The sequence below is a fragment of the Vicia villosa genome, linkage group LG6 (genome assembly GCF_029867415.1).
Source record: "Vicia villosa cultivar HV-30 ecotype Madison, WI linkage group LG6, Vvil1.0, whole genome shotgun sequence".
Taxonomy (NCBI): Eukaryota; Viridiplantae; Streptophyta; class Magnoliopsida; order Fabales; family Fabaceae; genus Vicia; species Vicia villosa.
Genome location: NC_081185.1, coordinates 105,966,189 through 106,110,367, shown reverse-complemented (window position 1 = coordinate 106,110,367; position 144,179 = coordinate 105,966,189). Strand labels below are relative to the sequence as shown.

Below are 144,179 nucleotides of genomic sequence, written 5' to 3'. Positions count from 1 at the left end.
TTGATTTAATTTGTAAATATAGTAGTGACGCGTGAACTATTTGCTAATCTAATGTGGAAGCAATAATCTTAGAACATAAGTATTGGTGACACCATGTAAGAAAAAGATGGATATTTGGTTTGAAAACAAGTTCTTTAATCATTTTTTTTATCTACCTCCCTATGAGGGTCACTCCCAGCAAAAATTTCACTTTACCCCCTGCTTCGGAAATGCATTTTCAAAATATTTTTTTTTCTAAATTTTTCCAGACTTCGGAAGTGCACTTCCGAAAAAATCTCAAAAATTAAGATTTTGATTAATTCGGAGATGCATCTCCGAAAAAACAAAAAAAAAATTAAAAATTCCAAAAATTAAAAATTTTAGGATATTAATTAATTCACATATCATAAATTTGATATAATTTATGAGTAATAAATAATAATAATAATTATATATTTTGATATAATTTATGCGTTATGAATAATAATTATTATATATTTCTATTCTGATTCATATTTTAAAATTTAAAATAATTTTAATAAAAAATTAAAATAATTTCACTTATAAAATGAGTTATAATTTTTTATTTATATATTTATAATAATTATTATATATTTATATATTAACAAAAAAATTTAAAAAAATGAGTGTTTCAATTTATATATTTATATAATAATTATAATAATTATTATATATTTATATATTTATATAATAATTATTATATATTAATTATAAATATATTTATATATTTATATAATAATTAAAAAAACTAAAAAAATAAGTGTTTTAATTTATAATAATTATTATATATTTATATATTTATATATTTTTATATTTATATAATAATTATTATATATTTATATATTTCACTTACAAAATTAATAATAATAATTATATATTTATATATTTCTATTCCGATTCATAATTAAAAATGAGTTATAATTTTTATTTAGTTTAAAAAAATTAAAAAAAGATTTTGTCTTAATTTTATTTAATGAATAAATTTTATATTTAATTTTATATAATTCAAAATTTACTTATGAAATTAAAATGTTTTTAATTTATATAGTTAGTAAAATAATTTTTAACTTTAAAGTTGTTTAGGAAATTTTGATTCACCTTGATTTTATTGATTCACCTTCATTTTATTGATTCACCTTGATTTTATACCTATTAATTGTATTGATTCACCTTGATTTTAATTTTTTTAATAATTATTGAATTCTTTCGGAAGTGTATATCCGAAACATTTCAAGACCAATTTGGTCTTGGAATATTTTGGATATGCATCTCCGAAGACACCCTCTCCCAAAAAGGGTGTTTTCGGAAATGCATCTTCGAAAACACCCCTCTCCCAAAAAAGGGGTGTTTTCGAAAATGCATCTCCGAAAACACCTTTTTTTCTTTTTTTCGAAAGTGCATTTCCGAAATAAGACAAATTTTGAAAAAAAAAGCGTTTCGGAAATGTATTTCCGAAATAAGGGATATTTTGGGTTTTTTACCAGAGGTGACCAAGAAAGTAGGGAGGTAGGTAAAGACATTTCCTCTTTAATTTGGCCACATTTTTCTGCAAAAGAACGATCCTCAACACTGTAGCTAGATTAAAAAATATTAAAATTAAACTTAATGTATATTATAATAATAGTATTTAATGAGATCCATTTTAGAGTATTTGATGTATTTGATGAGTTGGATAAATATTTAAAAAATATAAATTAGTTATTTAAATAATTGAAAAGTGTAAACTCCTGTCAGACCCAAAAATTGCTATCTAACAAAGATAGAGTGTTAGAATTTTTTGGGTCATACATGTAATAAACTAATGTTTTTAGCCAAATTAAAGTGATCTATTTAATGTAAAGTTTATGGCTAAGGATGTAATTGTCATGAAAAATATTGTGTAGATACCAAAAGTCTTATTTCTATTATTTGTGATGGGTAAAATTGGAACAAGAAACCTTGAATAATCATGACCCTTCATGGAAGGGCATGAGATTCTAAACTTGAATAAACATGACTCTTCATGAAAGGGCATGTAATTCATATAAATAAGGGGTTATGGTCCCCAATTGTAAAAAAATATCATAGAATATTTATTCTCTTTATCCCATTGAAAGAGAAACTAAGGAATTAAGGACCATCTTCTTCTCATTAAAATTTCATGGATTTTAAAGGTACGCTTCCGCTTTCTATTTCATCTTGAATTAAGTATGGGTTCTTAAAGTTTTAATTGATTAAGAAAATTTCTAACAAGTGGTATCAGAGCCACTCATACTTGATTCATGTGTGAATTTTGATAATTCTTGATATTAGTGTTAAATCATTGGATTATTGAAAATTAAAATTTATTAAGCAATTTCAAGAATATGGGTATTTGATTGAATTGCTTTGAGTTACGTTAAATTTAATGAACTGTTTTCTTTATTGCTAATTTTCATTTGATCCTAAAGTGTCTCACTTCTATTGTATTTGTTCAATTTTTGGTCAATTATTGAAAATAGAAGGATGCGACCGGTCACGTGAAATAAAGGTTGTTTTCAATTGGTTTTTATTGAAGTAACAGTTCGTACAGTTGAAACCCATTTGCTTGTTTCTAATTAACGTAACAAAAAAAATTAATTCAGAGACTTAAACAAGTTCACATTTGCATAATGCCAATGGTCTAAAGAATATTAATGAAAATTAATATACGGTATAAATATATTTCAGTTTTAGAAATTAATTCGATTCAATTTGTCATAATTTTAAATTAAAGTTATTTGACATTTTAAATGATTCTATTGAGACTAGAAATCACCAAAGTGACCATTCTTTTATGGATTTGAACATGAGAAATGTTAAATGTTAGTGTGTATATGTTTCTACGTAAGTATTAGTTGGCCCAAAGGAAAATTGATATTTGACATGATTATACACACACAATTTGTAATGATAAACATGTGATAATTTTAAGGCTTCATATGTGAATGATAAATCAATCCAAAGAGGGGTTTATTATTTGACATGTTTTATTATCAATGTTGGATTGTTATAACAAGAGTATCACTAGCAATTAATATTATTGTCCAAAGACTTGATATTGATGGTGCACTAGATATCTTGAGATGAGTTATGATATTATTTAAACATATATATTTGAGTTTATTAATGATTTATTTCAAATTCTCTGTTTAAAGTTTTTAATGGTGCCAATTTTAAGGACTGAAAGGAAAACATTTTAATTGTTTTTGGTTGCATGGATCTTGACCTTGCATTAATGATAAATCGATCTCTTCTCCTATAGACTTCAGTACCTTTAATGAAAGAAAAATCATGAGAAGTGGGATCGCTCTAATCGCATGAGTCTTATGATCATAAAGTGCGGCATTCCAGAGACATTCAGGGATACTATATCTAAAGAAATAACAAATGTTAAATATTTCCTTGCTGAAATTGAAAAGCGCTTTGCTAAAAGCGATAAAGTTAAAACAAGCACACTTCTTCAAAGCTTGATTTCTATAAAGTATAAAGGCAAAGGAAACATAAGAAAGTATATTATGGAAAAGTCTAATATTGCTTCCAACAAATTTAAGGCACAAAAAAGCTTAAGTTTTCGGATAATTTACTCGTGCATTTGGTGTTAATATCTCTTCCTGGACAATTTGATCAATTTAAGATAAATTATAATTGACAAAAGGAGAGAGTACAAAGTGGACAAATTTTTATAGAACATTTAAGGACAAACTCCATGATAGCGAACCCTATGACAAAGGGGCTTCCACCCAAGGTCTTTCATGAGCAAACTGCTCACATGAGTGTTATAGAATTAGAGGATTTTTTGGTTTAGTGGGAGTTAGTCATTGTTGTTATTTATGTTCTATATTTTGATAGTATATATACATACTCATATATTTTATTACGTTCTGATCAGAAATAAAGTTCGGTTATTCAGTTCATTGCACTTTGTATGATAATATTAATTTTATTAAAGTAACGAGGACCAGTTGAAAATTGACATGTATTGATCACCTTCATGTGATTTTCATGCTACATATTTCATGATTAATCTATGTCATTTAGTTGTGTTTATATTTGTGATCATTGATGAGTTTAATTATGAATGATATAATGAAAACCGCTTTGGTCCTATATATTGATGTAATTAATGGACGAGATGGGGATATGTCCAATGTTTATAATGGAAATTTTTGAGCTCATAAAGTCTAACACATTTATAAGAATACATATATGACCAGTGGGAGATTGTTAGAATTTTTTGGGTCATACATGTAATAAACTAATGTGTTAGGACCATTATTTAATTAGCCAAATTAAAGTGATCTATTTAATGTAAAGTTTATGGCTAAGGATGTAATTGTCATAAAAAATATTGTGTAGATACCAAAAGTCTTATTTCTATTATTTGTGATGGGTAAAATTGGAATAAGAAACCTTGAATAATCATGACCCTTCAAGGAAGGGCATGAGATTCTAAACTTGAATAAACATGGCTCTTCATGAAAGGGCATGTAATTCATATAAATAAGGGTTTATGGTCCCCAATTGTAGACACTAACTAGAAAAATATCATAGAATATTTATTCTCTTTATCCCATTGAAAGAGAAACTAAGGAATTAAGGAATCTACAATTGGAAGGTCATTTTCCTATCAAGGCCATCTTCTTCTCATTAAAAATTTATGGATTTTAAAGGTACGCTTCCGCTTTCTATTTCATCTTGAATTAAGTATGGGTTCTTAAAGTTATAGTTAATTAAGAAAATTTCTAACATAGAGTTCTCGCTTTTGGGTTTTTCAAATGGACAAGAACAAAAACACCTTATGTGCAATTTCATGATACTACAATTTCATGGTTGATATTTAGAGAGGTTTAAAACTCCCGTAATCTAATATTTAAAGAGGTTTAAAACTCCCGTATTCTAAAATATTGTTGAGTTTACGTGACGTGTAATGTGGCGTGTGACGTCAATTTCCGTTAGTTAATATACGACAAAGACAAAAAATATAGATATAAAATTTTAACAAGACCAAGACGAATGTTTCAAAGAAATTTTTATAATGACTAAAATTGAATAATAAGATATTTACAAGTCTAAAATCCAAACAGAATTACAAATACCTATTGTTAGGTGCCAAATTGTGTTAATATTTAGTTTAATTAGTGGCACCTTTCGACTGTTTTGATTGAGTATTCGTACAATTCCCTGTAGTATTAGATAATTATTTGTAGTTTATAATTTTTAGCTTTCATTTTATGTTAATATGTGTTTTAGTTATGATTTTGTAGGTCTTAGCTCATTTTGGGAAGTTTTGAGCTTGTTTTGGCCTTGTTTGAAGTCTGCTGGGCAGAGCATAGCGCGCGTCGCGCGGTAATAGGGCGCGTCGTGCCCTGGGCAAGATATTTTCTTGAAGATTCCAGCAGAGAGAAGCGCGCGTGGCGCGCTTGGGCGGTTTAACTTTCAAGTGTATTGGCGTGATGCGCGCTAGAGGGCGCGACGCGCCCTTGACAGAAAACAAAATTGCTATTTAAGGATCAAATCAGATATTTTCCTTCTTCTTGATCCTCTAGAGAGCTCCAAGAACCATTGTCTACTGTAGCAAACTGAGAATTGAGGAATCGAAGCTTTGATCGTCGATTAATCGCCGTAGATGCTTGTTGTTCTTCATCCTTACCTTATTTAGCAAGCTACCATTTCTATGGATATCTAAATCTCTTTTGTATCAAGATAAGATGTAATCCTCCTTGACTTTTGTATGTATTTCTTGTGAATATATTATGTATGAACAAGTGATGATTAATATAGATGGTTTAGTTTGTTTATTAAAGCTTTTCTATGGTATAAGTGTTTGAGACATCAATGTTTGTATCTAGACCTAAATTTATCATCTATCAAACTATAAGTTACAGACATGGATTTAGTGTTTGATGTTTACTTAGTATCGGTTTTAAAACGTTATTTGTATTGTTTAAACGGTGGAGAAATCGATAGTTAAACAATTGTTTACGGTGATTTCCGGTAAACAACCGCTAGTCCTCCAAACTATAAAATATACTTTGGTTACTCGCAGGATCGACTAGATTGATCCTAGGACATAGTCAAACAAATGTCTTTTGAAATGATTCGATTCATGTTTGCCTGTTCTGACTTCGAGAAAACTTGTTTTGTGATTCGATCTTATGAATGTTCACTTGAAACAATACTGGTTATACAAGTTAATATAACTTTCGAAGAAACATAAATAAAAACATGTAAATTGCAGAAAAAGTAAAGTGCAAGAATGTAACGTGCAAGAATGTAAAGTACTTCGAAATGAAATAAAATAGAATAAAAGAAGTGCAAGAATATAAATAACAGGAAATAAACGAAAGCAGTAATAATGAAAAGATACTTTGCATAAAAATGAAGTACAAAGATATTAAACTGGTGTTGGTGTCATACGTACATTTATCAGCGAACTCGTTCTCTAAACACTTGATACTTGAGTGATTTGTGAGTGATTTGTACAAAATGAACACACAGAGTCCTAACATTAAGACCCTTATTTATACTAATTTCGACCCTAACGGTCCTACACTAATCTGATGCCACGTTGCCCATAAGAATCCCTGGGATGCCATCTGTCCTTGTGCGGTTACACAAACTACTTCGAAATTCAAATCATCCCGCCTGAATTCTCTTTCGACGCGTGGCAATGTGGCCAGAATCGAGAATGCCACGAAGACACGTTCAGCCTCAGTACTTTACGCATTTCGCAAAAACGTTTAAGTCTTTTAAAGATAATCCTCTTCGAATTAGCTCCAAGTCCAACTATCTTTTACTCTAACTCAAACCAACATTCTCGAAACATGGCCATCAGTAGCCAATTTTAATCTCAGAAATGGTCATCAGTAACCATCTTCCTTCGAATTGTAACTCTTCAAAGGATATTCTTTCTAAACGAAATCTTCAGCCAACAAATTGCCCCCAATAAATGCCTGTTTCGAAAAACAAGAGAAATAGGCGTTTTTTGTTATAATGAGATTTCGCTTTACTCACTTCTGAGAGTTCCAAGACAACTGACTAACGTCATAATCATTTATGGCTCCACTTTCAAAACGTCTTGTCATTTTCAAAGATGTCCTCTCAGAACTTACATTCCCACGTTCTGTCATTACCTCATGATCATTACTCCTATATACTAGGAGTAAGGCTAATAATTATTCGACCGCCGTTGGATTAAATCAACATCTGCCGCGTGTCTTTGACCTTTACCCAAAAGATTTGAAAGGGTTTCCGTTAAACCTTTAAATACTTGAACTTCTACCCTCGCATAACTTCCACTTCTATTTTCTTTATCCTTAACACAGAAAAGAAGAATTCTCTTTAGCCTTGTTTAACCTATTCCTCAAATCAAATTCACCCATGGCGTCTTCTTCAAATACTCTTCAACCCATTCAGAAACTTCAAAATCCTACGTAGATAAAGAATCAAGCACATATTCCAGATCCAAATGACGTAGAGGCGCGCGCTATCTACGCTTCTTAGGTAATCATCCCTTTTGAACTTTCTGAAAAAACTCATGCTTTCATGGGTCCGTTACCAGGAGGAAATAACCCCTCTTTGAGTAAATTCTTCCCTGCTTATTATAAAACCAGGCCCTTAGTTAGCAAGAATAAGATAGATGATGAAGGTCACCCAGTCTCAGCTAACCCTGATAGCCCAAAAGAGACCTCAATTGAAACTCCTTTGGTCTTAGAGAAAATTAGGTTAAACTATGTAACCAATTTTGTGAAAGTCTTTAGGTCAATCCCTTTAGCAAAGGATCCTGAACTGTATTATGCTTCGCTAACGAAGGTAGAAAAACAAAAAGCTTCTTTCTAGAAACAACTAGGGATTTATGATTTAATCCAATTATCCAAAACAGGCTTAGAATATAACCAAACCATGTTAGTAGCGCCAGTTTACTTCTGGGATGCTTCTCACAATACCTTCCACCTTCCATGCGGGATGGTTACCCCTACCCTCTTCGATGTAGCTGCTATCATAGGGCTTTGACCAACTGGAGAAACCTTCGACCCCAATTTCATGGACACTGACACCATTCAATTTAACGAAGCAACAGTCACTTATACTGCCTTCATTCAGCAATACCACAACGAAACGGACCCAGACGTTTCTGACGAAAAACACATAGCATTTCTAGCACTTTGGCTCTCGAGATGCGTCTTTTGCTCTAGGTCCATACAAGTAGCAAAAAGATATCTTTGCATGGCCAACCAGTTAAATGCTGGGAAGAAATTAAACTTAGGCCAGTTAATTCTAGGATTTCTTTATGAGAATCTTGGTGAAGCAACGGACGTTGTTAAGAACTACAAAATATGATCTCTTCTTTTCGCTGGTCCTTTTTGGTTGCTGCAACTATGGCTTAATGCCACTTTTGAGGCTCACCTCCCATATAAAGGTGTTGTGGATGAAGGAAGTGCAGCTATAAAGAATCGAACGGTGGAAGGAACCAGATTGGCTTACCTAACTCCAAAGGAAGAAAGTGGCAAACTTCGTGAAACCTTCCTGGCATTCATAATGATGTTCGCTAAATGTTATCAATTCACTCCTTCGATGGATCCATTCGTACAACGTAAGGTGGGTCCTGAATGGTTTACTCGAGAATTTCCAGCAACTTCTCCTGATCAACAAGCTGAATTTATGACCATCTGGGAAGCTTTCCTCACCCCAAAGTTGTTATATCACCGACTTCGATCTTCAAAAAGTCATTGTTGTCTCCTTTGCTATCAACCAAATCTGGTTTCAAGACAATTTGGGCTAGTTCAACTCAAACCAAAGTGTTTGTATGACAAAAGGAATCACATGTGTCTACACACTTCGCATCTGGCAGAAGATGAATATGAATCAAAAATCTCCCGATATGTTGGCATCACCACTTTGTCTCCCATTTCCTTCGAACCTGCTTTTTACTCTACCATAGATTTTCATCAATGGTGGACAGAATATTATTCTACGCAAATCTTCGATGCTGAAAGCCTTACTCGGGAACTAACTGAAGCTTTTGCTGATGTGCAGGAGAATTTCCAGAAAGGTACTTCGACTCATATTAAAGAAATTCAAGCATTTCAAAAGTTCTTTGAAACTATCTACAGGCCTGATGACCTTAGTCGGACCGTTCGGGAAGCTGCGGTGACTTTACGTGAAAAGTTTTCTGCTAAACTGGATAAATTGAAATTGCCTACGTTTGTTCGACCTGAACTACGTTATAAAGTGGCTTTTGAACTTCATCCTCCAAAATTTCCTCCACTTCCTAGTGCTGATTTTGGGGTGGCCTTAAGCCCTCCTTTTCCAGACTGGTTTGTGTGTGGGAATCTCATAAAAATTCTTCAGGAAGAATCTAAAAAACGCGTTGAACGAGTGGTCCCGACTAAGCATACCTTGGATACTTTCAAAGGACACCTTCATATAGATCTTGAGCACGTTCGCATTTTGACTCCAATACCTGAAGGTTGGGGTTTAGACAATCCTTCGACTAACTTTTCCTTTTTTCATTGAAATACTGATTCATACTTCATTCACAGCTGTTACTCAAAAGAGGCAAATCAAGGAAGCTCCTGTACATAAGGGTTCTGGAACTTCGAGGAACACCAAGGCGAGTGGGAGTGATTCTGTCACCACTGGAAAGAAACCCACGGTACATACTTACTCTCATATTCTAACATGTGAAACTTTACGGATATTACTCACTTGGTTTTAATACGTACTTCAGAGCTCGAAACCTCTAGCGTCTTCGAAGCGAAAAGTTCCTCAAACAGCTGATTCGGAAGATGAAGATTTAATCATTTCTTTATATTCTAATTCTAATGATTAAGGTCACATTTTACCTTGTAAATGCAGGATGATGCTGGTACCGCTACTTCTGATCTCAAAGCCTCAAGTTTAAACATTGACTTTGACAACCTTCGAGGTAAATGTCTGCTCTTTCGAATGACAGATGAAATTTCTCCCCTTTTCTCATTTTTATCGATTCTAACTGTTCATCGCAGGTGTTTCTCAACACAAATCTCATGTGCTTTCTCCCGTTCTCGAAGACACTCAACCTCTTGCAACTATCATTCCGACTGCGTCTGCTGAAGAAAGCCATTCAAATGATGAGTCTCCACCCATTCATCAAGATGAAAATATGGAGGAGAACCCGCAATGTTCGAATAGTGGTAACGCAGCTGGACAACCAACTGGCAGCGAAGACACTATATCTGAACAAGATGCTGCAGAAGAAACTTCCAAACTACCTACACCTGGTTCGAATGAAACTTCGAACCTTGGGACTACAGTCAATCCTGTGACTACTTCGAAGCAGGCCCCTACGATGCTTACTCCCTCAGAACTAGAGCAACTCAAGAAAACTGATCCTGTGAGCTTCCTCAAGACCATGATGAGTGTTGATAGTGCTTCGCCCCTTGGGCTTGGAACCCCTTCTAATGTCTTGGCAGGTGCCGGTGACAAGGATGATATTCCTAAGCTCCTTCGTCAGATAAGGGAGAGGTTCTTTGAAACCAACCTCGTCGAAGCTCTCAGCAAAGATTCCACTAAATATTATGGTCTAAACAACCTTCTGAAGAAAGTGGACTTACTTCTTGTTCCAGTGGAAGTCTCAGAAGTAATTGTTTTATTGAGTTCTCTGATTGAACAACTCCAATCTAATCTCCTTCGAAAACGAGATATTGACGGACAACTCACAACAAAAGTGACTTCTCACAGTTCTTCATGGGAAGCTGCTAACAATGCAACAAAGAAGGCTGACACCCTTAAGCTCGAGCGTTCGAAGAACCAGCAAGAATATGAAGATTGTGAGGCGAATATCAAATCCTGGAAACAGGAAATTGAGCAAGTCAAAGGGAAGATAAAGGATGCCCGGTCTCGTCAGGTAGAAATCCAAAAGACCAATCAAGATGAATTAACTGAAGTGGCGCAGTCGGGGATTCGACACTTCGAGTCGGCACAGAAGATAGTGCCAGAGATCAAAGAACTGAAAAGACAACAGGAATTGATCGAACGTCATATGTCCTTATGGGAGATTCAGTATTCGAAGATAAAAGATAATTTTCCCAAAGATTTTAATTAACCACTTTGGACCTTAGACTATTCTTCTTGTATTCCGTACTTAGTTTATTTTGTAATCGAACTTCCTCCAAAATCTATATGCAATTTTATCTTTCGCACATCTAATTTTGCAGTTGTCATGAGTAGTATTTTAGCAATTCTTAAAATTTGCCAAAATATATTTTTATTTTTCACAGTGATTTTAATAAATGTAACCACGTGACATGATTACCCTTCGCAGCCTCTTAAACCTAGACTTGACGTTCCACTTCCCTTAGCCGTAACCATCATTAAATGATGACATCACCTTTTTCAAAACGTCTATTTGAGACGTGCGTGCATCAGTTTTCAATCATGATTACTTTTCAACTTCCAAGGCGGGAAACGGCGGAGGCCATAACTTCTCTTGGGGATACCAAACGCAGTCCAATCAATAATCAAGAAATAAACCGTTCCTTCTGCCAACATAGTCTATATAAGGCGTTAGCGTTCTACTCTTTTCTTTACACTTTCACTAAACTCTTATCAAACTTCTTTCTTCCCCTCACACTTTTTCAAATACAGAGTTTAATAAACCTCTTTGTATTCTTTCTCTCAAAAATGGCGCAACCCTTGACCTTCAACACCATCAAAGCCTGTATCAAAAAAGAGTTCAAACTTTCTGATGAAGAGTTTGATGAAAACCATATCAGCATCAGTGCCCTCTTTGCTAACCAAGAACTCCAGTTCTATCACGAAATCTTGGAGGGTTTTGTTTATCCCAACATGTTAGCAGACTTTTGGATGTTTGCGTCTCTGCGTATAGATCCAGAAGGCAGAACCACCATCGTCTCTGAGGTTCGAAGAGCCCATATCACCATTACTCCCTCCACCATCTCTGACTTGCTGAGATGCAACAACTCTGGAGAATCATTTGATGACAATACCATCAACATGACTACCTACCATATGCTAAGGGCCCTCATGGAAAATGATCCTTTCAGCGCCAAAGTCATTAGGATTTGGCATCAGCTTTTAGTGGGCAACTTCCGCCCACGAAGCCATGACTTAGATAGCATCATGATGGAGGATCTGGAATTCCTACTCTGTGCCCTTCGAGGAAAGAAAATCAACTTTCCACTGCTGATCTTCAAAGGGCTTGTCGAAGCTGTTTCCATGGCTGCTGCACGTCAAGGCATGGTAGCATGTCTTCCTTATGGAATATTTTTGTCCTACCTGTTCCTCAAAAAAGGAATAGTGAGAAGGATGCGTAGGTCTTGATCTCTGGACATGTTCGAGGCAGAAAGCTTGCCTCTGCTATCCTTGGAGGGTTTGGATCAAAGGATCAACTAGGGGGTTGGTTGTTATAGGCTTTTGATATAGGCATTATAGGTCTTAGTTTTTATTATCCAAAATATTCTGAATGCCTCCTTTTGTTTACCTCTAGTATATTTATTTTCTGTAGTCCCTTTTGTTATTGGAAACATAATCTTTTCCAGAAATGTAATGTATTCCCCCAATCTTAAAGAAATGCATTTTGATACTGCTTTGTCTGTGTTTACTTTACTTACCACATAACATTCTTGAACATAAAGCCATTTTGGTGCTTGTTCAACCATTTTGGCCTACGTAGCATCCTTTGAATATCTACGTTTTTGCAATTTTAACTTCGTGCATGCTTGGTTTGTATCTTTTCAGATACTTCCCGTTTACCCTTAAAATTCTACGATCTTCTGCCAATTCTTCTATCTCATAAGCGTTATTTGAGAACACTTTCAAGATTCGAAAAGGGCCTTCCCAATGTGAGGACCATTTACCTAACGCCTGATTCTTTCGATCTATAGGTAAAATAGCTTTCCAAACTAAGTCATTACTGATAAACGTTTTACCTTTCACCTTTTTATTGTATGCTCTGGATACCCTTTCTTTTTGTCTTTTTATCATCTCCAACGCTCGAAGTCTGTCTTCGTCCAAATCTACTAATTCATTCATCATCAATTCCCAGTAAGTATTTGGAGGAATTTCTGCTTGTCTTTGGATCCTGACTGATTGCAAGTAAATTTCGACTGAAAGCACTGCATCGTGTCCAAACGTCAATTGGAAAGGTGTTGTGTTTGTAGCTTCTTTTGGCGATGTTCGACAAGCCCAAAGCGCTTGGTCCAAAGTTTTATGCCAATTCTTGGGTTTTTTCCCTACATGTTTCTTTATAAGACCAATTATTATCTTATTTGCTGCTTCGACTTGTCCATTTTCCTGAGCATAGTAAGGTGTAGAGGTAAACAACTTGAACCCCATATCTTTGGCGAAATCTTGCATCTTTCGCCCAGTGAACACTGATCCTTGGTCTGTGGTTATACTTTCTGGGATTCCGAATCTGTATATAATGTGTTTTTGAATAAACTCAATCACAGCCTCCTGATCCACATTCGCAAGTGGTATCGCTTCGACCCATTTTGTGAAGTAGTCTATTCCTACCAAAATATATCTTTGACCTCTAGAAGACTTGGGGTGAATTTCTCCAATTAAGTCTAATGCCCAACCTCTAAAAGGCCATGGTTTTATTATTGAACTTAACTCGTTTGCAGGAGCATGTTGAATACCTACATGTTCTTGACAACCCTTTGCAAATTCTATGCAATCTTTCAACATAGAAGGCCAATACATTCCGTATCGAAACAAAAGCCATTTCATTTTGTGCCCTGCTTGGTGTGCACCACATGCTCCGCTATGTACATTTGAGAGAGCCAAATATGCTTCCGCTTCGCCCAGACACTTTAATAAAACTCCTTCGGGAGTTTTCTTAAACAATTCATTTCCCATTAAAAAGTATGATAAAGCTCGATATTTTACCTTTCTCTCCGTGTCTGTCGAAGGATCTTTTAAATAGTTCACAATTGGACTTATCCAATCTGTGTCTGCTAAAGCGTCTATATTCAAAACTTCGAACTCTTCTTTGTTGGCAAAACCTAATTGTGAGTTCTCCAAGTCACTTGGGGAGAGTTTGGTAGCGATTGCTTTGCCTCTTACTTCGATCAGTTCTTCTAGTTTTTCTTTTGATACCCTGTATCCTGAAGCTAATTGTGCCAAATCATTCGCTTCTTGATTTTTCACTCTTGAAATGTGATTTAAATCCACGTACTCGAATTTTTTGAGCAGCCTATTTGCTATGACAAAATACATGATCAAATTTTCTTTGATACACTTGTATTCTTTCGTCAATTGCTTAATCACTAGTTCAGAGTCTCCTTTAATTTCGACTCTGGTTGCCCCAATTCTAACAAAGCTTTAAGTCCAGCAATCAATGCTTCGTATTCAGCTTCGTTGTTGGAGCATAAGGGACCTTCAATCTTGTACTTGAGCTTTGTTGGAATTCCATCAGGAGAAATTATTAGTATTCCAACGCCGGTTCCTTCTCTATGGGTTGAACCATCAAAGTATAACTTCCAAGGCTTCAATTCTACATATTGTTGATGGTTTTCAACCACTGCATGGTCAACAATGAAATCTGAAACGATCTGACCTTTCATTGCTTTAAGGGGTTGAAATATCAAAGAGTACTCAGTAAGGGCCAACGCCCACTTGCCAATTCGACTATGCAATATAGGCTTTGATAGCATGTGTTTAATAACATCACAATGAGATGAAACATAAACATCAACTGGATTTATATAATACTTAAGTTTGATACAAGAGAAATATAGACAAAGGCAGAGTTTTTCTATTGCGCTATACCTAGTCTCTGCATCATTGAGTACTCTACTTAAGTAATAAATGGCTCTTTCGATGCCATTATCGTCTTCTTGAGCTAACATGCTACCTATTGTATTATCTGACGCTGAAATATACAGGCACATGTGTTTCTTCCCACTTGGGGGAGATAATATTGGTGGATGCATCAAGTATTGCTTGATCTTCTCGAAGGCTTCTTGATGTTTAGCACGCCATTCGAACTTTCCTTGCTTTAGTCGAAGTAAAGGAGAAAAAGCTTGCGTGCGTCCACTCAAGTTAGAGATGAATCTTCTCAAGAAGTTTATCTTTCCCAGTAAAGACTGTAATTCTTTCTTCGTGGATGGAGGCTTCGTTTCCATAATAGCCTTTGTTTTATTTTGATTAATTTCTATTCCCTTTTTGTGGACAACGAAGCCTAGGAAATCTCCAGCCTGCACAAAGAAAGCACATTTAAGGGGGTTCATCTTCAAGCCATGTTTTCTCATTCTCTCGAACGATTGGCTCAGATGGTCCAGATGACTGTTATCCGAAACAGATTTCACCACAATGTCATCTATGTATACTTGCATGAAAGTTTCTATAAAATCATGGAATATATAATTCATTGCTCTTTGATAAGTTGCCCCAGCATTTTTTAGACCAAAAGGCATTACAACCCATTCGTAGGTGCCTATGGCCCCTGGGCAACAAAAAGCTGTTTTAGACACATCTTCTTCTACAATGAAGATTTGGTTATACCCAGAATATCCATCCAACATACTTAGATATTCGAAGCCTGCGGCTGAATCTACTAACATTTCTGCCACAGGCATGGGATATTCATCCTTAGGCGTTGCTGCATTAAGATCACGAAAATCTATGCATACTCTTAATGAACCGTTCTTTTTAATAACCGGCACAATATTAGCAATCCATTCGACATACCTCGTAGTTCTGATGAACTTGCATCTGTGGTGGTCGTTTTCTTTACCTCCCCGTTTCACTTGGGAGGACGGCACGCTAGACCCTTCACGCGAAATTTGGAAGGAGAATACGCCCGTGGTGGGATGAATTTTGTTTCAGTTCTTCCTACGATATCACACGAACTTTCTTATTTGTCCTACGAGTAGGAAAGGGGAAAAAAGATCTCAACTAAACCCTAAGAGTTTGCTAAGTGTGGGGATTACACCTAGACTAGAAATTCTGGAGTCCGGGAGGTCGGTTATACATAGGGAAGTGTTTAAACACCCTACATATCTGTAGTACTCTACAGGAACCTTCTCTGTGTCTAAATGTGTTTGTGCTGCTAATGATTATTGGGAAAGTTTCTCCTTTGTGTTAGGAGAAGGAATTGAATTGATTAAAGAAAGACAGACAGACAGACAAACTGACTATTTTTGGTATTTTATTAGCTCGCTGAGATTCCTTGTGAACCTCATGCCTACATATCCCTAGTGGAAGTCAGAGCTTAATGTAGTTCGGGGAACTAACTAGGGAAAATAAATATTTTTGGTGCCTTGCTTGAAGCTCAAGGTTGAAGCTTGAATTAAATCTCTGTTTACAGTAAAGAGACATGAAATCATCTTTACAGAGAGGTATTTGTACTATTCTACCACAAACATTTAAAGAGTGACAGAATAACTGAATTCATTTCATTCAAGAGGGGGACCTTACTTGTGTATGTGCAAGTATACCAGTCAAATGCCTCTTAAATGAAAGAAAGATGCTCATCCAAATTAGGGAAAGTTACCACATGTCTGGGTTTTACTGCCAGCTCATGCCTTTCAAAATCCTAAATGGGAGACTTGATTAAAATGAAATGTAATGTTTGTTTGTTTGAATGTGGTAGAGTAGTAAAAATATCTCTCTATAGAGATAAGCTATGTCTATCTACTGTATAAAAGATTTGACTTTAGCTGGCTTGTATGAGGCCCAAGCTTGAGGCTTTTTGATTGATTTATTAATTATTATTGACTCTGGGAGATGACTCCATTGAGGATTAATTACAGGGTATTTTTGTGTTCTGTACAAAGCCCAGAATTGAGGCTGACTCTATTTGGAGAGTGTTTATTTTGATGGATTTTTATTTGGTGTTCTGTACAAAGCCCAGAATTGAGGCTGACTCTAGCTAGGAAAAAAAACATTATTTTCTGCCTTGTACAAAGCCCAAGGTTGTGGCTGACTCTTAAATAAATTGAGTGTGGATGACTCTATGGGGAAAAGATCCTAGGTGTTAGGAATCTTTGACAACATATGGTTTAATCTGCCTTGTACAAAGCCCAAGGTTGTGGCTACTGAATGATGAAGAACTCACTGGGGAGACTCTATTATCTGCCTTGTACAATGCCCAAGGTTGAGGCTGACTCTTGACAGGGAAGTTTTATTGTTTGGTGCCTTGTATGAAGCCCAAGGTTGAGGCTAACTATTTTTGTTGGTTTTGACTCTACTGAGGAGATTTTTATTTATTAAAAGACTGTTTTTCTTTGGAAGCTAACCCTTTCCAGGGATTTTGACTCAGCTGGTGAATTTGTCTGTTAAAAGACTGACTTTATCATGTTTTTGGAGGCTGACCCTTTCCAGGGAAATTATCTCCTAAGAGAATGAATATTTGGTTTTGAAAGACTGATATTGGAGGCTAACCCTTTCCAGGGGTTTTGACATTTTAAACAGATTTTTATTAATTGACTTTGGAGGCTAACCCTTTCCAGGGATTTTTATTAAAATGATAGCAGAAAGATTATCTAGTGGAGACTTCTTGTTTAAAGCCCAAGATGAAGGCTGACACTTTGAGGATAAGCACACATAGATCCTAGACTCTACTAAGGAAGATTGATGAAGATAAGGGTGACAGAGACTGTCCATGTCTCTCATTCCAAAAGGTGTACTCAATGTGAAATTGAGACAAACTTAGCTTGTTTAAAGTCTGGTTTAAATTGGAAGAAACTCACCAGGGTATGTTAAGAGGTGACTAAAGACCTGTTCCTATGTTTATAAGAAACCTGATGGGTCCTTGTATACAAGCTCAAGAGGAAGCTGGAAATGCTTTTAAGAAGCCTGTGGGTCCTTGTACAAAGCCCAAGAGGAGGCTAATCGAGGGTCCTTGTTATAGCACAAGAGAAAGCTATGTAGTTTTGAACTTATTTTGGCTCTAAGCAAATGGGTAAGAGGTTTCACCGGGAATAATTCCTCTTTGGGTGGATGTGTCCTATTTTTTTTGGATTCTAAGGTTTTTGCCAAAATGTTTCACCGGGAATAATTCATCTTGGGGGTTTGAACTACAGATCTCTAATTAGGAAAGAGCCTTCACCGGGAAGACATTCTCAATCCTAGGTCATATTCCTATAATATATATATAGTTTAACTGTCCTAGGGTTTACACTCAAACGTAGTTCTAAACTAATATATATGCACAGTTTATATTTGACAGTAATTTAAATAAAGACTGTAAATTGAAAGCTTGTAAAGCCTAACCTGGATGGAGTGGAGGCCTTTGGAGAAGTATGTACAGAGCCTCAACAATATTTTTGTTGTTTTGTTGATAACAATTGAATATTTATTATAAACAGTTAAGGGTTTTTGAAAACAGAAGAAGTGAAGATGGACAAAGGTCACATAGGTATCTGAAGAGTTTCACCGGGAATAATGCCCTTCAAATACCAGAAGAATGTTTTGAAAACAGAAAGAAGATTTTGAAAATACAGTTTTGAAAACAAGCTAAGAAGAGAAGGTGTTTGGGACTTACACTCTATTAGAGGCCCAGTACTTTACAGTACTGGTTACAAAAGCAGTTTGAAAATGATTTGAAATGGTATAAGGTTTTGTTGTTTGAAAACCTTAATCATCCGTTTAATCGGAGACTGGTAATAGCTTTGAAAATTGACAAAAGTCAACTTAATTAAGGTAAAGAATAAAGATCTATGCCTAATTAAGACCTAAACAAATAGGGTTTTATCATGAGCTTATTCACAAAATAAATAGGTTAAAATAACATGACAATATATATTTAAAGTATTTAAGAAAACACTTAAAAACATACTATTTTAAACCTAATTAAAATACATGAAATAAATAATATTTTTATGATTTTTTGATTATTCACAAAATAGATATATTAAATGACAAGTGTGTGAAAAATGAAGTGAAAATAAATTAATTTGATAGGTTAAATAATTGGTTGAAGTTGTGAAGAAATCAAATGGAAAAAAAGTGGTAAAAAATAGGGTTTTGTCACCAACCAGGTTTGAACCCACCCCCTTTATGTTACCAGCCCAAAACAACACCACTGAGCCAACGCGCGCTTAGTGACAAAAGAATGGTTCCATTGCAAATCATACATTACTCAAGTGCATAGAAGCAATAAAAGAGAAATAAAATCAAAAGGTCTGGGGCGAGGGGGATTCGAACCCCAGACCTTGGGCACGCGCAACACACAAACACTCTTTACCACTGGGCTATCACGTTTTAGTCGTTTATAAGACAACTATCACTCAAAATAAAATAAACTCTTTCCTGAATTTGAATTTTTGCGCGCCACCACCATTGTCATCTTCAACCTCTAGCTTTGAATTTTTGAAAATCTGAACTCTCTCAACTCTCAACCATTTGCAACGATGTAAAGACCAAACTTGCTCTAAATTCACTCACGATTCTAAATATGTAACTAACATAGATTTATATTAACTACATCTAACTAATTTACCAGAAATCGTGAAGAACCCTAAAATTTAAAAATCAAATTAAATGGCTATACTGAAAGATAAATGAATGATGATAGAGGGTTTTCAATCCTCTGATGATGCTGAACAAGATAGAATCGAGCTATATCATAAAGAGTGCTTAAATTAAAGAGGTGGAGTTCAGAAACTTACCTCTGAAAATGGAGGTCGTGAGGATGATAGAGAGCAACCGGGCTTGTATGAATGATCCCAAAAGCTTCCTTGGGACTCAGTGATGCTAACTGAATGCTTGTTGTAACCTCAATCCTTCTGAATTGTTCTATGGACCTCCCTCGATTTGAGCTTCAAGTGAACATGGAGAGTGATGATTCTTGAGTTACAGATGAGCTGCAACCATCTGAACAGCTTCACTACCTCCTATGGAACGTGCCTGGATGCTTAGCTCGATTGGAAACCTTCTGAATTGCACTATGGACCTCCAACTGCAACAGCTTCAAAGTGAGAGCAACAATGGTGTTCCTCCACTTACAGAAATGATCCAGGTGCTTGGATCACCTCAAATGACCTCCCTTGAGATGTTAGAATGCTTACTTTCCAAAGATAAGCTCTGGTTTGAAGAAAACGATTCTTCTTGCCAAAGAACTTTGAAAAACAATAAGCATGAGAAGAGAAAGAGAAAGCAAGGAATATGGTTGCTTTGGTGTGTTTTTCTACTGAAGTATGCCCTCCTATTTATAGGCAAATGAATGCAGATCAATTGGCTATGGTGAGCTTGCTTAATGAAAGAAGTTTGGTTTCTTAGCCAAGAAGAAATTTTGAAAAGATCCTAAATGCAATGATGCATTTTCGGGCTAGCTTCCCCTATCCATTGATTCTATCTGATCTTGGGGAACATTTCAGATGCAAAGTGAGCTCTAATTGGTTGGTGAGAAGATTCCTTGGGTGATTCATCAATTTGCCATAAATTCACAAATGTAATCATTACATAATCACATGTTCTTGTTTTAGGAATCTTCTTCAATTATTATGGCATGGTGAAAATGAATGCATGGTATGTTTTCAGATGTGTTATGGGTCGTGTAGCATCCATATTTGAGGTCATGTGCACAAAATTTCAAAATTCCAAAATGATGCATGACCTATAATTTCACTTCATGAGGCCAACTTTGAACAAGCATAACTCTTAGCTCAAAATGAATTTGGAGAAGGTTGAACACAATTTGGAAAGCCCTAAACATCTACTTCAAATCATTAGTTTGGAGTTTCTTCAAAATCCTTTGGCAAATTTGTGAAAAATGAGGCCAAAGTTGGAAGAAAACTAGGTTAAAACACTTAGAAAAATTTCTAAGTGTTTATGACCTAAAACTCCAAAATTTCCAAAACTCTTAAATGATTGATCTTTTTGAAAAAAGTTCCTTTGTAAGATGTTGTTTTATTTTGCAAGATCTACAACTTTCATGTTGGAAGTTTTTTGAGTTGTGTAGGTGAAATTTTGAGTTCCCACAATGCCCTCAAAAACCCTAATTCCCGACTTTTTGCTCCTTGAAGATTCTTCTTGAATTTCTTTGGTCAAATGACTTTAATATCCATATATTGATGATATTGATCCTTGAAAGTCATGGTTTGACCAAAAATCTTAAAAGTCAAAGGTGAACCCATACAGTTGACTTTTTCCAGATAAGGTGAAATTTTGGACTTTTGTGTAGAATCAAGATCTTCTCCTCAAATGAATGATGTAAATGGATTATATTTAGGTAGTAGAGGTTCTTGAATCATGTCTTGAGTTTTGGATCCATGCCCTGATTAAAAGTCAACTATCCTGGTGAATTAGGTCAAAAACCCTAATTGTCGACCATATGAAAATAATGACTGTAGACCTTGAATTGAGGTGTGATGTCCAGTGGATCTTGTCATATGAGTTATTTAAAAATGATTGATGTCTTTGAATGATCCCCTGGGGCTTTTTAGGGTTTCCCAAAGGTGATCCCTGATTTTAGTCCTTGATAGGCTAAAAAACCCTAGTCTGGTGACCTGAGTAAACCTGTACTCAGATGACTGGGTGTCTAATCAATCATAGGTGAAATAATGAAGCTCTTGAGTCTTATGATTGTATTAGAGACTAATCCTTCTATTGATTGATCCTTTGCCTGAGTTTTCTTGTTTTTGAGCATCCTCGATTAAATGCCAGATGAAGAAGTGACTGCTCTGGGTACTTGCTTTGACCTGATGAAAATCCTAAAGATATGTCATCTCAGGAGGGTCAAAAATTAGGGTATGACAGATGCCCCTATTTAAGTTTCTTTTATCTGGAGGGAGAGAGATTGATATCTCGATCTCTCCTGCGTAAAAGAGACTTAAATATCGAGGAATGCCCGAATTTTGGGCGCTCCTGAGATGTTGTAATTGATAAAATCTTTGCATGACTTTGATCTCGTTGTCGCACTCGGCGGGGATGAGGAGACAAACTCCTGTAGAAATACTTGATGTGGACTCTGGCGAATGGATGGCAGTGTAGGATGCGTAATCCATCTTCTTTAACTAAGTGTTGATACTTAGAAAAAGGTAAACAACCTCCCCCTTGTTTCGGATGTCCATATCTCGAAACTGGTCTTAGTTGCGTTTGGACAATATCTCAGATAAAGAGAAAATTTCCAAAGGTCTGTTTCCTTATCAAACTTCTCATCAGCACTTGGAGATGAGATACCATTTGACGGTAAAAGAAACTTCAAAGGTTTGTTTCCTCATCAAACTTCTTACCAGCACTTGGAGGTAAGATACCATTTGACGGTAAATAAAGAAACTTCAAGGGTTTGTTTCCTCATCAAACTTCTTACCAGCACTTGGAGGTAAGATACCATTTGACGGTAAATAAAGAAACTTCAAAGGTTTGTTTCCTCATCAAACTTCTTACCAGCACTTGGAGGTAAGATACCATTTGACGGTAAATAAAGAAACTTCAAGGGTTTGTTTCCTCATCAAACTTCTTACCAGCACTTGGAGGTAAGATACCATTTGACGGTAAATAAAGAAACTTCAAGGGTTTGTTTCCTCATCAAACTTCTTACCAGCACTTGGAGGTAAGATACCATTTGACGGTAAATAAAGAAACTTCAAAGGTTTGTTTCCTCATCAAACTTCTTACCAGCACTTGGAGGTAAGATACCATTTGACGGTAAATAAAGAAACTTCAAAGGTTTGTTTCCTCATCAAACTTCTTACCAGCACTTGGAGGTAAGATACCATTTGATGGTAAATAAAGAAACTTCAAAGGTTTGTTTCCTCATCAAACTTCTTACCAGCACTTGGAGGTAAGATACCATTTGATGGTAAATAAAGAAACTTCAAAGGTTTGTTTCCTCATCAAACTTCTTACCAGCACTTGGAGGTAAGATACCATTTGATGGTAATAAAGAAACTTCAAGGGTTTGTTTCCTCATCAAACTTCTTACCAGTACTTGGAGGTAAGATACCATTTGATGGTAAATAAAGAAACTTCAAGGGTTTGTTTCCTCATCAAACTTCTTACCAGCACTTGGAGGTAAGATACCATTTGATGGTAAATAAAGAAACTTCACCATCTTCCCTTTTGACTTGACGTCTTTGAAGGATCGTCACATGGTCCCGCGCTCTTTTGAGGGGCTAATGACTTTGCTTGAAGGCGGACGAACTGTTTTCGGGGTGAAAACCAACATTCGTCGACTGATGCCGGGGAATCAACAAACTGTTCTCCTAAGAGGAAAACTGCCATTCATCGACTCTGTGGGGAACTAAACATCCCAGAAACAGACAAACTGTTTGAAGAAACTGCCATTTGTCGATCTCTTAAGTATTTAACAGACAAACCGTCTTTCCTTGGGGAAAGGCTGCCATTTGCCAATTGCTAGGGGAACAAACTGTCTTCTACTAGGAGACTGCCATTTGCCGACCCTGTCGTGAAAGAAAATGAGCAAATTGTCTTCTGCTGAAAGAGACTACTATTCACTGACTTCGCTGGGGAATCTGAACTATCTTCTGGACGAAGACTATCATTCACTGACTCCGCTGGGGAATCTGAACTATCTTCTGGACGAAGACTACCATTCACTGACTCCGCTGGAGAATCATTTGTCGATCTGCTGGGAGATTCTCTTTGACGAAAAGTGGCATCTCTTGACCCTGCTGGGGAAATACCAGATTGTTTTCCAGGAGGAAAAACTACCACTTGTCAATTATGTCGAGGAATCCATACTCCTTGGAGAAGAGAAACCGCTCATCGGCCTTGTGGGGAATTCCAAAATGCGAAACAGATTATCTTATCTGAAGAAAACTGTCGAATGTCGCTTTGCGAGAGAATCTCGGCTGAGGGACTCCAAAAGTGAACAAACTATCTCTTTGAGGGAGACTACCATTTGTTGACTTGCTTGGGGAGATCTTTGTGTATGAACTGTTGTCTCGAAGGAAAAAGTTTTTCCGGAACTTGCAGGGGAAACTTAAGTTCATGCCTCCATGAATCGGGCATTCACATGATCAAAGCCTGACTCGACTATGCAGTTATGATGTAATGTATGCATGAATATTATGACAATTATAAAATGTAAAGTGAATGTGAATAGAATTGTCGCAGATGTAAAATCCTATGATACGACTTGAATTCTTGTTGATCAGAAGATGTCCTCTTCTTGCAGTTCGAACTCTGCCGGGAATACCTGGTTATCAGTTGTCCGCTGTCCGAAGTGAGTAATATGAATTGAAGTAAAGATTCGTCATCGAGAGATGTTCGCAAAGTGACCTCATGGGGAAATCTTAATTCTCGGAGCAACTGTTTGCATTCTTCCTACTGTTTGTAAACCTCAGAAAGAAATTTCACCTTTATTTTTGCAAGTAAATTCATTTTATTTTATGAAAACAATTGTTTCAAGAAAATGACTGTTTAAATTTAAAATGCATTTCAAGAAACTGAATAAGACTAGATTGCAAGGAAAAGCACAAGGCTCAAATTATTATATATGGAATGGTAATCAGCCAAATGCTTGATTCCATGGAGTATTTACAAAGTTGGAAATTGGTAATTTTCGGGAAAAGGGCTACGATGAAACGTGACGACCGTTATCTTTCCCTTCCACTCCGAGTTGCGCTGTATTCGTGCTTTGTAGAAGATGACCTACTGCTGATGAATACTCCGCTATGGATTTTTGAATGATCAAGTTTGTCCTGAACACAGTTACTTGCCATATATCCCTAACTTTTGCGTAAACTACCCCTTTCGGGTTTTAAGTCTACCGGGATTGATTAATATTTTTTTTTATGTCTCTAATTTTTGCCTGAATCGCCCTTTCGGGTTTTCGATTCACCGAGACGCTCTTTTTTGCTTAAGTCGCTCTTTGTGAGTTTTCAACTTAGCGAGCTTTTTTTTTTTTTGTTTATTTAGGCGAAGTATTTCTTGACTGCGTCGACGTTCACAGGACGGGTGAATTCTTCTCCATCCATAGTCGTGAGTATTAGGGCTCCTCCTGAGAAAGCTCTCTTGACCACGTAAGGGCCGTCATAATTGGGAGTCCATTTCCCTCTCGAATCTGTGAGAAAAGATTGAATCTTTTTGAGTACAAGGTCGCCTTCTTTGATTGTGCGAGGTCGAACCTTTTTGTCGAAAGCTTTCTTCATTCTTTGTTGATATAGCTGACCGTGGCATAAAGCTGTCATGCGCTTTTCTTCGATTAAGTTCAATTCATCGAATCTGCTTTGACACCACTCGGCTTCTGTTAATTTTGCCTCCATCAAGACTCTCATTGATGGTATCTCAACCTCTATTGGTAGGACTGCCTCCATGCCATATACAAGGGAGAAAGGAGTTGCTCCGGTCGAAGTACGTACTGATGTACGGTAACCATGAAGAGCATACGGGAGCATTTCATGCCAATCTTTGTAGGTGATGACCATCTTCTGAATGATTTTCTTGATGTTTTTGTTAGCTGCTTCTACAGCTCCATTCATCTTTGGTCTGTAAGGAGATGAGTTGTGATGTTCAATCTTGAATTCTTCACAAAGCTCCTTCATCATTTTGTTATTCAAATTTGACCCATTGTCAGTGATTATCTTGCTAGGAACGCCGTAGCGACAGATGATGTGATTCTTGATAAACCTGACGACAACTTGTCTTGTAACGTTTGCATATGAAGCTGCTTCAACCCATTTGGTGAAATAGTCTATAGCTACCAAGATGAAGCGATGTCCGTTGGACGCTTTTGGCTCGATCATTCCAATCATGTCGATTCCCCACATGGAGAAAGGCCAAGGGGAAGAGAGTATGTTGAGAAGAGATGGTGGCACATGAATTCTATCGGCGTAGATCTGACATTTGTGACACCTCTTTGCGTACTGGTAGCAATCTGACTCCATTGTCAGCCAATAATATCCTGCTCTCAGTATTTTCCTTGTCATGGTGTGTCCATTGGTGTGAGTACCAAAGGAACCTTCATGTATTTCTCTCATGAGTATTTCTGCTTCTTTATGCATCATGTCGTGGAAAAGCGTAGTCATGGCTCTTTGATAAGTTGCCCCAGCGTTCTTTAGTCCAAAAGGCATAACACGGTAGCAGAACGTGCCCCAGGGGGTGATGAAAGCTGTTTTCTCCATGTCTTCAGGTGCCATCTTGATCTGGTTGTATCCCGAAAATCCATCCATGAATGAGAAAACTTTGGATTTTGCTGTACTGTCTACCAACATATCAATATGTGGTAAAGGAAAATCATCCTTAGGGCTAGCTTTGTTCAAATCTCTGTAGTCGACGCACATGCGGACTTTTCCGTCTTTCTTAGGAACGGGAACAATGTTAGCTAACCACTGAGGGTATTCTGAAGTGACGAGGAAACCTGCGTTGATCTGCTTTTGAACTTCCTCTTTGATTTTCATGGCCATCTCCGGATGAGTTCTTCTCAACTTTTGCTTGACCGGCGGGCACTCTGCTTTTAATGGCAAGTGATGCTCCACTATACTGGTATCCAACCCTGGCATATCTTGATAAGACCAAGCGAAGACATCTGAGAATTCCTTGAGCAGCTGTATCAAACTCTCTCTGATCTCTGAACTGAGCGAAGCTCCAATCTTAACTTCTTTTCTGTTTCCATCGGAACCAAGGTTAATGATCTCTAGAGGCTCATTGTATGGCTGAATGGCCTCTTCCTTTTGTTGAAGTAATCGTGAAATTTCCTTTGATATTTCTTCGTCTTCTTCTTCCTCTGCCTCGAATACAGGAAACTCAAAGCTTGGAGAAGTCATACGGTCGCACGTTTCAACGGGGTATTTTATGATTAATCTGCATATGTGTGATAAGTTTTATTTAGACAACGAGGGAAGACTCGGTGTATGCAGTTAATGGAATATTTTGATGTTTTTTAAGGATGTTTTTTAGGATTACCAATTTCCGAAAAAAGAAAAGGGAAAACTAAACGAAGGAACAGAATGACATTTTTATTTATTGACAGTCATTTCTTGAAACAAAGACCCTATAAAACAAAACTCTATTGCTTTGGGCGAAGCAAAGAGGGACATTTTCCTAAGAAATAGTAAAATGCAAAGCCCTATGAAACATCTCTTCACCCTGGGCTATGGTGAGAGGACAAAATAACGGTGAAAGTTCCTACTTAGGAGTGCGAACAACAGTTGTAACTTCAACAGCTGTCCAGTAGTGGCGAACCCCATTGTGCACTAAGTAATCTGGAACCTTAGGCTTAAGCTGGCCTGTGGTAGGTCTTGATTTACCAACCACTGTCTTTGCAACACTCAGACGATCTTCTTCTACTTCAGCAGACTGAGCGGTGTGAGCATACCCCTTTCCAAGTGGAGTATGTCGAACTTTCTTTTGAGGAAACTTCCAATCTTCTGAATGGAGAGACTCGTTGTCGGAGACACTTTCGAGATCATCCTCTTCTGTATTTTGGTCTTGCTCTTCTCCCAAGATGGCATTGACTAGATATGTGAACTCTAGATCCGTAGCCTCGGAAGGTGACTTGGGGATATAATCCTCAATGATGATTTCACCAGTTGATGATGATGAATAGCAAGGGTTATACATCTCTTTTGGCTGAGAGAGGTACTCAAAATCACTGTTCCATCCAGTTGGAACAATATCTTCAAGAGAGATTTTTGAACTTTCAGGAGCGGAGTATTTCACCATGTAGTCGAATTTTCCGCTTGGTTCTCCTAATGTATCCCAAGTCTCTTCGGGGATAGGAGGAACTTCTTCTGATGAACCATGACTTCTGGTGGTGAAGCTGTCAGTAACTTCATCACTGCTTGGTTGAGTCTTACTTTCAGATCCTTTAGTCGGATAACAGCAAGGTGAATCAGACTCTGGTAGGGAGATGTATCCTGCTTTGTTAAGATAGGATAACCATTCCTCTTCATCGGTGTTTTCCGTACCGATGGTATTGACTGTTTGTTGAACAGGTTGAAGAAAACCTCCACTGCTGAAAGTTTCTTGAATAGGGAGAACTACCTCAATCCCTGGGATAGCTTTTGATGATGTTGGAAAGAATCCAATTCCCGTTCTGTTCTTGTTGTTGGTAGGAATATTAATGTGCCCCCAACCACTGGTAGTGCCATCCTTTACAACTTGGATTGCATCTCTGTAGGAAGAAATAGACGCTGCTTTCTCCTTTCCTTTGTCTAAGGAAAGTGCTTGGAATTTAGCTCCAACAACTTCTTTTGGTTCTATGTCGGAGAATGATGACAGGTTGCTGAGGATCAGAGCTCGTTCTCCACATACGGTTACCAATTTGTCATCTCTTATGAACTTCAGTTTCTGATGAAGTGTTGAAGTAATTGCCCCAGCCTCATGAATCCATGGGCGACCTAGCAAACAACTGTATTGCGCTGGGATATCCATAACTTGGAAAGTGATTTTGAACGTCTGAGGTCCAATAGTTATAGGAAGATCCACTTCTCCGAAAACTGACTTTCTTGATCCATCAAATGCTTTGACGATGACATGACTTTTTCTTAGAGGGTAATCTTCGAAAGATAATCTTGATAATGTTGATTTAGGCATGACGTTGAGAGAGGATCCATTGTCTATTAGGACTCCTGTGAGTACATCACCCATGCAGCCAACTGAGATGTGAAGTGGAAGATTGTGGTCTACTCCTTCTTCAGGAAGATCTTCGTCACAGAAACTTAGGTTAGTTCCGGCGGAGATGTTGGCAACGATGTTGTTGAATTGGCTTATAGTAACACTTGGTTCTACGAAAGCTTGTTCCAAAACTTTCTGTAGAGCTTCCCTATGAGCTTCAGAACTCAATAGCAGGGAAAGAACAGAAATCCTAGACGGAGTATGTAGTAATTGATCTACAATGTTGTATTCACTCTTCTGGATTAACTTCAAGATCTCATCATTTTCTTTCGCTTGAACAGCATTGGTTGGATGACTGTCTTGCTTATGTGGTACTTCCTCCGAAGGTTTCTCCACATTTTTTGTTGTTCTGTTGAAGACTCGTCCACTTCTGGTGACTCGACTAACATCAGCAATGTTGACAACAGACAGTAATGGTGTTTCCTTACCATTTTCAATGTATGTAGAATTGTACTTGTATGGTATAGACTTGTCAGACTCATACGGTACAGGACCTGGTAAGTAGATGACTAATGGAGCAACTGCTGTCTTCCTGCTATCATACTTAACTTGCATTGGTTCAACTTGATTAATTTGAGGAGATACAGTAAAGACTTCATCATCTTCTCTACTGGCAAGAACAGTAATGGTATTGTCATCCATCAGCTTTTGAATGTCGTTGCGAACACGCAAGCATCCCCGTGAATTTCTTCGACATATTATGCATCTACTGTAAGGATGGAAATCCGTTCCAAAGTAGGCAAGTCCATTTATAGTTTTATGGAACCTGACTACCGATCCTTCAAGATCTTCAACTTTGTAGATTTTGTATTCTCCTGGACATCCTTGAACCATGTTAATGTCATGTTCAGTCCTGACTCGGATATGTTGAATCCATCCCAAGTCCATTTGTTCTTGCAATGCAGCTTGAACTACGACACATCCTTGATTATTCTTTGGACAAATATCGCATGTGAAGTAGTTGTGAGGTGGTACATGACCGTACCCAGCTTGTTTAGCGTGCATCTTGACAAGATTTTCCCCTATCTGACGAATGTCGTAGATTTGAATGACGTTGGGGTGTTGATCTATCAGATTTACTGAAGCTTCTTTATGCTGCGGTAAAGGATTTGCTTGGACGTTTGGATTAGTATCTTTGAAGGATAGCATTCCGCTCTTCACTAATCGTTGGACGTCAATCTTGAAAAGGAAACAGTTCTCAATATTGTGACCTGGTGCCCCCAGATGATAGGGACAAGATTGGTCAGCCTTATACCATGGTGAGGAACTGTTTGTAGGATTTGGAGGACTTCTTGTCTGAATGAGTCCTTTTGCCATACGGCATTGGTACGGGGTCAAAGGCAGGATACCTTGGAGCCCGATTGTTGTAATTTGGAGGTCGAACCTGCTGCTGAGGTTGCTGCGACCTTTGTTGAATTTGTTGTTGCGAGACCTGAGGTTGATAAGCTGGCGCTGAGTTAACAACCGGAGTTATTGTTGCAACTTGAGGTTGGAATTTCTTCTTGATTTTGTGCAAGACATTGCTGACATCTTGATCCTTTTTCTTCTGGAAAGAACTTCCATACTTCCTTGGAATTTCTTCTTGATTTTGTGCAAGACATTGCTGACATCTTGATCCTTTTTCTTCTGGAAAGAACTTCCATACTTCCTTGGACCAACAGAAGATTCTGGTTCTTTGTTCAGGCGTCCTTCCCGAACTGCTTCTTCTAAACGTACACCCATGTTTACCATCTCGGTAAAGTCACTTGGTGCACTTGCAACCATTCGTCCGTAGTAAAATGGACTCAAAGTTTTGAGATAGATTTTTGTCATTTCTTTCTCTTCAAGTGGTGGACAAATTTGAGCAGCAACTTCACGCCATCTCTGAGCGTACTCCTTGAAGCTTTCTCTATCCTTTTGAGTCATGGCCCGGAGTTGATCTCTGTCGGGAGCCATATCCAGATTGTACTTATACTGTTTGACGAAGGCCTCTCCGAGGTCTCGAAAAGTACGGATCTCTGAACTGTCCAAGTTCATGTACCATTTGAGTGCAGCACCAGTTAGGCTGTCTTGAAAATAATGAATGAGTAATTGTTGATTATCAGTCTGAGTTGACATTCTTCGAGCGTACATTACGAGATGACTTTGTGGGCATGAATTCCCTTTGTACTTCTCGAAATCTGGTACTTTGAATTTGTGAGGAATCTTAACATTTGGAACCAGACAGAGGTCTGCAGCATTCTTTCCAAATAGATCTTGTCCTCGAAGAGTCTTGAGTTCCTTCTGCATTTGCAGAAACTGTTCCTGGAACTCGTCCAATCTTTCATACACGCCAGCGTCCTCACTTGGAGCGTGATGATATACTTGTCCGCCCGGTGGAGGAAAAGTATGCATAATAGGCTGTGGAGAAGCCATGACAGCAGATCTTGGAATCTCAGCATTCTGTTGTGTGAAACTCATTGCCGTTGTTCTTGGAACTTCAATTTCCAGAGGTTTGTAACCCTCCGGTGGTTGCATCTCCATTGTAGCTCTTGGAACTTCAGAAACTCGGGGTATGTACCCTTCTGGAGTAAAGTTATACGGCATGCCCCAAGGTCGATCAGGCGGCATGGTATACTGAGGAATAGGAGTAGAAACAATCTCGGAAACCACAGTCCTTTGCGGTTCTTCTGGCGTTGGTCGATTCTGTGCAACTACCAGGGCTTCTACCATACTATTGAACCTTTCAACAGTACCTTTGAGAGTATTAATCTATTCCCTGAGTTCTTCATTTTCTTGCTCAAAGTCTTCCATTCTTTTCTTGCGACTTGGATGAGTGTTGTATGGATGAGACAGCTTGAAAATCTTGGTTCACCTCCTTCTCCTCCTCTCTTTCTGGAGAAAGGAAAGTGACTATTAGATCCGCGACAATTCTTGTGTCAGTGCGTACGACTAAAGCGATGTATGATATGCAATTAAGTTAATATTCTTCAAGGAAACACCATAATTACGTTATGAAACATCAAACTTTTATTAATTAAGCGAAAACGCCGTTTTTTACACACTTTGAAAAGGGAAATACAGAGAAACCGAGAGAAAGGACTCTAAAACTTTGATGAAGAGCCGACTTCACGTTCTAACATCTTCTTCTGTTTCTTGAGCTGAGCGTTCTCTGACGTGAGTTGATCGATGATCCAGGAAGCAGGAGGGATATGATGAGAAAGTGACGTTTGTGACACTTGTCGATCGAGTACTTCAAGTAACTCATCCTTCCTTCTTAGGATGTTTTGAATCTCAACATTTTCCGTGTTGACGACTCGATACTTATTCCTCCAAGCATTCCTTTCTTGGCATACCTTGTTTAATGCAGCTTGTAATTTTTCAACATCGGTGGAGAAAAGGTAAATTGGTTCCCTTAGGGGAATAGGTTCTTGATGTTGATATGGCATCCTGAGCTTGAATGCTCTGACGCGTACCCATTGAAGGTAAGGATCCAGGGAGATGCAAAGATGTTTTCCTACCAATCTTCTCCCTTTGCTGTGAACAAGACGCCAGGCTTGGACAATTTCCTTTTTCAGCATGTTGCCATGATCGTCGATGTTCTTGAAGAACAGACCCTCCAATTGGATGTTACTTGGTATATTTTTCATAGGATAGCCGTATTGACGACGGGCTAAAGCTTGATTGTAACTGATTCCTACCTTAGTTCCAATAAGGGGTATGTTGGGAAAACTTCCGCAACTGAAGATGATCTTGGTTTCGTCGTTGTCAGGACTACACCAATCAATGTCTGTATGAGTGAGAGACATGATTTTCTGTGACCAGTAAAGGCCATCCCTCATATTCCAGAAAGTGCTAGACTTTGGCAAGTGCGAAACGAACCATTCGTATAACAACGGTACGCAGCATGTGATTAATCCTCCTTGCTGCAGGTTTCTTGAATGCACAGAGTGATAAGCATCCGCAAGCAAGGTTGGAACTGGATTTCCAATTAATAAGATCTTAATTGCGTTGATGTCGATGAAATCGTTAATGTTAGGGAACAAAAACAATCCGTAGATAAGCAAAGCCAAGATTTCCTCAAAAGCATTCATATCTTGGATGCTGACGAAGTACCGAGCTTGATCAAACAAGAATTTGGAGGGTAATCCTTGAATTCCTCCTCTACTCACCATATGAGTTCTGATGTCGACTACGTTCAAAGGAGTAGTTGCAGCGATGATAATGTCGTCAGGATTCTTTTCCAAACCGGAGTACGGATCTTGCGCGTACACGGGTATTCCAATCAGACGAGAGTACTCCTCCAACGTAGGCATGAGCTGATAATCTGGAAAAGGTGAAGCAGTGATACGTTGGATCGTAAAACTGTACCAAGGTGGGAAGGATCCCATCCACAATGTTGGTATTGAGCAAAGGCAGAAGTTTTCCATACTTCTCCTTGAAAGCCTGGGGGTTGACCACCAGTTTTCCGAGCTTTCCCAGTTCCTCGACCTGGGGAATCTTGAAGGTGTATTTCCTAGCTCTCTTTCTTCCGTAATCCATGGTATAGATCCTTAAGTCCTTTCTCCGTTTCTCTCTTTCTATGAAGTTCAAAGCGTTTGTTATTTAGTTTCCTTGAAAAACGACTCGAAAAAGACTTTTTTTTTTTGCTTTTAGTTGTTATTAATGAATGATGCATGAATGCATGAATGCACACACAAGAGTTTTTAAACAAACATGGCGTAGAAGGGTATAGTGGTCATGAAGTCAAAATGCAAACCTCGCCCCAATGGTAAACTAAGGTTAAGGATTTTTGTACCTGTAGAACGGGTTCTAGGGGTCTCAGAGTTTTTGCTCAACCTTAAAGATACGTTGATTGGTATCTATAAGAGAGTTTTCTCTGAGTGTAGTATCTGCGTGACAATTACTTCCGTAATCACCGCTCTACGTCCTAAAAAAGGCTTTAAGTGGGGTTAATGTGTTTCTAGGTCCTCTTGGTACAAATCAGTCTCGGAATGCAGTGGCGCAGTTAATCACAACCAGCCAGGCAAATCCCAAGAGTAGAATTGTGAACCAAGATTAGAGGGTCTTCACCGGGAAGACATCCTCCATCCTATCTTATGTTGCACTCAAATTCGGGTATAGGATTTCTCACCACAAGGGGGAATCAAGCCCTTTCCCGATACATAATAAACAAAATAAACAAATATAAATGCAGCAAACACATGATATGACACAGAGGTTAGGCAGGACCTCTCTTGTTTGAGGGGGAATTTGGCATCCCTAATTCCTCATTGGGGCTGGACCAGCAACAGGTCAACCATTGGTTTGGATGAAAAACCAAGGTTTTTAACACTTATATCCCCAGCAGAGTCGCCATTTTTCTATGGTGGTCGTTTTCTTTACCTCCCCGTTTCACTTGGGAGGACGGCACGCTAGACCCTTCACGCGAAATTTAGAAGGAGAATACGCCCGTGGTGGGATGAATTTTGTTTCAGTTCTTCCTACGATATCACACGAACTTTCTTATTTGTCCTACGAGTAGGAAAGGGGAAAAAAGATCTCAACTAAACCCTAAGAGTTTGCTAAGTGTGGGGATTACACCTAGACTAGAAATTCTGGAGTCCGGGAGGTCGGTTATACATAGGGAAGTGTTTAAACACCCTACATATCTATAGTACTCTACAGGAACCTTCTCTGTGTCTAAATGTGTTTGTGCTGCTAATGATTATTGGGAAAGTTTCTCCTTTGTGTTAGGAGAAGGAATTGAATTGATTAAAGAAAGACAGACAGACAGACAAACTGACTATTTTTGGTATTTTATTAGCTCGCTGAGATTCCTTGTGAACCTCATGCCTACATATCCCTAGTGGAAGTCAGAGCTTAATGTAGTTCGGGGAACTAACTAGGGAAAATAAATATTTTTGGTGCCTTGCTTGAAGCTCAAGGTTGAAGCTTGAATTAAATCTCTGTTTACAGTAAAGAGACATGAAATCATCTTTACAGAGAGGTATTTGTACTATTCTACCACAAACATTTAAAGAGTGACAGAATAACTGAATTCATTTCATTCAAGAGGGGGACCTTACTTGTGTATGTGCAAGTATACCAGTCAAATGCCTCTTAAATGAAAGAAAGATGCTCATCCAAATTAGGGAAAGTTACCACATGTCTGGGTTTTACTGCCAGCTCATGCCTTTCAAAATCCTAAATGGGAGACTTGATTAAAATGAAATGTAATGTTTGTTTGTTTGAATGTGGTAGAGTAGTAAAAATATATCTCTATAGAGATAAGCTATGTCTATCTACTGTATAAAAGATTTGACTTTAGCTGGCTTGTATGAGGCCCAAGCTTGAGGCTTTTTGATTGATTTATTAATTATTATTGACTCTGGGAGATGACTCCATTGAGGATTAATTACAGGGTATTTTTGTGTTCTGTACAAAGCCCAGAATTGAGGCTGACTCTATTTGGAGAGTGTTTATTTTGATGGATTTTTATTTGGTGTTCTGTACAAAGCCCAGAATTGAGGCTGACTCTAGCTAGGAAAAAAAACATTATTTTCTGCCTTGTACAAAGCCCAAGGTTGTGGCTGACTCTTAAATAAATTGAGTGTGGATGACTCTATGGGGAAAAGATCCTAGGTGTTAGGAATCTTTGACAACATATGGTTTAATCTGCCTTGTACAAAGCCCAAGGTTGTGGCTACTGAATGATGAAGAACTCACTGGGGAGACTCTATTATCTGCCTTGTACAATGCCCAAGGTTGAGGCTGACTCTTGACAGGGAAGTTTTATTGTTTGGTGCCTTGTATGAAGCCCAAGGTTGAGGCTAACTGTTTTTGTTGGTTTTGACTCTACTGAGGAGATTTTTATTTATTAAAAGACTGTTTTTCTTTGGAAGCTAACCCTTTCCAGGGATTTTGACTCAGCTGGTGAATTTGTCTGTTAAAAGACTGACTTTATCATGTTTTTGGAGGCTGACCCTTTCCAGGGAAATTATCTCCTAAGAGAATGAATATTTGGTTTTGAAAGACTGATATTGGAGGCTAACCCTTTCCAGGGGTTTTGACATTTTAAACAGATTTTTATTAATTGACTTTGGAGGCTAACCCTTTCCAGGGATTTTTATTAAAATGATAGCAGAAAGATTATCTAGTGGAGACTTCTTGTTTAAAGCCCAAGATGAAGGCTGACACTTTGAGGATAAGCACACATAGATCCTAGACTCTACTAAGGAAGATTGATGAAGATAAGGGTGACAGAGACTGTCCATGTCTCTCATTCCAAAAGGTGTACTCAATGTGAAATTGAGACAAACTTAGCTTGTTTAAAGTCTGGTTTAAATTGGAAGAAACTCACCAGGGTATGTTAAGAGGTGACTAAAGACCTGTTCCTATGTTTATAAGAAACCTGATGGGTCCTTGTATACAAGCTCAAGAGGAAGCTGGAAATGCTTTTAAGAAGCCTGTGGGTCCTTGTACAAAGCCCAAGAGGAGGCTAATCGAGGGTCCTTGTTATAGCACAAGAGAAAGCTATGTAGTTTTGAACTTATTTTGGCTCTAAGCAAATGGGTAAGAGGTTTCACCGGGAATAATTCCTCTTTGGGTGGATGTGTCCTATTTTTTTTGGATTCTAAGGTTTTTGCCAAAATGTTTCACCGGGAATAATTCATCTTGGGGGTTTGAACTACAGATCTCTAATTAGGAAAGAGCCTTCACCGGGAAGACATTCTCAATCCTAGGTCATATTCCTATAATATATATATAGTTTAACTGTCCTAGGGTTTACACTCAAACGTAGTTCTAAACTAATATATATGCACAGTTTATATTTGACAGTAATTTAAATAAAGACTGTAAATTGAAAGCTTGTAAAGCCTAACCTGGATGGAGTGGAGGCCTTTGGAGAAGTATGTACAGAGCCTCAACAATATTTTTGTTGTTTTGTTGATAACAATTGAATATTTATTATAAACAGTTAAGGGTTTTTGAAAACAGAAGAAGTGAAGATGGACAAAGGTCACATAGGTATCTGAAGAGTTTCACCGGGAATAATGCCCTTCAAATACAAGAAGAATGTTTTGAAAACAGAAAGAAGATTTTGAAAATACAGTTTTGAAAACAAGCTAAGAAGAGAAGGTGTTTGGGACTTACACTCTATTAGAGGCCCAGTACTTTACAGTACTGGTTACAAAAGCAGTTTGAAAATGATTTGAAATGGTATAAGGTTTTGTTGTTTGAAAACCTTAATCATCCGTTTAATCGGAGACTGGTAATAGCTTTGAAAATTGACAAAAGTCAACTTAATTAAGGTAAAGAATAAAGATCTATGCCTAATTAAGACCTAAACAAATAGGGTTTTATCATGAGCTTATTCACAAAATAAATAGGTTAAAATAACATGACAATATATATTTAAAGTATTTAAGAAAACACTTAAAAACATACTATTTTAAACCTAATTAAAATACATGAAATAAATAATATTTTTATGATTTTTTGATTATTCACAAAATAGATATATTAAATGACAAGTGTGTGAAAAATGAAGTGAAAATAAATTAATTTGATAGGTTAAATAATTGGTTGAAGTTGTGAAGAAATCAAATGGAAAAAAAGTGGTAAAAAATAGGGTTTTGTCACCAACCAGGTTTGAACCCACGCCCTTTATGTTACCAGCCCAAAACAACACCACTGAGCCAACGCGCGCTTAGTGACAAAAGAATGGTTCCATTGCAAATCATACATTACTCAAGTGCATAGAAGCAATAAAAGAGAAATAAAATCAAAAGGTCTGGGGCGAGGGGGATTCGAACCCCAGACCTTGGGCACGCGCAACACACAAACACTCTTTACCACTGGGCTATCACGTTTTAGTCGTTTATAAGACAACTATCACTCAAAATAAAATAAACACTTTCCTGAATTTGAATTTTTGCGCGCCACCACCATTGTCATCTTCAACCTCTAGCTTTGAATTTTTGAAAATCTGAACTCTCTCAACTCTCAACCATTTGCAACGATGTAAAGACCAAACTTGCTCTAAATTCACTCACGATTCTAAATATGTAACTAACATAGATTTATATTAACTACATCTAACTAATTTACCAGAAATCGTGAAGAACCCTAAAATTTAAAAATCAAATTAAATGGCTATACTGAAAGATAAATGAATGATGATAGAGGGTTTTCAATCCTCTGATGATGCTGAACAAGATAGAATCGAGCTATATCATAAAGAGTGCTTAAATTAAAGAGGTGGAGTTCAGAAACTTACCTCTGAAAATGGAGGTCGTGAGGATGATAGAGAGCAACTGGGCTTGTATGAATGATCCCAAAAGCTTCCTTGGGACTCAGTGATGCTAACTGAATGCTTGTTGTAACCTCAATCCTTCTGAATTGTTCTATGGACCTCCCTCGATTTGAGCTTCAAGTGAACATGGAGAGTGATGATTCTTGAGTTACAGATGAGCTGCAGCCATCTGAACAGCTTCACTACCTCCTATGGAACGTGCCTGGATGCTTGGCTCGATTGGAAACCTTCTGAATTGCACTATGGACCTCCAACTGCAACAGCTTCAAAGTGAGAGCAACAATGGTGTTCCTCCACTTACAGAAATGATCCAAGTGCTTGGATCACCTCAAATGACCTCCCTTGAGATGTTAGAATGCTTACTTTCCAAAGATAAGCTCTGGTTTGAAGAAAACGATTCTTCTTGCCAAAGAACTTTGAAAAACAATAAGCATGAGAAGAGAAAGAGAAAGCAAGGAATATGGTTGCTTTGGTGTGTTTTTCTACTGAAGTATGCCCTCCTATTTATAGGCAAATGAATGCAGATCAATTGGCTGTGGTGAGCTTGCTTAATGAAAGAAGTTTGGTTTCTTAGCCAAGAAGAAATTTTGAAAAGATCCTAAATGCAATGATGCATTTTCGGGCTAGCTTCCCCTATCCATTGATTCTATCTGATCTTGGGGAACATTTCAGATGCAAAGTGAGCTCTAATTGGTTGGTGAGAAGATTCCTTGGGTGATTCATCAATTTGCCATAAATTCACAAATGTAATCATTACATAATCACATGTTCTTGTTTTAGGAATCTTCTTCAATTATTATGGCATGGTGAAAATGAATGCATGGTATGTTTTCAGATGTGTTATGGGTCGTGTAGCATCCATATTTGAGGTCATGTGCACAAAATTTCAAAATTCCAAAATGATGCATGACCTATAATTTCACTTCATGAGGCCAACTTTGAACAAGCATAACTCTTAGCTCAAAATGAATTTGGAGAAGGTTGAACACAATTTGGAAAGCCCTAAACATCTACTTCAAACCATTAGTTTGGAGTTTCTTCAAAATCCTTTGGCAAATTTGTGAAAAATGAGGCCAAAGTTGGAAGAAAACTAGGTTAAAACACTTAGAAAAATTTCTAAGTGTTTATGACCTAAAACTCCAAAATTTCCAAAACTCTTAAATGATTGATCTTTTTGAAAAAAGTTCCTTTGTAAGATGTTGTTTTATTTTGCAAGATCTACAACTTTCATGTTGGAAGTTTTTTGAGTTGTGTAGGTGAAATTTTGAGTTCCCACAATGCCCTCAAAAACCCTAATTCCCGACTTTTTGCTCCTTGAAGATTCTTCTTGAATTTCTTTGGTCAAATGACTTTAATATCCATATATTGATGATATTGATCCTTGAAAGTCATGGTTTGACCAAAAATCTTAAAAGTCAAAGGTGAACCCATACAGTTGACTTTTTCCAAATAAGGTGAAATTTTGGACTTTTGTGTAGAATCAAGATCTTCTCCTCAAATGAATGATGTAAATGGATTATATTGAGGTAGTAGAGGTTCTTGAATCATGTCTTGAGTTTTGGATCCATGCCCTGATTAAAAGTCAACTATCCTGGTGAATTAGGTCAAAAACCCTAATTGTCGACCATATGAAAATAATGACTGTAGACCTTGAATTGAGGTGTGATGTCCAGTGGATCTTGTCATATGAGTTATTTAAAAATGATTGATGTCTTTGAATGATCCCCTGGGGCTTTTTAGGGTTTCCCAAAGGTGATCCCTGATTTTAGTCCTTGATAGGCTAAAAAACCCTAGTCTGGTGACCTGAGTAAACCTGTACTCAGATGACTGGGTGTCTAATCAATCATAGGTGAAATAATGAAGCTCTTGATTCTTATGATTGTATTAGAGACTAATCCTTCTATTGATTGATCCTTTGCCTGAGTTTTCTTGTTTTTGAGCATCCTCGATTAAATGCCAGATGAAGAAGTGACTGCTCTGGGTACTTGCTTTGACCTGATGAAAATCCTAAAGATATGTCATCTCAGGGGGGTCAAAAATTAGGGTATGACAGCATCGTAGAAGTCTTTCGACCTCTGCTTTGATCTTCGAATGAATTTCTGGTGCGAACCTTCTAGGAGTTTGCTTGATGGGCTTTTTCCCTTCCTTTATGGGCAGCTTTAATTCGACCAAATCTCGCCCTAAACCATGCATCTCGTCGTAATCCCATGCGAAGCAATCTTTGTTCTCCTTCAACAACGCGATGACTTTTGCCTTCAAGGTTGGCTCTAGTTTTGCACTGATGTATGTTACCCTCTTCTGATCTCCATCTCCGAGATTTACTTCTTCGAGTGGGTCTTGGGCTAACATTTTGATATTTGCCCCCATTGGGTCTTTCTCGAAACCCAAAGGTTCTTTGTCGTAGATTGAATCCAGTATTTGACTCATCTCCTCTCCCGAGATTTCTTTGGCTTGAACTGGATCTTCGAGGAATTGGGGGTTAGGATGTATTCCAGAATCCCTCGTTTCTGCTTCTCTTTGAACCGTGCTGACTGTCATGTGTGATAACTCGGCTTCAAGATCCGTTTTTCTTTTGTTCTCGGCTATATAAGCCGAAATCTTTTCGAAAAAAGATGCTTCAGACATGACCAATGTCGTCATCCCAGCCTGTTGGTCGTATTGTTGGTAAATGCTCCTCTGGTGGGGTATCTTCTGGACCGTCCATTATCTCTCTACTCCATTGGAATCCATTAGGATGTAAAGACAAATAGTATAAAGCATTTCTGTTTGGAGTGTATATATCTTCAGCAGCATGGCAAGGTCCTATGTTTGCCAAATTCCTGTCGAAACTAGTTTTATTGACCTGATTGACTTCAGCCATGTAGTAACTTTGATCTCCTTCGATGTTTTCTATTATGCCATCTTCTCTCCAAATGGTTAGTCTTTGATGCATCGTCGAAGGCACAGCCGCCACTCCATGGATCCACTTTCTTCCAAGCAAAAGATTGTAATTAGCCTTTGCTGGTATCACCATGAACATCGTTGGCCTGGTGACGGAACCCACAGTTAAATTCACTTGAATTACTCCTAAATTTTGCCCTATCTTGCCTTCATAGTTGGACAGAACCATGTTATGTGGTCTTATATCAGTATCGAACATACCAATTCTCTTCAACATGTATTGGGGCATTAGGTTCACTGCTGCCCCCCATCTACTAAGACTTTGTTAATGCCAACATTCTCAATCTTGGCCCTTATGTAGAGTGGTTTCAAATGGTTCCTCATATCTTCATCAGGCCTTTCGAAGAAAGCATTCTGCTTTTCAACTGCCCCATTGTTTAGCACATAGTAACATACAGGTCTGTGTCTTGCCATCTCTTCCTCATCAGCTTCCTCACAATCTTCCACTTCTGTTTCTTGGTTAAACTCATGAAGGAGTACTGACACAACATTGCAATTGAGGTTTATAGACGATACTCCGTCTGAGTCGAAATCATTTGTCATCCTATCGTCTTCCTTCCAAGGGCTGGAATGCATTTTTTCTTCTTCTTTCTCATTTTCAGAATCGAACAACTTACGCTCTACTGGAGGCTTATTTGTCCTTGCCCCCTGCATTGGAATTTGGTTGCTACTTGATTCCCCAATCTCCCTTGGTTTGTATTCCCTTTGGGCCTTCTTCATCCTCTGGTGCCTTCTCCATTGGGATCTAGACATAGGATTTTTGCCTTTGTAGTTCTCCAACCTGTACATCTCTCGATTGGAAGTCTGGAATTGCTTCCTATATGCCATTGCAGTTCTTCCTCCTTGGTCCCAACTTCGCCATTTGTTGGTTCTGGCACCAGCTTGCATCCATCTATCCCTGGGTACGTCTGCAAGAACTTTGAATGTGACCCTTCGAGCTCTAGGGTGTGGGCTGTCAGGCCTCATTGATGGGGTCCTGTTATCGAACCCATACAAGTTAGGACGAAGTCCCTGAGTTTCCCGACCCATGTAGAGATACACCCTTTCGAATGATCTTGCTAGTAATTTATCATAAACTGCTCCACACCTAGGGCACAATGCAATCTCAGAGTTATCGTTGTGACATCTGACCAAGAAACCCACCAAGCTTTCTTCAGTCCTTGGGTATACCTTCAGCAATAAGTTTCCTCCTCTCCAAGGCTGCTCCATTCTTTCTCGCAGGGCCCTCTCGAAATTTGCTTGAACCCTTCGATTTAGCATAACTGAACATCTTGGGCACATCAGCATTTTTCCACCATTTTTCACATGACAATCCCAGAGATAATCCTTCAGACTGTTCCCTCTTGGTGGGATTTCAATGTTTCCTTTCTCCCTTACCAGCCATTTTTCTAGTTCTTCTGTTTCAGATAAAGGCCGTCTAACATTGACCATGTTAACAACTGCCGGAGGAGCCTCGGAAATTCGTATCTGCTGAAGCTTCACTGTGAGGTCTTCAGTGGCCTCACTTGTTTTTCCTTTCAGATCTTTAGTCATCTCAGCATCAAAGGATTCTTCAACATCAGTATTGAAGATCGAATTGTCATTTAGGCTTTCAGTAGCCTGCTTTCCGCTTGAAATTATCTCCGACTCAGCAGCATCAATTTCAGATACTTCCACCATGTTGACGTCAAGTGGTTCACACAAGTTAGTGTCAGCCACACTCAAAGGGTCTGCGTCAACCTTCACATGGTTCTTGGTTTTGTCAGCGAATTTCAGACGTCCATCCTTGATAGCATTCTGGATTAGATCCCTGAAAAGAAAACATTGTGAAGTTTTATAGCCTAAAAAACCGTGATATTTGCAAAAACCTCGCTTCTTCCGTTGTTCTAACGGAGGAATTTTTGAATTGGGAGGCACTATCATCTGGCCATCTTTTATTAATAAGTCAAATATTTCGTCACATTTAGTGACGTCAAATGTATAGGTTTTCTTAGGAAATCTATCACTTTTATCATTCTCTACTGGATTTTTTCCATTAGAAGGGGTGAGCAATTTTCAAGAATAAGGTGGCGCCTCTTTTAATTCAGCAAGATCTATTTCGACCTCTTCCATGCTGTATGAATCTTCGAAAGGTTCGCCATCAACGTCTTCGGCCTCGACGTATGCTACTCTCTCCTTATAATTTTTACTTGCTCTGGCCTTTTCTGCTTTTAGTCGTTCGACTTGTCGAACCCTGTCTGCCAATTGGGCCATATCCCTTAGGTATTGAGTATCCAGTTTCTTTCGAATTGAATAATCTAGGCCACCTGCAGCCATTTCAACTAATTCATTCTCTGGGACAGTCGTGAAGCATCTTGATTTCAACAAACGGAACCTGTTTAAGTAATCATCTATAGACTCCGTGAACTTCCTCTTGACGCTAGCCAATTCTTTCAGACTTATCTTGGTTTGACCCATGTAAAACTGTTCATGGAATAATCTCTCCAAGTGTGCCCATGCATCTTTCGAATTTGGGGGCAACATGGTGAACCAAACAAAAGCATTTTTTGTTAGCAAACTAGGGAAGTATTTAATCCTTAAATCTTCGTTCCCCGCTAGATCCCCTGCTTCCGTCAGATATCTGGCTATGTGCTCCACGGTAGACTCATTGGCGTCCCCTGAAAATTTAGTGAATTTTGGTACTTTGGTACCCCTTGGCAATTCTGTTTGCATGATATATTCTGCTATGGGGGATGTATAATTTGGACGTCGAAGCCCGGTATTAAGGCCATTGTTAGCCATTATTCTCTCTATCATGGCAGTGAGATTGTTCTCTGTTGCCAAATTGTCTCTTCTAACCCTATGGACCACTTCGTCAGGATGTTCGTTCCTTCTCACTACAACTAAATTAGGCTGTTGCTGGGCAATTGCTTGTTGGCTAACGTTAGTCGTTTGACTTCGAGTTTCTAAATCTATCACTTGGTTTCGTTCAACTGGTGTTGGCCTAGGTGGCTGTATTGCGGTTCGAACTGGTTCTAGAATGGGTTCCCCTTCCTGATAGGTTGATTGGTTGTTTCTTCTCCTATTTTGTGGAACTCCTAAAAAATCCGCCATTCGATTTATTTGAGATGATATTTTATGGAAAGTTTCCACATTATCCTGGTTAGTCCTGGCAATGTTTGTTGCTAATGGGTTCAAAATCGACCCCAATTCTTTAGCAATGGTTCCCAACATATCATGGTTACTTGCATCCATTTCTTGTCGAAATGCTGCTTGACTATTTGTAGTGAAAGGGGGTATTTGGGCAGAGAAACCAGTATTCTGTGCGCTTCGACCTATCGAACTGACATTCGGCGAAAATGCCGTCGGGTTAGTTGTAGTGTATGTAGGCCCTGGTCCTCGTAATCCTGTCATATATATGAATATGGCATTCCATATGGATTATTGGGTCTCCAACCTTCGAAAGTGGGTGATGGTCCTGGGGAAAATAACTGACTTGCAGCGTTTGTCGAGAAAGGTGATATCTCGCTTGCGCTGATGAATGGAGGCGCGGTGGTCGAACTCGAAACTGGTATAGTCCCTGTCGTCCCTGTAGTATTTTCGGGCATCGCCTGGAAACTACCTATAGGTTCAGATCCTGTCGAAACCGGTATAGCCTGCGCCTCTTTAGTAGAAGTCGAAACATGTGTAGAACTTGCCGCTACTGTTCCTGACCCTTGTGGGGGATCTTGATCTCCCCCTCCACTGGCCGCATTGACCATTTTCTTGTTGTACCTTTGTTTAGGAATCGGTTGTGCACTGTTAGTTAATTTACCGTTCCTAAGGTTCATACAAGGTCTTGATATTTTCTAGACAAAACAAAACAATCAATTAATAACAATCTGTTTGACACTGTCCCACTGGGCGTGCCAATTTGTTTACAGGTGATTTTCGGTAAACAACCGCTAGTCCTCCAAACTATAAAATATACTTTGGTTACTCGCAGGATCGACTAGATTGATCCTAGGACATAGTCAAACAACTGTCTTTTGAAATGATTCGATTCATGTTTGCCTGTTCTGACTTCGAGAAAACTTGTTTTGTGATTCGATCTTATGAATGTTCACTTGAAAAAATACTGGTTATACAAGTTAATATAACTTTCGAAGAAACATAAATAAAAACATGTAAATTGCAGAAAAAATAAAGTGCAAGAATGTAACGTGCAAGAATGTAAAGTACTTCGAAATGAAATAAAACAGAATAAAAGAAGTGCAAGAATATAAATAACAGGAAGTAAACGAAAGCAGTAATAATGAAAAGATACTTTGCATAAAAATGAAGTACAAAGATATTAAACTGGTGTTGGTGTCATACGTACATTTCTCAGCGAACTCGTTCTCTAAACACTTGATACTTGAGTGATTTGTGAGTGATTTGTACAAAATGAATACACGGAATCCTAACATTAAGACCCTTATTTATACTAAATTCGACCCTAACGGTCCTACACTAATCTGATGCCACGTTGCCCATAAGAATCTCTGGGATGCCATCTGTCCTTGTGCGGTTACACAAACTACTTCGAAATTCAAATCATCCCGCCTGAATTCTCTTTCGACGCGTGGCAATGTGACCAGAATCGAGAATGCCACGAAGACACGTACAGCCTCAGTACTTTACGCATTTCGCAAAAACGTTTAAGTCTTTTAAAGATAATCCTCTTCGAATTAGCTCCAAGTCCAACCATCTTTTACTCTAACTCAAACCAACATTCTCGAAACATGGCCATCAGTAGCCATTTTTAATCTCAGAAATGGTCATCAGTAACCATCTTCCTTCGAATTGTAAGTCTTCAAAGGATATTCTTTCTAAACGAAATCTTCAGCCAACAACAATACGGTAAATCTAGCTATATCGTTGCGGACACGGACGGTATAGACGTCGATACGTAATTATATTGATCGTTAATGAGTTCATATACATATATTTATAAGGAGACATACAAAGTTAGGTCGATGAAATCGAATCTTGATACATTTTCTTAAACTTAGAACTTTCATTAATTTACTCTTTGCTACTAAAGTATTGAATGAACTTTTGCAAACTCAAAACCAAAGTAACCTTAACTCAAGACAAAATAGACTATAGAACGGCGGTGATATCCCACCAATCCCTGAGGAAACGATAATCTAAAAGTACCACAATACTCTTTCAACACCTATACGTTTTGAATACAATGGAATAACATAAAAATATTTTTTTTCTTTATCAAAACAACCAAGCGTTTAAAAGAACATCCCCGAATAACCAAATTTCTCCACAAAACAGAAAATTGACCACAATGCACAATGAGTAGATAGAGGAACCAATTAAATTGGCATCTGAATACAAGATTTGACAGGATATTTATAATGCTTAAGCCAATTAAATAATTAAATTGACATGTGCTGTATGTTGCCAACTTTTTTAGTTTAAAATCTGAGTAGTTTGAAAATTAGTAGAAAATTTTGGTTATTTAAGGATTTTTTTTTAACAAAAAAACTTGATTATTTTGATAAAAAATTCACGTAAAGAAGAGGAAATATTTTAAATACAGTTAGGATTCTAGAATGGAAATGTATATATATTTTTTAACAACATACATTTGGATTCTAAACTTTGAAGGATGTAATATGCCACGAAAAACGCGTTTGTCTTGATACACAAAAATAAGGTTGCAAACTTGAATCAACAACAGAAGCAGATGAACAATCTTTATTGAATAAAACCAAGTCCATCATCATATACAAAATCAACCATTTATTTTAATCAGAAACAAACAAACTTATTTCCATTACCGTGCTTCGAAAACCTGCAAAATCTAAACAGCTGTGTTCTAGTCTTGTAGAACTCATGCTACTGGTTTCAGCACATACATTTTACAACCATGTGACTCTACGGTCGCACTCAACTTGTCCACAAAATGTTTCTTCAATATCTTGTGCTGCACGCATCCATAACAAATAACTCAGTATCCAACAAAATGTAACCAAACATAAATCGAATGTATACAAAATAGTACAACGAATACCTCCCAAAGATCTCTTGCTTCAACAACACTTTTCGGTGGAATGCCAATGTCGTCCCAGTTGGCCGTTATAGCAATACGCTGAGCGCCTTTGTTAAGCAACACGACGGCTACCCTGTTTCCCGAAAGAGGACCTGCCCATATCTATCCAAAAAATAATGCCAGTTAATTTAAGCATTTGCGCGTATGCAACTCAAAATATGAGTAGTTCAATATTTATCTAACAAAAGAGAATCTGATTCTCTACGAGTAGCGCTAGAGAGTCGAGACAAATCATAAAGTGAAAATTACCTCGAGATCACCTTCCATCCTAACCTTCTTAGCTTGTACACCAAGCGAATCTATCGAGATAATATAAGAGATAAAATTTAACGTAAGTAGCATATCACGAATTTACAATGATCATGAAATCTCAAAATGACTTATAAATTAAGTATTACCTTGGTTAACTGCAATAACTTCTTTATTAGAGATTATCTCCATGGTATCTTTAGTCACATTTCTTACATCACACCCTAGAAGAAGTGGAGCCTGCAATAAACCAAGGTCAATACATTCTTTCACATGAACCAAGATCCTTGAAGGCAAGAGAAAAATAGAACCTTTGAAATGGCCCATAAACTGAAATGAACAATGTATTCGTTTTTCGTCATTCCTCCGTTTCCAACCTCAAGCATATCAGGATCTGTTGAGTTAAAAATGCTTAATGAATATCTTGACTTGTAAGTTTCATATGAAATAAGGATTCAAACTTGGTGTCTGAGGTAATGAAATTCTAACCATTCCATCCACCAGGTCTTGCTAGCTCGGCGTAAACTTCATTCGCGTCAGCCTTTGAAATCATACTGCATCAACAACTATACACATTAAAAACCATACTTGTTCACGTTTAAGAACGGCTTGTACCAACAAATTGAGTGCTTGGTTTTTTACCTTTCCCATGTATCACTTATATCACCGGTAGTTCTCCAACTATTTCCCACTTTAGCACCCCATAAAGCTGGGTGCAAATCTCCCCTAACAAACGAAGAGATTTCGATTAGAGGGAAGTACTTAAAATTGGAAGAGCAATAAGATGATGAAATAGAATAACTACCATTCACATAGCGAAAAGAAGATCGGACGGCCCGCCTTCATTAAAGCCCGAGTCATAATGGGATACCTATAGATATAAGAAGACCATAGTTTTCAAAATCATGTATGAAATGTTACAAGTACAATACGATTATATCAAGGAAACTAAAACATAAATCTTAGCCAATGAAACACTAATATAGACACAAACACGCAATTGAATTTAACCACATGTCAGAAACAAAGCACATCTTCAAGTGTCGATTCTACATAGTAGTATGCAAAATTGAAAATATATTTTTAACTACCTCTCAGTGGGCTTTGATCCACCATTGAAACAGTTATCATACTTCAAATAATCAATGCCCTGTAATCAAGCAAAATAAGCACTGATTATATACCTGTTAATAGATAAATGCAAGGAAAAAAAGATGAAAAAGGCACAAATATTTTAAGTACCCATGATGCAAAAGTTTTGGCATCTTGAAACTCATGACCTAGTGAACCCGGCATTCGTTTGCTACATGTAAAATACCTGTGAAAAACCAGCATATAACCTAGTTACAAAGCAACGAAAAAAAAACAACAGTCACGTTAAGTCAGCTCAGTTGATAGCTGTGCAGAAACATCAGATGCAGAGTCACGGGTTCAAACCCGCGACATCGCATTTCCAATAGGATACATGATCAAAAAAATAATAATAATACAAAACATATTTGACTGATTTTTGTTTATGTACCCTGCATCTGAATAAATTCCAAGCTTAAGACCCTTGCTATGAACATAATCTGCTAGAGCTTTAATACCAGAAGGAAATGTTGAGTTCTTTGCCACCAGATTACCCTATAACACAACAATGTTTGTCAGAAACAATTTAATTGGAACCTTTCAGAAACCAAACAAGAAAACATAATGAAAATCAAATGATCTATACCTTTTCATCGCGATTAAGTTCAGCCCAACAATCATCTGCAGAATGAAGGTTAATTGCATATTTGCATATGCTTATGATATTTTTCAAAGTAAAAAATTGAAACAAATCATGACAATACCTATGTTGACATAGGTGTATCCAAGCTTAGATAAACCAGTAGAAATAATAGCATCAGCTGTAAATCCATACACAAAAATCACAAAATCAAATGCTAGTTTCTCAGATGTATACTCAATTTTATACAAATCCATAAATCAAATCATCATTACCAGTTTCTCTGATCATTTTTTCATCAATCTGGCAACCAAAATGATTCCAACTGTTCCACCTGCATAAAAAAATATCAGTATCATAAATCTTTAGATGCATGTCTTAGGATTAAAACATTGTGTGACATTCATACATACCCCATAGGAGGAGTTGTAGCAAGGCCATTAGCAAGAAGGCTTCTTCTAAGATGCTCCTCTTCATTGTTATTGTTAGCTAATGATGAAGAAGTGACACAAATAAGCAAAAGGGTCACCAAAACTACCATCATCTCATTCTTTATCCCCATTTTTTAAACTCTTTACCAGCAACTATACTTCACTTCACTGTTCTCAGTAGTTGCAGAGAGAGAGAGAGAGAGAGAGAGAGAGACCCTTATCTTTATTTTATAGTTAAAAAAAATAGACAAGACTAGAAGTATGTTGTTTAGTCCAAAGTTAGTGTTTTGGATTTGACCATGATGTGATGTCAGTGTATGAATATTGTTAGTTTTTTTGGACAATTAAGGAGCATGATTCTCCAAGATAATTCCAAATCTAAAATCAAATGATGGCAGTTATTATTAATTTTTTTTACAATTAAGTATGATTCTTCAAGAAAATTCCAAATCCAACCGCATTAATTGTCATTTACTTTTCTAAAAATAGCTCCAAAATTATACTCTTTTAACTGTTTTTCTTTTCTTGGTTGAGAGAAAAAAAGAAAGAGAAAGGAAAAAAAAGAAATATAATAAATTTGGTGTATTATTTATAAAAACAAAAATAGAAAAGAAATGAAATGGCTTATTTTATGACAAAATTATCTTATTAATTTTATGGAGTAAATATTTATTTTTCTAAATTAATCAATTTTTAAATGATAAATATGTGCTAAATAAATTATTTGATTTGATTTTTAAATTTTTATGTTAATTTAATATTTTTGGATAGAGTCTTATGTTAATTAAATATTTTTTAGTTAAAATTTATTATTATTTTCTATGAATTAACTTTTATTACTTCATACAATGGATTTTGTAAATAATTTCAAAACAATTTTGTTTATAGTTTTCTTATAAAATGAATAATCTCATTTCATAGACATTTCTGACGTATAATGTGGATCCAGTAAGACAATTATTATGGTAATATAGCAAACAAGAGAATCCAAGTAAAAAATACATAAGCAAAGGATAATAATTAGGGATGTAAATGGATATTCATTGGGACGGATAATATGATATTCGTGTCCGCTCCGTTGGATAAATATGATATTTATATTTGTTTCATATATGTGCAGATACCTGCTAAACGGGTAATCCACGTGTTTTAAGATATCCGCAGGTATTTACATATATCCATGGATAGTACTATTTTTCTAAAATTATATTTTGAAAAAATATTTTCAGTTTCTTTTAATGACACGAGACATTATTATTACATAACATCATGCAAATTCTTATATTTTAACAACAAAATTTTATTAAATTAATTTCCTTCTTCCTTTTCACCAAAGCATAATATTTCATACATTTATTTTTAACAAAAAACGAATATAAAAGAAAGTATATATATATATATATATATATATATATATATATATATATATATATATATATATATATATATATATATATATATATATATATATATATATATATATAAAAGTAATTTTTATAATTTATTAACGGATATGGATATCCGCGGGCACGATAACATTAAATTCATATTCATATCCATTAATAAGCGGGTATTGAAATATCCATTTATTTTATCCGTGAATATCTATTTCTCCCGTATCAATGATAGATTTTATCTGCGGATATCAACGGGTATGGATATTTTTGCCATCCCTAATAATAATGCCGAGAAAAAATTTAATTAGTGGCATATTCCTTTAATTTAATTTTAAATTTTACTTCAATTTATTATTTAATAAACGTCATGCATTATTCTTTTAAAAAATGTTCGGTTAATTTAATTGATCATTTTTATTAAAATATTCTGATTTATTACACATTCAGACAAATACAAACATTTTCATTGAATAGTAATATTAAACACATACAACTTATCTTGTAAAAAAAATAAACACATACAACTTATTATAATTATAAAACTTTAATTTATTACACCAGAAAAACATCAACAAAATATCTAAATATTTAATTAAAATAAGATATAACATAAGGTAATTATAAAGATCGCAACGAAAGAGACATTATAAATCTCCAACAAATATAAATATAACATGCGTTCGACCCTCAGTGTTACATATGCAGACACCGACACAAACAAATAAAAAAAAGCATCATCTTTTACTAACATCCACACATTCACTGCGAATCACCGGCGTGTTATCTAAATAGAGACAACATTCAAACAGAAAGAGTGGGATGTCACCATAATATAAATGAATGTATAATAATAAGTAAATATAAATTACTTTATGCATAGTCACCCAACTTTTCTTGAATCATTGAGCAATCAACAATTACAAATCCTTTCCCAATAACATTAAAAAACAACACATCATTCATCAATGGGCTCCAGTCATACATAGAACAATTACAAATAATCATAGCAATTCATAATCCTTAAGCTTACATATCATTATGAAACTATTTATAAGATTGGAACCCCACCCTTACCTTAGAATTCTTAGAAAAATTTCTCGACCTCTAACAATAGAGACTCTTCCTCAAACCCTAGCCTTGCTCTTCCCTCTTTTGCTTCTCTTTTCACGTACTATCAGATTATGACTTCACTAATCCCTAATTCACTTATTATTATATTATTATTATTTAATAATAAAATAATAAAACTAAAACTAAATAATCATATCATATTATTAATATTTAACCTATTTAAATTCTAATTAAATAATTGTAGTAATAATATCCTCTTCCACCCTTATGTTTTTATATAATTACTCACACATGTTTTAAAGAGTATCACCCTACACAGAAAGATTCCAAAATGCATCAAAAGTTCAAAACACCAAATAGCACACAATATCACACAAATCAATTATAATTAATTAATTAAATAAATCAGGGTGTTACATTACATGATAACAACGCAAATGTTGAATTAGTGAGTCGACAAATATATTTAAAAAAAGATAACTAGTTTAAACTCTAAAAGTTTTGTTTTTGGAGGTTAAAATTCCCGCAAATGGTTAATAATATATATATATATATATATATATATATATATATATATATATATATATATATATATATATATATATATATATATATATATATATATATATATATATATATATATATATATATAACAATTCTTTCGTTTTCTGTCTATAACATAAACATATGAATTAGGTGTACCTAAATCAATACCAATGCTCCTCTAAGAAAATTACAATTTACAAACAAAATCAAAACACATGACAATGTGACTTCTCTAAAAGAATTACATTTTACAAATAAAACAAAAAAACAACAAATATCACTCTATATGGTCGGAACAAGACTAGTATGTTCTTTAGTGTAAAGTTGTCAGTGTTTTGTATTTGACTGTTTTGTATTTGACTGTGATGTCAATGTATAAATACTGTTTGGAGTTATTATATGTTTTTTTATTATTAAGAAGCATAAAAAGTTCCAGAAAATTGAGATGTTACTTGATGAAAATAGAAGAGAATTCCGAGAGCAAGACGACATGTGTAATATTGTCGAACAATATTTTGATAATTTGTTCACAAGAGTTATGGTGTTTACGAGCCGGTGTTGACTCTTATCCAACCGACAATTTCTTTAGATGATAATAATAAGCTTCTCTCTCAAATCACTAAGGAGGATTTATATAATGCTCTTGTTCACATGCACCTTGAAAAATATTTCAGACCCGATGGTTTCAATTCGGCATTTTATTTAAAGTTTTGGCATCTTTGTGGGAATGGCATTTAGGAGGCTGAGAAGAAATGGTTAGAGATATGGATTTTCCCTTCTTCTCTCAATGATACGGGTATATGTCTTATCCCCAAGTGCACTAATCCTCATTCCATGAAGAACCTTCAACCTATTTCACTGTGTAATGTTGGCTATAAGTTGGCCTCAAAATTATTAGCTAATAGATTGAAACATTGTTTGGGTAAATGTGTTTCAGAGGAACAATCTGATTTTGTGGAGGGCCGCTATATTCTTGATAATGATATGATAGCTATTGAGATCATCCACTCTCTAAAGAGAAAAACGAGTGGGAACAAGTCTCATCTGGCATTAAAAATTGATATTAACAAGGCATATGATAAGGTGGATTAGGGTTTTTTAAAGAATATTATCAAAATAATGAGGTTTGTTAACAAATGGATCCATTGGAAGATGTTGTGTATTACCTCAGTGAACTATTTGGTTTTGATAAATTTAGATAGTGTTGGACCTATTCAACCAGGAATGGGGATTGAGACAAGGATATCCACTATCTCTATACCTTTTCATTCTCATTGCTGAAGGTCTTTCTATTCTCTATCTCATAAAAGGAGTGGTATCCCGATGGGATATCATGGAGCCCAGGTTTGTAGAGGAGCATCTAGTGTGTCTCATCTGCTTTTTGCTGACAATTGTTTTTTATTTTGCAGGGCTAATGTATCGGAGGTGACACATCTTATGGAGCTTCTTAAGGTTTATGCCCTTGCGTCTGGTGAAGAGATAAACCTCACTAAATCTGAAATTTTTTTAGTTGTAACATTTGTATACCGACTCAGGAAGATATTGCTAAAATCATGGGTGTTTGACTTGTGTTGGGAATATACACTTATATGGGACTTTCCTCTATGATTGGTCGTAGTAAGAAGGAGAGTTTTGCTTTTGTAAAGGACTGCATTTAGAAGAGAATTAACTCGTGGAGAGGTAAGTCTCTATCTAAAGCAGAGAAGGATGAATGATAAAATATGTGTTGCAATAACTTCTTATATTATGAGTATTTACCTTATCCCTAATACAATTACAAATGATATTAAGAAGATGTTGAATTCTTTCTGGTGGAAGGGAGGTACTAACAATAAAGAAATAAGATGGACGACGTGGGAGAAATTAACCAGTACAAAGAAAAAGGGGTACATAAAATTTAGAGACTTCAGGGCGTTTAATTTGGCTATGGTAGCTAAACAAAGGTGGCAGTTGTTAACAAAATCTCATACTCTTGTCTCTAGAATTTTCAAAGCAAAGGTATTTCTCTAACTCCTCTTTTTTGAAGCTAACCTTGGTAATAACCCGAGTTTTGTATGGAGGAGTCTTTTGAAATCTAGAGAAGTTTTAATGTTTGGGTGCATGTGGAACATTGAAGACGGTAGTAAGATCAAGTTCATGAGAGAACTGTGGTTGAGAATGAAAGATGGAGGTTTCATATTTGGTTCCTAACCTTCAGGTGTGTAAGATATTTGTGTGAATGACCTCTTTCTACCTAACGCTAAATTTTGAGATGCACAAGTTATTCACTTCTTGTTTGATCTTGTAGTGGCAGACGAAATCTTGAATGTCCCATTGGTGTTAGAATGGGTATAGATTGTGGGAGAAACTTGCATGCGCATCATCGAGTTCGGGAAGACGAAGGTGATTGAGAGAGTTTGTGGAACATCATGGCGCCTCCTAGAGCTAAACATCTCTTAGGGAGGATTTATATCGGTTGTTTGCCGACGCGATTTAGATTTTATAATCAATACGTCCAACGCCTCTCTATTTTCCAAAGCTGTGAAATCGAAGATGCAAATGATTTGCATGTGTTTTTTGGATGCACAAATACTAGCCAATCTGGCATTCAAAAAGGTCAGACTCAAACTAAAAAAAAAGAGTCTATGATAGACCATTGATCAGTTGACATTTTTAGTAGACCAGATTTAAGTTTGGCAAAATTTAACTCAACACAGCGTATATTCGTCTCTAAATGAGATATCATAAGTACTGTAATTCAATGTTTATTTCAAGTTATTTCAAAATATTTTTGATTTCTAAAAATATAGTTTACACGTAATTTTTTTATAGTTATTATTTTTATGATTAAAAGATTAAAAGTGATTTCTAAAAATAAATTTGTAGAAGTTAATTCCTAAATATTAAAAAAAAATGTGTTTTTACATATTATTTAATATTTCAAGAAAATTAATAATTATATTTTTAATAAAAAATCATATGAAATTTCATGAGAATTGAATAAAATCATTAAAATAATAAAACTTGTTGAAAGTAGTTTTATTTCTTTGATGTTTTATATTTAAGAATATTTTTTTCAAATTCTTAATAAATACGGGTATAATCATTTTTCAAACATTATTTTAAAAATTTTAATTCTTAAAGTAGAAACAAACACCCGTTATAAGTATTCGTTATTACTATTATTTATTTTTATTTCATTTTTATAATTTTAAATTAGTTTTTTTATAACTTTTTTTAAAAAAATTGATATTAGTTAAACACGTATTCATAAAAGTAATAATTTAAAAAAATATACATATTATTTCATAACTATCTTAAAGTGGAACGAATAATTACTAATAAATTAAGAAAATTTCTTTACCCACCTCCCTATGGGGGTCACTCCAGCGAAAACCCAAAACTGCCCCTGCTTCGAAAATGAACTTCCGAAGTTTTTTTTTTTTTGAATTTTTTTTGACTTCGGAAATGCATCTCCGAAAACACCACTTTTTTGGTGTTTTCGGAGATGCATCTCCGAAGTCATAAAAAATTCAAAACCGTGAATATTTTCGGAAGTTCATTTCCGAAAATATTTCTGCATATACAAATTTCCCTCCTTCACTATTTCATCATTTTTCTCCAAAACTTCTCAAAACCCTCTCTAAAACCCAATCGATCTCCATCAATTTTTCGCCCTAAAATCAAGTTTCAAACCGTTGATCACGTTAAAGGGAGCATAGAAAGCTACAATTTCAGGTAAACATCTCTCATTTCATCCCCTATTTCACTACATTGATTCAACAAATTTATGCTGAAAACTGATATGGTTTGGAAGTTCATTTCCGAAATATATCACCTAATAAATTTCGGAAATGAACTTCCGAAATATGCCCTGGCAGTTAAAAAAAAACAGTTTTGGCCAATTTTGCTAATTTTTGCATTTGTTAGGTATGGTGCATCCGGACAACATTGTGCAAGACGATGGAGTATTAAATCCGGAAATTGTCAACGTTAATAACGATCCGGTTATTGACGCTACTCCCATGATCAATGCGGTCGATGTTAGGCAACATTTTACAAATGATCGGAGTTTCGGTAGTCGAGAACAATTGATTGATTGGGTTCGGAAGGAAGCTAACAAACATGGATTTGGAATTGTTATTTTAAGGTCGGACAACGGAAATAGTAGGCGGAAAGCTTTCGTTGTTTTGAATTGCGAACGGGGTGGTAGATATGTACAATCAAACCGGGTGCTAAAACACGAGGACACGGGATCGAGAAAGTGCGGGTGTCCGTTTAAGTTGCGTGCCACTCGGAGGGTTGATGATTTGTGGCGGTTAACCGTAATTTGTGAATGCATAATCATGCCTTGGATGTCAAGTTACACGGGCATCCAATGGCGTGTCGTTTGTCCCGCGAAGAGAGAAATGTGATATCGGACCTAACGAAAGCTTGTCAAGCTCGAGTACCGCTCGCCATCGCTTAACGACGAGGGAGGCATTAAGTTCACACCTTTTGAGATCAAGAACGACGAAGATTTAGCGGTTATGTGGACAACGTTCGACCGATTTTCTTCGAAAGGCCCGATCGAGTTGGACGCCAAACTTCAAAGATCGGCGGACGACGTTATCAAAATGTTGACTCATCCCCACCTACCCGTGTTCAACAATATGTAACTTTAATTTTCAATAATATTATCGTTGTAATCTTCACCCGATTAAATAAAGTGAATCGTTGTTGTTTTTCATTTTTCTTCTGTCCAGACATAAATTCGGAGGTTCATTTCCGAATTCCATCATGGGGGTGCTCGGAGATGAACTTCTGAAACACCACATTTTCTGAAAATGTAACTTTATTTCGGAGATGCATCTCCGAAACCAATATTTTATATTAAAAAAAACACGTTTTCGGAAGTTCATTTCCGAAAACACTTTTTTTTTCAAAAAAAAGTACCGTTTCGTAAATGAACTTCCGAAACAAGGGGTAATGTTGTAAATTCACCAGGGGTGAGCAAGAAGGTTAGGAGGTGGGTGAAGAAATTTTTTAAATTAAAATTGAATAAGAACAAAATTAACAAGCTTGGTGTATGTTGTAGCACACAGTCGTGACAGGTTAGTGTATGTCGTATCTACAACTATGGTTCCTTTCACGTGCAGGTTTGAAGTCATATATTTAATTTTTATACATTTGCGTATCCTACAACCATGTTTTTTTTTCCCTTCCAGATGAATACAACACTTGTGAAAGAAACAATAATATAGCTATTGCGTTGGACTTTTAAAATAAGTGTTCAAATTGATTCATAACTCTTGCTTTGTGGATGGAAGATGCTGCATGTATTATTCTAGCCCAAATTCAATTAAATTTGGGTCCAAATTGAAAAAAAGCTTCAAAAATAAAATCAAATTTGGGTTTAAATGGATAGAAATTTATGTATTTTTAAGAATAAATTTAATCATAAAAATTAATTTTCTTTTAACAGTTGCAGCACCGCAACAAAGAACACAGACGCAACTCAAGCCTTCTTTAACATTGAACAATAATTTACATTAGAGTGTTGCTATGTTTACACCAAAAATTTAACACCACACTTTTACACCATATCAAATACATCATATCCAATATGGTTGTTTGTGTCAAAGCTAGTAAAAATTAATGATTAAACATTTTAAAAAGTAAAACGCTATAATTATATGGTGTAAGTGTGTTAGTTTTTAATGTAAACATAATGTTTCTCTTTACATTAACATATGGAAATGAGTATAAAAATATTTGATATAGTTATAAAATCTCTTTTTTTGTTTACAAAAATTTGGAAAAATGAAAACATACTTCTACTATCTACAATGATTGTTTTAATCTCACATTCTCCTCAATGTCCTCCAACTTATTTTTGGCTCAATTTACTTTCGGCCCACTTAACCTTAGAAGTCCAAAGCATCTCTGAACCCATAAAGGGAAAACAGTGCTCGTCTCCTCGAGGACCCGACGACACTGGAGTAAGCTATTTGGTGCCTGACATGAGTGATCCCCGCGAGCACCCCACCTGACGAGGACTTACCTCCTCACCTAGACCCAAGTATGTCAAGCGTGCTCCCCGCGAGCACCTACTCCACCGAGGACCCTTCTCCCCGTAGGGTTCCTTCACATCCAACCCACTGAATAATATGGACTCCACGTGGTTCTTAAAAGACCGTGTCTCCCTTGAACTTCGGATTTGTTGACCAGGACGGAGAGCACTCACGTATCTCCAATATTTCCGCCTAGGAAACCTGGAAGTCTCCTAATTGGGCCTGAGAATCCAGCCTAGTAGCGAGATCATGGCCTAGCGCTTAGAGCTATAAATACCCTCTTTCACTAGAGGGTCAGGTATACATTCTCTTCTAACCTTTAGCTCGTACTTTCACTTTGATTGCTCATCTTCTTACTTTAGCATCGGAGTACCTTGCAGGTACACTCCCCCCCCCCCCCACACACACACTTCTCAAAAATCTAGTTCCGTGTCGTCGACCTTGACGATCCATCTGATCAGGTACGGTCAAAGATTATCTTCAGAATCAGAAAGTCAAAAGACACCACCACCATGTTTATACTTTTGTTGAGTACGATGTACCATAACAAATTACTTATAATTTTGATAAGATTATCATTACTTTTTGATTAAAAAAAATCGGCTTTTTTAAAAAATAAAAAATTTAATTTTTTTTATCAAAAATTAAAAAGTTAATTTTTATGAAAATATTTTGTGAAAAAATTTGGGCCTTGAAGCCTTACTTCAAATTTAAGGACCTTTATTTTGTGGCTCATTTACTTTTAAAAATTTAGGCCATTTATATTTTTAGGACCTTAGATATTAAGCCCTAGCCCTTTATATTGACACCTCAACTTGTATTCTTTCAAATGTCAATAGAGTTGTAAGAAAAAAAAAGCTATCGGAGAAGATACTCTTTCATGAAGTATTCTAACTTATGCATGAAATTTTCATGGTGATATAAAGTCGTACATGTATAAAAATGCAATTCACTGTATCACTTTTTGTAAATGTGACTTCGGAAAATGGATATTCGAAGACAATTTTTTTTTAATGTGACTTCGGAGAAGGATATCTGAAATCACTCATTTTTTATAGAAAAATGTGTCTTCGAATATGCATATCCGAAATATAGGAGCATCTTAGGATTTTCACCGCAGATATGTAAATACGATATGGGTGCATAGAGAATTTCCCTTTTCTTTTTGAATTCATGATCCATCCAACACATATGGAGGCTCAAGGTTAATTTTTTGTAATAAAGTATTTTAAGTTATTAAAAAAACATTTTACTCTTTATTTAATATTTAATCTATAAATCATTATTTTTTATTTGATAGATTATATTTTAATTTTTATAATTATCTAAATTTTTAACTTTGCTTGTATTTTTGAGTTTTTCTACTAATAAATTCTTATTTTCATTTTGTTTTCTATGCTACACTTTGCTTTAATGTCAAATTAATTTTTTTATATAGATAAATTTATTTTAAATTCTATTTCTAATTCAAATAGAATTTCAACATTTTTTTTAGTTTTGAATTTAAATATTTTGTTGGCAATTCTTGAAATATAATTTAATTCACGATAGAAACAAATAAGAAAAAATAATTTAAAAATAAAACAATTACACAAATATAAATATTTTAAATTAAAACTAAATAAAAGGAATTATATAAATAAAATATATTTTAACCCTTTTGATATGATTGAGTTGAGAGAACATACTCTAATTGAATTCAGTTGGTTTTTACTGAATTAATGTTTTAAAATGATTTCATCTATTTTGTCTTCAAAATATTAATGTTTTTTATTGAACTAATGTATCTTCATCCAATTCAATACGAGAATTATGTCAAAAGATTTATGACATGTGAAAATCTATACCTGATAGTAATGTATAACCAAAATCTGCAAACCTTTAACAATCTATCAAAGAACATTGATAATCACAGTTTGGAACATTGATTGTTATAATCAAAATTCTAGAACTGATTAAAGAAAAATAATTGATTAAAGGTGCAAAAAAAAAATGCACTATATCATGCTTGTTAGTTGTTATACACCAAAAGTCTAAATCTGATTAAAGCAAAAATATTGCTTAAAGAGTTGATGAGTTACGGTCAAGCAGGCCCGGCCCAAGGGGTAGGCGACCAAGGCCACCGCCTTGGGCCTCCAAATTTTGTTTTTCTATTATCCAATACTTGTTGTTCAAACATGCTGTTTGTGTTTTCAACAAAAATTGAAATACACTTTAATTATTTTGTAGTAAACATGCATAAATAATAATAATAATAATAACTATTGCCAAGAAAAAATAAAAAGTTTAGGAATAAATAATATTGACGATAGGCTTTACTTGATCTCAGGTTAGTAAAAATGTAATCTTTATAAATAGCCAAAAATAGTCCAAATCCAAAGGATAAATAATAGTTAAATTAAAAATAAGTAAAAATTTATTTAAGATAAACTTTTTTTCCAATTAAAATTGGATATAATGATTCTATTATCAACTAAAAAATATTAAATAATTAATTATAATAAATTAATATATAATTTAATTTTCAATATATATATATATATATATATATATATATATATATATATATATATATATATATATATATATATATATAAATTCGCCTTGGGCCTCAATATGCTTTAGGCCGGCCCTGCGGTCAAGAATTACGGACTAGACTCGGACTAGACCCTGTATAGTCGCTGAATTCTGAGACTATTACCCACTCCAACATCGGTTAAAAAACTTAGCAGCCAGCATATCAAGAATTAATGTGTGACAGTTCAGAATTGAAGAGTTGTTGTCCAGTTTATGGACTAGCATCAGCACAAGAGTTGAATTCTTTGAGACTTTAGTATTTACCACTTCAATGACTCTCTTCATCTCATTTACGGATTCAGGTAATTTGTAAAGCGGAACTACGAGTTTTTTTGCTATAAAAGTGGAGGGTGGGGTTGATTTGAGGGAGCCAGCATGTGATTTGAGGGATTCGAGGTAGGCTGATATGCGGGATTCATGATTGGGGGAAGGTTCTTCTAGGAAATCGAAAGCAACTGGCGATGCAATTCAGCAGCCTGATTGGGGGAAGGTCCTTCTAGGAAATCGAAAGCAACTGGCGATGCAATTCAGCGGCCTGATTGGGGGAAGGTCGTTGCACAAAATGAGGCAAGTTGGCGATGCTGAAGGAAGAAAGGACAGCAGTTTTAAGATTGGGAGTTTTTCTTGGGTTTAGTCCTAAAACTGTTTTCCTTTCTTCCTTCAGCATCCCCAACTTTCTTACTAAGTCTATAAGGAAAACTGCCCCATTTTGTGGAACAACCTTTCCCATCAGGCAGCTGAATTGCATCTCCAATTGCTTTCGATTTCCTAGAAGGACCTTCCCCCTATCAGGTAGCTGAATTATATTGTCAGTTGCTTTGGATTTCCTAGAAGGAAATTCCCCCAATCATGAATTTGAATTGCTTTCAATTTCCTAGAAGGACCTTCCCCAATCATGAATTGCATTGTTACCAAAACTTTCCCCCGATCATGAATTGCATTGTATGAATTGCATTGTATGAATTGCATTGTTCCCAAAACTGCCCGTTGCTTTCGACTTCCTAGAAGGACCTTTCCCATCAGCCTCAACACTACTATCTTCTTCATCATCATTTTTAGCATCCTTTTTCTTTTGGGCTAGGTTGGATAACTTCTTTAACTATTATCCATTATCCATTTAGCTTTAGTAGAACCGTATCGCTCCACTTTTAAAGTTTTCCTTGCCCACTCTGCAATTTGAACCTCAATAGGCAGCCACTTCTTTTTTTCACTGGCATCACAATCTTGAACCTCTTCTTCATCCCTGCTTACTTCATCTTTGCTCTATAAATCTGGTTTCATCATTTTCCTACCTAATTGATTGAAATTAGGAATAGGATAACACATGGACGTGATGAAGTTTATATATAAAAATAAAACAAGCATCAGAAATTAACATTCAAAAATCTAAAAATCTAATTAAACCTTATTAAGAATCAGAGACTGTGAATCATTCCAATGCTATAATACTTAAAAATCAAGTTTCCATAAATGAATCTCAAAAACCTAATTAAGAATCAAGATCGTGCATCCATGCTATAATACCAAAATACAAATCTACATTCAATTTGGATGATTAAATAACAAAATCTAAAAATTTAAATAGAAATTTGGATCGTAAAACAAAAAATTGCATAAATTAACAGCGAACATTACCTCTCTCTTCGTGGTAGTGGAGAAGAGAGAAGAGGATGAGATTCGTGGAACCGGAGAAGACAGAAAAGGAATACACTCGCGGAGACGAGAGAATAGGCAACTGTTTTATTAGAAGAGTAAAATGGTTGCGTTGAGAGTGTTGTGAAAGATGCATTTTTCAATATATAAGTGATTGAGTTAGGCTTGTTAACGATTTTCGATTTCTCTCTAGGATGATGCTATGTTTGGGAAGAAATGAGAATTCACCTGCAAGTTCTCACAAGACAACAACTTTTCCGGTTATTGATTAATAGTTAATTTTCCTAAAATATTAGACTCACATCCATGCGATGTACGGTTATATTTTATTAAAATATTGTTTCTTGATTACTATTATAGAAAAAAATTAAAATACATTTTTATATTGATTGTATTTCTAATTTAAAATATAAATTAATTGCTTTGATGTTTTATAGTAATATTTGATATTTTCAAATTAAGTTATATTATAAAATAATATAGTTGTTATATTTATTGATGAAAGTTTTATAAATAGGCGAGATTTAAAAGAATTAGTGAAACTATTATAAAGGATGACTCAGTAATAAGAAGGAAAAAGTATGTATAATATGTTAACCTATTTTTAATATTAATAAATTATTAGTTATAATTATAATATTGAAATAATAGTAAAGAAAATCAATTTTTACAAAGAATAGTTTTCTTCTCAATTATGGGCCCGTTTGTTTTGGCTTTTTTTAAAAATCATTTTTATAGTGTTACAAAATTTTGTGAAAAAAAATTTACAAAGAAACTTTTGATAAAAGCTTCAAATGAAAATTTTGTTTGAATATTTATTCTTAAAATGTGATTTTAGGTATTTCATCTATTTATGGGGAAAAAAATTGGACATCAAAATTTCAAAAAATCACTTAATTTTGAAGCTATTTCAAATAGATTTTCATAAAAATCATTTTTGAAATACAACTTTTTGAAAAACTTGCAATTTTGACTAAGTTTTGGTCTTCAATAATCTATGTTTAGAGAATAAAATATTTACATTCATCTTTCTCATCTCCCCTTTTGTATAGATTTTAAAAAATATAACATGATTAAAACTGGATGCATAAAAAATAAGGATATTATGTTTAGCATGTAACATCAATGAAAAAACATGTAACATCGATGAGAAATCAAATCAACGTGCATTAAGAATGTAAATATTTCTCTGAAATCAAATCAACATGCATTAAGAATGTAACTATTTCTCTATTCAATGTCATAAAAAAAATGCTCACTTCCAATTATTTATAATTTAGGTTTATATATTTAGGTAACTGTCTTCACGTTTTTAAAAACTTAATTAGTTATTTAAATTGATTTAGTGGGTGTCATGTCAACTACTTAAATTGATTTAGTGGGATGACATGGCATGTACAAACTAATTAAGTTACAAACTAATTAAGTGAAATAACCACATTGATTATAGAAATTAACATGGGATTACTTGAAAAGGTGGGTATATAAAAATTTATTATTATAATTATAATTATTATATTTATCAGTATCAATATTTATTTATTTAACTAATTGAATAAGTGGGGAGATTCATAGTAATTAATTAATTATTAATAATTTTTTATTTTATGAATTGGTAAAAAATATTTAGCGGGAAATTTTGGTGGGAGGAAGTTATAGGATTATAATTTAGTATGATATTATTATTATTATTATTATTATTATTATTATTATTAAATTAATTTTTTTAATAAAATATATTTAGGTTATTGCCTCACTACTTCTAATTATCCTTGTTTTTTCTACTACTACTTCTAATTTCTTTTATTTTAGTTCTTAAATCTAGTTCATAAAAATTCTACCAACCGTTATTATTTTTAATAAACCATGTTCCACCAACCCCAAACATGACATACACATGCTAAATCACTGATCATCAATCAAATGCATAAAAAAATCAATCTAAATAATTAAATAAAACACAAAATCAATTAAATAAATAATTAAAAGAAAACGACGTGTTACACAAAAATTACAAGCCTATGCTGCAGGAAATTCAAATAGCAGACAAAGAAAAACACATAGAACAATTTGAAGCTAACATGACATCCATTTAAAAAAAATGCCAAAATGGCTTAAGGGCCATTAGTACATGTATTATAAAAGTAAAAATTGGCGAAGAATGCTTAAATAAAAATCATTCACTAAAGGACAACTTTCATTTGCTCGAAGCGTATCTTTAAGAGGCAAATCTGCATGTCATTCATCAAGTCTTCATCTTATAGTGGCTTCTATGCTTAGGGCTATTATTGGACCTCTGAATCCGAGAATCAGACCGAAAACTGGACCGGTAGAACCGGATCAATGGACCGGCCGAAATGTTACTCGGTCTGGGAATGGATAATTTTTTTATCCGATACTAAAAATAGATACTATATTGGATACTTTTGTCGGATATACGAAGTAAAGGCCCGGGTTCGATCCAAAAAGTTGATCCATCACTGTTTCGACCCGGTCCGGATTTACCCGATTACTATTTCAGTCCGGTTCTTGGGATAGCAAATATCCGGACCGGACCGATAACAACCCTATACATGCTATATCTTTTGAAGGATTTGAATGTCAACTGCATCAAACAACCTGAGTTGTAATGTAACTCTTAAAGTGCAATTCATATTACATTTAATTCTGTCTTTCATGAGAGAAGAAAAATCTAGAAATAGATTATCATTTTGTGAGAGAAAAGGCTCAAAAGGGGTTCTAAGACTACTACATGTACCCACATAAGAGCAGTTAGCTGATTTTTTAACAAAGGCCTTAGCTCCTCCAAAGTTTAATTCATTTGTATCCAAGCATGGAATGATAAAGATTTACCATTGTCAAGTTTGTGGGAGCGTGTTGAATGACATAGAAAAGTCGGATCAAAATATAAAAGAAAAAAATGGTGATCACAAGTAACTTACATCTCAAGCAATGAATACTCAACAGCTTTTTGAATTCAGTGAGAAAAGTTAGTTATAATTCGATATAACTAGGCTTATCAATCTTATCATGTACTCAATTGAAGCTTGTATAAAAGCTCAATTACAAACTTGTTATTTTCTCTAACTAATTTACAACTATTATATATCTGATAATGTGAATTATCATAGACGAAATAGACTGATATTTCTTTAAATAGACATTGTTCTCCTACAAATGTGATAAATACCCTCTTTCACTAGAGGGTCAGATATACATTCTCTTCTAACCTTTAGCTCGTACTTGCACTCTGATTGCTCATCTTCTTACTTTAGCATCGGAGTACCTTACAGGTACACTCCCCCCCACACACACGCACTTCTCAAACAGGGGTGGCCTTGAGCACGGGCTCGTAGGGCGGGAGCCCAGGGCCCCATAATTTTAGGGCACCGATTTTTTTTTATCCATATATATATATATATATATATATATATATATATATATATATATTAAAAGAGAATTATTTATTACAAAAATACTTACTAAATATATTTTTTAAGAAAAAACACTAGTTAACAAAATTATAGGGGCACCACTTAATAAAATAATGTAATTTGTCATGAATAAAATATAGAGTAGAATAAAATCAATTAATATATCTAGAATTTAGCAACTAAAGAGTTTAATTGAGACACTAAAATTAAACAATGATATAGAAAATATTTTATATTATTGATCTCGAAATTAAGAGTGAAACATTACTTCAACTAACTAAACAAGATAATGATCCCTAAAATAAGAGTGAAGTCGAATCTTTAGAATCTCATGAAATTGGGAACTTTGAATTTTTAGTAGCCATGATTATTTGGTTTGAATTATTAACTGTTCTTAATGAAATTAGAAAAAGTTTAAAAAAAAAAAGACATGTGTATTGATGTGGCTATAGAACTGGCTAAATGTTTGATCAAGTATTTGAAAAAATATAGAGAATCTAAATTTGTAAATGCTAAGGCTAATGCTTAAAAGATTGAGAATGAAATAGAGATTGAATGCGTGTTTATTCAAAAACGTCAAATTAGTAGAAAATAACACTATGAAGAAAATTAATCTCAACCCACACAACTGAATCTTGAGTCTACTAAAGAGTCTTTTCAAAATCATTATTTCTTATATATTGTAGATCAAACAATTGGTTCACTTGATAGAAGATTTGAGCAGTATAGCACATATGCAAATATTTTTGGGATTCTTGTTTAGTATAGAAAGGCCTAGATCATTATTTGATATGAACTTGAAAGCATGTTGAAAACATCTTGAAACTTGTTTAAAACATGGCGATTCTCTTGATCTTGATGGTGAAATTTTATTTGAGGAATTGAAATTTATTAGAGAAGTTTTAACAGTTGAATCAAAATCAAGCTATATGATGTTGAGTTCTTTAGAGACTTTTAATTTTTTTTCCTAATGCACGCATAAATTATAGAGTAATATTGACTATTTTCATCGGTATTGCATCTGCTGAAAAAAATGTTACTAAATTAAAATTATTAACATCTTATTTGAGGTCAACTATGTCACAAGATAGATTAAATAGTCTTGCGTTGATTTCAATTAAAAATAAATTTTTGAAAACCTTGATTATGAACAAATTATTAACGATTTTGCAACAAAAAATGCTAAGACGGTGATATTTAAATAATTTTAAAGGTTTGGTCAATTTTTTATAGGAAAAAAAACGAGATCAAGAAGAAGAAGAATATGTCTCTTTATAGTGGTTTATATTTTGATGTAGTATAAACATTTATTCAAAGATCTATATTTCTATTCTTTTTGCACAATATCAAATGAAAATGTGTTTTTATCCAATTATTTTTTATCCTTATGTATTTATTGTTAAAAAATTATAGGGGCACCACTCTTTTGATTCGCCCAAGGCACCTAAATTCCAAGGACCTACCCTGTTCTCAAAGATCCAGTTCTGTGTCGGCCTTGACGATCCATCTGATCAGGTACGGTCAAAGATTATCTTCATAATCAGAAAGTCAAAGGACACCACCACCATGTTTATACTTTTGTTGAGTACGATGTACCATAACAAATTACTTAAATTTTTGATAAGATTATCATTACTTTTTGATTAAAAAAATCGGTTTTTTCAAAAAATAAAAAAATTTAGTTTTTTTATCAAAAATTAAAAAATCATTTTTTAATAAAAAATTAAAAAGTTAATTTTTATGAAAAATATTTTGTGAAAAAAATTGGACCTTGAAGCCTTACTTCAAATTTAAGGACCTTTATTTTGTGGCTCATTTACTTTTAAAAATTTAGGCCATTTATATTTTTAGGGCCTTAAATATTAAGCCTTAGCCCTTTAAATTGACTCCTCTACTTGTGTTCTTCCAAATGTCAATGGAGTTGTAAGAAAAAAAAGCTATCGGAGAAGATACTCTTTCACGAAGTATTCTAACTTATGCATGAAATTTTCATGGTGATATAAAGTCGTATATGTATAAAAAAGCAGTTCACTGTATCACTTTTTTTTAAATGTGACTTCGGAAATGGATATTCGAAAACACTTTTTTTTTAATGTGACTTCGGAGATGGATATCTGAAATCACTCATTTTTTATAGAAAAATGTGTCTTCGGATATGCATATCCGAAATACAATAACATCTTGAGATTTTCACCGCGGATTTGTAAGTACGATATGGGTGCATAGAGAATTTCCCTTTTCTTTTTGGAATTCATATCCATCCAACACATATGGAGGCTCAAGGTTAATTTTTTGTAATAAAGTATTTTAAGTTATTAAAAAAACATTTTACTCTTTATTTAATTTAAAAATCATTATTTTTTATTTGATAGATTATATTTTAATTTTTATAATTATCTAAATTTTTAACTTTGTTTGTATTTTTGAGTTTTTCTACTAATAAATTCTTATTTTCATTTTGTTTTCTATGCTACACTTTGCTTTAATGTCAAATTAAATTTTTTATATAGATAAATTTATTTTGAATTCTATTTCTAATTCAAATAGAATTTCAACATTTTTTTTAGTTTTGAATTTAAATATTTAGTTGGCAATTCTTGAAATATAATTTAATTCACGATAGAAACAAATAAGAAAAATATTTTAAAAATAAAACAATTACACAAATATAAATATTTTAAATTAAAACTAAATAAAAGGAATTATATAAATAAAATATATTTTAACCCTTTTGATATGATTGAGTTGACAGAACATACTCTAATTGAATTCAGTTGATTTTTACTGAATTAATGTTTTAAAATGATTTCATCTATTTTGTCTTCAAAGTATCAATGTTTTTATTGAACTAATGTATCTTCATCCAATTCAATTCGAGAATTATGTCAAAAGATTTTTGACATGTGAAAATCTATACCTGGTAGTAATGTATAACCAAAAGCAATCTAAGTAATGCAACTCTTTAACAATCTATCAAAAAATATTGGTAATCACAGTTTGGAACATTGATTGTTATAACCAAAATTTTTCTAGAACTGAAAAAAATTTGATTAAAGGTGCAAAAAATGCATTGTATCATAGAGCAATTTCTGAGGCATTAAGCCATGCTTGTTATACACCAAAAGTCTAAATCTGATTAAAGCAAAAATATTGCTTAAAGAATTGATGAGTTACGGTCAAGAATTACGGACTAGACCCTGTACAGTCGCTGAATTCTAAGAGACTATTACCCACTCCAACATCTGTTAAAAAACTCAACAGCCAGCATATCAAGAATTAATGTGTGACAGTTCAGAATTGAAGAGTTGTTGTCTAGCTTATGGACTAGCATCAGCACAAGAGTTGAATTCTTTGAGACTTTAGTATTTACCACTTCAATGCCTCTCTTCATCTCATTTACGGATTCAGTTAATTTGTAAAGTTCAGACATAACTTCCGGCTCTTTCGCAGAACTACGAGTTTTTTTGGGTATAAAGGTGGAGGGTGGGGTTGATTTGAGGGAGCCAGCATGTGATTTGAGGGATTCGAGGTAGGCTGATATGAGGGATTCATGATTGGGGGAAGGTTCTTCTAGGAAATCGAAAGCAATTGGCGATGCAATTCAGCTGCCTGATTGGGGGAAGGTCCTTCTAGGAAATCGAAAGCAACTGGCGATGCAATTCAGCGGCCTGACTGGGGGAAGGTCGTTCCACAAAATGGGGCAAGTTGGCGATGCTGAAGGAAGAAAGGACATCAGTTTTAAGATTGGGAGTTTTCCTGGGTTTAGTCCTAAAATTGTTGTTCTTTCTTCCTTCAGCATCGCCAACTTTCTTACTAAGTCTACAAAGAAAACTGCCCCATTTTGTGGAACAACCTTCCCCATCATGTAGCTGAATTGCATCTCCAATTGCTTTCGATTTCCTAGAAGGACCTTCCCCCAATCAGGTAGCTGAATTGCATTGTGAGTTGCTTTGTATTTCCTAGAAGGAAATTCCACCAATCATAAATTTAAATTGCATCGCCAGTTGCTTTCGATTTACTAGAAGGACCTTCCCCAATCATGAATTGCATTGTTACCAAAACTTTCCCCCAATCATTAATTGCATTGTATGAATTGTATTGTTACCAAAACTGCCGGTTGCTTTCGACTTCCTAGAAGGACCTTTTCCATCACCCTCAACACTACTATCTTCTTCATAATCACTTTTAGCATCCTTTTTCTTTTGGGTTAGGTTGGATAACTTCTTAACTTCTATCCATTATCCATTGAGCTTTAGTAGAAACGTATAGCTTCAATTTGAACCTCTATAGGCAGCCACTTCTTTTTTTTTATTGGCATCACAATCTTGAACCTCTTCTTCATTATCACTGCTTACTTCATCTTTGCTCTATAAATCTGGTTTCGTCATTTTCCTACCTAATCGATTGAAATTAGGAATTGGATAACAAATGGACGTGATGAAGTTTATATATAAAAATAAAATAAGCATCAGAGATTAACATTCGAAAATCTAAAAATCTAATTAAACCTTATTAAGAATCAAAGACTGCGTATCATTCCAATGCTATAATACCTACAAATCAAGTTTCCATAAATGAATCTCAAAACCTAATTAAGAATGAAAGATCGTGCATGGATGCTATAATACCTAAAATTTCAAGTTCTATAAATAAATCTAAAACCTAATCAAAAATTGGATCGTAAACCTATAAAATCACAATACAAATCTACATTCAATTTTGATGATTAAATAACAAAAACAGCCAGAGAAGAGAGAAAAGGACGACACTCGCGGAGACGAGAGAATAGGTAACTGTTTTGTTAGAAGAGTAAAATGGTTGTGTTCTAAGAGTGTTGAGAAAGATGCATTTTTTAATATACAAGTGATTGAGTTAGGCTTGTTAACGATTTTCGATTTATCTCTACGATGATGCTAAGTTTGAGAAGAAATGAGAATTCACCGCAAGTTCTCACAAGACAACAACTTTTCCCAATTATTCATTAATAGTTAATTTTACTAAAATACTAGACGCCCATCCGTGCGATGCACGGTTATATTTTATTAAAATATTGTTCATGATTATTATTATAGAAAAAAATTAAAATACATTTTTATAATATTTTTATATTGATTGTGTTTCTAATTTAAAATATAAATTAATTGCTTTGATGTTTTATAGCAATATTTGATATTTTCAAATTAAGTTATATTGTAAAATAATATAGTTGTTATGTTTATTGATGAAAGTTTTATAAATAGGAGAGATTTAAAAGAATTAGCGAAATTATTATAAAGGTAATAAGAAGAAAAAAGTATGTATAATATGTTAACCTATTTTTAATATTAATAAATTATTAATTATAATTATAATATTGAAATAATAGTAAAGAAAATCAATTTTTACAAAGAATAGTTTTCTTCTCAACCAAATTGTAAATAGAGAAGGGTGGAGAATCATTTTTGATATGTAGTAGTTTATTCAAATACGTGACTTTAGTATGACATATGATAAAGTGCTTTAGTATGACATACGGTCGAAATGTTATTCTGTCCGGGAATGGATAATTTTTTTATCCGATACTAAAAATAGATACTATATTGGATACTTTTGTCGGATATCCAAAGTAACGGTCCGGTTCCAATCCAAAAAATTGATCCTTCACTGTTTCGGCTCGGTCCGATTTACCCGATTACTATTTCGGTCCGGTTCTCGGGATAGCAAATATCCGGACCGGACCGATAACAGCCCTAGATATGCTATATCTTTTGAAGTATTTGAATGTCAAATGCATCAAACAACCTGAGTTGTAATGTAACTCTTGAAGTGCAATTTATATTGCATTTAATTCTGTCTTTCATGAGAGAACAAAAATCTAGAAATAGATTATCATTTTGTGAGAGAAAAGGTTCAAAAGGTGTTTTAAGACTACTACCTATATCCACACAAGAGCAATTAACTGATTTTTTAACAAAGGCCTTAGCTCCTCCAAAGTTTAATCCATTTGTATCCAAGCATTGAATGATAAAGATTTACCATTGTCAAATTTGTGGGAGCGTGTTGAATGACATAGAAAAGTCGGATCAAAATATAAAAGAAAAAAATGGTGATCACAAGTAACTTACATCTCAAGCAATGAATACTCAACAGCTTTTTGAATTCAGTGAGAAAAGTTAGTTATAATTCGATATAACTAGGCTTATCAATCTTATCATGTACTCAATTGAAGCTTGTATAAAAGCTCAATTACAAACTTGTTATTTTCAATAACTAATTTACAACTATTACATATATCTGATAATGTGAATTATCATAGACGAACTAGACTGATATTTCTTTAAATAGACATTGTTCTCCTACAAATGTGATAAGAGTCGGTCCAACATATTGAGTTACTGAATAAGGGATTAATGTATGGAAGCTTATAAGTAGTCCAATGCAAACCATGATTTCTGATGTTAGTAGAACTTGCCTACAAGTACAAGCCAACCAGCAAGTAAAGATCAAATATGAATTTGTAGCTAGGATAAAAAAGCGCGGCCTATGACCCTTTTAGGTAACGAATTTTAAGCCATTGTCTATTTTTCTGTTGCCTAAACTCAAAAAATGTTGTAGTAATAATATAAACTTGAAGGTTTACCTTTCTTAAAAAATGTTGCTGATGTAGCTTCCGATAATAATATTCACGGGAAAGACAATAAGACCAAGGCATGCAAGGAAAAAGGCTACTTTGGTTGTCGACCAAATAAAATAGTATTCTGTTATAAGACTTGATTCAGCAAGCAATATCTCCATTGCATACTTGAACATAAAATACACAAACAATTGAACCTAGTAAAAATATTCATAGTTAATGCAATAGCTGGACCACGAGCCATTCCAAGTGCACTTGCACTAACAAAACCTGCTGATGCTTGCATCCGAAGTTTTACCGGCACACGGTCGCTGATATAATGCCTATTCACCGCCCTTGCAGAGCCTAGCCCGCAGAAAAGTCGTCCCGTACGAAGAACTACTACTGAGTTAAGATCATAGGCCAATGCATACGTAGTGTTTCCTATTAGAAGAACAATGGTACTGAATATAAGAGGCTTTAGATACGATCGATTTGACCACACGCTGAAATAAACAGAAGCAGACACCTATGTAAAAGCCATTGAACCGATGACCGTACCACAGACACTTGCAGCAGCTCCAAGGTTCAAAGAGTAGTTGTCGGCTGTAGGTAGAATAATGTAAGTATTGACCATATACAAAAATGTGATGGCCAAGTTCAAAAGAAGTAACATAAAATGATATCTTTCGTCAATAGTGTTTTCTTGGGACGGAGATGGTGATAGTTCCTCTTGCTGCATGATAAAAGCATGTCTTCCTAAATACTGAAGGAAATTGGATAATTTGTCTGCTGCTGCTTTGATAGATACAAGAATTGGATCCTTCAAGAAAAATTTAAAAGGAAATCCTCATCAAGCGTTTAAACAATACCAACCATGACAGTATAATAATGTAAATAATGGATCAAGAACTAACTTGATGAGCATAAGAAGGTTGATCATATATAGAAATGTAGCTTCACTTTTGTAAATCATGAATGTCTGCAAGATTATGATACAAGACTCCCACAACAGCACCAATTCCCTGCAAAGAATCTTTTATATGATACCAAAGATGGTACAAAATATTACCTTACATTTTTCAACATTAGTATTTTAAAAGTATTAGAGTCGTCTTTGAGAATGTGCAACATGGGCTAAAGGATAAGCCTCAATTTTTTTACATTTGAATTGAGCTAAATAAGGATTCATAATAGAGTTGTCACTGTTAAACCATGACTAAACAGAGCCTTTAATTGTTTTTATCACAGTTCAGTCGTAACTAACCTATACGTGATCTCCAAAAACTTAAGACGGTCTTGAATATTAATTAACCAGGATATATATCAGGGTCAGAAGCATTACCACGTGCGTTAGAATCTGTCTTAGCTGAGAATAAGGATGATTTGCGCGAGTCTTGACATAATAGTCGGCGAATTTATAGCCGATTCGTTTATCAAACTTCTTCAAGATCTTTCTCAAACCAGTAGCATTCATTTCCACAAAATAAAGAAGCTTTAATAGATATCTTCCAACTTCTCTATATGCTTCTTGGATTTCAGATATCTTAGAACAATCTGGCAGCTGTACAACATTTTGGTGATCTTCTTCAATACGCGTAAGCCTCCCCGCCATAACTCTTTGTTGCTCAAGCAGAAATAAAACAATTTTTTCTATCTGAAACTCAAAAGCAAAGAAAGACTTAAAAAAATTCCCAGTTACTTATTGTCTTATAAAGCATGGACACAAACACGAACGCCAGACACGATAACACGCTGACACCAACACTGACACCAACATATCCTTAGATATATTGACCTGATTGTCTAGAGGTAATGAAAAGTCCCAGAGTACGTTATGGTGATTTTGAGCTCCAACCTCAATTTGTTCAGTGTATCTCTTGGCTTTCTTCTTCATAAACTTATAGTTAATGTAGTACCTGGAAGAAGAAAAAAAAGTTAAAGCACATGTTACCTGAATCAAAACAGTTTATTTCTATGACTTACCTTTGTTGTTATTATTATATTTTTATATATAAAGTTTCAATTGATTTCATATTTTGGCAATAATTTATGATATAGTAATGATCTCATGGCATTGCATATAACTATAAAGTTTTATAGTAATGTGTTACACTGAAATCAAATCTCTCTAATGTTTGATCTCTTACCTATATAAGATTGGGACTCTGTCCCTATTTCATTTGAACCTAAGGTTTTGTTTGGTCGTATCGAATAAAATAAGTGATATTCAATTATTTGGATTAGTTAAAATTATGAGTTTCATCCATTCAATCTCATCACTTACTACTCAGGAAGATATGAAAATATCTTGAATAGTTTTGATAAAGAATTGAATGAATGTGAATCCGGTCTTTTTTATTAATTCCAAATCATATATTTATACAACAAAATTATGACAAATTTTTCTAAAATATCATGCAAAATTTATGCTAATAAAATATAGAGATTAAAATTTCAGATTTTAAAATAGGGAGGCCAAAACTCAAAAAAAAAAAAAAATGATAATAGGGGGATAAAATTGCAATTAAGCTTATAATTTTTAAATTTGACATACAAATTTATGAGTAATCAATCTATTTTTTTACATCTTACACCAAAAAAAAATTGTATTATTCAAACTTTTCTAATTAATCCATAATTAATATTTTTAGAGTAACTTTTATGAAATAAAATAAGTGAAATGGAACGGAGCGGAATGAAATAGATGCGAATGAAAATTCAATTATATAGTTCAAATATTTTAGATATTTTAGGATGGAGCGAGATAAATTATCAATTCTACCTAAATCAGAGTGAAAGAAATACGACAATAAGTGATAAAATACAATAAATTTTATATCTCTTCGCTCTGTTTCGTTTCATCCTACTTTAATTGATCCAGATAATGAGACTTCACCTCATATGATTTTATTCCCCTTCATTTCATCTTGTTACTGTTGAGAATCAAGTGTGAGTGTGGATAATAGTCCCACATTAGAAATGTGTGTGGTGACTTGAGCATATATAAGTGGGAGAACCCACTCACCTATCACCTTAAGGTTTTAGGTGAGAAGTGGTGTCTCTCCCACAAAGGTGTGTTGCTCAAAGGAATGTCCCAGAATAAACAATGCTCCCGACTCGACCCTCCCCCGATGTTGCGCTAACAATGGTATCATGAGCCTTTGGTTCAAGAAAAAGGGACCGGCTAAAACTTGTAGTTGAAAGTCAACGGATACATGTAGTTGAAGAGAATCAACAGATACATGTAGTTGAAGTCAACGGATACAAGTGTATGTGGAAGAGGAGCTTCCACATGAGGGGGAGCATTGTGTAAGACTCACACTTGAGGGGGAGTGTTGAGAATCAAGTGTGAGTGTGGATAATAGTCCCACATTAGAAATGTGTGTGGTGACTTGAGCATATATAAGTGGGAGAACCCACTCACCTATCACCTTAAGGTTTTAGGTGGAGAAGTGGTGTCTCTCCCACAAAGGTGTGTTGCTCAAAGGAATGTCCCAGAATAAACAATGCTCCCGACTCGACCCTCCCCCGATGTTGCGCTAACAGTTACATCTTTCTAAAACATAAACATAATCTATAAATTAAAACACAACCTTTACTATAGAGTTAAAAAAAAGTAAGAAAAAGTTTAGGTGCCTTATAAAATTGAAACCTATGTTTTGTCGAACACCCAAATCATGCTCAAAGCTGACCCTACCCCATGCACTTCGGAGGAAGGTTGCTACCTTCATCCCAAAGTTGTCTTTAACCTCGATGTTCTTGGATTCTTCTTAGTTTTGGAATTCCCTCACACATAATTCTTCAAATTAACTTCTACTCTTAACACTTCCAAGCAACTTTTGGCAGAAACGTCACACAAGTTTTTTTTTTCTTACTTTTGGCATATTCTTATCACCTACTACTTCTACTATATTATATGAATATATGTGATGGAGATATAATAGAAAAAGTTGATTATGACTATGTGTTAAATAAGGGAAAATTAAGATGCTCATTGTCATTATTAATTAAACAAATACTAATAACAAGTAGTTTAGATATATAAAAAAAAAAAACCTCACTCTATATAAGTTTAAATTGTGGAACCCACATGAAAGTGCCTTAAGAATTAGAGGTAAAGTTTTTTCAACTTTTCTCCTATCCTTCACTTTAAAGTTAGATATAGAATGTAATTTATGCTTCCCCGCTAATCTTTTGAAATTTTTGGTCATTTTCTATGTAAGATACTTAACTTAAGATGCTTACATATATAATGGCATGGCCCAATAGACATGGACATTGTAGCTAAGTAACAAATCTCAATGGAGAAGTTTGGAATATGCATTGCTTTTCTTTTCTTTCTTTTGATTCTAAGTTCTAATGCTTTTAGTTTGGTGGATGAAGAGGCATTAAAGGATGACCAAAATCATGTTGAAAAATCTTTCAGAAATTATTGGTATGATCATGCATGCACCCTCTAGCTGTTATATTTTACTCCTACGAGGTTTCTCTAAAATTTTTTTTGTTTAACCTTGACACTTGAATATTTGGTTTTCTTAATGATGTTTAAGGAGTGAGATTATGTCGGATATTGAAGACGATGAATGGCAAATGGTACAGACGAAAGGAAACCAATTTGTGGTGAATGATCAACCTTTTTATATAAATGGATTCAACACATATTGGTTGATGATGTTTGCTGCAGATAACTCCACCAGAGGAAAAGTCACTGATGTCTTCAAAGAAGCATCCTCAAAAGGTATGACAGTTTGTCGGACTTGGGCTTTCAATGACGGCCAATGGCGAGCCCTGCAGAAATCCCCTTCAGTTTATGATGAAGATGTTTTCAAGGTACCCCTAACTTGATTGAAATATGATAATCATCTATGTTACATTACACCGACGTTTCTGACCAGAGATGTCTCGGTGTCTGTCTAGCGTCTGTGTTTGCGTTAGCGTTTATAATGTAAATTTTACTATTTTGAGTGACAGGCATTGGACTTTGTGGTAAGTGAAGCAAAGAAATACAAAATCAGGTTGATATTATCATTGGCTAACAATTGGGAGGCATATGGTGGCAAAGCACAATATGTGAAATGGGGCAATGCTGCTGGCCTTAACTTGACCTCTGATGATGACTTCTTCTCACATCCAACCCTTAGAAGCTACTATAAGTCTCATGTAAAGGCAAGTTTCACCTCAAAACCAACATTGCTTTTATTTTGAGCATTATTATTGTTATTATATTTCTCAATACTGAATCGAGTTTCACCGTGTAGACTGTGCTCAATAGAGTTAACACATTCACAAATATCACTTATAAGGAAGATCCTACTATTTTTGCCTGGGAATTGATGAATGAGCCTAGATGCAACTCAGATCCCACAGGTGATAAATTACAGGATTGGATACAAGAAATGGCATTCCATGTGAAGAAAATTGATCCGAAACACCTAGTGGAGATTGGACTAGAAGGATTTTATGGCCCCTCGACACCGCAGAGACTTCAGTTCAATCCAAATACTTACGCTCAACAGGTTGGAACCGATTTTATCAGGAACCACCAAGTTCTTGGTGTGGACTTTGCTTCTGTTCACATGTATGCTGACTCTTGGTAAGTATGTGACGTGTTATTAGATACTAAGCTAACCATTTATCCAAATTTTCGCACCTTTTGATACAAATAGTACAACAGTTTCTAACTCGGTCGATTATCTTATTTGAAGGGTTTCACCACAAATTTCCGATACACATATCTCATTTGTGAAATCATGGATGGATGCACACATAGAGGATGCTGAAAAGTACCTTGGAATGCCGGTTATTTTTTCTGAGTTTGGTGTATCGTCCAAAGATCCTGGCTACAATTTAACGTATAGAGACACGCTAATAAGCACGGTTTACAGTTCCATCCTAAACTCAACGAAGAAAGGAGGAAGTGGAGCTGGAAGCCTATTGTGGCAGGTTTTTCCTGACGGAACGGATAATATGGATGATGGTTATGCGATTGTTTTGTCAAAATTTCCTTCCACTTCAAGTATTGTATCTCTTCAGTCTTATAGGCTTGGTTTGTTCAACTCCTTGTGTTCTTCCAAATGCCAATGGAGTTGTAAGAAGAAAAGGCTATTGGAGAAGATACTCTTTCACGAAGTATTCTAACTTATGCATGAAATTTTCAATTATAAAGCTATGGTGATATAAAGTCATACATGTATAAATATGCGGTTCACCGTATCACTCTAAGTGTATCACATATTTAGCTTTGTTTGAATAAACAGCTTAATTAAGCACGTATCATATAAATGTTTATGTATAAGCTATTATTAACTTGGTTCCATAAGCTATTTAGGATTGCCTATGGAAATAAGCTGAAAACAGTTTATGAACATGTTATAAGTTGTTTCTATAAGCTATTTCAAATATTCGCACAGGTGTTTATACTTTATACAAGTATGTAAGCTCAATTAAACCATTCAAACAAACCAAAAACTTATAATCAGCTCACTTTGTGCTAAAGCTGAATTTTGAAAGAACGGCGGCTGCTTGATCAGCACTTAGAAGAAAATAAGGATGCCTCAAAGCAGAAGCGGCCGATAAACGCCTTCTTCTTTCGGAGATAAGCTTTGACGCTAAGTCCCAGCCTCTACCGGAATCACTATCAAGGATTTGGAAGTTAGACTTCATGCGAGTAGAGTCCCTCCATTTGTTCAAATCGTATCTGCATGTTCTCATTTCCATATTGAAATTTTTCAAAGCAGCTTGAGACCTTAAGGTTGGTATTGCCATTTGCAGGAGTACAATTCCAGCAGAGTACATATCAAAGAGATCAGGACTGTTTAACTGCAACAGTAATCATAGAAATCCATTTTAGTACTTACAAAAATAACTTATACATAAGCACTTGTATGATATGCGCTTATGCTATAACCGCCTGTTTATCCAAACAAGACCTATATAAATAGGATAACAGAAATAAAACCTGCCACAAGATTGGTGAAAGTAAAGCTGCAATAGGCTCAGGAGGAAGACTTTGTGTTTCTTGTGGCAGCACATATAGTTCGGGTGGACAGTAATCAGGATCCAAAGGTGTATATTCAGGAACAAAATTTTTTCCGATTCTAAGATCTGTTGCTGCACCGAAATCAATGAGTTTAATCTGTCCTTGTTTTGTAACAACCAAGTTGGAAGGCTTTACATCCCTATGAACAATGCCAGTATCATGAATTTTCTTAAGAGATGTAACGATTTGGCGCATTATTTGCTTGATAATAAGTGTGTTTCTTTTAGAAGATTCTACGCCTTGCAAGACACTTCCGAACACGACGCGCTCTAAGTTTGAAGGGAAGTTTTTATCTGTCATGTAATCACCAAGAGTACGGTCTCCCTGTGATAATATATGGACAAACCTGCAATTAGCGTATAGAATAGTTGGTAATATGAAGCACAGACACCTCGAACAGACGAACACAACAATAACACTAACACAACGACACTGATAATGGTTTGAAAAAATGAATAAATTAAACGTAATCACAGATGTCCGACACAGACACGGATACAGTAACGCCTTTTTTCAATACGTTATAGGAATATTAGGCAGTAAGCACCTCAAACTTCCAAACAAGCCATTTTCCACCTTTTGTGAACTGAGAATTGCTTTTATCTGCTACAAAACTTCCAAGAAACTTGGCACATGTTTCAGGAGCTGCTCTAGAGAGTCTATAATTGAACCACTCCTCAAAATCACCAAATTCTTTAGCCCCTTCAATTCCAACCTTCACCTGCATGTTCCAACAAAGCATGACATTTCCAACAATGAAACAGTTTGGTTAAGAAGCACTGGAGAATCTATGAAAATCTCAACAATACCTTTTTAAGAATGACTTTATCCTTAGAATTAGCATCCATCTTACCTCTTCCATTCTTCCGAATCCTCTCTTTTGCATCCACATTCTTTGTTGCCAAAACCGCTGAATAAACAACACCGAACGACCCTTCGCCTAACTTATCGCCGATCAAGAAATCACTCCTCTTCATGCTTCTCCGTCCAGATAAACTATCCAAAACCAATTGCATTGGAGCCAAAAGGTATGCATCAATGGCACCAAAAAGAACACCTGGTCTTGCAGTTAAGTAAAACCATGTCACCCCAACAAAGAGCAAAATCTCTAACCTTTGCATGTCAGATAAATCCTCACTCACAGCCTGAAACTTATCCAAATAAAAAGTGCTGCTCAATAATATTTCTTTAGGGACGATATCGAAAAATGCATTACACCTTATAGAATGATGGTTGAAATGTTTTGTTAAGAAAGAATTGTTACATGGGGTGGTGAGTTTTAGATGGGAGAAGCAGATTTTGTTATGAGTATGTTGAAGTGTAGTTGTGGCAGAGAGTAGGGAAGACATGGCTGTTGTTTAAGACAAAAGACAACGTTGTTTGTTTCTCTCAGCATAGTTAGTCTTTAGGCCATTTGTTTCTCATTACTTTATCCATCTTTTTCTATAAATTTTCTTGGTTCAAATTTACTTGAAACCTCATCCAAGAAATCCAAATAATCAAAGTGCTCATGATAAAAATTAATATTTTTAAGACACTTCTTTAAAAAATATTTCTAATAAAAATTGCAGCATATTTATGTGATGTATGGTTTTTTTTTCAAGTTCTACAGATTTGTTTGGTGTGTATTAATTAAACTATAGTATGTCTAATCATGTCTAATTATCCCCCTGGTGTTTGCATGTGATAAAAACTTGAGCCATTTGAAGTAAATTGGAGAAATGCTCCATGTCGCATGGCTATTCAATTACCAGGCCATTACATTTTACAAGCATACAGTACTCCTATAACTAAACAAATTGAACCAATTAACTAAATAACACGCATGGTCCGGTTGTAGAAATTTACTAAAACTGGCATTGAGCCTAAAGACCAATAAACTTCTAAGAAGCTAATGTACGAGCAACCCTCATAAGCACAGTGAACATCCGGACATGTCTCGTGCGCAATTATGTTTCGAATAAAATTGGGTGTGACATCATAACAAAATATCGGAAGTTGTAGTTCTTCTTTAAACAACTTAGACTCGAATGAGATGTTTCTCCATGTCTGATCTTTTGATTTATTTGGCATCACTAAGAGTTGAATCAGATGGCAAGAACAGCAATCCGGCATATCAAGCCCCTATTCACATTCTTTCATTCTTTGTGCAGATCAATCACTCACACACCATGTCACTCTAATCTTTTCTTCAACACATGTTTAAGATCAGGAAAAACAAAACTTTTCTCCTTTTCCTTCTCTTTAGGGTTTAAGGTTTTTAGATAAACCACCAAAAACATGATTTAATCGTAGTTAGTAGAAACGGCTGAAGTTGTCAGTTTAGTTAGGTTTTACTCGTTTTTTGTTTGTTTGCCAATTTTTGTTGCTAAACTGTTATCATCCTTGATCGAACTGGATGCAAGTCCAATTCCCAGTTCAACCAGTCAAATTGGTTGGTTTAGCCCAATTTTAATTTCCTTGATTTTTACCGTAAGAAAAAAAAAATTACTTGACTGAGAGTTGAAGCTTGTTTAGAAATAAAGAATTGAGAGTTGAAGCTTGTTTAGAAAATGAATTGAGAAATGAAGATTATTTAAAAATGAACTGAGGGTTGAAGTAACAGATAATGCTATGAAAAATTGTTTAACAGTGCATAAATAACAATTTATTTTCTCCAAATCACAGGTTCTAGCAAAGTCGGCTCAACAATTGTAGAGCCACAAAGGCACATACTACAAAGTTCAAATTAGCTACTAATGAAAAGGCCGAGGAAAATTATTCTTGATGGCAATTCCTATGACAGTGCTTATAAGAAAAAGTGTCATCTTAAACAAATGCAAGAAATGGAGTTTAGCAAGCAGGGCTATTCTGTTGAAGAAAAGAGGCTGCAGGTCTGACATAAGAGAAGTCCTTGAAGGGATTTCCACCATTTGGGCTTGCAGCTGGTGAATCAACAACAGGCATATCAGTCCAGCGCTTCTCAAAGTTTGCAACACAGTACTTTCCGGCTACTTCTGGCCTAAAGCTTGGTTGGATTTCACGTGCATCCAACTTCTTCCAATTGATTGGTTTGAACCACTTGTGCCCTTTAATTTCCGCAAACCCTTTAGCTCCACAACCCAACCGCTTTGGTGCTTCCTTCTGTAGCAGCTGTAACACAGTAGCAAAGTATCAATATGACAAGAATAAGGCTAAATATAATTTGAATCTAGAAAATGATCTCTCACATGTAGAGAAAAAATCTAAAGTAAGTTAACTTTACATTAACGACTAATTGGAAGAGCTTATTTGAGTTCATCTAATATAAGCACTTAAGTGTATGGAATAGTTAATGAAAATAACTTGTGATAGGTTTATTAGCAAGGGTAGAGAAAAAGTTCATCGTGTAGCATGCATTAGTTGTGAAGCTCAAATGAAACCATAATTGTACCAAAACCCTTTGATGTTGTAATAGGTATGCATAAATAAGCGGTTAAGTTTTTAAGGCAAAAAAGTTGTGCAAAGCTTATTATGTTGCAATAATAATATAATCATCAGATGATGATGATGAATTTCATCTAGATAACTAAAGGAAATTATTTGGGGACTAGAGATTACCCCTTTCAACAGTGCATGTGCTTCACTTGACAAATATCCTGGCAGCTTAATCTTATCTTTCACTATCTTCTGCTGAATCTTCTCACGGTTCCCACCACTGAAGGGCGGCTGCAGAGAAGGTGAAACAACAGAAACAATCAATTAGCAACTCCAAAATGGCCTCACGGTTATTCAACTACCTGGCAGTTACATTTTACAAGCATACAGTATTTCTATTACTAAACAAATTGAACCAATTAACTAAATAACATGCATGATCCAGTTTTACTGTTTTAGAAATATCCAACACAAATTAGCATTTAAAAAGATTACAAACCTTCCCAGTGAGCATCTCAAACAGTAAGACGCCTACACTCCACCAATCAGCAGCCTTATCATGGCCCTTGCCAAGAATAATCTCAGGTGCCATGTACTCTAATGTACCACACATCGAATTAGATCTTGTACTTTCTTCAAATTGTTTTGCTAAGCCGAAATCAGTCAACATAACCTAGTAGATGAACCAAAAAAAATCGCAGGTCAGATATGAGATGCACAAAGCAGAGCCAAAAGTCGGAATGCAAAACACGAATGAGGGAGGACAGCAAAGTACATGGCCATCGACATCCATAAGGATATTTTCAGGTTTTAGATCTCTGTGCATTATTCCCTTTGAGTGGAGATGGGAAACTGCAGAAACAATCTCGGCGGCATATATGCGTGCAAGATCCTCTCTACATATTCAAAGATGAACAGAACCAGACATTAATGCTGCAAACTAGAAACAGAAACATTAGACACGAGAACTCAAAGCTAAACTTACCTGAAAAGGCCCTGGTGATATAGCTGAAAGAAGAGATGGCCCCCATTTACAAAATCCAGCACAAGATACAATCTGTATTTTGTCTGAAACAACATGTATCGAACGTGTCAGTTCTATTTCAGAGACTATATTCTTCTGTAAGCCAAATAACAAAGGAAAACCTTTTTTTGCAATTTACTATGAATACAATTACAACAACACCAACAAACCATTAACAAAAGAGGAAAGATACTATCAAATTATTTAACAAATTTGAAAACAAGTACCTGAAAAGAGTATCTAAGTTGCACAACAAAGGGGTGCTCAATCTTTGTCAAAATCTCCCTCTCAGCTTTCATGTATTCGGCATGGTTTTTCTCCATAATCTTATCCTTCCGCATAACCTTCATAGCATATATTTCCGAAGTGCCCTTTTTCCTCACCTGATATACTTTTGCAAACGCACCCTGCCCCACAACCTTCAAAACCTCAAAATCTTCAATGCTAACTCTCTGGATCTCCACGAGGCTCCTGTCTTCATCATTCAAAGATTCCTCATCGATAACCTCTTTGACGTCTTCAATGGTCTCTTCACTAACACTCTCCACTATCTCCAACAAATTGTCCGAGTCAGACTCATGAATGGTGAGCTTACTGAGTTTGAGTGACTGACTAACACAATTAGAAGGACCAACCAGAGAATGCGAACGAGTAACGATAACTTCCGGGTCATCATAAACCAACTCGCTCGATTCATCAACAGAGTCAAAAGAAAAATTATTATTGACTTCAACAGTAAGAGGACCAAAAACATCAGAGAAATCCATCTCAACTTGATCCGTGGTCGCACTACCAGGATCATTAACAGGAAAGAGCAACGGTTTACACATGCCAGCCACACTCATACCAGAAAACTGAGAGGAAACCATTTTTCACCACTTACCAAACAAACGATCTAATCTCTAACGATGCTGATGACCAAACTAATAAAAAACTATACGTTAATCAAACGAACCCTCACTGCAGATGGACTCCTATCAATAGCCTGAATGAGAAGGAAGTTAATGTATGCAAAGGCAGTTCCCAAGAATTTTGGTAGCAAGCAGATCAAAATCCAGCAGAAGAGACCGTTGTTCTTGTTTCCCGAATTACAGGAAACCAAGTATGCTCCAGTGGTTGTTGAACTCATGAAGATCCAAATTGACAATCTATGTTTCAAATCAACCAAAAAAAAAGGAAACAAAATTAAAAACAAAACAACAAACTCAAATTCAATCTAATCATCATCATCATATATAATACCGTAACAGCAGTTTTTATTATTATAAATCACAAATAAAACAATCAACAAAACTAGGGTTTGTTATTATTATTATTATAAATAAACGAAACGGAGAATTGAAAAACCTAATTGAAGATACGAAACAAACTAACCTATACGCTGGGATTAAAAATCGAAACTTTGAAATAAAAAGGAGAGAATTGTGAGAGAAAAAGAGGGTTACCGGGGGAGGTTGCGGGGAGGAGCAACGGTGTTTTGCGAGGAATGTGTTTTTTTAGAGAGAGAAAGTGTGATGCGACTTAAAAGATGTTTGGATGGTTATCTTGTTTGGAGTGAAACGTGGCGAGATGTGAGTGGGTGAATTGGTCATAGTTGATTTTGGGGACTCGCCTTCGCTCTCGTAGTCGTGTGGGATCCGAATATGCTGTTGTTTGTTCTTTTTAATGAGTTTGTTACACTTTGCTTCTTTTTTTTTACGAAAATAATGTGGAGGGAACGTATTGTCCCGAATAATTTGCCAAACAATTTGTGGGAAATTGAAGATTTTTTGTATTACCGAATAAAATATGTTTTTTTCATAATAGAAAAAATACATGTTTTTTACAGTTTATATTCTACATTATTTATTTTAGGGGTCTTTGTTTCATGCATCCTAAATTTATTTTTAGGAACGAAGGTTGAAATATTTTTTATTTTAATGTTTGTTTCAAGTTTTAGTAAATTATGGGCTCGTTTATTTTGGTTTTTTTAAAAAATCACTTTTATAGTGTCAAATAATTTTATGAAAAAAATTTATAAAGAAATTTTTTATAAAAGGTTCAAAAGAAAATTCTTTTTGAATAGTTATTCTTAAAATGTGATTTCAGGTATTTCATCTATTTAGGGAAAAAAAATTGGATATCAAAATTTAAAAAAATCACTTAATTTTAAAGCTATTTCAAATAAATTTTCATAAAAATTATTTTTGAAATACAACTTTTTGAAAAAATTGCGATTTTGCTTAAGTTTTGATCTTCAATAAAGTATGTTTATGTTATAGGATGTCAAAATTACATTTGTTACATTACATTTGTTACACTACATTTAATACACTACATTACATGTTTGTTTTTTTTATAAAAAATTTATGTTATAGAAAAACATTTTTTTTAAGTGTACAAATATATTTGACTAGTATTTTATATATATGAATTGAGAAATAACTTAAAGGACATAAATCAAGTCAATATTGAACAAGTGCAAATTAATATGCTACGAGCCACCCAAATTGAATGCTTGTTTCAGGCGTCCAAAGTTAGTCGCCAATTAGGCTTGAACTTAGTTGTCTAAATCAAGTCACATTCTTTCACTAATATAGTCGACGAGATACATGGCGCGCATGGAATAAGTCAAGGAATGGAGAATAATTGTTTATCCCATAATTGCATAATGGACTCACCTCCTAATCACTCGTCATTAGCCCGAAGAAGGAGAAAACACTCTTTTGCGCCTTAGATCCATGCCTAAATAGTCTCTTATATATATTTCTTTTACAAAAGAGAATGAGATAAAATTTCCTCATAAATACACACAGAACACTTGGGTGAGCTCTCGTTATATTATAAAACCTGAAAAACCCTTAGACAACCCTACACAGCTAGGGGTTGCATCTCATTGTACTTTTTTATCAAGTACAATCGGCGTCCATCGTGGGTCTCTAGTAAAACTAATTTTGGCCACCCTTGTAATCAATGATGTATTCACTGCTCGCCTCCACCATTTTCCCCAATATGGTAAGGTGAATAGCTACTTCAGCCAACAACATCTCCAATGGCGGCCATGAGGCCATAAGATAGATGCAAGTCGCCGTGGATGATTTACGTCGCCACAATTTGAATTTGGAGGATAATGTCCTTAACCTCCAACAACGTCAGCCGAAGTCAGATCGTGTTGAGGAGAGGGAAATCCTTGATCCCTAACCTCTCTTCGAAGACATTTAGGGAGCCAACATATTAAAAACGTCAAGTCACCTCTCACTTGCGAAGTTCGATGGAAAAACACCCCCTAGAACATGTTGCCTACGTCAACACACATATGGTGATCATTGGAGCCTCGGTTTAATGCCTCATACCATTTCCAAGATTACCGACTGACCCCACAAACAAACACGGGTTTTTTCATCATGTTTTATCCTCACTCACGCACTTTCCAGAAAACTTCCTAGAAGGTCACTCGTCCAAATACTAATCAAAGTCAAACACAATTAATTTTGGAGTTCTTATTTATTAGGCTACCGAAAAGAATATGCATCTTGTTAGTATAGGTAGTATTAATCAATCCTTATACGTTTTCCAACATGCAGTCTCATACTTACACATCCTAGGATCCCTCCAATTCTAATATGAATTCGGTTTTTTCCTAGAAGTTGCCAACAACAACTCAATATCATGCAGTGTACCCGTACTCCAAGTGAAATACGCTTAACTATGGAGTTCTTATTTGTTATGCTACTGAAAAGAATATGCACCTTGTTGGTATAGATAGTATCAATCAATCATTATAAGCCTTCCTTAAACTATGCAGTCTCATACCTATACATCCTCATGATCCCTCTCATTCAGGTGTGAATTCGGATTTTTCCTATAAGCTTTTAGGAGCCGCTCATTGTCATGTCTTGTGCACCGGCGACCATTCCCCGCCCTCGTCATCCTCGGGTGTTACACTCAGACTCTTTGAAATGTAAGCTCCCCTTCAACACCTTTAGGGATGCAACATTCCAGTTGAACATGGTCTACCACATTTTTCAATCACTAGTTATCAAGACCCGGTGAATAAGTTGGTCCATTAATTTTCGGGAAGTAGGCTCATAAAGATGACCACCATTAACTGGTCCATTAGGCACGAGTCTTTTTAGCATGCTTTGTCGTTACTCACACAGTTTTCATGAAGCTTCTCAGAAGGTCACCCATCCAAATAATACCCCAAGTGAAACATGCTTAACTATGGAGTTCTTATTTGTTATGCTACTGAAAAGATATGCACCTTGTTGGTATAGATAGTATCAATCAATCCTTAAAAGCCTTCCTTAAACCATGCAGTCTCATATCTATACATCCTCGTGATCCCTCTCATTTCGGTGTGAATTTGAATTTTTCCTAGAAGCTTCTAGGAGCCGCTCATTGTCATGTCTTGTGCACCAGCGACCATTCCCTTCCCTTGTCGTCCTCGGGTGTTACACCCAGACTCTTTGAAATGTAAGTTCCCCTTCAACACCTTTAGGGATGCAACACTCCGGTTGTACATAGGTCTGCCGCATTTGTCAATCACTAGTTATCAAGACCTAGTGAAGAAGTTGGTCCACTAATTTTCAGGAAGCAGGCTCATAAAGATGACCACCATTAACTTATTCAATGTTCGTTAGGAGTCTTCAAAATCTTTAAGGGAGTACCTCACTCGTTTCAACTAGGCGATTATCAAGACCATTCACTTGAACTAGGATATGTTCATGGGAGCTTTGAATAATGGATTAAGGGCTACACACTTCAAGGAATCCCTCACCTAAAAAGCAATCGCTTCCATGGCCGAAGTTGTGACACCCACCGAATGTTACATAAAGGGCAAGGAAAGAAATGTTAAGAAAAAGGAAATAGATGCCAATAAAAGGGTATCTAGAAATCCTGACTCGTCACAACAGCGACGCAGAGGCCATTACACATTGCTTGTTGTCGCTACGCGGGAAAAAAACAACAGAGTCGCCATCGAATATTTATTTATCCCAAATAAGGGAAAGGAAAAATCGAAGAAAACCTCAAGAGGGAAAGAACATGGTCTCGCAACCAAATCTAGGGTAAGGGAGCCAAACTACGAAGACTCTGAATTTCTCATTGCATGGTGAGGATACGTAGGCATAAGGGGAAAGGAAATGCCAGTCGGAGACTCTGTTGTGTCTACTTGTTTTTCGCAGTAGCGACACCTGCCAGGGACGTATAAATTTTCAATTGCAGTGGGAGACCTACGAAAAATTTCATGCCCCTAAACACTCGTCATGAACACGTATGGTTCGACGTTTTTCACACCCATGGCATTCCTTCTTTGCCAACCCCTAACTTTAACATTATGGGACCCGAGCCTATCAGGTGGTGCAAATATCTTAAAGTCAAGGGTTAATACATATATGATTGTTATTGGTTCAAGAAAGAGATTGAGTGCCTCATCAAATAAGGTTACCAGACGAATTCATAACTCAAGGGCGGGATCCCACTGAGAGCCCTAGGTCCAAGAAGAGTAACGAGCCAGATAGAGAATATGATGATACGCTTGTGTGTCTTACCCTTAACAATATAGTAGGAGAGTTCTTTGGGAGCGAAGAAATCAGCTCCGCTTGTAGGAGATATGATCGCCAAGTCATGATTGTAAAAGGTTCGCCTCAAACTTTGATATGGGTGTAAAGGACACTATGGAGTTTGAGATGATATTCTTAGGAAAGGACATTGTTGGAATCCACCCTTGTGATAATGATCCCATGGTCATAACAAGAAAGTGTGTCGATTTGAAAATTAAAAGCGTGTTAATCGACCAAGGGATTTTTCTAGACATTCTTTATAGGGACGCCTTCAAAAGGCTTTGCAAGAACCATACGACCTCGTAGATTTCCAAGGTTCACTAGTTATTTTTTTAGTGAACAAATGCACGTAAAGGGTTATATTATCTTGAAATCGTGTTCGGGTTAGAGGAGAACATGAACATGGTCAAGGTAAGGTACCTAGTGATAGATGCCCCTTCCTTGTATAACATGACATATGGTGGCTTGCTTTCAATCTCTTAGGAGTCTCCTTATCCATGCTATATATGTGTATGAAGTATCTTTTGACCAACTGGCGTGCTAGGGTTATCCAAGGTGAAAAAGGTGAATATGGTCGTGGCCTATATTCAACAGCCAGATGTGTAGGAAGTGAACATTATGGATGTGGATTCAAGATCACATCCTTGAAGGCATGAGTTTACGCCTCTGGAAAGGATGAACTGACCATATTTATCCAATAGATCATGGATGTGTCAGGTAAGGACGTGAGGGCAATGGATTTTATGCCACATTTTGTTTAGTTATGTTATTAGTTGATTATGGAAAGGTGTAAAGTCTTTGTAGGCCTCTCGGTCTGCTTAAAGGTTGCTATATCCCTAACATGTGAGGTATAGTGGCTTTTGCAGGACTGTTGCAAGGCATCAAGATTTCCAAAATGTCCTTTCCTTATGGCTTTGCTTAGAAGTTTGAAGGGGGAAGGGGCTTTGAAAAATAGGAAGGATTGAGTGAGAAGAATAAAAATATTTTGGTTGGGAGGGTGTTTTTCTTTATAACACAAAAACCCCTAATTTGGGGAACTCAAAATTTGTATTGAAGGAGAGTTCTGGAGAACTTACATAAATTTTCCAAATATCTTTTATGTTGTTATAGTATTCTGAAGATTAAAAATACAACAATGATAAACACTATTTTATGATTCTATACAAAATCATTTTTTTAAATGTCAAATATTTTTCTATATTTTCTTAAAAATTCATTTTCGAAAACTTTTCCACCCCATCCCCTTCAAACTCCCAAACAAAGCTTAACATCCCAAACATTTTTCTCTATGTTACTTTCCTCACCCTTTATGTAGCATTATGCATGCATCACTATTTTTGCCATGGAAATAACATGCCCCTAAGTGAGAGATTCGTTAAAATGTTTAGCCCTTAGTTCATTCTAGAAAGCTTCTACAAACATCTATTGATTGGGTTGGGCGAGATATTCTCTCTATGATTATGAAAGGCCTTGGAAATTGTTGAACAAGTAGGTGGTGAAAATCCTCGTGTGCCTACTTGCTCGAAATTGGTGGATAATTTTCCTTACTAGGTCATGATAGCTAATGACTGAGAGTCGTGGCAGACTCATGTACCACCTTAACGTTGCGTCCCTGAAGGTGTTGGAAAGAAGTTAGCATTTTAGGTAATATGATGCTCTAATGATCACCATCTGCGTATTACTGGAGGTGACATACTCATAAAGGTCACTCATTATATCAAAGTTTGCGAGCAATAGTGGCTTAAAACTTTCTGGTACGAGGGATCCTCAAATTTCACTAGAGAGAGGTTAGGGTCTAGAACTTCTGTCTCCTCTTGGGGTTAGCCTCCCATTGGCGCTGCTAGAGGTGAAGAACATTGTTATCCAAAGTCTAATTATGGCGATGCAAATCGTCCATAGCGGCACATATATCCACTATGGCATCCTGGTCGTTGTCGGAGTTGTTGTTGATTGAATTTGCTACACGCTTGTTTACCATATTTGAATGGGGTTGAAGAGGTGGACAACAATTTGACCGTCTAATGCAAGGATATCCCGTGTAAGTTTTATCAAAGCCTCGCGGTGGACGCAAATGTGTACTTTCTTAAAAAGTACAATCACGGTAGCTTTGTACTTGAAGGGATGAATGTGGTGCTTAGGGTTGTTAATGATGCTTAGAGATAGCTCAATAAAGTCCAAAGAAGCTCTGTATAAGTGATTTTAAGGTGAAATGATTTGATTTTCCCCTAAACCCCAAGGATGAGGTATTTATAGAGGCTCAATGTGTCTATGGTTAAGAGTGGTTACCTTCACTCCTCCCTTAGAAACGTTGAGAGTAAGGGAATTATTTCCCACAGATCATGGGGACAACAATTATCCCATTTAACCCTTTCCTTTAACTTGTTATGAGGGGACACATCATCTCCCATGTTTCTAGGCAAATGGGTAGTGAGAGAATTCAGGTGGACTAAAGCCAGCTAGAGAACGACTACTGAAATCCAGACAACCTCATGGCCTATTTCGTGTGGCCCACGACTTCATAGTGAACTCGCCCCTTGCTAGTGTATTCTAACTTCCTTGTATGTGTTGTCCCTTCAATAAGTGATTTTAAGGTGAAATGATTTGATTTTCCTCTAAACCCCCAAGGATGAGGTATTTATAGAGGCTCAATGTGTCTATGGTTAAGAGTGGTTACCTTCACTCCTCCCTTAGAAATGTTGAGAGTAAGGGAGTTATTTCCCACAGATCATAGGGACAACAATTATCCCATTTAACCCTTTCCTTTAACTTGTTATGAGGGGACACATCATCTCCCATGTTTCTAGGCAAATGGGTAGTGAGAGAATTCAGGTGGACTAAAGCCAGCTAGAGAACGACTACTGAAATCCATACAACCTCATGGCCTATTTCGTGTGGCCCACGACTTCATAGTGAACTCGCCCCTTGCTAGTGTATTCTAACTTCCTTGTATGTGTTGTCCCTTCTTAAAGCCTAATACAACTATAACAGTACAAAAGGGTCAAAAACGTTGCATTTACAAAAGATATGGTTCATATACTTAATGCCTTAAGGTTTTAGATAAAGTTGTGACGTCCATCTCTCTCTTTTGAGCATCATTTCCATTGTTGCTCACGACTTCTCTAGACTCTCCAATAACTTTTTCGTGTGTTCGTGTATTTTTCTAAATATATTATTTAGGTCAAATGCATCTCGTCGTCTTTTATATTTTGGTACTTTTTTAAATTTTCAATTTAGACCCTTAAGACACCCTAAGAAAAAGTTGAGTGAGTCTGATGTCAGAGTTAAAGTTCGACCACGCCTTTGCTAACACATAACTTTAAAGGAGCTTTGAAACTATTTTTGAATAATTTTTAAAATTCAAGTGGGGAATTGTTGGAACAAATATGATGAAAACAATGTGTTATGTGTTAAGAATATATGTGTGACTTTGAATTGAGAAACTTTCATTGAGTTCCACATAAGAAATCTTTCACATTTTACAAGTGTTTATAAGGTTGAGATAGTCTCCTGTGGGTATGCCCCAAAAGGTATAAAGGTTTTGTGAACGGATTATGCAATGTCAAAATTTATCACCACACGCACGATTGTCGTTGCTGGCAGGGCAACCAACTATATTTGGACTTGCGACTTGATTTGGTGTTAATATTATTATTTGATATTTGAAACTTATTTTTTTAAAAGAAAATAAAGAAACTCAAAGTTAACACGTCACCCCCATTTCAGACATGTTAGTATTAGGGGTGGGAATAGGCTAGGCTAGGCTAGGCTTTATAAGGCCTGGGCCTGGCCTACGATAAACATATAAGGCTTGAGCCTGGCCTATGGCCTACTATAGGCTCGTTTTTTCAGCCCGGCCTGGCCTTTTCAAAAGCCTGGCTTGGCCTGAAAGCCTATTTAAAAGCCTCTTTCTTATTAATGTTTTTAATTAATTCATATTACTTAAGAAGCCTTATAGGTCGCATATATATGAACATTTAGACCGACCTATTTAGCATTTTTTTCTAATATATATGCATATATAGATCAATCTATTTAATAATTTTTCGAATATATATATGCATATATAGGCCAACCTATTTAGACTAATTTTAATATATATGAAAATATAGGCCGGCCTACAAGGCTTTATAGGCTTTTTTAATAGCCTAGGTCTGGCCTATTTTATTAAATAGGCTTTTAAAAAAGCCCAAGCCTGACCTTTTTATCAAATAGGTCCGGCCTGGCCTGGCCTTACGTAGGCTAGGCTATAGGCCCCTGTAGGCCGGCCTGGCCTATTCCCACCCCTAGTTAGTATGCGTTTGACAGACTAACATGTGTTGTGCACACACTTGTCTGTCCTCCATTTTTTCATCTTTTCATTTGTTTCCTAACAATCAAATAATTAGAGTTGTCCGCTCATGGATCGATATCCATTATACATAGTGAGATTCATTTAATTATCTACTTACATCAAAATTTCTAAAATTTCTCTCAACGATTGTCAATCACTGTTGCGGAAGATCAAACCGTAATCATTTCTATCAAATTCAGCGTTAATTACCGCCAAACAATTATGTAATTTCGGGAGTTGTTTTATCCTAAAAATTTCATGATTGATCATCTATTTGCACAATTTTAACTAGTGTGAAACTTGTTAAAGAAAGTAAACTTGTACAAAATCAACTCACTTTATTATGCCTTGAAGTTTCATGCAACACAAGGTATCCTGATTCCTGCCTATGCACACCAAGTGCTCAGTTCTGTGCTCTCTCACTCACAATGACTGACTTTCTCCCTATAAATCCACTTTCCATTTCAGCCGCAGACTCTCCATGCTTCCCCTTTCTCAATCCTTCAACCAGAACCCAACTCAACCCAATTTCCCTTTCCCCCTTCTCTCCCAAACTCTCCAAAACCACCTATGCTAACAAGAGCATTTTCGCAGCGTTGAGCTCCAGGTCCAACGGAAAACCAGGCCCACCATCAAAAGGTCGTAGCTTTTACCAAGAACTTCAATTTGACGACACAGAGGAGAACGATATTGGGTTGGAGTTGGAAAGAAACCCCCTTGATGAGAATTCGTCCAAAGAAACTGACGGGTATATCCCACTTGATGATAAGGGAAGTGGAAAGAGTGATAAGGAATTGCTGGAAAACGATTTGATTCGGGTTGAAGGAGATGATGGGGTTGATTTGAGAAAAGATGAAAAAGTTGAGAAATTTGGTGGTAATCTTAGATTAAGGAAAGGTAAACAAGTGATTAGACGGTCCAATTTGTTGGCCAAGCAAGTGATCAGCATTCAATCTGCTCTTAGTTTGGGATTTGTCTCCCAGCTTTGGGTGGACACTACCTCTGTAAGATAATAGCTATTTGTTTGTTTTTATGAAATTATGATGGTATGTGTTTCTGGGACTGATGGGTTTATCTGCTTAATTGATTCGTTTGGTGAATTTCATTTTCAGTGGATTGTGTTGTTTGTTGAGGTTAGGTCAAACTTGCTTTCCGGGGATTCAGAAAAATTCCTTCTTGAGGATATTAGTCAGGTAAAATTATAAGCTATTATGGAGAGCTTATGGCAATAAGCTGAAAACTGCTTATGGACATGTGTTAAGTTGTTTCTATAAGCTCTTCCGAATAGTTTCACAAGTGTTTTTTGCTAATCCAAACAGGCTATTGAGTGTTTTGCATGTTCCTTTGTTAGGTTGGGGATGTTGTTCTTGTCCCGGATGAAAGTGTGATAGACGATGGATATACAATGAATGGATTGGAGACTCTGGTATGTTTTACTGTTTATTGTGACTTAATCTTGTGAGTTATTATTTTTTTTATATGGTTTATCGGAGGATTTCATGTAGTTTGTGAGAATATGCATAAAAAGTCTTCTCTAATATCATTATTAGATTAAGCTCAAACTTTGATTTGTTACCGAAACAATGTAAGATAGTTATGTTTTGTGCAAAACTAAAATCATGCCTTGTAGGAAAGTATCATATTGCTCAAAGTATCAGGGTTTATAGTGCCACGGAATTTTCTTCCTGTGGTTTGTGAATTATATGAACATAATATTCGATTTGGTCTGCAACTGTTTCCCTGTAATGGACCGTGTCACAGGCTGTGCAATATCGAAATCACTCTCGAAGAGAATGTCTAAATGCTTTATTTTTCTACCTTCTCATTTTTACTTGAATAGAATCAGGACTTGTTTGGGGTAGAAAGAACTCAAAGATATCGATGATAAGACCCTGACATAGTCAACAATAGTTTTCTTTTTTACTCTTAGGAACATGATCTGAAATCGGCTTAACCCTTTTCTAGACCCCACCATTGTTGGAGTTTTATGTAACTTAGTTGCCCAATGTGAGAGGAAATAAAATAACAAATTAACCGGCATGACAGTAATTTCTTTTCTGATACTTAGAGTGCTTCTCTATACTGTGCAACTTGAATGAATTTTTCATTTGACTTTCCTGCTAGGTTGCTTGAAATCATGATTTTTTTCATGTTGTAAATGATATTTGATTCGATTACTTACAAGTAAATTAAGATACATTACTTGTTCTGACCAGTTATATTCTATCCATATGAAAATCGTAAAGTGAGCTCTTGTGAAAATTATGATTTTCCAAACTTCTATGATATTTCATATCAACCATCTGTTTCACTGTTTTCAGTCATAGCAAGTGTTTCCATGTATTGTTTGGGCATCAATCTTGGCTACATTACCATTTCTCTCAAATTTCATACAAATTAGAAGATATCTTAATTCGTTTGTGTATTTGCTAGGTTGGGTACAGAGTTGTAACACCCTCTCTACGAAATATCGGAAAGGTGATTATATCTTTCTCGCCCCATAACGCATACTAATATATACTGGTTTATTAATCTCTATTCATATAATTATTGAAACCTTAACTCTTAGGTACGAGGCTACAATTTCAGCATCAACTCTGGCGCTGTTGAAGAACTTGAGATAGACTCATTTGGACTATCCATCATTCCATCGAGTTTGGTAAGTGGTTTCTTCGTTGTACAGTCATTGGTAATACAACATTTATTCTTCAGTACTTATATATCCATTTATTCATTTTAGGTGAGTACCTACTCTTTGATGGTTGAGGATATACTGGAAGTGGTATCCGATGCAGTTGTTGTACATGAAGCCGCAGCTTTACGAATACAAAGGCTTTCAAAGGTAAACTTTGGTTCATAAAAAAAACTGTCAAATGCCAGGTTTCAGTTGCTTCTGTCATTTTCATCTGAAATAGTTGATGCCATCTTTCTAGAACCATTATTTTCATTTTTAATTCTGTAAGATTTATAAAACATCTTATTTGCCTTCACCAGGGTTTTTTGGGCAACCAGAATGTGGGAATCTCAGTGGATGATATCGATGATTATGAATCTGAGCAACGTGCGACATATGGTAGAGTTTCAAGAAGAAAGAAAAGTTTTGGAAGAAAGAAAGCCAATCCAAGAGATTGGGATAATAATGAAGATAACTGGGAGCTTCCTATGGACTATCTCTAATCTCACCTGCATTTATATATACCCAAGCTATGGTAATGTAGTTCTCATTTTCTTTTGAGAAATATATTCCCTACTTGAAAGCCAAAAAGAAAGAAAAAAGTTCCATACTCATAAATTTCATATAGAGATCACATTTTATTGGAAAGAATGGAGTTTCAATAAGCCTATTAGAAATGCTAGTAGTTTCGTATAAAAAAAGAAAATGAAATGCTAGTAGTCTTTTTTCTTAATGGTAACAAGCTCTCTTTTGTATAGTTTATTTTATTTTCTTGAATTTATTTTGTTTTTAAATTTATTTTAGTTTTTGTCCTTTACTTGTATTGTATCGCCTATTCCGTGGTGAATAATGTGAATTCTTTTTTCAAATAACAATAATTTTCTAATTAAATACCTAAATAACCAATATTTTGAAATAATTACTCAAATAATCAGGTTTAATCAAGTTTGGAGTGTGTCATAAGAGTGGACGTCATCCCATATGGCGGCTCCGATGTGCATTTTTTAAGAGGACACATCATGGACCATGGCGTCTATGTGCATTTTTTAAGAGCACACGTCATGGACCATGGCGTCTATGTGCATTTTTTAAGAGCACACATCATGGACCATGGCGTCTATGTGCAGTTGAAAACCAAGGCGCTGCCCCATATAATGCCTATGTGCAATGTGTGTGCATAGGAGCCATATGAGATGACTCCTATGTGTTATGACATTTTTTATAAATAAAATCCTTATTCTCTATCATTATTCACACATCTTCCCACTTTCTCTCTCATTTCTTCTTCATGACTTCTAACCCTATTTTTAAAAGGGATGAGTATATTCATTTCTCTGATGTGAAACTCTCGATTAAAATAAAATTTTAGAACATCCATTCCATGGACCATCTCAAAAGGTCCTTGATCCGCTGGTTAGGCTGAGAGTTCGATGATGGTGAAATCATCAGAAGAATTCAGAGGCTTAGAACGATCACCTCAATTGTCACCAGAGAACCAGAACGTTGATGGGGATGAAGTAAAAAATGACAATGATGTATGTGTTATGATGTATGGATCAAATGATATTGCTTTGACGGTTGTGATATCTTAGATATTTTGTTGTGCTAAGTAATTTTATTTATTGTCTGTGTTGTTGTTTTAGTCTTGTTTGCGTTTGCTTAGTTGTAACAAATATGTTTAAGGAATAAATAAAGTTCAGATGATTTCTAAAAATATATTACAAAGAGTGCATACAATTATTAGGTGGCGGAGCTTGTTCCATGATTGGGATAATTATTTCGACTGTGTCCGACCTGAAGACATATATTACACTTCCTTTCCGTTTTTTCAATCGCATCCATTTCGGTTCTAATACGCATGCTATTAGGCGACCCCTTTTCTTCCTTCGCATTTTGTCATTGTGCTAAACTACCTACCATTCATACGCAGGCCAGTAATTCTCTTTTGCTATTATTGGAAATGCATTGCTGTATACGCCGATCAAGGTTTCAATCTTGTAAATGGGAGATAGCAGTGTTAAGGCATCATGGTAAGCATATGAACATGCCGCTATGACATGGGAGCAAGGCATGCGAAAGACTTGAAAATTTTCACAGTCGCACCAACCATATGGTAGTAGGACCCGATACTCTTGTCTTGGTAGCCCCTCATTGTAGTCAATTGTTTCTTTGACACTGAAAATGCGGTTAAAATGGTCGAAACTTTTAACCTGATGAGTGTTGGCTTTAGTAGTTTCTTCCTTCATAAATTTCATGCAGCTTTCATTGAAAAACTGCCATGATTGTAACACTGCACTCCACCTTTCACCTCGTTTTGCGAAGAGTGAAGCCATCCTAAAATAGGCTGATCTCATCAATGCGGTTATGGGAAGGTTTCTGATGCCTTTTAAAACACCTTTCATCGATTCCACAAGATTTTGTCATGTGGCCCCATCGTTATCCGTTGTCGTATGCCTTTGTCCACTTCTCTTTGGCAAGATTATCATCCCACCTGCCTGTATCCGGATTTGACAATCTGATATGGCGGCGATAGTGTTGGAATGATGGTTGAGTTAATGCATAACTCGTGTTCTCAACAGTTTTCTGAAGAATCTTGTCTTTGATCTCCCGCATGAAATTTTGTGCAGTATGCGTAGAAGAGGGGTCGTACCAACTGTTAGTCAGATTGTTATATGCACTCTCAATCGAAGCATGCATGTCGGAAATTAAACAGAGACCATATTAGGGAGCAACGTGTATTCAAAGATTCTTGAGAAAGAAACTCCAACCACCAGCAGTTCTCCTTCGACCAGAGCAAAGGCAATAGGAAAAATATTATTGTTTCCATCTTGTGCGACTGCCATCAGTAGCGTTCCTTTATATTTCTCGTACAACCAAGTTTCATCTATTTGAATACAGTATGCAAATGCAAATCCTCTTGTGCAAAGGTTGAAACGCCCATAACAGTCGATGGAATATACCATTTCCATGGACACACGTTCCATTCGGGGCCTACGTCGGAAGTGTCTCCATAATAGAAACAGTTCCAGGAGCATATGTGTGAAGCGCATCCAAGAAGCGCAAAAGTTGTTTGTATGAATCCTCCCAGTTTTCCTATATAAGTTCAATCGCCTTTGTCCTCGCTAACCACACCATTCTGTACGAGGGAGTATAATTGTAAGCTATAACGATATGGCAGATTATCATACTCACCTTCAATGACAGATTATTGCTTACTAGAGGTAATATTTCTTGGCATATAAGATCATAACTTACTTTACGATGATCTTGAGACATATTGGTGGTAACACAAGTGTGGTATTGAGAAATAGAACCTATCACCCCATGAATTACTTCTCTTCCTGTATGATGTTGTCAGACTAAATAAACACTCCACATTTGTACACAGAATTTTGTACCTCTCCATATGTGATCTACTTTAAAGTCCACAAAGTTTAACATGTAAAACTTTTTTATAGCTCGCACACAATATATTTTGCAACGAAATTTTTCTTCCACTTTTAACTATTTATCGGATTGCATATATGAGTTGTAGAAAATATCTGATGATGGCTCATCCCTATCCAAGTTCAAGTTTTTCATGTGCGTAGGCGGTGTGTACACATGAGCGATAGGTAATAGACCTTGTTCGTCGTCTTCAAAACCATCGTTCACCATGTGATCAACTTCCAGCTCTGGTTGTTCTTCTTCTTCATCAACGACGTCGACCTCGACTTGTTCGTCGACAACAGGATCAATAACTTGTGACTCAATTGTCTATGATAGTTGAGGTTGTTGCAGGGTAATGTACAACTCTATACAGTCGTACCTAGAATATTCATGATTACAAAATATATTTTGAAGATATTCGTCATCTTGAACCTCAACCTGAAAAAACTTGACTAGAAAATTTGTGACACATGACCACATTTAAGCTTCGTCTTTAATCTCTTTTTGAAATATGAGAAATTTACTTTTCTATTTAAACAAAAACGAGTATTTTCAGTGTTTCGAAATAGAAATCCGACCATATCACATTGGTATGTCTCACCATTGATATGAGCATTGATAACATATTGTGGGGCATAGGCTGTTTTGTTGAGTGAATTCTTAGTTGTTTTGGAATTTGATTTGTATGCAGAAACCATTTGAGTTTGTCTCCAACAAGTTCCATCTCATGACTCTAGAGATTGCTGATTAAGCTTTCTAGACTTATCTTTTTTAAGTCTCTAGCTTCTTGTATGACAGTTACCTTTGGTCTGCATTTGGCAAGAAGACTCCTAAGGATCTTCTTGACATGATTAATAGTAGTATAACTCTTGTTCAGAATTTGAAAACCAGATATAAGAACTTGAAACCTTGAGAACATGGTTTCAATTTCTTCATCTTCCTTCATCTTGAACAATTCATATTGTTAAACCAAAAGATTTGCCTTAGGATATTTAACTTGTTGATTACCTTCATAATGGTATAAAGAGACTCCAAAATAGTCTTGAAAGTAGATTTGTTAAGAATCTTGAGATAATCAAACTGAGGTAGAGCATCTACCAAGATTCCTCTTACTTTATGATGTTTTCTATAAATCTTTTTCTGAGCAGGTGTAATATGTTTTATGTCAGCCACCAAGCCCATTCCATCTACTTCAATGTCCATGCCATCTTCAAGAATATCCCATAACTCATCATCAAGACTTATGATGTGAGTATACATTTTACTTTTCCATCATTCAAACTCAATATAATCTCCAATAAATGTTGAAGGTTTAGAAGTATAATTGTTTCTTTCAAAAGCACTATAGTCAAAGGGCACAACATTTGAAGGTGAGGGAGAGGTTTCTGGTCCTTCAAGTATGTTTTTCTCTCAGGATGTTTTTTGTACCACTATTAAGTGTTAAAGCGCAAATTGTGCTCTGATGCCAACTGAAGGTAAGAAAAACACAAAAAGGGGGGTTGCACTGTGTTTTCTTTTTCTCCTTTTCCCTTAATAAAATCTCTTGACAGATTTTGAATGCAAGATCATAATCTGATCATAGTATGAAGAGTAGCAGAAGATAAATCAATTAAGAGCCAACCAGAGAAGAGAGAAAGAGAGACACAAACAATTATTCTGACTCCTCCCATATAAGAGTAGTCCAGTTCCCTTGCAGTTCCAAGGGATTTTCACTATAACCAAATCCGATTACAAATTGCTCAAGCACATAGACAAGAGACCTCCAATGCTCAAGTATATAAGTAAGAGATTTCCAATGCTCAAACACACAAATAAGAGACTTCAATGCTCAAGCACACAAGCAAGAGACTTATATATGCTCAAGAACACAAGCAAGAGACTTCAAGCTCAAGCACATAAGTAATAAACTTTAATGCTCAAGCATGGAAGCAAGAGACTTATGACTCCATAACAAACAATTAATAGATTGTGATAAACTACTTTTAATATACAATTAGAAGTGTACACAGAATACAACACAAAAAGACTCTAAGACTTAGATATTTCTAGAATATACAAGAGTTAATAAATCACAAGTGAAGCTTATGCAGTTGTTTTGATAGAGTAACGACTCTTTGTTTGTCAAGGCACAATGTTGTCTTAATCTCTTCAAATCTCCAGCTTCTTATATAGATAAGAAAAAGAGTCGTTGGAGAGATTACACAAGAAAGTCTTTGAGAGAAGCATCATCAGATCTGTTGCAAAGCTTTCTAATAGGGTTAATACCGTTGCAATACCATTCGAAACTCCTTTGCTACAAAAGGAATTATCAATTACAATTCTTCAGGCTTCTGGAGAATTCTTCTAATTCTTCACGTGATTAGAAGAAGAAAAATTAACCTCAGAGTCTGATAGTGACTTGTCAGTCTTTCTTGATCTTTGAGCTTTGATTGGCTTCAAGTTCTGATCCTTCATAAGACATATCTCAACTTCTAATCCTTCATAAGACATATCTCAGCTTCCGATCCTTCAGATTCTGAGTCTTTAGAGGTTGACTTGATATTTAGATGTTGACCTAATCAGCGTTTGTGATCTTCAGATGATGACTTGATTAGAAGCTAACCTTTTTCAGAAGTTGATTCTTCAGAATCTGCAACTTTAAACTTATATTTGAAATGCAGTTTTAGAACTAATTTTGAATCATTTTAGTCTATATTCCTGCACACTTGAACAAACATTACTATACTCAATTGTTCTTTAAATACTTTGTTATCATCAAAATCCAATGGATATGGTATAAGCCAATTTTATTTCAACATCTCTCTCTCTCTCCTCTTTGTGAAATGAACTGTTTTTCTTGTGTTTGTTCAAGAAACTCTCTATCTCACAGCGTTGCTCCGTTCTTTAAGGCGGTTGTCACAATAGTTAACTTATTAATTTATATAAGTACTACTTAAAAATAATTGATAGTTCGTTAGGAATATGAACTAATTTGTTAAGTTGTTATTGATAGTTTGATTAAGTGGATTTTTGTTAAAATAATAAGGATAAAAATGGAAGAAAAATGATTAGCTATAAGTTAAAATACTATTTGAAATAGCGTCTAGAAAATGAGGTATAAACTCGTAAAATAAACTATAAATTTGTGATGAAAAGACTGTTACCAAACATATAAGTTATAAACTCAAAAATATGTAATATCAAATAGAGTCTTAGTAAAATTAAAATACATTTGAAAATTTTACGGTATTTTTTATTTTAATATTATGTCTCTATTATATTTTTTAAAGAATTTTCTAACTATCCTAAAAGATATAGTATAAATAAGGATAAGAAAATATAAATGAACAGGTTTAGGGTGATTCAGTGATTGGGACTCGGCCGCTTATTATTCAGGGAAAAAAAAATAGTAGAATGGTTTGTTGGCAGTTAATTAATTAACAACACTCGAATCATACTTTAAAAAAACACTTGAATCAGTTAAAGTGAATAAAAAATTCTTTTTAATTTTTTAACAATTAAAGTGAATAACCACAACACCAAACAAATTCAGAATTTTTTTTTTGAATATCAAGTTTTTTAAAAATTTTTTCAAAAATAACCAAGTTTTCAAAAAAATTACAAAAATGTCAGTTTTTTGCTAAATACACCACGTTGTCGCCAGGGGGGTGGCGACAACACTCAACCCAATACATACTCGCCAGTGGGCCTGGCGCCTTCCTTTTAAAATTAGGTGTTGTCGCCACCCCCCTGGCGACAACACCCCCCCTTATTTTTTTTTTCATTTTTTTTATGTTATTTATTTTCTTTAATATATTTTCTCCTGAATTTTTTTATAGTTTTTTTTTCAACTATTTTTTCAACATTATTTTTTTATATAATTTTTTCGGTAATTTTTTTTCCATGGTGGCGACAACACCCCCCCTTATTTTTTTTTTCATTTTTTTATGTTATTTATTTTCTTTAATATATTTTCTCCTGAATTTTTTTATAGTTTTTTTTTCAACTATTTTTTCAACATTATTTTTTAATATAATTTTTTCGGTAATTTTTTTTCCATGGGTGCATCCATTATTTTTTTGGTAATGTTTTCTGTGTTGTTGTAACCCATAAAATCTATGAAAAATGTTCATTCCATTGAAATAGTAAATTACAAATATCATCGAAACTAAAAACTATGTTGGGGAGCTAGATCCACGATTGGGACATTTGGTCCTATTATGTCCTACCTCACGACATATACTACACTTCCTCTGCATTTTTTCAGTTACGTCCATCTCGGTTCTAATACGCCTGCTGTTTGGTCGACCGCTTTTATTCCGACGCATTAAATCGTTATGCCAAACTGTTTCCCCCTCGTACACAGGCCAATATGCTTCCATTGCTACCACCGGAAAGTAATTGTCGTATACGTTGAGCAACGTTGATACCTTGTAAATTTCTGATACCAAAGATAATGCATCAAAGTGAGTATGTGAACATGCTGCAAGGACATGGGAGCAAGGCATGCGATATGCTTGAAATTGGCCACAGTCGCACCATCGATCTGGGATATTGACGCGATACTGTTGTCGTGGAAGTCCCTGGTTGTGGTCAATTGTTTCCTTTACGCTGAAGGTGTGGCCATGACGGTCGAACTCGGTCACTCGGTGAGTGTTACCCTTGGCAGATTCCTGTTGTATATATTTCATACACACATCGCTGTAGACCTGTTGTGTTTGTAACACTGAATTCCACCGCTTACCTCTTGTGGCGAACAGAGTTGCCATCCGAAAATACGTAGCACTAACCAAGGCAGTTACAGGTAGGTTTCGAATGCCTTTGAAAACCCCGTTCATTGATTCCACAAGATTTGTAGTCATGTGACCCCACCTAGCCCCATCGTCGTATGACCTAGTCCATCTCGCTCTGTCAATGCTGTCAATCCACCTCCCTGCATCTGGATTTGTCAACGCTATTTCTCGGCGGTAGTATTGAAATCCAGGTTGGTTTAAGGCATACCCCGCGTTCACCAAGTGGTTCTTCAAAAATTTATCCTTGATCTCTCTCATAAAATTCTGTGCTATATGCCTAATACAGTAGACATGCTTAGAGGGAGGGTTGTGCCAACCATTTGCCGGATTGTTGTATGCGCTGTCAATAGAAGCGTGCCTGTCAGAAATCAAACAAAGATTAGGTTGTGGAGCGACTCTAGCTCGGAGATTCTTCAGAAAGAAACCCCAAGCAGCAGCTGTTTCCCCTTCTACCAAAGCAAAGGCTATTGGAAAAATGTTGCTATTTCCATCCTGCGCGACCGCCATCAACAAAGTTCCCTTGTATTTCCCATACAGCCACGTTCCATCAATTTGAATAATCGGCTTGCAAAAACCAAAACCGACAATGCATGGTCGAAACGCCCAGAATAGTCTATGGAAGATTCCATTACCTTCGAGAGGGGTTCCGTCCTGGGACTGTGCTGGCAGTGTCTCCAATATACTAACAGTCCCAGGTGAATACAATTGCAGTGCAGCCAGGTAGCGAGGAAGTTGTTGGTACGATTCCTCCCAGTTGCCGTAGACTCTTTCAATTGCTTTCTGTTTCGCCAACCAAGCCTTTCTGTACGAAGGTCTGTATTTGAACACAGAAACGCAATGAGAAATAATTGTCTTCACCTTCAGGGATGGGTCAGTTTCGACCAGAGGAATGATGGTATGACATATCATGTCATGACTGAGTTTTCGATGATCTTGCGCCATGTTAGTGGTGACGCAGGTGTGGGCTTGAGATATCGAACGTATCACCCACGCGTTAAACTTCTTTCTGAATGATGCCTTCAGCATGTATCCACATTCCGGGTTTTTGCATGCAATAGTGACTCTCTCTGGATTTGATCGATCGGCTTTAAAATCAACACAATTTGCTAAGTGCCAATTTTTTATAGCCAACAGACAATCATCCTTCGAACGAAACGTGTCACCCTCTTTTAACTCCTCGCTTGACCTCATATATGGATTGTAGAACATATCGGACGATGGCTCGTCCTCTCCTAAATTAAGCGTTGTGAAATGTGCCGGAGGTGAATATGCATGTGTATCCGGTACTCGATCCGGTACTGGAACTTCTTCGTCACCTTCATCTTCAGATTCACGATTCACCAACTCATCAACAACATCTTCTATATCAGTTTCTTCGTCAATGACATGCTCGGGTTGTTGTTCGTCATCAACAACAGGATCAATAACTTGTGACTGAATATTTTGCGAATGAGCATTTTGTTCAACCACTATGTACAGTCCCAGATAATCATAACCAAAATGTTCATGGGTGAGGAACATGTTTTGAACCTCTAAGTCAGTTGTTATCTGTGATTGACAAAATATGACTGAGTTGTTAGGTTGAAGAAGGGGTTGTCGGTAAAATATCTGAGACACTTGTTCTCTTATTTTGGATTCGATTTTCCTTTTTAGATAAGAGAAATCTGATTGTCTATTTAGAGCAAAACGTGTTGAGTTTGTGTTTCTAAATAGAAAACCGTTTGTGTCGCAGTGGTATGTCTCACCATTCATATGAACACGAACTTTGAACTGCGAGGTGGATGCCATAATTTTGATATGTGTTTGTGAAAGAAGAAATGTGAGAATTGTGTTGTGTTGTAAAAGGAAGAAATGTTTGGGAGAGTTGTGATGGTTGTAAAAAATAGTATGTGAAGTAGTTCCTATATATCATGCAAGAAATCTTACACAAGGGTAATGCATGCAAGAAATGAAGCAATAATTCTGCACAAGATAGTAACTTTGACATGACTAATGCATGCCACAAAAGATAGGGCTGCATGCATGAAGATAGGGGGAATCGTTGCAGGAATCTATCAGGAATCGCTTCAGGAATCATTACAGGCGCATGCTAGGGTACAGGAACTCGTTTCGGACGCATGCGAAGGACAGAAAACAGATGGGGACCATGTGGGGCCCTAATTTTTATTCTTCAAAATTATTGTTTATGTTTTTCCCTTGTAAATGAAACCCTAATTGTCCCTCTATAAATTAGGGTTTCTTGTGTGCATCAGTACACACACGAAAAAATGAGATCTCGAATAAGGCCAGATAGCACGCACCGGACTACTGAGCCTCCACCACCTGTAAGGCGTTTGGACTATCAACCTCCCATTGTTCGAAGGAACGGATACGTTATTTTCTCTGCCGTCAAACCTCCCATGCAGGTAATGTTTTGGAACATTCAATCCATGGACCAGCTTAAGAGAACTCTTCTCAGGTTTTTGGAGGGAGAGTGGAGTCAAGGCGAACAAATCAGATCTATCAAGAGACTTAGAACAAGGGGAGGTGCTTTTCTTGAAAGACAACGTTGGTGTGTCTGCCCCTTTCTATTTAGCTGACCCGCGAGCACAACCTCCATATTTTGGAGGACAACAACAACCACCACCAAATTACCACCAACAACAACAACAACCACCGCCACCAAATTACCAACAACAACAACAACCACCACCAAATTACCAACAACAACATTACCCACAACAACACCAACAACAACAACAACAAAGTTACCACCAACAACCAATGCAACCACAAACACCTTTTTACCAACAACATTCCCAACAACTCCACCAGTTTTTTCCATCCCAAACTCAACCACAAAATCAAGAATTCCATGCAGGGAGCTCTTCTAGATCATATTTCCAGGAATTCCATGCGGGGGGCTCTTCAAGATCACCACCAATGACCCCCGACATGGGCATAGAAGAAGAATACCCGCAATACACCACATTCGACCAACACACATCACAGTACCCCAGCCAACAATTTGACTACAACACACCGCCACAACCGTTGTATTTTAACCAAACCGGATCCACCACCAACTTCCAAAACTTCCAGGCCGCACCCACTAGGAGAAATTTTAACCCGCCTAGACACAGCTTCGACAGCGCCGCGGGCACCCGCCTATCCTATGGAGGGAATTCTATAGGTCAAGATGTTGAAGACCCGGGTTTCATTCAGGGACCGTCGACTGTGGCACAAGACGAACCAAATAGAGGGGGGCGTCGTCGCGGAAATAGGGGGGCATTACCAACTCGTGACCCGTCTACACGACCCATTCGGCAACCTCAATGTGGATCGTACCATGGTCCACGTGGCGCGCAATAAGATTTTTATTTGTATCGTGAATGTATTTTGTAATGTTTTTAATTATAATGTATTTGTATCGTTAATGTATTTTGAAATGTCTTTAATTTTAATGTATTTGTATCGTCAATGTATCGTTATTGTATTTTAATATATAATTATTTTAACGAATGTCCAACTTTCAAAATAATGAATCCACCACCAACTTCCAAAAATAATTTTAACAAGATAGATAAAAAAAACAATATAAAAAAATTATTGAAAAATTGTATTTATTAAAATGAATGTAGTTAAGAGAAATTATGTTAAAAAATTGTAGTTATTAATGAATGTATTTACTAAAAAAATGAATGTATTTACTAAAAAAAATACTAAAAAATAATATTAAAAAATTGTAGTTATTAAAAAAAAATACTGAAAAAAATTTAAGAGAAATTATGTTAAAGAAAAAAAATTACAAAAAAAAAAAGAAAAAAAAAATAAGGGGGGGTGTTGTCGCCAGGGGGGTGGCGACAACACCTAAAAAATACACATAGGCGCCATTGGGCCTGGCGAATACACCTCTAGCCCATTGTTGTCGCCACCCCCCTGGCGACAACGTGTAATATTTTGCTGAAAAGTGACATTTGTGTAATTTTTTTGAAAACCTAGTTATTTTTGGAATTTTTTTTAAAAATATGGTTATTCAAAAAAAAATTCACAAATTCAAACATGGATTTAATTAAAGTTAGCTGATATTCTATTTCAAGAAAAAAATTCAAAGAATCCAATGCGAACTTTTTTATTTTTAAAGCAAAAATCATTAGCCAAATAATTCAAAGTTCAAACCAAAAAAAAACTAAGAATTAAAGGCACTAGCCGTTAGCGCCTGCTGGTTTCAAATTCGAAACTCACATCATATCATCATCATCTCCACACTCAACCTTTTTATTCACTCACCACTCACCAAACCCTCCACCTCAACCAAACACCACACAAATCAAAATGCAAATGCAAACTCCGACGACCGGAACACCAAAACTCCGGCCACGATCCGGCCGTACACCGCTGCAACCTAAAAACACTCCCGCCGATCTCACTCTCCATCCTTTCACAAAACCCAAACTCAAACCCGATCAATCATGTTTCGAGATCACACTAGTCCCAAACACCGACAAAGAGAATCTTCCGTTTGAGTTCGCCGCCTCAGCAACGTCGTCTCCAGTTACTCCACTCGAGACACTGGAGACTTCGCTTGGTGAGGAACTAAGCGCGATGAAGAAGAAACTTGAGAGACTGAGAACAGACAAAGAGAAAACAGAGAAAATGCTGAAAGAGAGAGAAGCGTTGCTTGACGCGAAGATGAAGGAGATGAAAGAGAAAAGCGAGATTCAGAAGAATCTCGAAATCCAAGTCGATCGATTGTTCCGATTAAAGGAACTCAAGTATCGATGCATGGTGCGATGCGAACCATAACTTTTCACATTCTTCGATTTGTTTCTAATTTCGATTTCTTAATACTAATTTTTACTTTTCAAACTCAACAGAGAGTTTCTCCGATTCGAACGCTTAGAGAAAAGGAACATGAAAAAATTAACAACCAAGCACCATCGCCATCAGAGGTATGTTATACACTAATTTCTCGAAATTTTGCATTAATTAATCGATTAAATTAGAATCTGAATTGAAATGTGAAACTGTTTTGTTGTTGAGAAGGTGAGAACAGAGGAACCGGTGGCGTTTGAATCTGTATCGGAATCGGAATCTGTTAAAGAAGAATGTGAAGTAGTTGAGAGTCCAGGTTCAGCTTGTTCACAAACTCGTACTATACACACAAAATCTGATAATTGAGAATACCGTTTGGGGAAGTTTTTTTTGTATACATAATTTTCTCATTATGGCTTTTTCTTTCCCCCGTTGATTTGAATTTCATGATGCAATTTTTAAAAATTATTATTATTATTATTATAAAATTTGAAAAATGAAAGTGGTTTGCAAGGCATTGTGTCGAAGATGTTTCTGTATTTTGTTTAGTGCTTCATGTATGGCATAAGACGACTAAGTTTCACAGCAGGATATCAAATTGACGGTTTTAACCATATGCGCAACTATTAACTTTAAAAATGAATTTTTTTTTTTTTTACGGGAGTTAAATGAAGTTGTCCATATAAAGTTAAACATGATAAACACAGTTAGGTTAGGATAGTGCTTCATTATTGATAGTGCTCATTTGCAAGGAAATGAGTGTCACTTTTGGCTATGCCTAACACAATTTACACTAAAGTTGAAAATGAAAATTTAACTCTATCCATAACCCAAACTTAGAAATAATAAGGTTGAGATGGTTAAGGTTTGGAATCAACTTTAAGATAACATTAGAGACATAAGGTTTGGGATGGTTAAGTTTGGAATCAACTTTAAGATAACATTCGAAACATAAGGTTTGGGATGGTTAAGTTTGGAATCAACTTTAACATAACGTTAGAGTAACTCGACTTCATCATTCACTAATAAACTTTCAAGAGACCCAAATCATCTCCTTCAATGATCAATGCTATCATAAATAAAATCACTTTTATAAATCTATCTAGCACATAAATCAGATAGCATGTCTTGTGCACAAATTTGCTTTCGTATGATGAATATTTAATTTGTACACATTCTGGAATTTATGGAGTCGGGATGTGTCTATCTCTATATGACGACAATATTCTAGATTGTTTGAGAAGCAAGATGGTGACCCCTTAAGCGTCTCTTCCCTAAAGAGTCTCATGCTTAGGGAACTGCAGACATCCCGAATTTTATGAAGTTGAGATGAATTTTATCCAAGGTCACGACATGAACGTCAAGGACAAGGGCTGTCTAAGGGCATATCCGAGATCATGTCAAGAATGTCAGGATGAGGATCTAAGTCGAAGTCCTATCAAGGCGAGGTCACGCTTCGAGTAAGAGATCCGAAGGAAAGGAACAAGACAACCGACAGTTACGAAAATAAGGTCATAGGCAATAACAACTGCCTTTTCCTTAAATGGCATTAATTGCCCATCAATAACTAGTTTAAGATATGGAAACATTCTCTTTACTGTCTTAATGAAGATTCATGGGCCATTAGGACGATAAATGCCCCCCATTACTCTAGCCTCGAGAAAGATTTTATAAAAAGAAAGGAATAGTCGAATGAAGAGATATTTTATTGAAAAATACATAGAAAGTGCGGCCTCTCTCTGCTAACACCAGGGAGGGTTATAAACTATTGTTCTCAATAGGAACAGTTGGCACTTGGGTAAAAGAATTCTAAGCCATGCAAAAATTGTGAATCGAAGAGATATTATTTAAAGAAAGAACATTCGAACGAAGAGATATCTCATAGAAACATACGTAAAAAGTGTGACCTCTCTCGGCTAGCATAGGGATGGTTTGTCAACTATTATTCTAAATAGAAACAGTTGGCGCCCACCGTGGGGCTTGGGTAAAGGATACGTTCTGAGCTTCGCGGGCGAGGTTCTGCCCGCAAGCAAGATGACATATCCCGACTTTATAAAATCTAGGATGTAGATAGTCTGTTACCCAACTCCATAAATTATAGGATGTACAAAGTCCCCACATCGTGACCTCGTGAGGCTCTTTAGGGGTCACCATCTCCCTTCCTTGACGGTCGAGAATGGTGCTGTCAAATATGGATTATAGACCCATCCTGACTCCATAAATTTTGAGATGTACACAGTCCCCCAAGCTTGAGGCTCTTTAGGGGTGAGACGCTTTAGGGATCAAGGTCTCGTAGGGATTTGAGACCCTATCCTGGTGATCGGTAAAATAGCAAGTGTACTGTTTTTACCGATGTAGTAATAAGGGGGTTAATTTCCCAAGTATCGAACTCGCGGACTGCGTAGGAAGTATATGTTTCACAACAGTGCAATTGAATAAAAAGTCATCGGGGTGTTTGAATTTGATTTTGAATTTAAATAACAGCTTATGTAAAACGTAAGAATTAAATAGTTTGACTAATGAAAATATGCGAAGACGAGTTAGGATGGATGTATGAATCGCTCTGTAACAAAATAAATTACCAATTAACAGATTAACTGAAGAAATTCTTAACTACCGATCCTGAACATTGATTTTCCCTAATTCTTTAGTGAAAAACTTCTTGAGATTAAAACCATCTTTTCATTCCTTATCAAGATAATTTGATACCAAGATTCTATATGACATAGCCCGAATTATATGATCGCTACTCATCAAACCCTTATTCCTAAGTGATTATAAGCGGTAACGTTATGATTAAAAAGCATTGAGTTTGTTTGTCAGACCAAACCTCAATCGTGAATCAACAAAATATTTTCCAATATAATGAAGCAATAAGAACTTTTAATCATAAACTGAATTTCATAAAGATAATCTGAAAACAAACGGTAAACATAATTCGTTACATCACATGATCCAGGGACATCACCCTAACAAGTATAAGTTTAGCTACTCATGGCAATTTTCAAGAAAACAGAAATTAAGGATGAAGACATTACAATAAGACGAGTGTGAATTGATCTTCAATCGCGGATGCTCTTGAAGATTTCTTCGCTTCAAACCCTAGTGCCTCCAATCCTTGGTTCTTTCGTTCTCTGGCAATCAAAAAGTGCTTTTCTCCTCTCCAAACAGTGACTAAATATGCTCTCAGCAAATGTTTCCTTCTGAAAAGTCCACAATGCCCTTCCTTAAATGACTGGTTTAAAGATTTGAAATCTAAACTTTTTCTGCACGCAAGGCTGACACGGCCGTGTCACATGACACGGTTGGCCGTGTCAGGTCTCTGACTTCTTGGCTTTCATAATTTCAAGCCCTTCTCTTCAGCAAGTGTGACACGACCGTGCCACACGGCACGGGTGGCCGTGTCACAGCTCTGTCTCACCAAAATCCACTTCTTCTTGTCTCGAATCGTGCCCTGTATCTGCATAACTTTAAACACTACCAAACATTAGATCAAAAGCAATGGAAAAACGACAAAAACTAGAAAAGATAACACATAAAACTCAAATACGAAAATTAACAAAACTAAAAAGAACTAGACTGAAACAACTTAAAATACCACTGAATGAAGTGCTTTTCCATTGACTCGAACACAAGAACAAGGTGAAATTGGTGGTCGATCACAACCCCAAATTTAGCTCATTACTTGTCCTCAAGTGATGGACGAGAAAACAAGAGGACACCTATGAACTTTTCTTTTGCTCCACAACACAACTGATGCTTCCACACTTGATATTTACTTCCGTGTCAAAATGTTCGATTCCCCTTTCCGAAGTTTTCCGTTGCACTTCAATGTTGACTCATTCTTTTACCTGCAAGCTAAATCACACTCCTCACAAATTCTCTCGGGGTTAAGTGTTTCACTCATTCATCAAGGCATGCATATCTAACACTTAAATTTTCACTCCTCACAAAATTTCTTTTTCCCTTTTTTTTTTCTTTTCTTGCATTTTTTTACACTTGCCTTTTTCTTTTGCTACCGGACTCGGTTACCCCAAACTTATCTTTTCGCATGCTTAGCACAAAACTTTTGTAAGGACTTATAGTTAATACCGAATATGAGGGAAACATGAGGGGTTATGAATTTTCTCCAAAAAAAAAAACAACATGGATGATGGATCAAGATTGGTTAACGAAGGATTACAGACATAAAGGTTGGATGAGAAAGGCTCTGGGTTGAACAAACAAAAGTGCCTCAGTGTGTGTGATCAATTTGTGTACTATATGAAGAACAAATGCAAAATTAGAGTGATAATGCCATACCTGATGCGCTCTCATGATGATATGAAGTATTTGGCTTTGTATATCCCCACCATGTTGAGTATTGCTTACAGGTTCAACAACGGCCTCCATTTTGCACAACATAATGTCCGGTTCGGGTTACTCTAAATTCAGTCACTTGGCACCATCAAGTTGCGTCTAGCATTTTCTTTAGTTATGTCAACTTTCACAGGTGCCCCGGGAGCCAATTTAAGATGCGTCTTTCCCCTTTTTCACCTTCATTCCCATGATACTATCTTCTGGAATCACATTCATCCTGGTGCACTGAAAACTTAAAACACACATGCTTAATTGAAAATACGGAAACTGAAATAAAAGGAAATAACAGAAAATAACTTAAAAAGAAAGAACCTCCCCCACACTTGAACTAAACATTGTCCGCAATGTGTAAGCAAGCATAAGGGAGACTTACAGTGCTCACTGAGGCGGAGGTGGAGGGTACGGAAATTGCAACACCAAGCGTCGCATCATTTCCTGAATGTCATAAATAGCAGTCCCTTGCCGGGTCTGCTCCTCTCCTTGGCGGGTTTGCTCGATCCCTTGCCTCAATAATTCCTCTCCTTGGCGGGTTTGCTGCGGCATTCGAGATGTGCCCTCATCAAATGTGTTTGGACGTGGACCTGTTTGCTCGTCTTCCTCATGTTGCTCCTGGTCATCTTCACCACATGCATCCAAAAACTCAAGATCCATGTCACCTTCCCCATTCGGGGTGGTGCTCGTATATAACCAGTTAGCTCTATCATAAACGGACACACGATTAGGATTAGGCAATTCCAAAATGTGAGTCCCATGAATCATCAAAAAATAAGTTTGGGGTTGCACAGAGATCATTCTCTGCTTGATCAAAGCAGCCATATCAATCTTTAAAATACGAGGAGCTACTTCTTGAAGATTCTGCATTTTTGTACCATACCCCAAACCATCAGCCAACGCAGTTACAATACCCCCAATAGAAATATCCCCTGATTTTGCCCGGCTAACCTTTTTCAAATGATCCGCTATGAAAGCGGCCGCATTAAGCGGTTTTTGCTCAGCCATGCAGTATAAAAAATATAGTTCCCGAATGGAAACCACGCCAGGGCTGTCTCCTCTACCAAAGAGGGTATATGCTAAAGCCTTCTGGGCATAGCGGAAGCAAGGGTTCTGGATACCCGTCGCTTTTGCCCCTTTAGGACAATAAGACTCTTTACCTGTGATAGCCTTCCAGAATGCTTATGGGTTAAATGAGTTTGGTGCCCTACCCGCACCCGAACTCGGTATCCTCAAGGCCTCCCCAAATTCCTCCAAACTTAATACATGGTCCATATCGAACATACGGAATTTTAATGTCCCGTAGTGCTCTTGTTCCACCCTGTTTGTTCTCAGCTTCATCTCAAACTCATAAGTGCTTAAAAATTCATAAGTTATTCGCTCAAATGTGGGAGCCTCAAACTGAATAAATCTGAGCAAACCTAGTGAGTGAAACATACGATGTATCTCTGTTTTAAATCCTAAACATTCAGTAGTAACATCACAAACATACCTCGTCGGGAAAATCTTTCTTCGAAGGTGAGCATTGTACCTCTCTCTGTGAGCATCCACTCGAAAGGTAATCCCATGGTTATTTCCTTCTCTTCTTGCTCTTTGAGTGGGTCTTGACGATCCAGCATTGTCCCTTCTCTGTACAGCTTTTCTTGGAGGCACAGTGGTAACCTACAAAAATTCACAAACAAAAACCCACGGTGAAAGTAAAAATAACTTGGAGATTAATGGTTTGGATGATGAGAGAATGAATTTTTGTGAAGACGGATTGTGATTTGATGAAGATTAGATGGTGAACTTGGAGGTTTTATGTGAGAGGTTTTAAGGAGGTTAGGGTTGTAGATGGAGAAGATGAAGAAAAAGTGGAGGAAAAAGATGAATAATGGTGGAGAGAGGTTACAAAATCTGAGTTTTAATGGGGTGGTTTAAGAGAGAGAGGATTTAAAAATAGGGGGCCCACCACAAAGAAGAGGAAATTTCACAAAAAATCAGCGCACATGCCTGACACGGCCGTGTCACATGACACGGGTGGCCGTGTCAGGACTCTGCCTCCCTTCCAACCTTGGGTTTCAAATATATATCCTTCAGGGTTTACGACACGGCCGTGTCACAGGACACAGGTGCCTGTGTCAGGCCTTGACTTTTCCACAATTTGATTTTTCGAAACCTCTTCTTCAGGGGTTGGGACACGGCCGTGTCACAGGACACGGGTGCCCGTGTCAGGCCCCTGACTTCCTCCAAACTTATTTTTTATTTTTTATTTTTTTTCATGTCCAGACTTATCTGTCCCTTCTCGCTTTTCTCTTCGCAAGAGACACACTATTTGTACCAACAGAATAAAATGCAAAAACACATAAAACTATTAAAAAGAAATCCCGTGGGTTGCCTCCCACGAAGCGTTTCGTTTAACGTCGCATGGCTCGATGGTTGTTCATTTCATCCTTCGAGACGAACAACTTCAATCCTTCCACCTGGTTGACCTTGGTAATAAGGTTTGAGCCTGTGCCCATTCCATTTGCTTGATTTTTTATCTCTATAGCTTCATGAGGAAAAACTTTGTGAACCGTAAACGGTCCTCTATTGATGCACTGTGGGCATACAGGACAGCTTTCAAAACACCAATCGGGATGTCGCTGTTTACGGTTCACAAAGTTTTTCCTCATGGAGTTATAGAGATAAAAAATCAAGCAAATGGGGATACTTTCAAGGTGAATGGGCACAGGCTCAAACCTTATTACCAAGGTCAACCAGGTGGAAGGATTGAAGTTGTTCGTCTCGAAGGATGAAATGAACAACCGTCGAGCCATGCGACGTTAAACGAAGCGCTTCGTGGGAGGCAACCCACGAGATTTCTTTTTAATAGTTTTATGTGTTTTTGCATTTTATTCTGTAGGTACAAACAGTGTGTCTCTTGTGAAGAGTAAAAGCGAGAAGGGACAGATAAGTCTGGACATGAAAAAAAAAGTTTGGAGGAAGTCAGGGGCCTGACATGGGCACCCGTGTCCTGTGACACGGTCGTGTCACAACCCCTGAAGAAGAGGTTTCAAAAAATCAAATTGTGGAAAAGTCAGGGCCTGACACAGGCACCCATGTCTTGTGACATGGCCGTGTCGTAAACCCATGAAGGGTATTTATTTGAAACCCAAGGTTGGAAGGGAGGCAGAGTCCTGACACGGCCACCCGTGTCATGTGACACGGCCGTGTCAGGCATGTGCGCTGATTTTTTGTGAAATTTCCTCTTTGTGGTGGGCTCCCTATTTTTAAATCCTCTCTCTCTTAAACCACCCCATTAAAACTCAGATTTTGTAACCTCTCTCCACCATTATTCATCTTTTTCCTCCACTTTTTCTTCATATTCTCCATCTACAACCCTAACCTCCATAAAACCTCCAAGTTCACCCTCTAATCTTCATCAAATCACAATCCGTCTTCACAAAAATTCATCCTCTCATCCAAAGCATTAATCTCCAAGTTATTTTTACTTTCACCGTGGGTTTTTGTTTGTGAATTTTTGTAGGTTACCACTATGCCTCCAAGAAAAGTTGTGCAGAGAAGGGACAATGCTGGATCGTCTAGACCCACTCAAAGAGCAAGAAGAGAAGGAAATAACCATGGGATTACCTTTCGGGTGGATGCTCACAGAGAGAGGTACAATGCTCACCTTCGAAGAAAGATTTTCCCGACGAGGTATGTTTGTGATGTTACTACTGAATGTTTAGGATTTAAAACAGAGATACATCGTATGTTTCACTCACTAGGTCTGCTCAGATTTATTCAGTTTGAGGCTCCCACATTTGAGCGAATAACTTATGAATTTTTAAGCACTTATGAGTTTGAGATGAAGCTGAGAACAAACAGGGTGGAACTAGAGCATTACGGGACATTAAAATTCCGTATGTTCGATATGGACCATGTATTAAGTTTGGAGGAATTTGGGGAGGCCTTGAGGATACCGAGTTCGGGTGCGGGTAGGGCACCAAACTCATTTAACCCAGAAGCATTCTGGAAGGCTATCACAGGTAAAGAGTCTTATTGTCCTAAAGGGGCAAAAGCGACGGGTATCCAGAACCCTTGCTTCCGCTATGCCCAGAAGGCTTTAGCATATACCCTCTTTGGTAGAGGAGACAGCCCTGGCGTGGTTTCCATTTGGGAACTATATTTTTTATACTGCATGGCTGAGCAAAAACCGCTTAATGCGGCCGCTTTCATAGCGGATCATTTGAAAAAGGTTAGCTGGGCAAAATCAGGGGATATTTCTATTGGGGGTATTGTAACTGCGTTGGCTGATGGTTTGGGGTATGGTACAAAAATGCAGAATCTTCAAGAAGTAGCTCCTCGTATTTTAAAGATTGATATGGCTGCTTTGATCAAGCAGAGAATGATCTCTGTGCAACCCCAAACTTATTTTTTGATGATTCATGGGACTCACATTTTGGAATTGCCTAATCCTAATCGTGTGTCCGTTTATGATAGAGCTAACTGGTTATATACGAGCACCACCCCGAATGGGGAAGGTGACATGGATCTTGAGTTTTTGGATGCATGTGGTGAAGATGACCAGGAGCAGCATGAGGAAGACGAGCAAACAGGTCCACATCCAAACACATTTGATGAGGGCACATCTCGAATGCCGCAGCAAACCCGCCAAGGAGAGGAATTATTGAGGCAAGGGATCGAGCAAACCCGCCAAGGAGAGGAGCAGACCCGGCAAGGGACTGCTATTTATGACATTCAGGAAATGATGCAACGCTTGGTGTTGCAATTTCCGTACCCTCCACCTCCGCCTCAGTGAGCACTGTAAGTCTCCCTTATGTTTAGTTCAAGTGTGGGGGAGGTTCTTTATTTTTAAGTTATTTTCAGTTATTTCCTTTTATTTCAGTTTTTGTATTTTCAATTAAGCATGTGTGTTTTAAGTTTTCAGTGCACCAGGATGAATGTGATTCCAGAAGATAGTATCATGGGAATGAAGGTGAAAAAGGGGAAAGACGCATCTTAAATTGGCTCCCGGGGCACCTGTGAAAGCTGACACAACTGAAGAAAATGATAGACACAACTTGATGGTGCCAAGTGAATGAGTTTAGAGTAACCCGAACCGGACAGTAAGTTGTACAAAATGGAGACCGTTGTTGAACCTGTAAGCAATACTCAACATGGTGGGGATATACAAAGCCAAATACTTCATATCATCATGAGAGCGCATCAGGTATGGCATTATCACTCTAATTTTGCATTTGTTCTTCATATAGTACACAAATTGATCACACACACTGAGACACTTTTGTTTGTTTAACCGAGAGCCTTTCTCATCCAACCTTTATGTCTGCAATCCTTCGTTAACCAATCTTGATCCATCATCCATGTTTTTTTTTTGGAGAAAATTCATAACCCCTCATGTTTCCCTCATATTCGGTATTAACTATAAGTCCTTACAAAAATTTTGTGCTAAGCATGCGAAAAGATAAGTTTGGGGTAACCGAGTCCGGTAGTAAAAGAAGAAGGCAAGTGTAAAAAAAAATGCAAGAAAAGAAAAAAAGGGAAAAAGAAATTTTTTTAACACACTTGCCATCACTTAAGAGTTCTAAAGTCCGGAAAGCATTAAGAAGCGCTAAACACCCCAAATACAATATAATGTGCAAAAGATCTCGGACGAATTAGTTGATACCAAACCATAAACCCTCGTACCCAATTTCTTTGTTTACCACACCTAACCTAAGCCCCGTTACAACCCGTAAGTCCTCAAAAAGTGTGTGTTATTGATTATGTGGAATTGTGTTAGAATGTGTACAAAAATTTAAGAGTAGATATGCATGCCTTGATGAATGAGTGAAACACTTAACACCGAGAGAATTTGTGAGGAGTGTGATTTAGCTTGCAGGCAAAAAGAATGAGTCAACACTGAAGTGCAACGGAAAACTTCGGAAAGGGGAATCGAACACTTTGACACGGAAGTAAAATATCAAGTGTAGTTGTGTTGTGGAGCAAAAGAAAAGTTCATAGGTGTCCTCTTGTTTTCTCTTCCATCACTTGAGGATAAGTAATGAGCTAAGTTTGGGGTTGTGATCAGCCACCCATTTCACCTTGTTCCTGTGTTCGAGTCAATGGAAAAGCACTTCATTCAGTGGTATTTTAAGTTGTTCAGTCTAGTTCTTTTTAGTTTTGTTAATTTTCGTATTTGAGTTTTGTGTGTTATCTTTTCTAGTTTTTGTCGTTTTTCCATTGCTTTTGATCTAGTGTTTGGTAGTGTTTAAAGTTATGCAGATACAGGGCACGATTCGAGACAAGAAGAAGTGGATTTTAGTAAGACAGAGTTGTGACACGGCCACCCGTGTCTTGTGGCACGGTCGTGTCACACTTGCTGAAGAGAAGGGCTTGACATTATGAAAACCAAGAAGTCAGAGACCTGACACGGCCAACCGTGTCATGTGACACGGCCGTGTCAGCCTTGCGCGCATAAAAAGTTTAGATTTCAAATCTTTAAACCAGTCACTTAAGGAAGGGCATTACCAGCAAATGTTTCCTTCTGAAAAGTCCACAATGCCCTTCCTTAAGTGACTGGTTTAAAGATTTGAAATCTAAACTTTTTCTGCGCGCAAGGCTGACACGGCCGTGTCACATGACACGGTTGGCCGTGTCAGGTCTCAGACTTCTTGGCTTTCATAATTTCAAGCCCTTCTCTTAAGAAAGTGTGACACGACCCTGCCACACGACACGGGTGGCCGTGTCACAGCTCTGTCTCACCAAAATCCACTTCTTGTCTCGATTCGTGCCCTGTATCTACAAAACTTTAAACACTACCAAACACTATATCAAAAGCAATGGAAAAACGACAAAAACTAGAAAAGATAACACACAAAACTCAAATACGAAAATTAACAAAACTAAAAAGAAATAGACTGAAACAACTTAAAATACCACTGAATGAAGTGCTTTTCCATTGACTCGAATACAGGAACAAGGTGAAATTAGTGGCCGATCACCTGGCTTCATAAATTTTGAGATGTGAACTCTTTCTGTTTTAAGACCCTATCCTAGAGCTTCATTAATTCTGAGATGTGAACTCTTTCTATTTTAAGACCTTATCCTGTCATTTAATATTTTTGTTAGCGCGTCTTTTTGTTTCTTCTGCCAACAAGAGAGTCCCCCTCTCTCTCTCTCTCTCTCTCTCTCTCTCTCTCTCTCTCTCTCTCCGTATTGATTATTTTTATCGGAAATTAAAACCCATCATTACCCATATTCTGATGGGCTTCCTAGTTATTTCCACTTTTTTCTCCATAATCTTATATTCTGATGGGCTTCCTAGTTATTTCTGTAACACCCCAAATCTACCCTGCAATTAACAGGAATATCAGAGTACAAAATTTCAAGCGAATAGAACATAAGATTCGGAGCGTCACATTTTAAACAACAAAATCACATACGTATATCATGCTCAATTACTTAGATACATAACACACATGTAGGAGAACAATATCGAAATCATTAATCGTTGTCAGCCAATCAAGTACTTGCATCGCAACGGAAAATCATATGTCAACAACAATACAACTCATAATATCACGGCCAAACACGACACGATACATCTAAAAAGTCTCAGCATAACATAAGGACAAAGTTTAACAAGGATAAACACAAGAAGCCAAAACGTAAACAAGTAATCCAACGTTCCCCGAGTGCTACGTATCAGAGCATCGACACACACCGACTCGAGCAATAGGTACACGACTACTCCGCGTCATTACCTACACGTTACCAACGGAGGGTAACATTCAAACAGAAAGGGTGAGATATCATTCATTATAAAGAAGTGTATGATAATATTCAAAGCGGAGAAATAATCATACATTGGTCACCACTTCTCAACATATATCACTTACTACAATTCACATCATTCAACATCTTACCGACAACAATAATATCAATCTCAATCAGGGCATACCTAGTCGATTATCACATATGATCAACGAAGCAGCCATCAAATCGACACAAGATAACATCCATGTTATGCACACACAAATATTCAACTATGACTCGTCATACGACTTTACTTATGCAACTCGAACAATGCAGATGCATGTGGTACCATTGGAGTAAAACTCCCGTTTGAAACAATTGTCATTGGGCCGTCTCAAACATCCGCCACAAGGGCCGCCTCAAACATAAACATTTGCCACCAGGGCCGTCTCAAACAATGCAAGGAATGTGACTCAATGATGCACATTCAAAATCACACTTAACGACATAATCGACTCGAACAACATATTCTACGTAAACGGCATGATCAACTTAAACGACATAATCAATTTCGGATCTCCAATGTCAACAAAATCCAATTCAAGAAAGATTCCAAGAGTTTTCAAAGTTATACTAAGCATATTCAATGGAAAAACATCAATTAGGGCTTCACGTAGGTCCAAACGGCACTTGAAAAGGAGTCACGGTTCAAAAGTTACATCATTTCAAAGTTTGGAAAAAGTTCTGCAAAACAGGGTTCGCAGCGCGAACTGAGTGAATCAAATCTTCCTGAGTTTCTGCCAAGCAGTTCGCGGCGCCAATAAAGTTCGCGGCGCGAACTGAGTGAATCAAATCTTCCTGAGTTTCTGCCAAGCAGTTCACGGAGCCAATAAAGTTTGCGGCGCGAACTGGCAGAAAATCCCAAACACAGAAAACAGCATACGAATCCCATCCCAAATCCCCTAAACTCAACCCAATCAAGTTGGAAAACACCAACCATCACGAACAACAATAGAATACATGTTATAACCACAAATATAACACATATTATGGATCTTCTAACATCATAACATCATCAAACATCAATTAAAACACATTTCAAATCATAAATTCATGCATTTGTTCATAAACCCTAACATCTCTACGCACAACTTCCATGGATACAAACATACAATCAAATCCCACCCAAAACATCATCATACATCCCTTTAGCATGAAAGAATCCCACCCTTACCTTAGGTTTGGATTGAAGACAACTCTAGCTTCAATATTGAGATTCCCCTCATTCTCTTCACTCTACTCTTCTCTTCTTTCACAACGTTGTCAAAATGAGTTTCTAAGTCTAAAACCCCTAAAACCCTTGTTTTGTTTAACTTACTATCTTTCTCATTACTAATGGCCTTAAATCACCCCCTACACTTACTAATGCTACCTTAAGCCCAATAACTCTCCTAATTTATTAACTTATATTATTTACGATAAAACCCCACAAATAACGCCAATATCGCACAAGCACTCAATTAACACATAATTTAGTAAAACAAAACACATATCATAACACGACATAATTAAATAAAACACACAAACTAAAAACGGGCGTTACAATTTCCACTTTTTTCTCCATAATCTTTTGCCAAGCTTTTTCTACTTTTTCGCTATTCTCAAACTTTGCTCAAGGTATCTCACTCGTTCTCTCATTCTTTTCCCTTTTTCTTTTTCATGGACCATTTTAAATTGTTTGGATACGAGAATGTGATGAGATGAGTGAAGTCATTAAACAAAAAATGCTTCGGAGAGGCGTGAGTTGTTGGGGGAATGCGTAGAGGCATCTAGCAGCAATACGAGAAAAGTGGATTGGAGTTTTGTTATTACGGAGGTGTATGAGGATTTTTGACAACCTTTCTAATGTTAGAGACACTGATTTAGTTTCTTCTTTCTTAGGTTCAATCAAGGTCATCGTGGAACTATCTGGTGATTCTTTCAGTCGTGAAGTTATGAGCTATGATTCCCTGTGTTTGGACGACGATTATATCGAAGCAAATGTTATTTTGAAACCTTGTAGTCCTGGAGAAAAAATTATATAAGACCCCATCCCCCTCCTCGCAGTTCTCCCGACGAGTACTTCTAATGTTTGTTGGGGTTTTACACATAACTCTAACTGTACGGGGTTGAGTCTTTATGAGGCAAAAAAAGCAGGGCAAGGGGTGGATTTTCGTGAGTGGACTCCTCATATGGGGTTTATTTCAAGTGTACACCATGAATATCAATGGTTTCAAGAATAACTTTCTTCGTGTCCAGGAAAGTGTGGATTGCCCGAGGTAATTTATGATGAAATTGATTCTCACTGTTTTTCTTTCTATTGACCTTGCTAAGTTGAGTGAAATGCAGAAGGAAGCAGTAAAGTTCCCATAATGATGACCAAAGATTTAATTAAGCCTGAATGTGACATAGTCGACCTTTGGTCGTTCTTGGAAAAATTTTCGTTTTTAACTAATGTTTTTGGTTCTTTGCCATTTAATTTTTCCTGGGTTTCTTGTGCAGAGAGGAAGTTGGGGATGAAGCTTAAAGAAAAAAAGCACTCCTCACCCAAACCAAAGCCCAAAAAGGGGAAGAGGTACAACCTGTGGACAAAAGCGTTCCTGTTGGTTTCCAAATTTGGTTTACAAAAAAGAAGAAAATTGTGACCAGGTGTTGTTACGAAAAGCATCTCCATTGCTATTGCACCCTCTCAACCTGAGTACCAAAGCAACCTTCTTCAAAGAATAGAAAAGTTTGAAGCAAGGAAGGCAGACTTGATTGAATAGCCCCCATCTCTCGGGGAGGCATAGATCGACAACTTTATGGAACACTCTCAACAAAAGGGTGCGCTGGACGGTTATGCTAATCAGTCCACATAGTTCAAATTCTTGGACACCTGCTTTGATGGGCTACGTTTTCTATATAAGATTATCTTGGTGTCACATAGGATGTTGAGAAGGTGAAGACGGCGAAAGCTCGAAAGTTGATTCAGAACTTGGGGAGCCTATCTGATGAGGTGCGCCACGTTGGGTGCAACTCTTTTTGAAGTCTCTGATTCCTCTATAAAAAATGAGAGTGGTCTGAAGACCAAACTCTCCCAGTTATAGGAAGTTCAAGATTTTAACAAAACTTTGCTGACATTTTCTTATGAGCAAATTTATTCGCTTGAAAAGTAATTAGCTGAGATAAAGACTTAGAAGGACACTTTTGAAGTTAAAAGTCATGAGCTTTGTTTGAATCTTTATCTCGAGTAATTCCTTTTCAAGCGTAAAAATCCGTTCATGAGCAATTGTCTGTAAATTTTTTTAAATCTTGGGCTTCCTATATTTGGGAGAGTTTGGTCTTCAGCTCACTGTCATTTTTTAATAGAGGAATCGAAGAATTCCAAAAGAGCTCTACCCAACATGGCGCACCTCATCTGACAGGCTCTCAAGTTTTGAATCAACTTTTAAGCCCCCACCATCTTTACCTTCTCGATATCCTTGGTTGCATAAAGATGATCTCATATAAGAAACATAATCCATCAAAGTTGGTGTCCCAAAATTTGAACTCTATGGATTGATTAGAGGAACTACCCGGTGCATCCCCTTGTTGAGAGTATCCCATAGATTTGTCGATCTCTCTACATTCTAGAGAGATGTGGGTTATTCAATTAGGATTGCCTTCCCCGTCTCAACCTTTTTCTTCTTTGGAGAAGATTGCTTGCTTGCCTCAGGTTGAGAGGATGCAATAACAAACGAGATGCTTTTCGTAACAGCACCCTCGGTCGCGACTTTCCTCTTCTTCGTAACCAGAACCAACAGGTTCACTTTTTGTCTAAAGGTTCCTTTTGGGTTTGGCATGGGCGAGAAGTATTTTCTTTTCTTTAAACTTCATCCTCGTCATCATAATTGGCAGAGATATCATAGTTGAAAAACCACATTAAGTGGAAAATGAAAACTTTACCTAGAAACAACCAAAGGTTGACACATTCAAGCTTAATTAAATCTTTGGTCATCATAACACTAAAAGATTCTTGGAACTCTACCGCTTCCTTCTCCGTTTCACTCAACTTAGTGGGGCCATACCCACAAATAAGGGCGGGGTCACTCGTCTAATAGAGAGGAAAACGTGAGAACCATTTTCATCATATTACCTTTAGGCAATCCGCCCCCTTGCCTACTTATTTTGTCTCATATAAGAGAAGAAAATACCATCGGTTGAAGTTATGTCTAAACCCAACAAACAATCTTGAAGGCCCTAGCAAAGCATTAAGGTGAAGTTGTGACGATGCCATATTAGAGATTTAAGGACGAGTTGAACTCGTCTAATACTCTGACATAGCTATAAAAGTACCCGTCGAGAGACTCTCGTACAAATTTTTTGTCCAAGACAATCCCAACCCCTGTCTTGAATTCTTCGGTATAGTCGTCGTCCAGACACACAAAATCGTAGCTCATCCCCATAGACCTCCCTCAATCCACTTTTCTCATATTGCATATTGCGGTTAGGCGCCTTTATGCATTTTGCCCATTACTCACTGTCATACCCCAAAATTTGCCCACTATATTTCAAGCTCTGATTCACAAAACAACTCAAATGGTCAGCAGTCGACTGATTTGACCTAAAAGTCAACTGTAGTCAAAGTACAGTCAAAATTCTTGATTTTTGGTCAATATCCTCATTTTGAAGTATCATTCATCATTTGATCAAGGATTGATCATGAATCATCAAGGAAAGTTCAGAAATTAACAAAACCTAAAGTTTGTAAATTAGGGTTTTTTGACCTAAAGTCAACTGAACTTTGACCAGTTATAACTTTCAAATGGAACGTCATAAATTTCCCATACAAAGCTCAGTTTGAAGGAAATTGAATTCTCTACAACTTTGTCTCTCACGTGCCAAGTCTAAAAATGTTTCATTTGAGAGGTATGGATCAAAAGATTATAGGTCCTTTTTGAAAGTCAACAAAAAACAGTTTTTTCTCAAAAGCCATATCATCAAGATAAAATCCTCAAATGGAAAAAAGCTTCCAAAGTGGCTTGTAAAGGATGTCTTGAGGTTTCCAAAAAGTCATAGAACTCCTCCATACCTTAAAAATTGAGGGAGATATGCCTTGTCAAAGTTGGACAATTTTGAAAGAAAAATGTGAAGTAAAAGTGGTCCAAAATGAATTTCTTTGCAAGCAAACCCAATCTCTTTGGCCAAAACTTGATCCCCAAGATATCCAAGGCCTCAAATCTGATTGTCACGAATTTTGAAATATTTATTTGATTTTATATGAATTTTTAATCATTTAAAAGTGATTTTAATTCATGAAAATCAAGTAAAAATCAAATATTCAATTAGAGATCTTGTACTAATCAAATCCAATCACCAATTATACCACATAATCACAACAAATTCGTGCAAGATGGAATTGGATTGATTAGATCAAATATTGGCCATAATTAGAAAGAAAAAATCAATTTCCAAATCAAATTTTCCATGATTGATTCACAAGGATTTGGATCAATTTTATTGACCTAATCCATTCTTCTATAAGTACATAAGACAGTCAAGGAATTAGGGGATTCACACGTTTTTGCAGCCTCAGAAGAACCATATTCACAGATCAAAAAACTGTGACTCCAAGTGAAGTAGCAGTCGGAGTTTGAGACGATTTCAGGTTGTTCCAAGCATCCCAAACAATTCCTCGTGGTGTTCTAGAGCTGTAGGGACTGTCACCATCCACCGAAACGCTAGGAACCGGTCTCTATAAGTCACGGTTCTTGTCCATTTTTTTCCAATTTGATTATGCGTATACCATTATCATAAATAACATGTGAGCATATATTCTTAATCGTGAGAATGATTAGAAACTTCCTGTATCATTTAATTCGTGTCCAGATGCATATACGAGAACATGCCATTGCTAGGGTTTAGAGCTTTCAAATTAGGTTTCTTTGATTGAAGCAAAATTAGGCGAAACGGAGGACATGGTTGCGTTCAGGGGGCCAATTCCGATCGATTCTTGGTTTCATAATATATTTTTATTGCATTATTTTCGCTATCGAAATCTGCAGGGGAAGAGCCAAACGGGAACGATGATGAACAGTACAGGGCGCCAATTTCATTTGAATCTGTTGAATGATTATATTTTCATATATTATGTTTAAGAGTTCTTTTATTAACATCGAAAGAACTCAGCGCAGGTGGCAAATTGAAGAAGCCTTTAACCCAGTGTTTTAAAAACCGGGCCGGACCGGTCTGGTTCAATAGTCGGATCGGGTATGCCATCAAACCGGTGGGAACCGGAAAATTGCCGGTTTAATTGCTTTTTTTTTTTAAACTTTTTTTAAAAAAATTTTTTAAACTTTTTTTTAACATTTCTTTTAAACTTTTTTTAAATATATTTAGTAGTGTATTACTTAAATAGCATTCTCACATAGTTTTTTTGGTTAGTGACAAATTAAAAACTTTATTGTCAATTTGTTATCTTTGCTAATAAATTTTCTTAAATAGCATAAACACATTGAATTTTATTTGATTTTCTTTTTAGGAGGATCCTATTTTGAATTAAATTTGGTACATATTGGAGTTATTTTGTTATAAACTATTCAATTAGATTATGTTGTAATTAGACTTTGTTTAGATTATGTTGTAATTAGACTTTGTTTGCAATTAGACTTTGTAATTTTTTACTATTTTGTTATGTGTGATACCTTTGTTTAAAATTTGAATTTAAGTTATGAAATTGTGAATTTATGATAAGATATTTTTAAAAATTTAAAAGCTAGTTATATTTTTTTAGAGATTGAATCATCCGGTTCGACCGGTTTTATACCTATATAATGACAGGTCTATTCAACCGAGTTATCCGGTTTAATCCGGTTTGGTCGTGCGGTTTGACCAGTGACCCAGTGGTTCGACCGATAAACCAGTGACCCAGTACCCTCACCGGTTCGATGACCGGTCCGGTTTTTGAAACACTGCTTTAACCAGGAGGGAGCGGGTTCGATCCCAGCGACCCGCGAGTTTATATTTTTCTCCTTTTTTTTGTTTTTTCTCTTTCAGGTAGTGGCAAGCGTTCAGATCCAGTGTTTCTAATTTCCACGCAGCTTTGTATACCCTCACAGCGCTTCACCATTAGATCTCCCCAACGCATGATCCGACGTTGTTGAGCAAGCCTATCCACCATAGATATTCAGAGCACCACCACACTGGACCAGAGCTAAGTTTTTCTATTTTTTTTATTATATTTAATTGCATAATTCTTTTGGTTTATTTTGTTTATCTTCTTTTATTTTTTATATATTTTTTTAGTTTATTAAATATTTGCTTTTTTGTGTATTTACTAAAAATATTTTTTATAATAATATATTTTATTGAAAGTTCGACTTTCTTTCCATAATTCTATCAATAACTTTTTTTTTAATACTAAAATTTTATTTTCACCTATACTTTTAGTCAATTAAATAATTAGGATTTAATCCAATAATTATTTAACTGTTATATTTGATCGAACTATCGATTCTCTTAACCTTTAGTGTTATTTAAATTATTAATTTTTCATGCCTTATGGTTTTAACCCTGATTTATTCTGGTAAATTAGGGTTGTCGATCGTTAATGCACTAACCCTTTCTCTTCTTCAATTTTAATTTTTCAAGGTTGATCGAAGGTTCGATTGAAGGCTCAGGATATTTAAATAAGTTTGAATTAATTATTGTTCCCTCTTATTTCCTGCCTTTATTTCCCCTTCCCCGCAGGTATTTATTGTAATAGCGTGGGACTATTAAATTGTTTTACTTTTCTGTTGTGGTTAGTAACCCTAGGGATTACAACTTTGAATTGAATTAGGATAACTACTTACAAGATAAATAATTGAATTTAATCACTTGATTGTGCACCCACACACCTTTAGGGTAACCCTTCTTGTTGCCTTGTTGCCTGTTGCCTTTATTTGTGAAAAATAGTCAAGTCCCTCGATTCCGAGGATACCTAAAGTAAAAGTTGCCTTAATCATTGAAATCATCAATTTTGTCCCTCGAAGTTTCCTCGGTAAAACATGATGATTGTCCCTGATCTTACCGAGCGGATCAGATGACCAGCAACAATGAATGCTTGAAACTCTGAATGGTTGAGAGGAAAAAAGGGTTGTACCTGCAAGGCACTCCGATGCCAAAGTAAGTATGTATTCCACAAGGTACAACAAAGTGAGAGAGTTTTTTGGGGGTAAGAAATTGATTACCTTGCCCTCTATCATGAGAGGTCTATTTATAGGGTCCCCTTGTGCGAAATTGGCTCCTCCTGCTAAGGCGGGGATTTAGGTGACGCGTGAGTTGGCTTCTTACCGGGCACGGGTGTGCCTCGTGGTCGGTTGTCCTAGGCGTCTGCCCGGAGCGGTCTGGAGGAGACTGCCACGCCTGGTCCAAAGCGCCTTAGGCCGAAGGTTGGATTGGCCCAATTAGATTTATTGGGTCGGCCTAGAACAAGAGCCCCACAAGTCGTTGCTTCTGCTTGTGGGAGTGATGACTTAGAGGAAGTTGATCCGGGGGATCTGTAGGGGACGTGTGCCCAGGTCATCCGAGGAGGATAGGCCTGAAGCTTCCGGGGAGAGGAAGGGTTAGGCCGGGAGTCAGGAAGCGTATCGTTTTGGAGAAGTTAGTTGGGGGGCGTGTAGCATTTAATGCGAAATGATGGCTACCCTATACCTATGCTGCTAGGGTTAATGATGGCCATGCCGTTTCACAGTGTTGCACGTGTGGCGCATGTGACATCCTCAACGGCCTATAAATATCAGGGTTTGCCATTTTCCCCAAATATTTCAAATTCCTTCACTCCGTTTCCCTTCTCTGCTGCCGACCGAGAGTTTTATTGTGGTAATCTTCTTCCTGTTCTTCATTCCATCCGCGAAAACCTTGTAAGTTCGTTTTTTACTCTGTTTTCTGGCTTTTCATGCTTTGATGTTTGTTAGGAATCGATTGCATGTGGTTAGGGTAGGTTTTTTAGGGATGATTTTTGATGAAGATATAGGGTGAAGCTAACGGTAGGTGGCGGAGATGGAGGATTTCTCCGTCGCTTGCGGTGGTGTACGGTTGAGTTTTTCGTTTGAGGAGACCGTCTAGCTTATTGATAGCGGTTTGGGAGTATTGATCAAACGTGATTGTGTTTTTAGCATTTTTTCTAGGAGAATAGGCCGTTATGGCGTAAAGTGTGTCTTCCTTTTGCTCGGATTCTGTTTTTCTGGATAGGGGCAAGGTCGCGGGCTGTTCGGTCCTCGGGCCGTTGGTGCGCCCTTTCACTCTGAGCGGTGGTGGAAGGGTGAATTTGATTTAACTGTCGAATTCACTGTTCTCCCCTGTGTTTCAGGTGAAATATGACCGAAGTGGGGCGTCCGTCAGCCTCGACCTGGGTGGTCCTGGAAGCGCTTGACGTTGAGATTGGGGGTTACGTGGATCCTTCTGGGGATACCTCCAGGAATGGGTGGTCGGTTCTTATCCCGGTCGAAGGGGATCGTATATGTGACGTATATACCCCCGATCTGCTCCCCATGTATGAGGTAGTCTTCTGGGAGATGGGGTTCCGTGTGCCTTTTTCGGAGTTTCAGATGGTCGTTCTTAACCACTTAGGGGTGGCACCTGCGCAGCTTCATCCAAATTTGATTGCTTTCATCCGGGCGTTCGAGCTGGTCTGCTCTCACCTGAAGATAGGGGCGACCCGCGACCATCCCTTTGTTCTTTTATATATTTTATGTGCAACGCACGGTGAGGGACGGTCGCTTTGGATGGGTGTCTTTGAAGCAGTCTAAGAAAATCTTCAAGTCTTACTCGGATTCCCTGAAGGGTTATAAGCCCCGCTTCTTCCTCATCCGCCCTCAGTCTTGGGAGGCCCGCGACAGTGTCTTTTCCAGTATCCCGACCGTGGACGTCAATGGTCGTCCAATACTTAACGATATTGGGGAGCCAGTCACTACTCGGAGACGTAAGTTTAGATTTTTCTGGTCTCGGGATCACTTCGAGTACCCCACTGACCAGTATATTACCAAACTTTCGGATTTGGATGAGGAAGCACGGGGGGACTACGCTCTCCTTCAGAACTTCATGCAGGGCCTTCCTGCGGTTGCCAAGGTGGACCGCTCGGGGAAGCCCGTCGTGGACGAAGATGGGGAGATCGTTAGGGAACCGGGCGTGATCAGTATAAAGGAACTCCTGGCTAGTGGGACTGATGAGGGCGCAGTTGCCAATCTGGGTATCTGCCCCTCTCTTATTTGCTTTGTTATTTTAAATTGTTATTTTGTTGTTGTAGCTTTTGGTGGTGGTCTTATGACGGACTGATCCTCATGTTTTTTATTTTTCTTTGCTGAGTCGATGGATCGGGCGCGTCATGACCGGATGCTCAGACAGGCGAGCAAGGCCAAGGGGATTGTCAAGAAGAGTGTTGGCCCTAGGTTGGCTGCGGTGCAGAGGTTTCCGGCGACGGGCTCGGGCACTTCCTCTTCTTCCCCAGCTGCTGTTGGTTCCCCGTTGCTGGCTTTTGACCAGGGCGAATCCCTGAGGCCGGTCACGGTGCTTCCTTCCCCTCTTCGTCAGCAACCGGATCTGGACGCACTGATCCGTCACAAACGGCAGAGGGTTGAGGCCGTGGATCTGACTCAGGAGGAGGCCGGCGATATTTTTACCATCCCTTCATGCTTTCTTCAGCCCCGGTTCTTCGAGGGAGGGCCTTCTCTGACTATTCCTTGTGCGGAGTCTCTCCATATCGAGAGTTTGGAGCCTTCTGTTTGGCAAATATTTTTGGTGCAGGATGCTTCGGCTCTTGTTCGGATCCTCGAGCTGGCTACCCTTTATGCCCGCTCGGCACCTCTGTCTGCGGAAACGGCGAGGCTGCTCGAGGAGGCTGTTAAGGTGAAGACGGCTGCTCTTGAGGAACAGGACCAGACATTGAAAGAGCAGAGCGAGGAGTTGGCGACCGTGAAGGCGTGGCTGAAGGCGAAGGAGGATGCTCTGGCGGACGTGCATGGTAAGTACACTTTGCTTTCTCGGACCCTGTATGGAGCGATGTTGTCTTCCTCGGTGAAGGAGGCTTCTCTTCTTCGGTCTCAGGCCCCTGCTGAGGACGAGACAGAGGAAGAAAGGGATCTCTTGACCCGGGCGGACTTTATTCAATACATCCGAGTTTTGAGGGGTGATTGTGTCGTTGCTGCCGAGGACACCTACAATTCCACTGTGGCCCAGCTTAAGTTGAAGAATCCTGGGGTGGAATTGGTGACCGAGGGCACCGGGCCGTACCATCGCATGGAGGGTGACCAGATTGTCTCTCCGGACTTCGGGGAGGAGCCAGCGACTCAGGAGGCCGAGGAAGTCCGGATGGAGGAAGGTGCTTGAAGTTTTATTATGTTTAAGTGTTTGGCCTGCGAGCTTGTGTTTTGTAAAGCTATTCCGGGGGGAATGCCCCCCGTTTTGATTCTGTAAGCATATTACCAGCTCGGTCTTCGTGACCTTAGTTGGGCACATTTCCGGGCTTTTTGCCCGTTTTAATTAAAAGTACTTAGTTTTTTAACGCCTTTGTTTCTTGCGCCTGTTTCCTCGAAGTTTGTGTGCATGCGTTCTGATTTCTTGGGTGGCGTTTCGCCGGTTCCCAAAGTTCATTAATGGCTTGTTTATTTCCCAAGGGCTACCGTTCCTTTTCCTTCTCTATAAAAGGAGGTCTCATGGGCCTTTCTTTTTCATTTTTACGCAGGAATGGATGGTGTTAAGGGAGGAAAGGTTTCTTCAACCTCGAGCTCTCGCGGAGCGAAGAAAGTGAAGGAGAAGAAGAAGGTTTCGACCTGCTCTGCTTCTCGTTCTCAAGGGGCCCGAGGCCTGGACGCTCGAGCTCAGCTATCTGGCGTGAGGGTTGTGGTTGACGTTGATGGCTCTGAGACTGAGTGGGATGAAGATTGGTATCAGTATCTTCATTCGGAGGAATTTGCCCGTCGGGCGGAGTGAAGCGTTTTCTTTTTATTTGGTGTTTGTTTTGTAACTCCCGTGAATGATGAATAAAGTGCTGCTATTGTGTTTTTCGTGTGTTTATCTGTTTTTTATTTTGCTTATTTGGAAGATTTGCTCGACTGTAACGTATTGATCGCCACGTGTGTGGAACTGTGGTCGATTACCGGGGACATGTGCCTGGCAGGGGGTGAGTCTCGGATTTCGTTGTGCTGAGTTCCGAGGCTCATGGCGTGAACGGTCCCCTCGCGAGCGGGGTGTTCTGCCGACATGGTACTTGTTTACGACGGGAGTTCTCGGTATTCGTGCCCCCCCGAAGGACAAGGAATCTACTCGATTAAGAGAGCGGATTTATGTCTTTTTGTTTTATTTCTTTAGGTGCTCAGCGTGTACTCGAGCCGCACATGTGTTTTTGTTAGAACAAGAATTGTTCTGATCAATAATCTTAGTTTTGATGATAACAATGTATATGAATTTTGCTCAAGATAATGTGGTACTCTAATCCTATGCAATTTCCTTTTCAGGAAATATATAAAGAGTATGCACAAATCAGCGCTAAGAAGCTTTGACTAAGAAGGTTCAGTATGCAACTTCAGCACATGGTCTGGCAAGACATCAGAAGATGGTCAAGCAGAATCAGAACATGGTCTATTAGAAGCATCAGAAGAACTTGAGTTCAGAAGCAGAAGCACTGAAGTCATGAAATCACGCTCAGAAGCATATCGAGATCAGAAGATCAGAAGATGCTCTGCACCAAGCTGTTTGTACTCTGATGATATTCAACGTAGTATTTACAAAGAACAAATCAGAATCAAGTACTTGATGGCAAGCTACGCTGACTGACAAAAGGAACGTTAGAAGCTATTAACTGCAACGTCAGTAGTCACAGCAAACGCAAGGCTCAAGGTAGTTGACAAAAGAGTGAAACATTAAATGCAATGCTGTACGGAATACGCAAAGCATTAAATGCTCCCAACGGTCATCTTCTCAAAACGCCTATAAATATGAAGTTCTGATGAGAAGCAAGGTTACGAATTTTGGACGCACTTTGAACGAATTCTGAACTATCTCTGATACTATCTTGCTGTTCACTTCAAAAGCTATCAAACTTCATCTTCAACCTCACTACATTACTGTTGTAATACTTTAGTGAGTCTAAGCTTAAATCTGTAAGAGAAATATCACAGTTTGTGATTATCGCTTTTAAGAAGCAATTGTAATACTCTTAGAATTTGTTTACATTAAATTGTAAAGGACTAGAGTGATCGGGTTGTGATCAGTATACCCTAGAGAAGTCTTAGAAGGTCTCTAAGCAGTTGTTCCTAGAGTGATCAAGTTGTGATCAGAAGACTCTAGAAGACTTAGAAGTTGTCTAAGTGGAAAACCATTGTAATCTCGTGTGATTAGTGGATTAAATCCTCAGTTGAGGTAAATCACCTTGTATAGGGTGGACTGGAGTAGTTTAGTTAACAACGAACCAGGATAAAAATACTTGTGCAAATTATTTTTATCTTACGAGTTTTTGAAACTACACTTATTCAAACCCCCCCTTTCTAAGTGTTTTTCTATCCTTCAATTGGCATCAGAGTGCCGGTTCTAAGGTGCAAGCACTTAACCGTGTTTAGAAAAGATTCAGGAAGAGAAAAACGCTTCAGTAAAAGATGGCTGGTGAAATTCCAACAAATACATCTGCATCTACATCTGGCTCTGCTGAGCAATACAATGGTAACAATGGTTATACTAGACCACCAGTATTTGATGGTGAAAACTTTGAATACTGGAAAGATAAACTGGAAAGTTACTTTCTTGGTCTAGATGGTGAATTATGGGATCTTCTGATGGATGGTTACAAATATCCAGTGAAAGCCAGTGGCGTAAGGCTTACAAGGCAAGAAATGGATGATGATTAGAAGAAGCTTTTCAAGAATTATCATAAATGTAGGACTGTTTTGCTGAATGCTATCTCTCATGCTGAGTATGAGAAGATATCTAACAGGGAAACTGCCCATGATATATATGAGTCATTGAAAATGACCCATGAGGGAAATGCTCAAGTCAAGGAGACTAAAGCTCTTGCTCTAATCCAGAAATATGAAGCCTTCAAGATGGAGGATGATGAAGATATTGAGAAGATGTTCTCAAGATTTCAAACTCTAACTGCTGGATTGAGAGTTCTGGATAAAGGCTACACCAAGGCTGATCATGTAAAGAAGATCATCAGAAGCTTGCCCAGAAGATGGGGCCCAATGGTGACTGCATTCAAGATTGCGAAGAATCTGAATGAAGTTTCTTTGGAAGAGCTGATCAGTGCCCTGAGGAGTCATGAGATTGAACTTGACGCAAATGAACCTCAGAAGAAAGGTAAGTCTATTGCATTAAAATCTAATTTTAAAAAATGCACTAACGCTTTTCAGGCTGAAGAAGAAGATTCTGAAGAATCAGAATCAGAAGAAGAAGAAGATGAACTGTCCATGATTTCCAGAAGAGTCAATCAACTCTGGAAAAGCAAGCAAAGGAGGTTCAGGAGCTTCAAAAGCTCAAAGAAGCCTGAAAGAGGAGAATCTTCTGGAGGTAGAAGAAATGACAAGAAAAAGGTCGTGTGCTATGAATGCAATGAGCCAAGACACTTCAAAAGTGAGTGCCCAAAACTTCAGAAGGAAAATCCCAAGAAGAAATTTCATAAGAAGAAAGGTCTTATGGCAACATGGGATGATTCAGAATCAGAATCAGACTCTGAAGATGAGCAGGCAAATCTGGCACTAATGGCCACAATGGATGACGGATCAGAATCTACATCAGAATCAGATTCTGAAGAGGTATTTTCTGAACTATCTAGAGAAGAGTTAGTTTCCAGACTAACAGAACTTCTGGAACTCAAGTATCAGATTAGTATCAAATACAAGAAGCTGAAAAAGCTATTTGAATTTGAAACTAAGAAGCTTGAAGTGGAGAATTATGAACTGAAGGAAAAAGTTTTAAATTTATCCAAAAATACTGGATCTCCTTCTGTCTCTGAAAAATCTACTCCAAGTCTGAACAATATTCTGAAAGAATATGACTTAAGTTTCAGAAAGTTTTTATCTAGAAGTATTGGCAGAATTCAACTTGCTTCTATGATATATGCTGTGTCAGGAAACAAAAGAGCTGGCATTGGTTATGAGGGTGAAATCCCATACAAGCTTGAATCTGTGGATGATATGAAAATATCATACAAGCCTCTATATAACCAATTTAAATTTGGCCACTCCCATGATATTAGGCACACATCACATGCTCAAAGCTTTCACATAACACACACCAAGAAGCATGTGACAAAACCTAAGAAATATCATGGAACTCAGAACATAAACTATCATTCTGTTCCTCCTATTTCATATAATGCTAAACCCAAGTTCAATCAGAACTTGAGGAAAACTAACAAGAAAGGACCCAAGAAGATGTGGGTACCTAAGGAAAAGATTATTCCTATTGCAGATATCCTTGGCTGCAAAGAAGGAAAAGCACAACATGTCATGGTACCTGGACTCTGGATGCTCGCGACACATGACAGGAAGAAGGTCTATGTTCCAAGACCTGGTGCTTAAATCTGCTGGAGAAGTGAAGTTTGGAGGAGATCAGAAGGGCAAAATTATTGGCTCAGGAACTATAAAGTCTGGTAACTCTCCTTCTATTTCTAATGTTCTTCTAGTAGATGGATTAGTTCATAACTTATTGTCCATAAGTCAATTAAGGGACAATGGTTATGACATAATCTTTAATCAAAAGTCTTGCAAGGCTGTAAGTCAGAAGGATGGCTCAATCCTATTTACAGGCAAGAGAAAGAACAACATTTATAAGACAGATCTTCAGGATCTTAAGAATCAGAAGGTGACTTGTCTTATGTCTGTTTCTGAAGAGCAATGGGTCTGGCACAGAAGATTAGGACATGCTAGTTTGAGAAAGATTTCTCAGATTAACAAACTAAATCTTGTCAGAGGACTCCCTAATCTGAAATACAAATCAGATGCTCTTTGTGAAGCATGTCAGAAGGGCAAGTTCTCCAAATCTGCATTCAAGTCTAAGAATGTTGTCTCTTCCTCAAGGCCGTTAGAACTTTTGCACATTGATCTGTTTGGCCCAGTCAAAACAGCATCTGTCAAAGGGAAGAAATATGGATTAGTCATCGTTGATGATTATAGCCGCTGGACATGGGTAAAGTTCTTGAAACACAAGGATGAGTCTCATTCAGTGTTCTTTGAATTCTGCACTCAGACCCAAACTGAGAAGGAGTGTAAAATCATAAAGGTCAGAAGTGATCATGGTGGTGAATTTGAGAACAAATTCTTTGAGGAGTTCTTCAAAGAAAATGGTATTGCCCATGATTTCTCTTGTCCTAGAACTCCACAACAAAATGGAGTTGTAGAACGAAAGAATAGGACTCTCCAAGAAATGGCCAGAACCATGATCAACGAAACCAATATGGCTAAGCACTTCTGGGCAGAAGCAATAAACACTGCATGTTATATTCAGAATAGAATCTCTATAAGACCTATTCTAAATAAGACTCCTTATGAATTGTGGAAGAACAGAAAGCCCAACATTTCATATTTTCATCCTTTTGGATGTGTTTGTTTTATTCTGAACACTAAAGATCATCTTGGTAAGTGTGATTCTAAGGCACAAAAGTGTTTCCTTCTTGGATATTCTGAACGCTCTAAAGGCTACAGAGTATACAATACTGAAACATTGGTTGTAGAAGAATCAATCAATATTAGGTTTGATGATAAGCTTGGTCTTGAAAAGCCAAAGCAGTTTGAAAATTTTGCAGATATTGATATTGATATCTCAGAAGTTGAAGAACCAAGAAGAAAAGTTTCAGAAGCCGAAAACCAAAGCAGCAAAGAATCAGAAGATCAAGTTGTTGCATCCTTGGAAAATCTGAAAATTTCTGAAGAACCAACTATCAGAAGATCATCTAGACTCACATCTGCTCACTCAGAAGATGTCATTATTGGAAAGAAAGATGATCCTATCAGAACAAGAGCATTCCTCAAGAACAATGCTGAATGTCAATTAGGTCTGGTTTCTCTGATCGAGCCAACTTCTGTTGATCAAGCTCTAGAAGATACAGACTGGATAATTGCCATGCAAGAAGAGTTAAATCAGTTTACAAGGAATGATGTTTGGGATCTTGTTCCAAGACCTAAAGGATTCAATATTATAGGAACAAAATGGGTTTTCAGAAACAAGCTAAGTGAGAAAGGTGAAGTGGTAAGAAACAAAGCCAGACTGGTGGCTCAGGGTTATAGTCAGCAAGAAGGGATTGACTATACAGAAACCTTTGCACCAGTGGCCAGGTTAGAATCTATTCGTCTATTAATTTCTTTTGCCACTCAACACAACATCACTCTTTATCAGATGGATGTTAAGAGTGCCTTCTTAAATGGTTACATAGATGAAGAAGTTTATGTCCATCAACCTCCTGGTTTTGAATACTCCATGTCTCCAAATCATGTTTTTAAATTAAAGAAATCATTATACGGATTGAAACAAGCTCCTAGAGCTTGGTATGAACGTTTGAGTTCTTTCCTTCTGGAAAATGGTTTCACTAGAGGAAAAGTGGACACTACTCTCTTCTGTAAAACATTTAAAAAGGATATTTTAATTTGTCAAATATATGTTGATGATATTATCTTTGGAACATCTAATGCTACACTTGGAAAGGAGTTTGCTGAGTCTATGCAGGCTGAGTTTGAGATGAGCATGATGGGTGAACTCAAGTATTTCCTTGGGATTCAAATCAATCAAACATCAGAAGGAACGTATGTTCATCAAACCAAGTATGTGAAAGAACTTCTGAAGAAGTTTAATCTTTCTGACTGCAAAGAAGCCAAAACTCCTATGCATCCAACATGCATACTAGGTAAGGATGAGGTAAGTAAGAAGGTAGATCAGAAGTTGTACAGAGGTATGATTGGATCTCTTCTATATTTAACTGCTTCTAGACCTGACATTCTGTTCAGTGTTTGTTTGTGTGCTAGATTCCAATTAGATCCTAGAGAATCTCACTTAACTGCTGTTAAGAGAATTCTAAGGTATTTGAAAGGTACTACTAATGTTGGTTTAGTCTACAGATTATCTGAAGAATACAACTTAGTAGGATTCTGTGATGCTGACTATGCTGGAGATAAAATTGAAAGGAAGAGTACTTCTGGAAGTTGTCAATTTCTTGGAAGTCACCTAATCTCCTGGTACAGCAAGAAGCAAGCAACCATTGCTCTTTCAACAACAGAAGCAGAATATGTTGCTGCTGCTGGTTGTAGCACACAAATGCTCTGGATGAAAAGTCAGTTAGAAGATTATCAAATATTTGAGAATAACATTCCTATCTTCTGTGATAATACTTCTGCTATATGTTTATCTAAGAATCCTATCTTACATTCAAAAGCTAAACACATTGAGATTAAACATCATTTCATAAGGGACTATGTTCAGAAGGGTGTTTTATCTTTAAACTTTGTGGATACAGACCATCAGTGGGCTGATATCTTTACAAAACCCCTGGCTGAAGATAGGTTTAAGTTCATTCTGAAGAATATCAGTATGGATTTATGCCCAGAATGAGAAGATGAGAAAATCTTATGTATGGCTATCTTCTGAAATGAGATTGGATTAATGTTTTATAAGAAGTTCTGATCTTAAATCAATTAGAAGTAGTGACTCGTTTATTACTAACGTTTCATTGTCTAAAGTTGATTCAGAATATCTTTTAAAGTAAATACAACTGTATCTAGCTTTCCAGATGGTAACACGTGTCTACCCTATTTGGACAAGCATGCGTGCAGTTGAGGAGGCGCCTTTCCTAGGTAACTGTTCTATCACTTCATTTGTCATAGTTTCTCTCTCCTCTTGTCACGTAACATTAAATGCCATTCATCATTTCCTTTACTTTCTTTTTCGTTTTATATCTTGTCAAACGTTTCCCTTCCCTAGAACGTTTCCTTCCCCACGTTTCCTTCCCCAAATATCGGGGATCGCTGACTTTGATTTCAAGATAGATCTCTCAAGATTCCAAGAAGTCTAAAGTCAGATCTCTTCTGTGATGCTGTTATCAACATTTATCCAAAGGAAGAAGACTTTCTTGAGATACTGGATGAAGTTAAGGATCATGTTCTTGACTTCTATGTTAAGAGAAAGCCCCGTTTGCGACATTAGCTCTCTTTCTGTGAACTGTCTCTCACTTCCTCCTTGAATTCATGCATCTCTCCTACAGTGGAGGTTCTAGTCTGGACAGGCTTATGACTAGGCTAGGGTTGTAGTCCTTGTGTCCTTGTAGTTTTCTTTGCTTATTGCACTTGTGTATTCAGCATACATCTTTTGTAATTCTGTTGGTTTAATCAATGAAAAGCTTTTTCTGCATAACTCTTGTACTTCTGCTTATTTTATCAATGACTATTTGTTTCTCTTTCCATTTGTCCCGTGGTTACATCTGAATCTTTTACATCCTTTTTGATGTTATGACAAAAAGGGGGAGAAATAGTGATAAATGATTTGATTTATATTAGCAGTTGCTGGGAAGAAAGCCCCCACAGTACTAACAGAAGCTGCAAGCTTCATATGTTTCTAAGTTGTTTTGCAGGATTGAAAGCTCAACATTAGAAGCAAAATCATGAGGAATCGCAAATTCTGTAAAAGGAATATGCTCATGGAAACTGAAGCAAGCTGAGTGCTATGAAGCTTCAGAATCAGAAACAGGAAGAAAGAAGTGTGATGATATTCTGATAGAATATGCATTAACTTATTTTCTGTCCTTAACATGTTCCGATAATCCTATATCTTATCATATATAATTTGATGCATTGTGTATGTTCTGATATATATATATGTGATAAGTTATGATTTATTCATGCTACAACTTTTGTTGTGGAGTTTGTTCTGTAACATTTCAGAATGTAGAAGATGCTCTGATGATGCTCAAGTACATTCAACAATGTTCTGATACAATCTAGCATGGATTAATTCAAGAAGAAATTCAAGCTCTGAAGCTGTCCGCTAGAAGCAAGAATCAGAAGCTGTGAATGTTCCGAGGATCAAAGAAATTCAAGTTCTGAAGCTGTCCGATGGAAGCAGGAATCAGAAGCTGTAAATGTTCTGAGGATCTAAAGAAATTCAATGTTCTGAAGCTGTCCTATGGAAGCAGAAATCAGAAGCAGTGAATGTTCTGAAGTTCAAGCATATGTGATTGTCTCTACTGAAATACTCAGGGAAGTCTTTTATTTATAAAAATTCTTCTAGTATTAATTTCAGGGGGAGATTATTCATCTCAGGGGGAGATTGTTAATCTCAGGGGGAGACACATTCACATTATGTTTATATGCTTATGCTATAACTGTGTAATTGTCTTTTGCCGTCTGTTATTCTGATTGCAAATTCATATCATTTATATATGTTTTTGTCATCATCAAAAAGGGGGAGATTGTTAGAACAAGAATTGTTCTGATCAATAATCTTAGTTTTGATGATAACAATGTATATAAATTTTGCTCAAGATAATGTGGTACTCTAATCCTATGCAATTTCCTTTTCAGGAAATATATAAAGAGTATACACAAATCAGCGCTAAGAAGCTTTGACTCAGAAGGTTCAGTATGCAACTTCAGCACATGGTCTGGCAAGACATCAGAAGATGGTCAAGCAGAATCAGAACATGGTCTATTAGAAGCATCAGAAGAACTTGAGTTCAGAAGCAGAAGCACTGAAGTCATGGAATCACGCTCAGAAGCATATCAAGATCAGAAGATCAGAAGATGCTCTGCACCAAGCTGTTTGTACTCTGATGATATTCAACGTAGTATTTACAAAGAACAAATCAAAATCAAGTACTAGATGGCAAGCTACGCTGACTGACAAAAGGAACGTTAGAAGCTATTAACTGCAACGTCAGTAGTCACAGCAAACGCAAGGCTCGAGGTAGTTGACAAAAGAGTGAAACATTAAATGCAATGCTGTACGGAATACGCAAAGCATTAAATGCTCCCAACGGTCATCTTCTCAAAACGCCTATAAATATGAAGTTCTGATGAGAAGCAAGGTTACGAATTTTGGACGCACTTTGAACGAATTCTGAACTATCTCTGATACTATCTTGCTGTTCACTTCAAAAGCTATCAAACTTCATCTTCAACCTCACTACATTACTGTTGTAATACTTTAGTGAGTCTAAGCTTAAATCTGTAAGAGAAATATCACAGTTTGTGATTATCGCTTTTAAGAAGCAATTGTAATACTCTTAGAATTTGTTTACATTAAATTGTAAAGGACTAGAGTGATCGGGTTGTGATCAGTATACCCTAGAGAAGTCTTAGAAGGTCTCTAAGCAGTTGTTCCTAGAGTGATCAAGTTGTGATCAGAAGACTCTAGAAGACTTAGAAGTTGTCTAAGTGGAAAACCATTGTAATCTCGTGTGATTAGTGGATTAAATCCTCAGTTGAGGTAAATCACCTTGTATAGGGTGGACTGGAGTAGTTTAGTTAACAATGAACCAGGATAAAAATACTTGTGCAAATTATTTTTATCTTACGAGTTTTTGAAACTACACTTATTCAAACCCCCCCCCCTTTCTAAGTGTTTTTCTATCCTTCAGTTTTAACTCTAATATTGTTTGAGCTTTTCAGCGTTCCAAGGTCGAGCGAGTTCTTCTCCTTGCAGGTTTTCTAGATAATACGCCCCGTTTTCGGTCTTTGCTCGGACACGATAGGGGCCTTCCCAGTTGGCGGATAGTTTGCCCTCTCGGTAGTATTTATGGTTTCTTTTGAGTACTACGCTATCTACCTCGAATTCCCGTTTAATGACCTTTGTGTCGTGTCGTAGGGCAATTTTTTGCTTGAGCGAGGCTTCGCGGAGTGCGGCTCCCGTTCAGATTTCTTCGACCAGGTCGAGCTCCTCTCTTATTGCCTCGAGGTTGCCTTCTGTTTCGAGGGGTTCCTCGGTGCGCCTGGTGGGCACGTGCACTTTGACAGGGATCACGGCCTCTGTTCCATATGTAAGTTGGAAGGGGGTTTCCCCGGTGGTGGAATGTGGGGTGGTGCGATAGGCCCAGAGGACGCTGTGTAATTCTTCGACCTATCCTTTTTTGATTTCGTCTAGTCTTCTAATGCTCCTCAGGATCACTCTATTGGCGGCCTCGGCTTTCCCGTTCGTCTGGGGGTGTTCGACCGACGCGAAGTGTTGTTTGGTTCCTAATTTTGTGACGAACTCTTGAAAGCGCCCGTCGGTGAACTGGGTACCATTGTCGGTGATAATGTCCAGAGGTACGCCAAACCGGGCGAGGATGTTCCTTTTGTAGAAATGGAGCACGTTCAGAGACGTGATCTTGGCCAATGGTTCGGCTTCGATCTATTTGGTGAAGTAATCGACCGCGACTATGAGGTACTTGTTTTGATTGCTCCCGGTTATGAATGGTCCAAGGAGGTCCATGCCCCACCATGCGAATGGCCAGGGGGACGACAGAGATTTGAGTTCGTTGGGCGGCACGAGGTGCATGTCCCCGAAGTGTTGGCATTTTTCGCATTTTTTCACATATTCTTTGGCATCGTGCTGCATGGTGGGCCAATAGTATCCGACCCAGAGTGCTTTCCGAGCGAGGAATCTCCCTCCTAGGTGTTGGGAGTTGATTCCTTCGTGTAT

At 36.8% G+C, this 144,179-nt stretch overlaps 6 protein-coding genes and 1 pseudogene across 6 annotated transcripts; 3 read left to right on the top strand and 4 right to left on the bottom strand.

Moving 5' to 3' along the window:
• Positions 1-46,400: 46,400 nt before the first annotated feature.
• Positions 46,401-49,376, bottom strand: LOC131612039 (alpha-galactosidase 1-like). The gene is made up of 15 exons (XM_058883855.1): positions 49,152-49,376; positions 49,014-49,072; positions 48,863-48,919; positions 48,745-48,779; positions 48,550-48,653; positions 48,270-48,345; positions 48,119-48,177; positions 47,833-47,898; positions 47,670-47,753; positions 47,517-47,581; positions 47,339-47,421; positions 47,177-47,267; positions 47,028-47,077; positions 46,740-46,880; positions 46,401-46,652 (listed from the first exon to the last, which is right to left on the bottom strand). Exons 1-15 carry the CDS (start codon positions 49,298-49,300, stop codon positions 46,560-46,562), a joined length of 1,212 nt encoding a protein of 403 aa, XP_058739838.1. The 5' UTR covers positions 49,301-49,376; the 3' UTR covers positions 46,401-46,559.
• A 23,124-nt stretch (positions 49,377-72,500) lies between these two features.
• Positions 72,501-76,685, bottom strand: LOC131614289 (SPX domain-containing membrane protein At1g63010-like; annotated as a pseudogene).
• Positions 76,669-78,756, top strand: LOC131609476 (mannan endo-1,4-beta-mannosidase 6-like). Its single transcript, XM_058881171.1, has 5 exons — positions 76,669-76,909; positions 77,025-77,304; positions 77,446-77,640; positions 77,733-78,067; positions 78,180-78,756. The coding sequence occupies exons 1-5, from the start codon at positions 76,776-76,778 to the stop codon at positions 78,610-78,612; spliced, it is 1,377 nt and encodes a 458-aa protein (XP_058737154.1). The 5' UTR covers positions 76,669-76,775; the 3' UTR covers positions 78,613-78,756.
• Positions 78,757-78,844: 88 nt separating this feature from the next.
• On the bottom strand, positions 78,845-80,932 carry LOC131609474 (serine/threonine-protein kinase STN8, chloroplastic-like). Its single transcript, XM_058881169.1, has 4 exons — positions 80,323-80,932; positions 80,061-80,234; positions 79,433-79,837; positions 78,845-79,293 (listed from the first exon to the last, which is right to left on the bottom strand). The coding sequence occupies exons 1-4, from the start codon at positions 80,860-80,862 to the stop codon at positions 78,955-78,957; spliced, it is 1,458 nt and encodes a 485-aa protein (XP_058737152.1). The 5' UTR covers positions 80,863-80,932; the 3' UTR covers positions 78,845-78,954.
• A 1,202-nt stretch (positions 80,933-82,134) lies between these two features.
• Positions 82,135-85,535, bottom strand: LOC131609475 (serine/threonine-protein kinase AtPK2/AtPK19-like). Its single transcript, XM_058881170.1, has 7 exons — positions 85,379-85,535; positions 84,161-85,081; positions 83,895-83,977; positions 83,685-83,805; positions 83,409-83,582; positions 83,093-83,200; positions 82,135-82,645 (listed from the first exon to the last, which is right to left on the bottom strand). The coding sequence occupies exons 2-7, from the start codon at positions 84,800-84,802 to the stop codon at positions 82,346-82,348; spliced, it is 1,428 nt and encodes a 475-aa protein (XP_058737153.1). The 5' UTR covers positions 84,803-85,081; positions 85,379-85,535; the 3' UTR covers positions 82,135-82,345.
• An 8,608-nt stretch (positions 85,536-94,143) lies between these two features.
• LOC131609473 (uncharacterized) lies at positions 94,144-97,213 on the top strand. Its single transcript, XM_058881168.1, has 7 exons — positions 94,144-94,810; positions 94,919-94,999; positions 95,158-95,232; positions 96,240-96,284; positions 96,376-96,465; positions 96,547-96,648; positions 96,801-97,213. Exons 1-7 carry the CDS (start codon positions 94,235-94,237, stop codon positions 96,981-96,983), a joined length of 1,152 nt encoding a protein of 383 aa, XP_058737151.1. The 5' UTR covers positions 94,144-94,234; the 3' UTR covers positions 96,984-97,213.
• An 11,509-nt stretch (positions 97,214-108,722) lies between these two features.
• On the top strand, positions 108,723-115,763 carry LOC131614288 (uncharacterized). The gene is made up of 4 exons (XM_058885897.1): positions 108,723-108,737; positions 108,870-109,448; positions 109,538-109,612; positions 109,707-115,763. The coding sequence occupies exons 1-4, from the start codon at positions 108,723-108,725 to the stop codon at positions 109,839-109,841; spliced, it is 804 nt and encodes a 267-aa protein (XP_058741880.1). The 3' UTR covers positions 109,842-115,763.
• The last annotated feature ends 28,416 nt before the right edge of the window (positions 115,764-144,179 follow it).

Bases quoted from the DNA above. Each gene is read 5' to 3' on its own strand.
- LOC131609475 (XM_058881170.1), bottom strand. From the start codon at position 84,802: ATGGTTTCCTCTCAGTTTTCTGGTATGAGTGTGGCTGGCATGTGTAAA. The intron at 83,583-83,684 runs GTACTTTGCTGT...TTCATCTACTAG, and splicing joins TTATGGATGTCGATGGCCAT to GTTATGTTGACTGATTTCGG. The intron at 82,646-83,092 runs GTAATCTCTAGT...ACTGTGTTACAG, and splicing joins CACATGCACTGTTGAAAGGG to CTGCTACAGAAGGAAGCACC.
- LOC131612039 (XM_058883855.1), bottom strand. From the start codon at position 49,300: ATGGGGATAAAGAATGAGATGATGGTAGTTTTGGTGACCCTTTTGCTT. The intron at 48,920-49,013 runs GTAATGATGATT...ATGGATTTACAG, and splicing joins AAAAATGATCAGAGAAACTG to CTGATGCTATTATTTCTACT. The intron at 46,653-46,739 runs GTATTCGTTGTA...GGATGCGTGCAG, and splicing joins AAGCAAGAGATCTTTGGGAG to CACAAGATATTGAAGAAACA.
- LOC131609474 (XM_058881169.1), bottom strand. From the start codon at position 80,862: ATGTCTTCCCTACTCTCTGCCACAACTACACTTCAACATACTCATAAC. The intron at 80,235-80,322 runs GTATTGTTGAGA...TGGAACATGCAG, and splicing joins ATAAAGTCATTCTTAAAAAG to GTGAAGGTTGGAATTGAAGG. The intron at 79,838-80,060 runs GTGCTTACTGCC...ATATTATCACAG, and splicing joins GGCTTGTTTGGAAGTTTGAG to GGAGACCGTACTCTTGGTGA.
- LOC131609473 (XM_058881168.1), top strand. From the start codon at position 94,235: ATGACTGACTTTCTCCCTATAAATCCACTTTCCATTTCAGCCGCAGAC. The intron at 94,811-94,918 runs GTAAGATAATAG...TTTCATTTTCAG, and splicing joins TTTGGGTGGACACTACCTCT to TGGATTGTGTTGTTTGTTGA. The intron at 96,285-96,375 runs GTGATTATATCT...CTTAACTCTTAG, and splicing joins CTCTACGAAATATCGGAAAG to GTACGAGGCTACAATTTCAG.
- LOC131609476 (XM_058881171.1), top strand. From the start codon at position 76,776: ATGGAGAAGTTTGGAATATGCATTGCTTTTCTTTTCTTTCTTTTGATT. The intron at 77,305-77,445 runs GTACCCCTAACT...TTTGAGTGACAG, and splicing joins ATGATGAAGATGTTTTCAAG to GCATTGGACTTTGTGGTAAG. The intron at 77,641-77,732 runs GCAAGTTTCACC...TTCACCGTGTAG, and splicing joins ACTATAAGTCTCATGTAAAG to ACTGTGCTCAATAGAGTTAA.
- LOC131614288 (XM_058885897.1), top strand. The intron at 109,449-109,537 runs GTGCGATGCGAA...CAAACTCAACAG, and splicing joins AACTCAAGTATCGATGCATG to AGAGTTTCTCCGATTCGAAC. The intron at 109,613-109,706 runs GTATGTTATACA...GTTGTTGAGAAG, and splicing joins AAGCACCATCGCCATCAGAG to GTGAGAACAGAGGAACCGGT.